The sequence below is a fragment of the Mixophyes fleayi genome, chromosome 6, assembly GCF_038048845.1.
Source record: "Mixophyes fleayi isolate aMixFle1 chromosome 6, aMixFle1.hap1, whole genome shotgun sequence".
Classification (NCBI taxonomy): domain Eukaryota; kingdom Metazoa; phylum Chordata; class Amphibia; order Anura; family Limnodynastidae; genus Mixophyes; species Mixophyes fleayi.
The window spans coordinates 52,398,698-52,531,020 of NC_134407.1; the positions used below are offsets into that span (position 1 = coordinate 52,398,698).

The following is a 132,323-nucleotide window of genomic DNA, read 5'->3' on the forward strand; positions in this document are numbered from 1 at the left end:
GAAATTGCGGGAGAGTAGGCAAGTATGGCTATTAACCAAAACAATCCCCGGCGCTAACTAAAAAGACCTGAAGACCAATGTTATGAGATATAAAATGTAATGATATTGTCCCACAACTAGGGTTATTACTCAACAACAAAAAAAGAAGTGTAGCAAAATTACATCAGATGTTACTCCCTGTTTACTTTGTATAAAGTGTGTTCACTGATGTATTCATTTATAAGTACAATTATTTTCTCTATTTGTGAATGTTGAAATACTAAGAGGATCCCATGTTTGTGATAACCTAAGCAGAAGGGATGTTGGTTAAACATTGCCATATAGTCATAAACTGTTATTTTCTCATCAATAGCTTAATTGTATTTATAATATAATTGTACTGCACAGCAAGAAAAAATATTACTAATTCCGTTTTGGGGAATCCTTGTCTCTGTGCTGTGGACGAGCCTCTGCATAAGCTTTCGGTACCAGACAAGGGAATAGAACGGCATTTCAAATTAGGGTCACCACACACTGCTGCATGTAATAGACACTAGATGGTAGTATTTTGCAAGAATTATCTGTGAAAGCCTAGAATTTAACAGATTAATGGATAGCAATGATATTTAGACAGGTATGTTGAATGTTGAATGGTTGCACTGGTAGGCTATGATATTTTTGAGGAAACAGGTTAATGCAATTACACTGCAGAATGTGCCATAAAATGAAAGATTTCTGTTTTCAAAGATTTTACAATTCACAAGGACAGCTTTTTTTTCATGCTTTTGTATGTTTTTGACTGCTTTATGTGTATTTAGTTCTTTTTATATACTTTTACATTTCTGGGCCTTCAGTTCCATTGCACATGCAAACCAACTCATGCATGAGCACAACTATATAAACTGTCCTGGCAAAGAAGTAAGTTAACTAGGGAGTAATGCTTTGCCATATATTTTTGATAAATGCAGGCAATAAGAGATTTTTTGTACGTCAAGAAAAATATATATAATTATCATATTAATGGGGTAATAATAAATAGGCCCAACAATGTAAAACTATATTTTAACTCAAAAAAATGTTTTTATCATTTTTTGCTTACCTATGTTAACATAGTACACTGTTACAGCTCGTATGAAGACTCATCATCATTATCATCATCATTTATTTATATAGCACCAATAAATCTACAACGCTGTACAGAGAACTCACATCAATCCCTGCCACAATGGAGCTTACAGTCTAAATTCCATAACACACACAAAGACAGAGTAGGGTCAATTTGATAGGTGTCAATTAACCTACTGTTATGGTTTTGGAGTGTGGGAGGAAACTGAAGCACCTGGAGGAAACCTACCCAAAAACACGGGGAGAACATAAAAACTCTAGGGCCTGGTCGGGAATCAAACTCATGACTACAGTGTTGTGAGGCAGAAGTGCTAACCACTAAGCCACCATGCTGCCCATATCATCTATGTTATAAGATAGACATTAAATATCATCATTAATATATACTTGTTATTAAACCAACATAATGGGGTAGTTTTATTAAACCTTCTAAAAAGGAAATGAAAGGCTGTTGTCTACAGCAACCAATCACATTCTAGCTATCATTATCTAATGTACTAGATAAATGGTAGTAAGAATCTGATTGGTTTCTATGGGCAATATCTCCACTTTTCCTATATAGGTTTGATAAATCTACACTGATGTCTGTTCTACTCACTCAACCTGCTATCATATTCTACTTATCCTAATAGGGAAGCTGAAATACACATTAGACATTTTTGAGCTCCAAACATCAATTTAGCAGAACCATGATTGTGACCAAATCACCCAAACACCACTGAAAGAGAATCTACACATTATAAGCTTCCTTTAGACATGCACATTAATATGTGCATTTTGCTAAAGAGCTGCAAAGCTTCTGTTATTGGTTTTTGTTGTTGTTTACTTGTGTATGTGAGCTGCTTGTTTTCAATTAGTTTGCACTGCAATGCTGGTGTGCTACTAGCGTGTGTTAGAATTCTGCTGCTAGATGTCAGGTTCTGCTGTATTTCCATGTGAGTTAGAGCCCTCTGCTTTTTATTAGGTTGATTTTCATTACAGGTGTGTTACCTGCATTGTCTTCTTTGGTTGCCTGCATTATTTTAGGCCTGTCCTGACGCTCCATCTGGGCCAGTGATAGCGTTTTGCTACTAACCTTATCGTCCTGGTTCCTATGCTGAATTATTCTATGCCTGCTTTCTGGTTCTGATCTCTGTCTATGTCTGACTATGATTCTGATTCTGTGCTCTGTCTGACTGTCTGTAACTTGGGATTGGGTCTGGATACCATCATACCCTGCCAGACCTCTTGATGACTGCAGGTGTCAATGGAGATGGATGATTCATGGGTTCATAGAAGTTTTCAAGTGGACCTGGTGACATTTTTGAGTCTAAAGGTAGGGCTATGGTTTCTGTAGCTGATGATCTCTGCAGCATGAAATAAAGGGTAGCACTGGTAGTGGGTGTCCCAGGCAGAGGGCTCAGATACATTTATCAGATGGTATAAGGTAGTTCCCAGCTTGAACAACAAAGCTGTTTGGTTGTCGAAATTGTTCTGGACTGTAGACAACTTGCTGTACCTGCAAGGACTCTGCATCCAAAAAGTTTGGCCAGTAATAATAGTCGGAAGTCAGTGTGCAGACTTGGAGTACCATGCCTTACCAGGCAGCCTTTCCGCTTCCTGCTAACCCCAGCAGCTCGTACTTGAGGATGAGGATGTATCTCAAAGGGCCATGATTGTGTCTGCAATAATTGCACTACACTTGCATGTGTAAAGGTCCATAAATACAATTCGAAATATGGTCACAGGTCGTGTGCATGATCAGTGCAACGAGAATTACTCACTTGCAGCAAAGTAATGACATGCAAATGTATTTACGGACAAAAGCAGCAGTTGCAGCTGAGATGTATACGGTGGTATGCCACCGCCTCACTTCTCCTGCTGCTTTGATGGTAAAATGATCAAATTCCATTCACCTACATTCCCTTTACATTTTCCATACTGCCACATTTTAGTTTCCGTATCGCCACTTCTAAATTTCTAATTGGACAACTGTGTACAACTCTAAGCATTGCCCTACGTGAGCAAACAAAACAAAACAAATGGCAAGTTATTAAAAATATGTACTAGCTATGTGAAACACAAAATAAGGAGAAATGGTTGACCGTGGCAAAGGACTCAAATTATAATTGTGTTTAGGTGACATCATTATCAGTATACTGATCAAATAAGCTGCAAATTATATAACAAATAAACCTACTGAATTTTCAAAATAGCAGTCAGTAAAGTTCTCTCATTTTAAACAAACCAGTTAAGTAATTTCTCCTTAACCACCAAAGCTGTACAGTAAAACACATTCTTACATAGTGTGGCCCTGGTGGTAGAGTGCAAATACTGTACAGTCCTCTACGGTAAACCCCAGAGCCACTGATGGGGGAATTTGCTTATGTGGACCAATAAGCCTGCAAGCTCCTTGCTATTGGTCCGTGTAGTCACCTGACCCTAGTTTGCTGCTCCCTATTATGTGGTAGCCCAGCCTATAACCGACCTCTTCATATTCCAGGGGCGAATGAGGCCAGAGCTGGAGGCCTCCCTACTTGTCCCTAGGGAGTCTTCCCATCCACTCATATATTATATTCCATCACTGAACACAACAGGTGTGCTTATAGAAATGGAGAATGTTCCATATCAGTTATCTTTCGATTATTAAAGAGGCTGTTTTCTTATGTGAAGCTTCAGTGTAACTTTGCTGACTGGCTTGCAGTATTCCATCTTGGGCAGTTCACCCACAGTATCATAAAATTAATCAAGAAATTGGATACCAGTGAAAAGCAGTTTATTTACGTAAACACGATAATTAGAATTTTCAGTTCAGTTGTAGTGTGCAGGTGTGTATGAAAGTAAAGTACTTCCTGTCCTTCCTGGCTTGTAATAATAAGTGTGGGTGTATTTTCATAGTCAAGGATTCCATTTCAGTACGTTTCTGCAGTCCCATTCACATCTATAGGAGAAAGGGGTACAGAGATCTAATGGGCATTCCTGCAGATAGACAATCCCTATGGTGTCATGATTGTGTCCTGTAAATTAAGTAGTTTGATGGTGATGTTAGATTTAAATTGTTCTGTTGGTTTTGTGAATTTATAAATAGATGCTTTGCAGCCTGTACAGTTTCCTCAGTGATATAAGCCTCAGTTTTGTGGTTGTAACCAGTTGTTAACAGTCTTACATTTGGAAGACAACTACTTACAAGCTTTTACATAAGGTTAGGTGCTTTTCTGTACATTACTTTCAGCACAGTGTGAAGAATTGTGGAAGCATGTTCTCTTTCAGTAGTGTTCTCATATAATGTGTTTTATTGTTTGTGAGGAACTGGAAAATTGTGTAGAGAAGGGAACCAAATTCTTGTGTGCGCTGTTTTTTTTGTGTTTTTTTAAATAGTTCTTATCAATAGTCTTAGTTTTATTGAAAGTTTCATACATTTTGATAGTATTGTATTTTTATTTATGCATTTACACTTTCTACAGAGTTGCATACTGACCAGTGTGTGCTAAGGGAAGTTTCAATCTGTCTGTGTTTGACCTTGGGACTTTGCAGAGCTATTATAAAGGCTGGGTACACACTGCAGTGTTTTCAGCCGATTATCGCGCCAATCAGATGATAAAAGACCAGTTTGTTCTTTTGCCCTCCTTCTCTCCTTACGAAATTTCATCAGAAATGATGATGGTATCTAAATGAAGAAAAGAAAACTATTTTAATTATGTTTAATGAATAAACGGAACACAACATCATCTTCAGCGGTGGGACTACTACCATTTGCTCACCTTGGACATTGCTTGAAATCACTTTATACTGATGTCCCTCCTGGGTCTGCCCAGGCATGCTCCCGTGCTGGTCCATACCATCTGAAATATATTCTATTGTCCATGCAGAACTTGTACAATAGCCTCACAGATCTCAGGTATGATAAAACCCAGAGCTTGTGGTGAAATTACTGTGCTGTATTTGAAATCAGCCAGTGTCCTTCCTAGCGCCAAAACTCTTAGGGTACCAACCAGTCTCTGCTCTGCAGATATGGGTCTCCTTAAATGGGTGTTCTGTTTCTGGATGAGTGGGGTGACGAGCTGGAGCAGCTCCTGGGATGTTGGATCACTTATCCGCAGGAAATTCCTGAAGTCATCTGAGTTGTTGTCTGGAATCTCCTGTAGCAAGGGCATATGTGAAAAAGAGACTCTCCTCTGGAACCACTCCTTGGTCGAGCAAGTCCAAATCTCTCTTCTTTGTTCCCTCTGGATCTGTGCTTGCAGTGTTCTTGCCATAACAAAAAGCAAAAAAACTGATTTCTGTTCATTTATTGTGGCCATTATATTAAAGTAAATTGTAGTAATTGTGCAGTCATGAACAGAGTTAATTACATAAACTATACACAAAGCTGTACAATAGAATGAATGGTGATGATGTATTTCCTATTCTGGAATTTTAGTTTGTGGGTGTTGTATGCACTGAAGTTCAGCCTTTTATTTAAATTTATTTAGCATATTGCTGCTGGGAGGTCATATATCTGTGCAGTGTGTACGGACTCACAATCTTTTGAGATGCTGTTACGACAGACAAAAATCACAGCCTGGACGCTAAATTGCTCAGGGAGCTGCGAGCAAAAAGCCAGCGTTCAAACTACCGTAATAATGGTAATAAAGCCATTATTACCGTAATAACGGTAATAAAGCGCAGGCCCCGATACTTTCACCCATAACATGGCCAATTGAATTCCACTCATATATTGTGTCCACATGAATCGCATTTGATTTTTAAACTGAACTAAACATCTCGTTCATCAATGAAACAATGTTGTTCCAATTCTGCAGTGTGTATGAACTCAGAACCTGCAGTGTCTACAGATCTCTATTGAGTGTGTAGAGTTATTGTCTCAGTCCACTGGTATCTGTGGTGTTCTAGAGCCTGCTAGGTTTGGCGCTACCTACAGGGAGGTGCGGAGTTTAATGGGACAGAAGGTTTTCACCAGGGAGTTTGGGCTTAGCGGCTTATGCCACACAGGTCGCGGAAGGTACTCAGCGAGGCCCAGTGGTAAGTGAGGAAAGGAAGGTCTACGCAAGGTGTACACAAGGTCCAGGTAGCAGCAAGCAGGAGACTGGATCAGGCAGGTAAATAATCTGCAGCAGGAAGACAGCAGAGTCCAAGTAGCAAAAGTAGGAAACTGGATTAGAGGGTGCAATGTTCTGCTTCAACTATACACCAGGGTCCAGATAGCTGCAGCAGGAGCCTGGACCCGAAGGTGCAATGTTCTGTGACAGATATACACCAGAGTCCAGGTAGCTGAAGCAATAGACTGGATCAGAAGGTGCAATGAACTGCAGCAGGAATACACCAGGGTCCAGGTAGCTACTAGTATAGCAGTGTAGGACGTACTGGTAATAAGGATGAATAACTCTGAGAGTCACAAATGGGAACACAGCTTGTAGAGGCAGTACAGATAAGCTGGCTAGCAGACCTAACTCAGAGGCTGGAGAAGTAGAGAGGCCTGGCTTAATTAGGAGGCACAAGGTATAGGAAAAACCACAATAAGCAGAGCTTGAGGTCTTGTCAGGAGGCACAAGGTACTGGATAAACCACAGTAAGCAGAGCTTTAGGTCTTACCAAGAGGCATGAGGTACTGGATTAACCATGATAAGCAGAGCTCAAGGTCTAGCCAAGAGGTACGAGATGCTGGATTGATCTGTGGAAGACAAAAAAGAGGATGGTCAAACAAGCCAATTTGTCAATGTCAGGAGAGCCATGAAGGTACCAGGGAATTAGCTGGAGAGTAGTCAAAAATGGAGCCAGGGTCTGGGTCAGGAGATTAGCAGTGAACTCAAGGAACAAGGGACCAGGAATTCAGATGCAGGATACTCAGAAGAGTCAGCAACAACAGGTAAGACAACAATGAACTGCCACAGATTACTGGCAGAGGCAGACTTATAAAGGCAGCGAACAGGTGTGGGTGCTGATTGGGGAATGCGGTAACTCCTGCTAGTGAGGTGGTGTATGTAATGGTGAGACAGCAACAACTCTGGTGGTAGAGGGGTACTGCAGGCAAGATACACACAAAAGCAAAGTTCAAAGATAGTTCTTAACAGATAGGAGCTGCAGAAGCAAGCAGTATGTCAATGGAAGATGCTGCTATGCAGCCAGAGGCAGATGATGACAGTGATGGGGGGGGGGAATTTAATTGGCCGCGTTACTGTAAAAGTAATGTGGCCTGTGCACTATTACAGATATTACAGTAATAGTACGCGTAATTACCGTTAATACTAGTGATGTTCACTGACCCACGTGTTCTGGTTTTGGCTTTGGATCTGGATTAACTTCGTGTTTTGGTTTTGGTTTTGGCAAAACCGCCCTTACGTGTTTTGGTTTTGGTTTTAGATCCCAAACTTTTCTTTAATATCCCTATTTTTTTTTCTTCCTAAAATCACATATTTTTGCTTTTTTCCCCTCTACATTATTATTAACCTCAATAACACTAATTTCAAGCCATTTGCAGTCAATTTTGACCACCTCACAGGTCACAATATTGTTCTCATACACTTTCAAACAAAGACTGCAGCGACCTGGCTGGATGCTAAGCGACAGAGCAATGACTCAAACACATGGCAGTTTCTAGCACATCTAGGAAACATTGCCACACAGCAGTGTCAGTAAAGAAAAGTGGTGCAACATGGAATTGTCCTTGGATAATGAAATCAGTTATGGTTAATTTGATTGCTCCACCCGTTCCTTGGATAACTGTGGTAATTCTACAGCTAATACATGGCGACGAGCGCTGACCCCCCTCCCCTCCCTAGGATGCATGCTTTTATCAGACCCAGACCAATCCAGAGTGCCAGACAATGCACTAAAAAGAGCCATTGTAATTCACAGCAAAAAGCAAGTTCATTACTGAGCTTCGAATCAGCCCCAATTCACAAAAAATTATAATATAGTTAGGTACCATAGACGTAAAGTGCAGATTACAAACACTTTGTGCAATACTGATGAAACAGCAGCAAAGTGGAAGGTAACGCATATAAACATCTATTTAGACATTCAAGCTTACATTACTTCTGCAAGCAACGTTTTTCTTTGTTAATAAAACTGTTGTCTTTATACCATTCAAAAAAATTAAAAATAATCCTCCACCATTCTTTGGATGTTGATAGTTGATAGTAGGATCAGGTTGAGTTACAGCAGAGGTGTCACTAGTTCTGGACAATTCTTTTACAGTAGACAAGACCAGGGGGTAAATTTATCAAGCTGAGAGTTTTCCGGTGGGTTTGAAAAACCAATCAGATTCTAGCTATCATTTATTTAGTACATTCTACAAAATGAAAGCTAGAATCTGATTGGTTGCTATAGGCAATATCTCCACTTTTCAAACCCGTCGGAAAACTCTCACCTCGATACATTTATCCCCAGATGTCAAAATGTTGTGCTGGGTCATCTGCATCATCAATGGGTGTCTAAGATTTTTGCAAAGCACACAACAGTATATTGTGTTTCCTGTATATACTGTTGTGTTTCAACAGTATTTCCCATTCCAGAATCCAGGAATTTTCCCGTGCAGCCCCCCTTCACTGGAATGACCTCCCTCGCTCCATCCGCCTCTCTCCTACTCTGCTCCTTAAAACGTGCACTCAAAACTCACCTCTTTCTCAAAGCCTACCAACCATCCACTTAACCCCCATCTCCTCCACTCATTCTCCCCTCTCTCCCATTCCCTCAACTGGCTCCTCTTGTGCCTGGTCTGTTTAACCCTCCCTTAGGATGTAAGCTCGCTTGAGCAGGGCCCTCTTCCCTCCTGTCTCCTTACCCGTTCTTCTGCTCCGTGTCTATTGCATCTGCCTGCCTGGAGTTTCTGAAGTATTGGTACTTTTGTTTATTGTTCTGTACTGTTATACCCTGTATAGTCTACTGTTTGTACTATGTGCGGCGCTGCGGAAACCTTGCGGCGCCTAACAAATAAATGATAATAATAATAATAATAATAATAATAATAATAATAATAGCACATGTAGGTAACATTGGCACACATCGGTAGCTGAAAGGAAAAGTGGTGCAAGATAAAATTGTCCTTGGGCCCTCACACCCACCCTTATGTTGGATCTTAAAAAGTACATGCACACTTTAACAAACCAAGCATTTCAGCGACAAGGAGTGCTACTTTTAAGGCTGATGTGCTTGGTTTGTTTGGGCCCCCTCAAAACAAGCTAACAATGGGCTGAAGGCATCTAATGTAACAGTGCTGTTAATGAACTCTACTGTGGCAAGATGTTGTTGTCATAATCCTCAGCCTCATCCTCACCTTCATCGGTTTCTACATCATCCTCACACATTATTAATTCATCACCGCTGGAATCCACTATTATAGCAGTCTCAGTTTTGATGTAATTGGTGGGAAAGGCCTTCCTTGTGGAAATTGAAGTTCATTTTTATGAACATCATCTTTTCCACATTTTGAGGAAGTAGCCTCTTACACCTATTGCTGACTAGGTTCCCGTCTGTGCTGAAAAATCTTTCCGAGTACACACTGGAGGGTGGGCAGTTTAGGGAGTGCAAAGCGAGTTGGTACATGGGTCTCCAAATTCCCTTTTTTTCCTCCCAGTATGTAAAGCGACTGTCTGATGTGTCTATTTTTATGCTGTTGTGAAAATAATCCTCCACCATCCTTTGGATGTTGATAGTACTCTACAAGTCAGACATACTTAACGTAACTGCTTTGTTTAATCTCCTCCTTCAGTTTCTCAAGCTGCTTTTCCAAAAGTTTAATTAAGAGAATCACTTGACTCAAGCTAGCTGTGTCTGAACCCTCTTCACAGGTGACTGCTTCGAATGGCTTGAGTAAAATACACCCCCCCTTCTTTCCCAATGTCATGGTTTGTGGAGTAAGCGTGGATGGCTTTTCGCTGTTCCTCCATCTGCAGAAGCATATACAGGGTGGAATTCCACCTTGTCACCACCTCTTGCTTCAGTTAGTGGCAGGGCAAATTAAATTGCTCTTGTAGCTGTTGCAATCTCCTACATGCTGTTGCCAAATGCCGGCAATGTCCAGATATTTTACGGGCCACAGACAGCATCTCCTGCACGTCCCTGTAATTTTTTAAAAGCTCTGCACCACCAAGTTTATTATGTGAGCAAAAAAGGAAATGTGATTGAATTCACCCAGCTGGAATGCTCTCACAAAATTGGTGGCGTTATCAGAAATGACATATCCTGATGAAAGTCCAAGCGGGATAAGCCATTTTGCAATGACATCCCTTCGTTTTTGTAACAGATTGTCAGCTGTATGCCTCTTAGTGAAGCCGGTAATACACAGTGTAGCCTGCCTCTGAAAAATGTGACGTACTTGGGTACATGCTGCTTCTGTTCCTGCTGGTGAAGGCGAATCACCAACCCAGTGGGCTGTCACAGTCATATAATCTTTAGTTTGCCCAGTTCCGCTTGTCCAAATATCTGTGGTTAAGTGTACAGTTGTCACGGGCACTAGGAGTCTTTGCCCAGGATATCACCAGATGATGGACTTACCAGAGTAATATAGCTGGTACTATGGTTCTCTGGAAGCAGGGTGACAACGGAACAGGAGAAACAGCAGATGGTGAGAGAATGCTCAAGGAAAGTCTATGACTAGCAGCAACTGGTAATGAGAAGATGAATGTACACGAGGAACCAGGTGGACAAGGAAACGTGAGGAGAGTCAGTGGTCTGCGTATAGCAAGTTGTACCACTGCTATAGTGAGGAGGAATGTCCAGGAGTAACGAGGAGGTAGTGAGAGTCAGCGGTCTGCGTATAGCAAGTTGTACCGCTGTCTATAGTGAGGGAATGGAATCCAGGTGATGGTAGGTAACGGGGAAGTCAGTGGTCTGCGTATAGCAAGTTGTACCACTGCTTATGTGAGAGGATACTGGAAACTGGTGTCACAGGGAACAGGAGTCAGTGGTCTGCGTCAGCAAGTTGTACCACTGATATATATATGTGAGGAGGGGCACGAGGAGATGAATGTAAAGCAGAGTATACACGAGGCACACAGAACTTGATCCCACGGTGATATCCACAATACAACGATAACTGACAAGCACTGCTTGTAGAATACAAAGTCACAATAGCTATCCAAGCAATAGGAAACAAAGTCAATGGTAACAATAGCTTCAGTGGATAGGAGGCTCCGGTGGAGAACACAACTCAGTCCAGATGGATATGCAATACAAAAGCAAAGTCAATGGAAAGTATGCATACCGCGGTTCAGGAGAGCAGACTGTCAGAGAGACGTGCAGGGATACCTGAACGGCTGAAGGCCGGCAGGAGGAGAGACCACTGGAGGGTGGAAGCGGTAATCAGGTTGGTGCAGCGCACGGCAGGTAATCCAGAATCAACGAAGCAATACTCAGGAAGCAGTAGTAAGTGAAACTGGAAACATGATGAACACGGGAGAGTTGAGGCTGTCTGGTATCCAGTAGTAGTGGTGGAGGCAGCGGAGAGAAGGCACGCTGAACACAGGAGAGTAGAGGCGGTCTGGAACCCTGTAGTAGTAACGGAGGCAGCGGAGAGCTGACACGACAAACACAGGAGAGTTGAGACGATCAGGAACTCTGAAGTAGTAACGGAGGCAGCGGATAGGAATCAGTTGAGTGCAGGCACGATGAACACAGGAGAGTTGAAACAAACAGGAACTCTGAAGTAGTAACGGAGGCAGCGGATAGCTGACACGATAAACACAGGAGAGTTGAGACGATCAGGAACTCTGTAGTAGTAACGGAGGCAGCGGATAGGAATCAGCTGAGTGCAGGCACGACGAACACAGGAGAGTTGAAGTGGTCTGGAAACCACAATAGCAATAAACAGGAATCAGCAGAAGCTTAATACACGAGGAACACAGGAACACCTTCAGAGGCTCATGGGGAATGAAACTCCAAGATCAGGCAACCAGGTAATGATCACAGGTGGTTTAAATAGGGAGGGTTGCCTGATCATCCAATCAATTAAAAGCAACAGGTATTGAAGGCTTGATACGGGCTGCACATGCGCAGACCCTCAGGATGGCGGACGGCCACGGTTCCTGAACACACGGGAAATGGCACTCACAGTCCGGTGAGTGACAACAGTGGGTAGAATGGCATTTTGTAGCCCAATAATTACATTTTTACGAACCTTCTGGTAGAGGTGAGGAATAGCTTTTCTAGTAAAATGGTGTCAAGATGGAATTTGGTAAAGGGGACACAAGACCTCAAGTAACTGTCTAAATCCAGCTGCATTAACAGTGGATATTGGTCACAGATCTAATACCAGCATAGTCAACATGGCGTCTGTGATCCGCTTTGCGACTGGGTGACAGCTTTCATACTTGCTTCCTCTTGCAAAGGATTGTTTAACAGTCAATTGTTGTAAACTACTAGTAGTCTTCTTCTTGGTGTGCTTCTAGGATGAAAATTCACCCCCAGCAGCAGCAGTGGGACTAACGCTCAAGAATTCCTCTGGGAATCCAGGATAGTGGAGGAGTCATCTAGCCTTAGCAACTTGGATGCAGGACTAACTTCGATCGCTACTGAGGATATTGATTAGGATGGTGTTGTGGGTGTAGATTACAGGCATCGGGATATAGCTGAGAGAAAGGACTTAGCTGATCATGGAATGCTTGTTGTTAATTTTTTAGCATAAGTTTCTGATTTTCTCAACAGCTTGCCATGAACTCGCTTCAAATGGTGTAACATGGATGAGGTTCCTAGATGGTTAAGGTCTCTCCCTCTTCTGACTGTGGCTTTACAAATGCTACAAATGGCTAGACAACTGTTACAACCTATTTTTTGTATTTCAGCAATGACAATTATTAATGGAGCAATGGAGCTCTCCTCTTTGTGTTTTACCTATGTAACACAATACAATGTGACTGCAGATTTAGAAGACCAAGCCTGCCAGCCCTGTTATTTCTATATCAGCAATGACAATTAGCAATGGAGCTCTCCTAAATGTCACTGGAGACTCTAAAGAACACTGCTACCCCTCCTCTTTTTTTTCTACTTATGACGCTACCCAACTGCACTAGAGACTACCAAGAACTGTGCTACCCCTTCTGTGTCCCTCTGTGAAATGGCGCTGGATCGCCGTGGAGGGTGGTACTTATAGAATCCAAGACTTGCGAGATTCGAGATCTGACGATGTAATAATGACGTTTTGCCTCGTTTTCAATTCCGAAAAGTACCGAGCCAGCTCGGCTCGGTACTCAGATCTGCTAAGTTTGTGTGTGTTCGGTTCTCGGGGAACCGAGCCTAGTTAATGCGGTAATGTTAACACCGGCATTTTGCCTGCGGCTCCCTGAGCCTCGAGCAGAAAGCTGGGTTAAATTTACCATATTAACAGTAATACACTTACCGCGGCAGTATTCTGGGGGGAATTCAATTCCACCATGGTGTTTTCAGTCAATGGTTATGACAGATGAAGAGCACAGATCTGGAGGTAAATCTTGTAAAATGTGTTTAGTTTCTATATATGAATCGGCATGCTGATCGGAACTTTTTTGTTTTCAGTCTTTAGATATTGCATCGGGAGAAATTTTCTGCAGTGTGTACCCAACCTTAGAGGGTTACTTTTTAGTTGCTGTTTTTTTTTCCTGCATAGGGATTAAAAAAATACTTAAAAACAATTATTAATTCAAACATACTAAGCTTTCATTTTGTATATGTATAATAAATGTTATATTTGAAGCCAATTCCAAGAATATCTGTATTCAGATAACTTTTTAGTGTCTTTTCATAGTAGAAGCTTATTGGGTAATCAATACAGTGCTATCTGGGGTTTATTTATTGATTAAGATTTTTAAAGGAAAGGCAAAATTCTTTTTTTCTGCCGTTAGCCATTTTGTAATTCCCAGCCCACATTTGGTAATACTGATACTTTTCACTCAGCGTTTTTAAAAGACCACTTATAAATTAAGGGTGTGCACCGGCCACTTTTGGGGTTTTGTGTTTTGGGTTCTGATTAGCTTGAGGTTTTGGGTTCTGATTTGTTTTGCCAAAACACCCCACGAAAGGTTTTGGTTCTGATTATGGGTTTTGGGTTCTGATTTTTTTTTAAAGAACCATAAAAAGTGCTAAAATCCATATTTTGGGTTTGTTTTCACTCCTACACTATTATTAAGCTCAATAACATTCATTTCCACTAATTTCCAGTCTATTGTGAACACCTCACACCTCACAATATTGTTTTTAGTCCAAAATGTTGCACCGAGGTAGCTGGATGACTAAGCTAAGCGACACAAGTGAACGGCACAAACACGTGGCCCATCGTAGGTGGCTGTGTAGGCTTGAATGGCTTTTTTGCTGCTCCTCCATCCTCTGCAGCATATAGAGGGTGGAGTTCAAGCACGTCACTACCTCTTGTTTTAGTTGATGGCAGGGCAGGTTCATGCTTTTTTGATGTAGCAGGAACAGTGAACGTACTTTAATATCTGATACCAATATATTTATGCACTGCAGGAACAGTGAACGTACTTTAATATCTGATACTAATATTTATGCACTGCAGGAACAGTGAACGTACTTTAATATCTGATACTAATATTTCTGCACTGCAGGAACAGTGAACGTAGTTTAATATCTGATACTAATATTTCTGCACTGCAGGAACAGTGAACGTAGTTTAATATCTGATACTAATATTTCTGGACTGCCTATTGAAGGGGAATCTCGACGGGATTTGGTACCGTGGACACAATACCTCCATCAACCGTCTAAATCCCACTCCACTGATGGCGGACACCGGACGCACGTCTAACACCAACATAGCTGTTACAGCCGCAGTTATCCGCTTTGCAATAGGGTGACTACTGTCGTACTTTGTGGTCATGGCAAACGATTGTTGGACAGTCAACTGTTTGGTGAAAGACGTAGCGTTCTTGCGACTTCCCCTCTGGGAAGATGACCGACTACCAGCAGCAACAGCAGCAGCGGCAGTAGTAGGCGTACCGCTGCAGGATTCCTCGGATGAATCCCGTATTGAAGAGGACTCAGTCTGGCTGGTGACATGGCCTGCAGGACTAAATCTGATGGAGATCGTGGAGGAAGTTGACGAGGAGGGTGTTGGTGGTGTGTATCCAACAGGACCAAGGGATTTAGGTGTCCCTGGACTGCTGACGGTCCTAGCCACAGGTCCTGAACTAAACACTGAATTATGAAGGTTCTTCAGGTGACGTATAAGGGAGGATGTCCCTAGGTGGCCAAGATCCTTACCCCTGCTTATTTGAGCTTTACATAAGTTATATATGGCAATACATTTGTTGTCCGGATTGGGATAAAAATAACTCCAGACAGAAGAGGTGGATTTTTTGGTCTTCTGACCAGGCATGACGATGGGCTTTTTCATCCCATGGACAACAACTGTTTCCCCCCCTGGTGGCTCATTAATGATAACCACATCAGCATCCTCCTCGTCAAGTTCCTCCTCAGCGCCAGCTACATCAATATCCTCCTCCCGGTGTACAACATTCACACCTTCATTAGCCAAATCTGTAACTGGACTGTGGGTGATCCTTCCAGCATATGCAGAGGGCGTGCTGCAAATGGTGGAAGGAGCGACCTCTTTCCGTACAGTGATGGGAAGGTCAGGCTTTGCAACCACCAACACCCTTGGACTCGCCTTGGGGATTTGTGATGACATCTCTTTAGAAGGCAGAGTTGTTTGCTGTGTTGTTGATCACAGCTTAAGTCTCTTAAATTTTTTAGAGGGGTGGGGAGGAGGAGGGCTTAGATCCTTGGGTGAAGCTGAACCACTAATCATGAACACGGGCCAGGGCCTAAGCCGTTCCTTGCCACTCCGTGTCGTAAATGGCATATTGGCAAGTTTACGTTTCTCCTCAGATGATTTGAATTATCTTTTTTTACTAATTGTAGTGAACTTTGGCTTTTTGAATTTTACATGCCCTCTACTAGAAGATTGGGCATCGCCCTTGGCAGACGACGTTGATGGCATTTCATCGTCTATGTCATGACTAGTGGCAGCAGCTTCAGCATTAGGAGTAAGTGGGTCTTGATCTTTCCCTACTTTATCCTCCAAATTTTTGTACTCCATTATATGCAGCACAAGAGAGCGTACCCCTAAACCACACACACTTTGGGACTGCAGAAACAGTGGACGTAGTAATATAGATTGCAGTTCCTATTCTTTGGGACTGCAGAAACAGTGAACGTAGTAATATAGATTGCAGTTCCTATTTTTTTGGACTGCAGAAACAGTGAACGTAGTAATATAGATTGCAGTTCCTATTTTTTGGGACTGCAGAAACAGTGAATGTAGTAATATAGATTGCAGTTCCTATTTTTTTGGACTGCAGAAACAGTGAACGTAGTAATATTGATTGCAGTTCCTATTTTTTGGGACTGCAAGAATATATTGCTCTATAATATTTTTATACTTTTTAAATTATTTTTTTATATTTTTTTTAAATTATTTTTTTGTTATTTTTTTTTTTTTTTAATTTTTTTGGATAATTATCAAATTACTATGGACTTAGCAGAAAAAAATACAGGACAAAAGCACCACTGAACTCAGCAGGACAGACACTGGCCAAAGCACCACTGGAATCAGAAGGACAGAGCACTGGACAAAGTACTACTGGACTCAGCAGGACAGAGCACCACTTGACTACTAAACTAATCAGCAGGACAGAGCACAGGATCTCAACAACCTCCCTCTTCTGTAACCACAGGGAGAATGAAGATGGTGGCCGCGAGCGGGGCATTTATGACATCCGAGTCTCGCGAGATCCGACGCGAGACTTGGATGTCATAGCCTCGTTTTGGATTCCTTTGGCGGCCGGAATTCCCCGAACAGTGCTCGGATCCCGTCGGATCCGCACTGTTCGGGTGGGCTCGGATTAGCGAAATCTTTATTATAAATATATTGTAGCAAATCTGAAATGTTTCCACAGTATGTCTAGTTCAGTAATTGTAGTATTTGGATAATGTCTTGGATGTATATTGTCTACTGTGGGAATATCCATGATACGCCTGAATTCCAGGAAGTTCTCCCAAACTCACAGAATAGCATGCACCCTCCTGGATTCAGGCCCAGTATGTTTATTACAAACTCAATGTATTGATAAAGCTGGAGTAGAGTATACAATGAACCGTCAGTGGTTTGTGTTTGTATTCAGAATGTGGGGCTTGATTTTCAGTCTGTAAGGGTAACTTTATTAAATAAGTCTTCAAAGTCAGACAATGTATGAATTTATTGAGGTCTATGTAAGTGTCAAATTTGTTCAATTTGTCATTGTCTTTGTGGCCTTTGTTTAAAAAGCATATGGGAGGTAGATCGAAAATTGTTGAGACGGAAGATACCTTTTGTGTTTGTTGGTGGTGAAATATTGCTTCTAAATTTAGACTGGCTGTTTTATTTTATTTTTACATGTCCAGAAATGTTCCCTCTTAATGCTACTAGCTTGTACAATGGTACTGTGCGTTCAAGCTCTCCCCCAAAAAGTGAAAGGCAAATGGTGTTTCTGTTACTTCAGCATCAGTGGTAGATGTTTCCATAGCGAGCATTCCTTTGTGAAATGATTCTATGACTATTTGTGTCTGAATTTCAGATTATGCCTTACATTAGTTCACGTAAGCAGGTGGATTTGGGTTCTTTGACTTTAGAATGTATTATATATTACATATATTGTGTGTCTCTAAATCAGTGGATCTCCCTCGTTTATTACCTTCATGTAGTACTAGTAGTTCATGTTAAGTGTTTTATAAATACCTTAAATGTTAATATGTGTATCTAGTTTGTTGGTACATGATCTTGAATGTGTGGGTTTTTGTAATCTCTATATATTATTACTATATCTAGTTTATATCCGTTTTTCTTTGCTTATCTTTTATGATGTAGTTTTATAATGTGTGTTCTTCTTTTGAGCATAAATTTTAATGCCTTGTATTCAGTCAAATTCCTAAGTGTTCTAATTTAATGTTTAACTCGTGTTTGCGTGGGTTTCCTTAGGGTGCTCCGGTTTCCTCCAACACTCCAGAAACATACTAGTATGTTAATTGGCTGATATTAAATTGACCTTAGTCTCTCTCTCTCTCTCTCTCTCTGTGTGTATGTGAGGGAATTTAGATTGTAAGCTCCAATGGGGCAGGGACTGATGTGAGTGAGTTCTCTGTACAGCGCTGTGGAATTAGTGGCGCTATATAAATAAATGATGACGATAATGATGACTAGCATTTATTAAGGTCAAGACACTTCTGCTGGGAGGCATTGTCTATTATAACCACCAATATATGAGCATTATTAGACAATCCTTAGTTACAACTATGGGATAGACAGGAGGTGTTAAAGTGTCCCATAGACAGGCCCTTTCGGAGGTTCATAGGGTCCTGGGGAAACCCAAATTAAGAGGCCCCCTTCCCCCCTTTTCCTAAAAAAATCCCCCATTAAAAATGTACTTTAAATTGATTTTATTGCTTAACTTTATTAAAATATGCAAATAAATACTGTATACATATACAGATGTAAAGGATTATTTGCAATTTCAAATTAGAGGTGCTTTTCTAGCTTTTTTTTCCCTTTATGCAAATGCAGCAATCAATTTGGAAAAAATCCAACTTTAGTGCCACGTCACAGTTAATATTGAGAATGGCCAGCCCATTCAATCGCTCATGCCCCATAGTTGACTGATAATAGGCTTTTAAGTTTTTCAGCACACTGAACGTTTGTTCACTAGAAGCAACAAATGTTGACAAACTAAGGAAAATGTGCAAAGTAATTGTGAGGTTGGGAAATACTCCAGAAAGTCCTGTTCTAACATTTCTGTAAGAAGTTCCTTTGGCTTGCTTTCAGACTAAAAGTTTGTCCTATAAATTTGCTTCACGAAGATTAGTTTGTCACTGAAATCTTGGGCAATATCTGTCTTGTATTGTTGCTGAAAGTTTTCAGCTGCGGAGCACATTTTCTTTACTCATTTTGTAGAACTCACAAAGAAACTTAAACAAGTTACAAATTACTTGTAATGAAGTAAGTCGACAAGGAAGACGGGACTGAATGAAGTCTACAACTACAAAGAAAACGTTAATACTATAGTATATTTCGACATCGGATTAGGTAAGTGGTGACTGGTGGAGAACTCGGTTGGAATCTCAATGTTCTTTGCTAAAATGTTGCACTCTATGGCGATCTCATCCCATTTATTGTGCATCTGTTCAATGTCTTTGATAAGACATTTGATGCCCAGCTCAAAGTCCAATATAGCATTGCATGCTTCAAAAATGAGGGTAGTTTGGTTGATCATTGAAAGTAGCTTTATCTACAAAGATAACATTAGAGCAAATTCAAATTTCAATAAGTACTTCATAATGGACTAACTTTCTGATTGAATTTGTGTAGCAAGATTGAGAATTTCAATATTTGTTAAAGCCGTTCTCATAAAATGCAAGTGATGTGCAACTGGTTTAACTGAATTAATGCGTGCAGACCATCTAGTTGTGGATATTTTATGAAGTAAGACAGATGCTCTTTCAGAATCTCCAACCTTTGCACAGAGGAATTAAAGTAAATAATTGCCTCCTTACAGGATTCAGCACAGTCAATATTCACAAGGTTTAGTGTGTGTGTTCCACAGCTGGATAAAATACAGTATGAGTCCAGTCCAGTTTCCGAATTATAAACAACCTATTCCCTTGCAAAGTTGCGAGTCATTCACCCTGGCAAATCTCAAGGACAAGTGACGTACTCATGTGTCTGTGTGGATAGATGCATCATGCGCAGAGAAAGCAATAAGCGCATGCATCGCTGTGCATGTTATGCCAATTTAACTAACTAACACGTTTAGTTGTTAGGCTTAAACTGTTATTACTTGCAAATTATCAAATTAGCAGAGGGATAAATATAAAACAAAAAATTCGCAACAAAAACAATAAGTCTGAAATTTTGAGGCCTCCTGCCAGACGGAAGCCCAGGGAACAAATAATGTATACTGTATTGGTTAATACATGAGAGATTATGGTGGAGATTATGCATCATGAGAGTATACCTGAACTAGTAGTTGGCCACAATGTCTCTTCCCTCACAAAATGGCCTGCATTTTACATGCTTTCTAAGGTGCTGATAATCAGACCTAAAATACTCATTTGTTAGGGCTCACGACCACCAAGAAGAACTAATAGAACGAATAGTGTTGAGGTCTTCACTTTAGCAGCTGCCTTTCCCATAGAGCTTATGTGCTCACAGGTACTTGGATGCCCCCAGGTCTTAAACTCATTGTAGTAAAAGCTCATCTATGATGGCTGTAGCGCATTTGAAACTGGAGGCGCTAGCCCAGACGGGAGCAGGAGGTCAGTGGCAGGCCGGGGTCAGGACTATAGCCGGCTCTCCCTGCCTTAAATATAGAAAGCCCTGCGCTACAAGTACCCCTAGAAGCCGCCTAATTAATTAATAACTAGAATAATTAGCCCACAGGCTGTTTTACTATATGCGCACGCACCAGGCTGCTCAGTGTTGCCGGGATGAGGCGCTGCTTAGAAAACGTCCTGACCATTACCATGGTGATGGTCAGGACGGTGGAAACAGTAAGTGACGTCCCGGCTGTTGCTATGACAGTCGGGACGCAGCTGGAGGAGGCGAGCCGCGGATTACCGTGGCTCGTAACAGTACCCCCCCCCCTTTGAGGAGGGAATTGTTTGAAGAACTTCTTGATAAGTCTATCAGCATGTTGATGCTTCCGCGGAACCCCGGAAGTTCCTCCAGGCCACGGCCCTTCCAGTGGACCAAGAAGTGAATCTGCCCCTGGACCCTCATGGAATCAAGTATCTTTTCTATCAAAAATTTCTGATGTCCTTCCACATTAACCGAGTGAGGCCTCCGATAAGAAGACGTTTAACATGCTTGAATGAATGACAGGTTTGAGAAAAGAGCAATGGAACGTCTTTGGAATTTTCAAAAAGCGAGGAAGCTTTAACCTAAAGGACACAGGGATAACTTGCTTAATGATGGAAAATGGGCCATTGAATCTAGGTCTGAGTTTTTTACTGGGTTGTCTGAGCCTAATATTACAAGTGGAGAGCCAGACCTTCTGACCTAGTTTGAAAAAGCAGAGTCTACGGTTTAATCTGCAAACATTTTTTACTGAAACAAGGCTCGCCTTAAAGCAGACCGAACTTTCTTACAGATAATCTTAAGACTAGAAGCCATTGAGTGTATGCCTGGGATACCAGAAGGGTTAAGAGAAGCCAAAGAATTAGACCTAGAGTGAAAACTAAGATTGCAATAGAACGGAGAGGTACGATTGGAAAAATGACAGGAGTTGTTGTATGCGAATTCCACCTACGGTAATGGAGCTGACCATTTGCTGTGAAATATTTAGAAATATACAAGCGTAGAAATTGCTCCTGGGATTGATTAACCCTTGTTGTTTGTCCATTGGATTGTAGATGGTACGCTGAAGAAAGGCTAATGTTGGTTCTGAGGAGTGCACAAAAGGACTTTGCAACAAACTGAGAGCCATGGTCAGAGACAATGTGTGAAGAAAGGCCTTGGAGCCGGAAAATGTGCTGGACAAAAAGTGACGCCAGACTCTGGGCACTAGGAAGTCTGGTTAAAGGAATAAAATGAGACATTTAGCTAAAGCAGTCATCCACTACCCAAATAGTATTGTGCCTTGCTGAACATGGCAGATCAACAATGAAATCCACAGACAAATGTGTCCAAGGTCTTGTAGGGACAGATAACGGCATAAGCTGACCCAAAGAGCGGTTTCTAGAGGTTTTGTTTTTAGCACATGTTTCACAGGACATAACAAAGTCTTGAACATCTGAAGACATGGTGGGCCACCAAACAGAGTGTGAGAGATTTTCTGTGGTCATAAATATGTCTGGCGGTCTTATTTTCGTGAGCTTCGGTGAGGACAGCCTCCTCAAGGTGAACTGGCACAAATAAGCGGTTTGCGGGTATCTCTAAAGGAGCCAACTTTTGAAATCTGTAAAGGGTTATACCCAAGTACTGAGCTAAGCTCGCGTGAATAACAGAAGTTGGTATAATAGGCAGCAGTTCCAGAGCAGGTTCATGGGGAGAAACAAAGCTTCTGGATTATGCATTCGCCTTGACATTCTTGGATCCTGGTCTATAAGGGATAATGAAGTGGAAGCGGGTAAAAAACATGACCAGCGCGCTTGCCTTGGATTCAACCGTTTTGCAGACTCAATGTACTGGAGGTTCTTATGGTCAGTGATGACCGAGATGACATGAATGGCCCCTTCCAGTCAGTGACACCATTCTTCAAAGGCCCATTCGATGGCTAAAACATCTTGATTGCCAACATCATAGTTGGTCTCTGCAGCAGAGAATTTACGGGAGAAAAAAGCACAAAGAAACAGTTGGTGATTGCCAGGGTCTTTCTGAGATAGAACAGCGCCAGCACCTATATCAGAGGCATCATACTCCAGAACAAAGGGTAAATTAGGGTTAGGATGTCTCAAGATGGGGGCGGAGATAAATGCTTTTTTAAGAGCCTCAAAGAAATTGATAGTCTCTGAGGACCAATTTCCAGGATCTGCTCCCTTCCGGGTAAGAGCAACAATGGGAGCCATCAAATCAGAAAAGTCACGGATAAACCTGCAATAGTAATTAGCGAAACCCAGAAACCTTTTGACAGCTTTCCGATTGATGGGCCGCACCCAATCCAGAATAGCCTGAACTGTGCATGGATCCATAGAGAATCCGGTAGAAGAGATTATATATCCCAGGAATGATACTTTCCGAATTTCAAACTCACATTTTTCAAGTTTGACAAAGAGATGATGGTCCCGTAACTTCCGGTGAACCTGCTGGACATGGAGTTGGTTTTGTGACAAGGAGTGGGAGTATATTAATATGTCATCCAAGTATATAACAATAAACTGATTGAGGAACTCCATTAATGAGGTCTGGAAAGACAGCTGGCTCATTACAAAGGCTGGTGGCATGACCATATACTTGTAGTGGCCGGAATGGGTATTGAAAGCCATTTTCCACTCATCACCTTCTCTGATGCGGATGATATTATATTCACCGCGAAGATCAATTTTGGTGAAGATGGTAGGACCTTTAAGATGATGGAACAGGACCGAGATGTGAGAAAGTGGGTAAGTGTTTTTTATAGTAATTTTGTTAAGGCCTCTGAAATCTATACCAGGACGTAGCCCACCATCCTTCTTGGAGATTTTGAAGGCCTAATAAAATCTTCCTGTAAATTCTCCTCTACATATTCCTGCATGGCCTTAGTTTCAGGACAAGAGAGTGAATACAACCTTCCTTTTGGTAATTTAGCACCCGGAATTAACTCAATGGCACAATCGAAATCCCAATGTGGAGGCAGGGTGTCAGGCACCTTTTTAGAGAATACATCCCGGAAGTCGTGGTACTGAGGTGGAAGTAGTTCGGAAGCAGGCTGTAAGCTTCGGAGGGGCGAGGTCATACAAGTCTGTGAACAAGAGGAGCTCCATTGGGTAATCTCTCCTTTAGTTCAATCTATTACAGGGTTATGGAGACAGAGCCATGGATGATCTAATATTAGCGGCACAGATCTGCAATTGATGAGGAAGAAGGAGAGGGCTTCTGAGTGAAGGGCTCCCACTGTTAACTGCAATGGGGTTATTCAGAAGAAATTTGGCCGCCAGGCAAGGGAGCTCCATCAAAGCCACAGACAATGATAGTAGAATCCAGTCTCAGGGCAGGAATTCCAGAGGATTGCGCAAATCCAATGTCCATAAAGTTACCAGCAACCCCACTGTCCAAAAAGGTAGAAACATTAACAGGATTTGAACCATAACTAATATGTGCAGGAACTAAGACAGCATTTTTAGAGGAGATGATCTGTAGACCTAGGCAAACTCTCCCCTTATTCCCTAGGCCGACTCTTTTCCCGATTTGTTAGGGCAGGAATGGGAAAACAATTATGCAACAATACAGTCAAAGATCTTGAGTCCGTCTCCTGTTTTTTTCCTCTGGAGAGAGACAGTATGCACACAATTGCATAGGTTCTTCCATGTCAACTGGCGGGAAAAAAAGCAGGTGACGAATAGGAAGACACTTCTTTCTCTGCCTTTCTCTCCTTGATTTGTCTGTCAATTTTTATGGCAAGTTGCATGAAAGTCTCTAAAGATGTTGGAGAAGGATACTGTACTAGAGTGTCTTTGATCTGTTCCGACAAACCTAAGAGAAATTGACTGCGCAACGCAGGGTTGTTCCATTCGCTGTCTGAAGACCATCGTCTAAATTCAGCATAGTATTCCTCAGCCGAGCACCGTCCTTCCTTCAAGGCCCTGAGTGCAAAGGTCAGGGTAACAGGCAAACAGACAAGGTCCAAGGTACAGGCAAGGGTCTGGTTTCTAAGATTGGAGAAAACCAACCAGTTAGTGAAACAACGTAGTTAAGTTGGATGCTAACAGGGCTTGTCTGCTTGGTTACAGCATTAGAAATTGGTTGAAATGAGTTGTAAAATTCGACATTTATTTTTTCTTTTCTAAATTAGAGACATGTAGGGCCTGAGTCATTAAGGCACACATACTGAGCGCAACGCAAGTTTGCTTTAGAATCCCCATAAGTCTTTCCCCATAAGTCCTGTATCCATACACCCGAAGTCATCAAGGAGCGAATGGAAGATTCGGGTGGCCCGAAGTCATCAAGGAGCGAATGGAAGATTCGGGTGGTGATGACTACAGGTGTAGGTTTACTCTGCTCTACTAGACAAGACACTGCAGATTACATACAATACCTATGTAGAATACAGACTCACTAAAGAGCGCAAAGAAGAAAAACCTATTCAAATAATGTTAGCTGTTAATAACATAGGCAAAAATGAGAAAAAAACCTTAATGTGTCAAGTACATACCATATATTTTAATAGTTGCTCCTGATTGCAAACATGTTTCAATATGCATAAACAGCCATCATCACTAGTATTCAGGGCTTAGGCTAGTTCTGTAGGCTAGTCTTAAAAAGGCAGATGACTCAGGCTTGTAATGAAGAAAAACATTGCCAAACACAAAGAGATTGTACTGTTAAAATCTGGGATTTCCCAACCATATCCTTCTGCAAACAGTCTGTGTTTAAAATAAATGATCCATTAAAACATTTTGAGAACTTTGGCAACATTATGCCTAAACACAATAGGATAGTGTTTTGTTTTTTTATTTACAGAGTTACATAGTCTATAAGGCTGAAAAAAGGCACAGGTCCATCAAATACAACCTTTCATAAATTCTAATTGTGTCTGCAAAACAAAACTTCCAGTGTGATAGTTGCCAGTTTAAACTCATGGGGGTGGGGAATTCCTTTCTAATGCCAACGATGACAATTGGATACATTTATTGGATAAACCAACCCTTATATCTACAGCCACAATTTTTTGGTTGGGAAAAATCCAATCCATCCATTTCTAAATTCAGTCTAGTGAAATTGTGTTGTGTGCTAACAAATAAAAACATACATTTCTTAAATAAATTCTGGCACTGAATCTTGCCAGACATTTATCTTCTTGTTTGTTTGTTACTGAACAAAGTGCTGCATTTCTGCACATACACAGTACTCTGTTATAAATGTAATGGAAGGAGGATGAATTCAAGTTTTTTATATATATACATGTGCTTATACTTTAAACAGTTCATTCAAATTAATATTCTGCAGGGAATGATAGTCTGTCAACTATGCATAACATAGAGGGAGATAAGACACATTCTTCGTGTTTGTCTGTACCATGGTATTAGAAAGCTGGATTAAACAAGATATATGTAGGACCCTCATATTCTAATTTTATAGGATGGAGTTCTAAGGTTGGTGTGGTACTAACATTGTGCCCAGCAACAGCAAAAGTGTATAAGATGATTCAAATGAATTGTTTCTTGTTCACACTCTTGTTAGAGTGTTGAACCCATGCTTTTATGAAATAAAGGAGCAGACATATTGGATCTTTTGGCTTATGACTTTAACTTCAGACTGATTGCTAAAAACGAAGTCATAACAGTTGGTGTTGTGACTAGAGATGAGCGGGTCCGGAATTTGTAAATCAGAACCCCCCCGAACAGTGCCGACCCGAGCCCGGATCCGAGGCAAAACCTTGCCATCACGCCGTCGGATCTCGCGAGATCCGACTCCACCCACTCCTTAATTGTAATGGTAGAGCATGCAGACTCCGGGGGAGGGTTCTCACACTGTGACTGGAGGAGAGGGCCAGGCTTCCAGCGAAGTGTACACTGCAGCCGAGGCAAAGCACAGAGTCAGCACAGTGACAGAGCTCAGGAAGTCTGCGCTTGATTTATACAATTCTACACAAAATCTGTTTCAACTTAATCCTGAGAGGATAAGTTCTTTAGCGAGGTGAGTTCAGATTTGGTGGTTTGATATGTTTATTGTTATCATTTACTCATCATATATGAAATACACTTTATAACACTCAGTGTGATTAGCTCTGTTTTCAAGTAGTTTCTCTGTTTCCATAGAGGAAATATTGTAATCATAGTTAGTGAATAGTATCATAGAGGTAGTGTTTAATACATCAATGGTAGGTAATGATGCCATTGCAAACTCTTATGAATGAAGGGACCATATGATCACTTTGTGTTCACAAATGTTTGTAGGTAAGTTTATCCCTTGTAAATAGTGTGGGCAGACTAGTAGGATACAGTCCCTCCTGAAAGGTGTGTGTATGTGTCTGTGTGTGTGTGTGTCTTGTGGTGATGGTGTGTGTGTGTGTGGGGGGGTTGCATTCTGTTTTATAACAAATCATACCTGAAACCTATTGTGCACAAATATTCTCAACTTTTCCTGAATTCTAGGAAGTCTCCTAAAAATTGTAGTCTATTGCTGTCGTCTTTGACTTTCCTGTTTTCCCTCATGCAACAGGAATGAAGTGTAGTGACATTGTTTATCCATAAAGTATGTGTTCCATATTTTACTGGCCATGCCCCTGTGTGCATATTTGTACAGATTATTTGCGTTACCTAGGAGACTGCAAGCAAGGCACTGATCCTGCCGTATAAGTCCAGTGGTACTGCTGTTTAAGTCCACTGATCCTGCCACGTGTTGGGCCACGTGTTTGTGCCTCCCACTTGTGTCGCTTACCTTAATCATCCAGCTACCTCGGTGCAACCTTTTGGCCTAAAAACAATATTGTGAGGTGTGAGGTGTTCAGAATAGACTGGAAATGAGTGGAAATTAATGTTATTGAGGTTAATAATAGTGTAGGAGTGAAAAAAAAAAACAAAAAAAAAGGATTTTAGCACTTTTTATGCTTTTTTAAAAATAAATCAGAACCCAAAACCCTAAATCACAACCAAAACATTTCGACAGGTGTTTTGGCAAAACAAATCAGAACCCAAAACCTCAAGCTAATCAGAACCCAAAACCCAAAACACTAAAAGTGGCCGGTGCACACCCTTAGTTGTGACTCAGATTCCACAAGACTGCTCTCTTTCGAAGGATGATGATTCCTAATCATAGGACAGGAATTGACTACAGCCAGAATTAAAAGGTAAGTTTTATTGCCTTTATTCCACGTCCTATTTTATATGAGAGAAAGTTTTATTGACTTTGAGAGATGCTGCCTTAGCTGAAAAATAACCCTTACATATCTGGGTAAGATACAAATGTTCTTCCTTTATACACAACAGCAGATATTTGTATTACTTTTTGTGCTATCACAGTCTGTATTTGTACCTAATAAGTTTTTCTGAGTCTTGCATAGTTGAAACACCTGTTGAATAAAAGTAGGCCCCTGAGTGTGACAAGAAAGGAGTGTGTTTGTGAGAAAACAAGGAAATAACTCTCTCCCGACCTATGAGGGGCCAGTGAGTGACCTTAACAGCACTAGTTTGTGACAGAGGTCATCTGCATTTCCGTGGTCTGAGTGCTTGCGCCTGACACAGTCAGATGACAGATTAGGGAATTTTGTCACCTACTGTCAAAATCACCCACAGACTCAGCTAGCAGAGCATGCACACGTATGATTGTGTAATTGTGAATAGAAAGCTCTCTTTCTTGACGCAGTATCAACATTACGCTATGTGCAGAGGTAATTTGGGTTACACCCTGCCAGCGTGTGGACACTTCTGTGCAGGGCAGGGCTGCCACCAGGAATTGTGGGGCCCAGCGTAAATATAAGAGGCAGGGCCCCCTTCTTCCTTCTCTTCTTCTCTCACCCCACCCTGATTTTTAAATTATTCTATACCCAACATTTGCCATGCCCGTTCTCTACAGTCACCCCCCTATCCCTGGTTCCATATACCCCCTGCAGTAGTTACTTACGTCTCTGCATTTTCTTGCTATCTTCTTTCAGCTCCTATCTATTGACAGTGCTGTGACGTTATTAATTACATGACGTCAACTATGTTGCAGGGAGTCTCTCTGCCTTGTCTTGGCTCTCTATCCAGGAGCCGGGCACCTGGGTAGCTGGGACTGAAGCAAATGGCGGCAGCTGTGGGAGCCCAACATCTTGGGAGTGGAGGCAGATATGCTGCCAACAAGGGGCCCACTGCCGGAATCTTATTTGCGCGCAGTGGTCTCTACCCGCACCTCCTCTCACATTTGCCCACCTCCCCTAATAAATTTGCTTGAGCCCAGGGCTGGTAGGGCCCCATTCTGCTGTTGGGCCCCTTACTTCTGTACTCCCTGTAACCTCCGGATGGTGGCCCTGCTCCTGTGTGACTAGTTGCTGGTGTATAAAGAATTTCTGCAGGATCACAAATGGGGCAAGCCAAGCATTGATGGAATTAACAAAGGGGACACCAGCAGCAGTTATGTACAGAAAGTATGGGTTGAATTCTGTGAGATATTTGTGTAAATGGAATAAAAGAATCAAGACCATGTTAACTTTCCTATAACAAGTTCTTTTGACCTGCGGGTTTTGGGACAATTACAGACTGTGTTGGGCAAGGATGTAAATGTCCCTGAGGAAGAAATTATGTTGGTTTTGGCAGCTATGAGCTGCCATAATCTTTTTTTACATGCCCCAGTGCAAGTACCACTTGTTGAAGGGGGCCAGACCTGGGTTTGGGAGAGTCAACAGGGCGGGTGTTGTTAGCACCACAATCCTCCCACTCAGTTACCGTTGATTATAGTAGAATAACACCCAGCAATATTCAGCCTCTAGGAATTAGGAGGAGCCGCCGAGGATCGGACACAGAAATTCTCTGCTCCTCTCTGCCTATGTATCCTTTGCATATTGTCACCATACCACTAGCTTCAGGAGCTGTAGCCTCACTCAATGTAGAAACTCAGTGGACTATACATGTCCCTTGGTCTGCCACTGAGCTTCATAGTTTTGTACAAGAATGACTCCCATACAAAACTTACCCCCTAAGTTGTACTATTTGCTTAACATGGATATACAACTTTCGGGCTAGTCTGAGCATAGATGAGAGATTGGAAGTATGCTTGTTTAGCAGTGTCTAGAGAATTTCTATAGGAGTGGTAGATAGCAGTATATGCGCTGAAATCATTAGAGGTACAAGATTTACGCCGGTGACGTTCAGCTTTACGAGAATTTTTTTGTAGATATTGAGTATGAAGAGTCGTTGGAGCCACTTGATCAAGGGCAGTTGCTAGGGTATGGTGAAAATGAGGAACTGCCATATCAGGGTGTCACACGCCGCTCACCCACGGCTGCCACTCGGTAACCTGAAAATCATTAATTTCTTATTCCCTGCTTCTTCCCCGGCTCTCAGGCCAGCAATCAGCTCTGCACATGCGCAGGTAATTATCTCACCTGTGTTCACCTGTCCTGCTCATTGGTTACCTCTCATTTATAAGGCTCCTCCCAGCACCTCTCAGTGCTGGTTCTTCTCGTGAGACTCCTGGCCTGGAAGCAGCTCATGCACTCTGCTGCTGCAATCACCTATTACCTGCTCCACTTGTTAGTGGTAACTACTGCAGATCATCGCTACCATCTCTCCAAGTGTGCTGCTCAGGCCCGGCGCTCCCAAGTTCATATATAAGTGATGTAAAAGAGTATACGTCATTGCATAAAAACAGTTTTTATGATAAACTTGATTAAAAAAACAGACTTAAGGCTCATCAATGTGGAAAATAGAACCTTGAATGGTATTTGCAAGGTCCCCTTTCTCTGTTTTCATGACAGGTGTCACAAAAGTAAAAAATTGATCTCCTTGTAGTATGAAATCACTTGACTTGCAGCATACCAAATTCCATGTCCGTCCTGAATGTTTGGTGTCTTGCCATCTATGCAGGAAGACTGGTTCTTACACGGTTATGTCTCCTGCTGAGCTAGTGGTATGGTGGTGTGATGTGTCTGGGGGTGACGTGATGTTGCTGGGGTTTGGTGTATTGTGGTGTGATGTGGCTGTGGGTGGTGTGATGTGAGTGGAGGTGATGTAATGTGGCTTTGGGGTGGCGTGATGTGGCTAGGTGGTGGTGTGATGTGTCTGGGGGTGGCGTGATTTGGTTGGGGAGGGCATGATAAATGTAATGTTTAATTATAATGTATGTATTATATACTGCACTATTGGTGCTATGTACTGAGTTCACTTATTGCTCGGTTTTCAATATTTCATGTACCTATACATTCTCCAAACAGGTCCCAACGTTCCAGGGTGCATACAAGAATCCAGTACCAGGCTGTGAAAGCTGTAATACAGGTAGGTGAGAGAAACACCATTTTGATACATAATATATCATGTTTAAAGTGGTGCAGGCACCTCCTGTGTTTACCAAGTCCCCCAACACTGTGACCACGCAATCTTCTGTGGTAACTACACTGAGCTGCAGCACACAGACCTTTCCCCACTCATCCATGGATAGGGAGGTCTAAAAATTTAATGTACAAGGGCCCCAATTTCCTATTGGTGGCCCAGGCAACTCCATGTCACTACCTCCACCATGTGTACACTCCGGACATTTGAGAGCCCACCCCAGGCTTTGGGAACTCCCTCTGGTATCTTCTAATCCAAGTTTGAACACCCCTTAATGGGGCCAAAAACAACCCTCCTGCGGCACCCACCTTTTCTGATGGGGTACTGGGGCCTTCATGATAGGAGTCTCTCCCCCTCTGAACCACATTAATATCTCAGACCTCGTGACAACTCATCACGAAAGCTCTGCTCAAACATTGGGGTAGCCCGGGACCTTTTCTTCACTTGACTTGGGTCCCTGTCAATATGGCCGACTACCCTGAAACACCCGGCGCTAGACGCATTTACGCCGTGATGTTATCCATGCCTTCCGCCAATGGCTCGGGGCTTTGCTTGGGGTGCGCCTACTCAGTGACATAACTGGATGTGTTACTGTCGCCTGATCCACATTAGTGGGCAGTTTTTCTAAGTAATACTTTGAACTTTTCCTTATAAATTTACTGATAGAAAACTTTGAATATCTGGACAAATTGCTTCGTTCTTGGGCAAAGATGAGGTAGAGATAGGAACAAGGATTGCAGGGAGATGCAGAAAGCAAATAACAGGGACACGGCTGATGCAGGTGAGCAGGTAGTATGTAGAAATTCCAGGGAACAGGTGAACCAGAAGCACAGCAGGGTACAGAACACCAACATGCAACAACAATGACCAGCAAGGTATACTAGGAGTGGCAGGTATAAATAGAGAGACAGTCAGGTTCTGGTGATTAATTAGTGCAGCAAGACAACTCCTAGTAGTAGGAAGAAACAAGTACAATAGCAGCACCTCTGATAGATAAGAGGTACTGCAGGAGAAACATTCAATGAACACAAATATAAAGTCCAATATATCCCAGAGTGTCTGCAGAGATGAAGCAGCATCCTGATGATGCTGCAGTGGAAATTAAGCAGATCCTGACATCCCCTTCCCACAATCACAGTAAATGTTCTCCTTTCTCCCATCCCATTACAGTAAATGTTCCCCTTTCCCCCTCATCCCATCAGATGAAATGTACCCCTACCTCCCAATCACAGTAAATCTCCCCCCCCCCAATCACAGTAAATCTTCTCCTCTCCCCTCCCCTATCATAAATAAATAAACTTACCTCATTGAAGCAATGCGGTGGCTCCCAGTAACTGATAGATGAATGGAGGCAAAGGGGGGCGGTTAGTCAGATTATAGTGCCCGGATAGACGGTGAGGTCTGTCTGGGCCCCTTACATATGTACTGGCCGTACCCCCCCCCTGATGGCGGACCTGTGTCATTGCCCCACACAAGGTTACTTTCACTAAAAAAACTTAACTTTTTAAAAGAAATAAATCTAATTGTTTTATCAGTACTGCTGCAAATAGTCATGCAGCAAAAGTGCACTGTTTTTCTCCACTAAACATACTAGTTAGTTCAGAATGATATCTAATTCAGTCTATATACTAGTACTAAATGTATACATTAATAACAACTAGCAGCCACTACTCTGTCTAAACTCTATGACAGATTTGTATTGAAACCAATTGTTCAGCAAACTATTCTAGCTGACTGATGTCTAAAGAATTGCTTTATAATAATCACAACGATTATATTGTCTGTCTAATGCTGCATTCTGTAGTTTAACTCTAAATACTATGTTCAGAGCAGAGCACTGCAGTTAGCATCCTCCATAATAGCTGTCAGTTCTAAAATAGCACATGAGAAAACGAGGGAGGGCTACAAATAGAAGATATAAATCCAAAACTTTCACATATTTTGCATCATTTTCCTGAAAATGACCTTTTGCTTCATTTTGAGATCCGAAATTGGTGCTCAAAACCAAGTCATGACGCGGTTTCACTCGGAAACCCAAAATCTGGGATCTGTCGGATTTCTCTGAATCCGAACCACTCATCTCTATTGAATAGTGCAGGTGTAAATAAGTTATGCAGTGAAAAGGTTAATATTAATTAATTGTCTGGAGGCAGCAGTGTTTTAGGACTAATATGGGTTATTAAGGAAATAACTCAATAAGCATATAGTAAAATAGTACATTTGCTCAAAAAAACTTGTATGTGTATATACGCTTACAGACTAATTACATATGTGGAATATAAAGTCCTAAAAGAATGTACAGAAAAAATGTTTTCAATTAATGTCACGTGTTAATAAAATAGCCATTAATGACAAAACATTAAAAAGGTTATTTTTCTCAATTTTCCCCCCGCAATAAAATACATTTATTAGAATGCTATGAATGTCTACTGTACATAAAATGCATTTTACAGTTGCTCCTGATTGCAAACACATGTTCTAGCGTGCATATTTGACCATCTCATCACTAGTAATCAACACTTATACCAGAACTGTAGCCGGTGTCAGTGTTACGACTGAATCTACCTTCAAGATGCCCAAAGCTTGAATCGGACACTGCTGCACATGTTTGAACTTGGCACATCCTTATTGTACATTGACTACATGCATGCGCCCTTTGCACTGGAAGATGAATTGGACAGTGCTGTGTTCTCGGGCGTATACTCCCAGAGTGATTTTACACGAAATACAGCATGTACCAGTATTTGCTCTCCATAATTAATCGTACCCAGTGTGTGTTTCAGGTACACTCAGTACTGCATTTCCCATAGAGACTCGAGTTCTTGCTGTGTCCACCATGGATGCTGCTGACTGGAGAAAAGGTAAAATGCTGTTGTTTTTACGGTTTTAAGGTTACCTAGAGTGATTGAACCCTTACAGCAAACTTAGAAATCTACAATAACAGTTATTAAATACAACTTACACATAATTGACAAAACTTAAAAATGACATTCACATGCTTGCTGTTGGACTGCCATTCTGCATCATAAAAACATATCTTCACAGACAGGACTGGGAACACAAACAGAAGACAGGACTTGGAGACAGAAGACCCACTGTTGGGTGTGGACGATAGAAGACACAATGATTGCACAGACACACTGACAGGACTGGGAAACAGACTGACAGTACACACAGACACACTGACAGGACTGGGAAACAGACTGACAGTACACACAGACACACTGACAGGACTGGGAAACAGACTGACAGTACACACAGACACACTGACAGGACTGGGAAACAGACTGACAGTACACACAGACACACTAACAGACTGGGAAACAGACTGACAGTACACACAGACACACTAACAGGACTGGGAAACAGACTGACAGTACACACAGACACACTAACAGGACTGGGAAACAGACTGACAGTACACACAGACACACTGACAGGACTGGGAAACAGACTGACAGTACACACAGAGATTGTAAAAGCACAATCTGGTTCTATATGTGAGCAACATGGACTAATGCAATTCAGTATTCCAGCTGAGCTTCACACGATGGAACATAATCTTTCAGTACCACTGACAAAACAGCAGCTAATAAATGCCTATAATGATGTATGGAAAGTGCCAGTGGAGTCTGTCCCAGGGGAAGTACATTTTGAACTTGCCCCAAGTGTCCCACCATTTCAGTGTGCCCCACGCAAAGTGCCCATAGCATAAAGCCAAGAGTGAAAGCTCTACTTGATCAGCATGAAGCAGACGGCCATACTGCACCTGTGACAGAACCGACAGACTGGATAAGCAACATGGTCATTATGGCAAAGTGTGAGAGGCTTAGAATCTGTATCAATCCAATATTTCTAAACCAAGTCCTGCGGAGATCTCACTACATCATGCCAAAGTTGGAGGATGTCTTGTACGAGCTGCCTAAACCAGTGTGTTACCTAGGGCCCCATAGAATCTTAATCTGGCTCTGCCTCCATGAATTTGTAAACTAACTTTTCATTATAACAAGTAATTGCCTGCTGCTTATTGTTTATTTTAGTTATTCTATTCATTATGTAAAACAAAACATGAAGTGAAACTGTCTATAAACTACTTTTATATAATATGCCATGACATGTACTTTAGTAATGTAACAAAATTTAGCACTGCAGACTAACGTTCTCTTCACATTGGAGCCGGAGATGGTTACTTCAGTCTTGAAGTGCAGAATGTGGTGTTCCAGGTCAGTTGTTATATTGTTATAGCTGCAAAAATTCACTCTCACTTCTCATTTCTCAAACATTGTTTGTTGCTCATGCAAACATTTGGCCTTGTGTCTGTCATATGTATTAATAGCATACATATGATGTCAGAGTGGGGTCTGAGTTAGCCATTTGACTCATACTGTATATGACTAAAATAATAGCAGACAACAACCACCCCATCCTTTTTTGGATAGCATTAAAGCTGTATGATTAAAGCTGATAAAAACCTACCTTGAAAAAGCACATAAGAATATAAATACAAAATGTTGATAGATATACAACTTGGATAACAATGCAGCGACTAGTGTTAAATCGGTATATATATATATATAACTAGTTTAAGTACAAGGTTAGAATGTGACTATTTACATGTCTCTTCCCACAATTTCTTGGTGCAGTTTTGTAATCCTGTATTTGTGAAATGCTGGTCTGGTATTAACATGTGAATGGCTTCCTTTTGTGAAAGTATCAGACTACTTTGCTGGTATGAGGACTCTGCCGAAAACACCGTAGATGGAAATGCGGGTATAAGAGTGCTGGTGTCGGGGAGACTGGATACAGAAGTTGAAGAAACATGAATAGCTGCTATACTTCCAAGTATAGTCCTGGGGGTAAATGTATGAATCTCCGGATTCTTCATATCCGGCGTGTTCAGCCTCTTCAGCGCTTAAATTTAAAGCGGCGCTGCATTGTAAAGGGAAGTTTCCCTTTACAATGCAGCGCCGCTTTAAATTTAAGCGCTGAAGAGGCTGAACACGCCGGAGATAAAGAATCCGGAGATTCATACATTTACCCCCTGGAGTGGGAGTATCAGTGTTGGGCACAATTGATACTCAGGTACTGAGGAGTGCACTGAGCAGGTTCTTATAGTGGCTGGTTGATTCCCCACATGTCCTATAAATAGCTAGATCTGCATTACTAAGTTATCTGTGGATTATTAATTTAATCAATATGTCTTCTATTTGTATTCTTTTGTTTTTCATGTATTATGTTATGTGCTATGTATTGTTGATATCTGTTTATTGTATACTACTGTAAATGTCTTGTACAGCACTAAAGACTTTTTGTGGCACCATACAAGTAAAAAATTATAATACATGAATAATACCCCCTTTGATTGAAATAATAAAATAATAATGCCACCTTGATATAAATAATGTATTAATGATGTATAATTATAGTATGTCACTTGTTTACTATCTATAAGTGTAGATTTTTTTTATCATTACCAAGGATGTTATTTATCATTCATCATCAAAATCAGTTATTTATATAGCGCGACTAATTCCACAACGCTGTACAGAGAACTTGCTCACATCACTCCCTGTCTCATTGGAGCTTACAGTCTAATTTCCCTAACATACATACACTCACAGACACACACACACACACACTAAGGGCAATTTAATAACAACCAATTAACCTACCAGTATGTTTTTGGAGTGTGGGAGGAAACCAGAGCACCCGGAGGAAACCTACGTAAACACAGGGAGAACCTACAAACTCCACACAGATAAGACCATGGTTGGGATTATCCAAAGACATCCATATCTTATACTTATATCAAGGAAATTGTTCTCTTATATTCATAGATAAATGCAGGAACATCCAGCACTCAAAATATCACGCTGCAATAGATGGTATTGTACACTAAATGTTGTTCAGTATTTTTATGGATACATTTCCCTAATTCATTATTCTCAGAATTAAAAATTAATTCCTATTACAATTCCTATGGAGATAGTACTCCTCCCTGATATTGCAAGAACTTGTAATGTTCCCGATATCATGTCATTTTAGGTGATATTATATATAATTTCAGCAATTGTATACTATAGTTACAAGTACAATCCCTCAGTTTATTATCAATATCAGTGTATGTTCCTGTTGCTGATTGTCCTTCAGAGAGAGGTTAAATTACCTGCATATGATTGGTCTGAGTATTTGGTTACTACCCACCATCCCTATTGCTTATGTTGGTAAATTACATCCTTGGTAATGATAAAATAGCTACACTTATAGATAGTAAACAGTACTTAAATAAGTTGAAAGAGCCCACCTCACATTAATACAAATGTATGTAACAGCAGTGAGGATGGTCTAGATCTTGCGCTGGCAAAAAGAATTTCTAATGTCACTGGGGCAAATAATAAGTGGCACTGTATATTTAATTCAGTGACTCAGATGATGAATACTACAGTAAACTGGTAAGCAAATAAGACAGTGATAATCAGGGGCTAGCTGGGCTGGGGGTCATCTGCCCCCTGGGCCGGTCCCATAGTGGGCTACTTTGGGCTGGGTCACTAGGCCACCTGCATTTTTTTCCTTTAAAATGTTCCTAATAAGCTGCTGAACCAAGTCTTGCCCCCCAGGGTAAAATTTTCCAGCCCTCCCCTGGTGATAATACAGTTTGTTTGTTAAGGACTGAGCCAAACTAGCAGGTTTCAGTATGCACAGTACTATATGAAGTAGTGGTCACTCCTGAGACAGTCCTGAAGCCCCTCAATGTGAAGCAGATTGGTCCAGACAACCGCTAATAAGTACACAGTATAGTCCGTACACAAGCCAATCAATCAAAGCCAGAAATTGTCAATATCAAACAATCAGAGCCAGAAGCCACTGATATCCAAAGCCACTAATCAGAGACAGAAGCAGGCCCGGCGCTCTCATTAGGCAACCTTAGGCAGTTGCCTAGGGCGCCGGCACCTGCAGGGCGCCGCTGACTAGATTTTCTAATCTAGTCAGCGGTGTTTGGGACAGCGGCGGAATGGCGCCTGCTGTGTCTGCTTTTTTTTTTTAAAGGATGCGCCCGGGTCGCGCCGCCCGCCGCACTCACACATGATCACTGACGTCAGTCATGTGATATTAGCCCTCTACGGCGGCGCCTCCAGTCCTTCCTGGTCCCGAGAAATGCTGTCTCCGCCCCCCATGTTCTCACACTGTCTGACAGACCGTGTGGGTAAAGTTATTTCCCAGTGCCCCCTCCCCTCCCAGCATGCACCACTCTGCTCCACCCCCCTCCTCTGTGATTGTGGAAGCCGAGGAGCGTTTTGGCAGCCTTTGGAGAGGACAGAAGAAGTGTGAGGAGCCCCCTGCATCTGCTGACAAGAGAAAAAATGTAAGTAAATAGAATGTTATTTTTATTTTTACATTATTATTGCTTTTTTATTTGTAAAAAGGCGTGCACGAGGACCAATAAGGAAGAGGTGAGTTAAAAAAAATAAAAATGGGGGGGTTGGATTATTATTTGGCACCTCATGTTCTTTATTTGATTGTAAAACTATGGTGGAGTGGCACCTCATGCTCTATATTTGATTTTCAATTGTCAAATATAGAGCATGGGGTGCTAAATAATAGTAGATTTTCTCACGCAAAGTTTGCAATCAAATATAGAGTATGATGTGGCAAATAATCATTTTTCTATGGTATAAAAGGACTATTTGCCACCTCATGCTCTATATTTGATTTGCAAGCTATGTAGTTGAAAATGACTATTATTTGGCACCTCATGTTCTAAATTTGACAATTGCAAGTCAAATATAGTGCATGAGGTGCCAATAAAATAATCATTTTCTCCACCATAGTTTGCATATCAAATATAGAGCATGAGGTGCCAAATAGTCCTTTTATACCATAGAAAAATGACTATTTGCCACGTCATACTCTATATTTGATTTGCAAACTATGCGTGAGAAAAATGACTATTATTTGGCACCTCATGCTCTATATTTGATATGCAAACTATGTTGTAGAAAAATGTATATTATGTCAACAAGCAATATTAAATCAATTACTGCTGTTACTTCCCAAAGGGTAGAAGTGGAGCTTGGACAGTGTTGAAAGCATTAGTGCATCTGGACTGCATCCTTGCCAGCCAGGAGAAGGTAAGGGTTATTCTTTTTATTTTACACTCTATTCTTGAACCAAAGTGATCACTGATTGGCTGTGGGCTGAGACCCTCACCAATCAGAATATTGTTTGTGTGCTGTAGGTGGTTACTGAGACACCTTGAGTGTGTGACAATACGGGCCCATTGCGGTCCACAAAGTGTTCACACATACTTATTTATATATTGTTTTGTTTTGCAAAATGTAAAAATTGTCAATTTTTTTATTTTGTGTGACAACATCACAGGGGGGGTAGGCTGAAACCTTGCCTAGGGCGCCTACAGACCTTGCACCGGCCCTGGACAGAAGTCATCAATATCCAAAGACAGCAGTCAGAGGTCACTGATGTCCTTAATCTGAGAGATCCCCAATCAGGTTAGACAGATAACCTGCCTACAATGATGTTAGATCACCTGTCCACTTGAGATGTACACAAAGCAGTCATGATAAATACACAATACTGTAGTAAAAGGGATATGATTGAAAATAGGCTGACAGAAGACAAAGTGATCATATGCAAATTATATGCCGATCATAATAGCGCCTAAGCAGAGGTAAATAAATAAAAGATGGTACCCAGGGACACAATACCAGAGACAGAAAGCATGCAAGGACAGGTTTATCATATATATTCTGACCAATGGATATGATCATAATGCAACGCTATTATAATCTACACAGGCAGAGAACACTTCTCCTACTCCTACCTGAATGTCCAAATCTAGTTTTCATGGACAGTCCAGGGTCTTCAAAAATGTGTCCATAAAAATGTATCTTTGTTAATTTGGATCAATGGCACAGTAGCACTTCCCTTGGTTTGCATGCTGTATGCAATAATCAACACCCTTTTTCTATATTTGATTTAATTTGAGACCTAAAGATCAAGTAAAGAAATTAGTTACCGAGCTGAAAATTATACATGAACTAAACAAAGCCATTATACTAAATATGTACATCTTGGCTACTTTCCCCATTCTGCAGCAGGTGTTCATGTTAGGAGGGATGTGCTACTCTACATGCGCAAATAAAGTGAGACTGACAGATTTGTAATCTTGCATGCAGAAATGCACTGTCTGCATTACTAGATTCATGCAAATGAGCAAGGTCAGTTATGTCATAGCAGAGTAACGGACTACTGTCTCAGCTCTTTTGGCATGCATCAGATCCCATTAGGACACTGATCTAAATATGTGGGTGGTGCCTTAAGCTGTCTGCAATCAAGGTCATGCTCTATGAACCTTTACTTCTTAACAGACCTGCAGTAGAATACTAGGTTATCATTGAACTGTGTATTTTACCTTCATTCTTTATAACTGAAAATTGCCATGGTTGTACATTTCTTGTTTTATTCAACAAAGACTATCTTTATCATTTGTTTTTCCTATGTAGGAGACATTCCCTTATGTCAGCTTGGAAATGTATTGGACAGTAAGTTAGTATTTTAATCATTTAAAATGGCAACAAAATTCTGAAACTCCTGTGTTCCATTAAGCTGTGTTAGTGAGCTGTGGGCTGTGCTGAAAGTGCTTTTGTCACTCATGCCTCTTAGGCTCAGTACAGGAAGTATAGGACAAGCAGAAATCAGGAAGTGGAGTATTTACAGAGTTACAGTAACTATCTGCTCTAGCTGAGACACAGGTGTCTGCACTTGCTCATTTCAGTACTAGATTCCGTTGACTTTAACATATCGGGTTCTTGGTCCTGGGTATCTTGTGATTTGGACTCTTGTGAGATGATACAAGGAGCAAAGTACAATCATTTGGTGGATTATTAAGAAAAGCAAAATGAAAATGAGAAACCTTGCCATTATGACAAGAATAGCCATAATGTAACCGTGAAGACTATTCAATTTAACTAAAGAAAAAACAGGTGTTGCTATTTAAAAAAAAATGGCAACCAGAGGTATGTACTTTGTTTCATTTACTGTATTTTTCTTTCTTTTTTTTTTTTTAAAAAAAACCAACACATTTCCTCCTTTGAAAGTTCCTCTTTCTTCAGTCAGCTTACTGAAACTGTTGAACGTACTAAATATATTTGCCTATAGTTGCAAAACTGCTTGTTAGGCATTATATATAAGATAATTAGTTATTTGGAAAAAAAGTATTTTTTTTTTACAAAAAACAAAATAATTTATTTATAGATCATTTGTAGAACGACAAATATTGTAAATTCTCTTTTATTTTTTTAACCACAACTTAGTGCTGAGCGGTCTTACATCCTCCGTTCTAACCCATACCACACTTCTCGCTGTGAGCTCAAATTTGGAACCATTGTCACCATGTATTTTATTTTAAGTATGGATTTTGTTGAGTTTCCCTGTGTTTAAAGTGCCCATAAACAGTGTCTGTTGCTTGTATTCCAAATACAGTAGAACATACTAGTAAGTTAACTGGCTTCTGACAAAATAAACCTCCTGTGTTTGTATAATAGAGATTGTTGACTTAAAGTTCCAATGGGTCAGGGACTGATGTAAATGATTAAATACTCTCTGTTCAGAGCTGCCCAATATGATGGTGCTATGTAAATAAAGGATAATTATACAGTAAATTAATATTTTTGGTTCTAAAATAAGCTTTTTGAAATTCTGAAATGCTGTCATGGTACTATATATATGTATTGTTTCTATATTCTTTTAGCAAGACGTTTATTTTATTTTGTGATATATATATATATATATATATATATATATATATATATATATATATATATACTGTGATGTGAATGCTAGAAGACAAAAACACAAATACGTTGCTGTATTGTATTGTTTTTGTCTGCCTAGATTTATATCAGTTATTAATGTCTGTTGTTTTGTACATTTTCTATGAAAATCTAACAAAAAAGTTAAAAAAAAGAAAAAGAAAACACTAGTAGCATAAAGCGATCTTGCTCAGCATGCAGGAGTATGAAAAAATAGTCAAACATATATTTTCACTCCGGAAAGCATCTTTTATATGTAAGTACATACATACATGGTTTTTTTCTTTGAAATCCCATAAAAGTCTATGTATAAGCAGCATCCTACAGGTATACGAGAAGCCTCAAAAACACTAGAGAAAAACACATATGAGGACATATCCCTCATGAAAGCACAATAGTCAGTGACCGCTTGATCACTTTGGTCTGGGCATTTTCAGACTTAAATAAATTGCACAGAAGCCTCTTTCAAGTTGTAAAGTAGGGTATATTTCTTATAGATGTATTTTAGCAGTGGTTTAATAATAAATATATATATATATATATATATATATATATATTTGCAGTGTAATGTAGTAAGTTTTCTCAGGGGTTCCAGTTACTAACACTCACATCTAAGCTGTGTTATATGAGCTTGTGCAAATAGGTGAGTTTATCAAGTGTGACACAGAGCAGAGAAATATTATATATAGGGGACATTTATGAGTTCATGGTCCCCACACACTGCAAATTTAAAGAATGGAAAGATCAAAAATTCACCATACATTTTTTTGGCTTAGGGTCAGGTATGGATATTATGCTGTATGTGTGTGTTTGCTGGTGAGTGTTGAATTAGATATTTATACAGGCTAATTACAACTGTCAAGTAAAAATATGGTGCAGATGTTGATACTGCAGAGTGTCTCTCCCTGTATGCATGCCCCCAAACATACAGGGCCTGATTCATTTAGGCTCGCAAAGCGAATGTAAATTGAGTTTTTTAAAAAACGCAAGTAAATCGGGAATACAGACATCCGTATCCAACTAGGAGCAAACCTAAAGATACGTCTCTTCTTGAGACACTTTTTTTTCTTACTTCAATGCATTTATTATGATGTCATTAATGTGCACTGTACACAAAATTCAGTTTTACAGTTACTCCTGATTGCAAACACATGTTCTAGCATGTATACACAGCCGTTATTGCGTTATTGCTAGTATTTAAGCTTACACCTGATCTGTAGCTGGAGCAAGGGATACGACAGAAAACGCGTACCTTTCAGATGCCCAGAACGTGAATTGGACCCTGCTCCGTGCGCTCGAGCTTGGAACGCTCTTACTGTATATTGACTATGACACATATCAGAATTTTCGTTCTTTAATGTATCATGCCCACTCTGAGTGGAGTTTCAAGCCGCCATAAACCTGAGAGTGCTTTAATTTTTTAAAATAAGTCCATATTGTTAGAGTTACGCTTCACTTCGTAGATTTATTTTTTACGCTTTTAGACTTTAAGAATAAATGCGGTGTAAAGTTAGAACTAGAATATTGTGAGATCAGTGTTAGTTTAGTGTTTCCAGACCTCAAGAGAAGTACTCATCCTAACCAAAGATGGTTTCTTTAGGATTGGTGAGCTGAGCGTGTGTTCAAAGGAGGATGGAAATGTGCCTGTGGAAAGAGCCAGGTTGAAGAGATTGGGCATGTATTTGGTAGGAGAGGGAGCAGAGATGTTGGAAGGAAATAAGGTTGAGGAGCTTGTAGTGTGAGATGGTGAGATGAGTGCAGAGACTTCATCCAGGGTTCCGTAAAGAATACATTGATGGTGGATTGGGGAGTGTAGGATAAAATGGGTAGAGTATTTGGAATTTGGCAATATCTTGTTAAATGGTGCCTATTTGATGGACTCATATAGATGTGCTATTATAGATGTACAGTTGAGTTTTTACTTTTCTTACTTGTCAACAAAACAATAGGTATTTGCAATACATGAGATTAAGCATGGAAAAGTGCATATGAGACATTGTACAATGCTGGGAATTTTATGTGTACTAAATAATGCAGGTTCTTCATTTGGAGGGAAAATCTTCATTCGGAGGGAAAAAAAATAATCACATTTGTACAGTAGGTTTTTTTGTCTTTTAATTTGTATCTAAATGTTCAGTAAATATATTGTCATTCACTATAATGCTAAGAAAATCTTGGGTCTCTGCATATTGGCATTTATATAGGAGTGGACACAACAATGAAGCCTAGTGGACAACATTTCATGAAATATTATTTGCAAAATTGCTTAGTTTTTATCAGTACTTTGCTCTCTACATGCATGGCTGCCGCCAAGGAAGACCTGTATTAATTCAAAACATAAAGCCTAAATGGCAGATAAAACCTCTTGGCAGTTGCAGTATAAAATTCCCCCAAAAAGTTAGTTCTGTACTTTGCCAGCAGTTACCAGTACACAGACGAGATCTTTATGCCCCATATTGCTAAACCTTCAAGTGCAAAAAAAAAATCCCCTACATATGTATTTTTGCTTATTTAAATAAAGCCAAATCATATTACTCAGCACTGTACAGGGCATTTGTAGTCCATTTTGTCAGCAGCCATTCAACTTACCGGTATGTTTTTGGACTATGAGAGGAAACCAGATTACCTCTGCACAGGGAGAACATACATCAGGCACACAGGGCCGTGGTCAGAATCAAACTCATGACACCATCACTGAGAGGCAGCAATGCTAACCTTTGTGCCACATTGCTGTCCATATTGTATGTTAGGCAAGATTAGCTCCAGCAGCAGATATATAAAAACTTTCTACATGACTTGTTATACCAACTGTCCGACACTGCATGGTTTTGTGGCACATTACAGATAATGACGATGACGAAGTAGGGTAGACTTTGTAATGATGTGTTCACAACACACATTTTAACGAGTATATGGAATCTCAGAAATGTACTTGCATCTATCTTTTATGGGGTGGTTCCAAAGACTGGTAAGTGAGCATGTGGAAAAGTGAGCGCACTTGTGTAATTGAAGAAGCAATACAGGTTCACATTTTTTGTGGTTTATAATAAGCCTTTATGTGTTTATAATATCTTGTACATGACTGGCCAAATAGGTTGCACGAGTTTAAAAAATGACTTGGGGCTCAAACACAAAGAGACTGGATCATATATGAGCCAATGTGCTGTTCAGCTGCATTCCATATAAATATTATCAAGCAATCGGGCTACATTCCCTTTTTAAAATACATGCTGGTGTGTGTGAAAACAGAATATGCAATACATGTATATATGTTCCATTTGTGATGAGGTTATTAAAATGTTTTCTATGTAAAAAAGAAAGATATCCAACAAATCTATATAAAGCTGGGTTGAAACTGATGACTTCTTTAGCAAGTATAAGTAGCAAAGTATTTGTTTTACATAATCGCATGATGCTGTTTACATTGATTGTGACAAGTTACATTCCAATTGAATAAGTGTAGGGAGCAAGATTCTTGGTGAATTTGTTTTGTTGCTAGAACGTTGCGTCCAATTCTATTTTAGCCTGATATTATCCTGGATAGTCTTCTGTGAGAATTTAATAATAAAACACCATTATTTGCAAATTTTACCTTTTATAAAGTCACCGGTGTTTACTGGTCTTTGTTGCTAAAGACCAGTAAAATTTTGAAATGTCCTCATGCACTAACGTAGGTACTACACCGTCAAGTGTACTACCTACGTTTTAAAAACATTTAATTTTCAATGGACACAAGTAACAAATACATTTATTATATAAATACAATTATAGCAAAACAAAAACAAAGTACAGGGTCCACTTTTTCAAAACATATTCATGGGCAAGAAGGAAGGGGGGGGGCAGAATGGGTGGGGGTGGAACAGGGGAGGAATCTACTTTTTAAGAATCAAACTGTTTTAGTAAAGCAAGAAATACAGGTCTCGTTATACCTCACAAAAACATATTGCCTATTAAGGTGGGACTGTCCCGATTCATGGACCAAAAAAGGGGTGTGACATTGTGGTTATGTAGGCATGGTTTGAACCAATCTGGGCATGGTTTGGGTGGCTCGAGGTATGTATTTGGGTAGATCATGTGAGGTTTAGGTTTGAGAGAGGGAGGGGCCTAATATATAATAAAGAGATGTATGTGATTCTATATAACATGTTGCAAGAGTGTGGTGCAAAAGGAAAAAAAAATCTTGCAAATTACTTTTCTGAAAAGGAGTAAACTGACAACTTCCAGACATAAGATATCCAAATGAAAACAGGTTTGTGCTTGGTTATAAAATAGCAGCTGCTCTGTAAATATATACCAATATATAACCGTCAAGAGAATATTAGAACTGATTAATGTTCCACAATTCTATGGGGGGAATTTAATTGGCCGCGTTACTGTCGAAAGTAACACGGCCTGCACCATATTACCGTTACTACGGTAATAGCGCGCATTATTACCGTTAGTATGGTAATAATAACACCAAAATTCGGGTTACAATTACGGTATTAACAGTAATAGAGCGCAGGCCGCATTACTTTCGGCAGTAACGCGGCCAATTGAATTCACCCCTATAAAGTTTGGGAAATGAAAATGAATACAATATGTAAAGACTGCAGTGTGCAAAATGGAATCGATGAGGCTCTGAATGAAATTTTGTACTAACATTTTTAATTAATTGAGTGCAGGTAATAAAACAAATTACTTGCACCACTTTAAAATGTAAAAAGTTGTTCAAATTTGGTGATTTTCTTGAATTAATGATACTTTAGAACTTCGATTGCTGAGTCAGTCCCTCAACAGTGCAGGATTTTAGTGTATACATAAGGGCATACAGTATGTTCTAACATCCAATAGAGTTTGTAATGGAAAAACATACAATTTTGTGAAAAAAAAAAAAATGTTGTCCGGCGATCAGAAACAAACAATATATAAAAATCATTATGTGTCAGCATATACATAAAAGAGAATTTTGTGCACAATATAGCTATATTGGGTTTAAGCTCACCTGCCAGTGTCAAGGCATCCCCTGTAGGTGAGTCCCTAAGCTAGTGATACAAGGTTATATTTAGGGTGTCCCATTTAAGACCTTCCCCTGAACCTTCATCTTATAAAGCCTGCAGCACCTGGAGGGAATGGTCAACTCCCAGAAAAACAAACTAGAAATTAGTGAAAGAGAAACAGGCGCACTTCTTTAAATTAATGAAATGTGCACAAGTGAATACAATCATTTGAAACGGCAGCCAAGGACAAATAGGACCAATGTGCAAGTGCAAATAAAATAAAAATGTTGCCTGGTGCTCGGAAACAAACAATATATAAAAATCACTATGTGTCAGCATATACATAAAGGAGAATTTTGTGCACAATACAGCTATATTGGGGTTAAAGAAGAAAACTGATTCCAAAGTATACATAAAAGTCAAAGTGCACAAACCAGTAGAATCCTTTCAAAAGTAGGATTTGCCTAAAATAATTGGCACATACCTAATTCTCTATGAGGTTTGCTGTAGAAATATGAGTTGGGGTTACATTCAACAATTTCATCACTTTACAAGCCACAGACACTGGGTTATAATCTGTATCAGAGTGATGTGTCATTAATGCAAATATAATCCCACAAAAAAAATTGAGTATTTACTTATGCAAATAACATGTAAATGGCACATTTAAAGACATTCCATTAGTGAAGGAACCCTTATCATATAACAAACACACCAGTTATTTATTTACTCTGTTAATACAAAGCAAAAGTTAAGAAGCACAATTTTATATCATATTATAAATTGATGGTTTTATTTTTATATCACTACCACAATGAACAGATATGTACAAGCAAAAATACATAAAGGATCTGAGTCAATAAGGAGAGCAAAGCAAAAAAAAGAGTAACTTTGCACCTTGGCAAAACCGTGTCGTATTGATGGGGGATGTAAATTTAAAATGTTGGGACAGGTCCTAGATCAACTTTAAATTTCAGCAGAAAAATAAAGCTATCAAGTATTTGTGTGCTAGAAGAAAAAACAGCCAGTATTTAACTTATGTGCAAAAAGTAAACTAATTTGCACCCCTTGCATTGTAACATGGTTTGTCCAGGATCAAATTTACTCCTTTTTTTTTGATGATGATGAATCATATGGCAGTTTTAAGGGGATGTGTTAAGAAACTTAAATTTCCCCCTAATTTCCCCTTCTGTAATACGAGTTTCTAGATATTTAGTTTCACCAATCTCATTTCCTTACAATGGATTGACAACACTGCAAAAACCACTGGCGCTTAAGTTCCTTGCAGGCATCTGCTGGCAGTCATTCCTGCCATGTACATTCGGAAAGGAGGGGGCTATGGGTCATATTTGGTATTTGCCTTTTGGCAGCTGCTGTTGCAGTTACATTACTCAAATGTGTCACAATGTATTTACAACTCAAAGTCTGGTATTTTTTTTTAGATTCCCTGGTTGATAAGCTCGCACCATGTATAATTCTTGTATAACATAGTTCGGCTGTACACTAGTATTCAAAGTGACAAAACTTTATTAGATCAATATTTTAGCATGTAACATTGTAGATGAAGTAACTTTGTAGATGCAGATTTAATAGTAAAGTATTTATCTAATAAATTTGTAGTCCTTGAAAGATTGATGAGCAGCAATATTTGTATTGGTAGCTGGTAACAGGATTGTATCCATCCACTCATAATATATCAAATTGTTCGGAAAATCTGTGTGTGACTATGCAACCTTTCCGAAACAAGGGCAAAACCTCTTACAAAGTATAACATGGGACATTATAAAAACTGCTACATTGGAAAAAGGGGCTGTAGGTCAATTAGAAGTCGCAAAAGAACAGCTCCATGATGCAAACACAGCTTTGTACTCTTGGTTTGGTGAATACACCTAGATTTCCGCCCAGGGCACATTGTGTTATAGGCCCGCTTTTGTGGCGGAACAGCAGTTTGAACAAGCAAAGGGGAATGTCCAGAATGAAGTCATCCTAAATTAAGTAGACAGTAGGCGCAGCAAAGTACTTTTTGCAGAGTAGTGCAGAAATGAGATTTAATTTTACAGAATTAGGTTATTGTAATGAGATAAAAGAAGGAGAAGGTGCATTTTCTGGCGTGTTCGTTGCAATGCACGCTATTCCTCCTCTTCTGCATCAGCTCAGACCTTAAATTCAACAAATTACTTTCCTTGCACTATGTAAGAAATAATTGGGTTGGGGTTATTCCTCTGTGTGTCTGTCTGCTCTGGGGCAAATGCACAACCAGTGATCATGGACAGCCACTGAGCCTCACTAGACTTACCTGCAGAATCTGTTGTTACAATATGACTTTGACTTCAACATTACTTTATTTAGCAAGCAAATTACATAAATCACCACATTATAATACTAAATAAACATAACATTACTGTATAAAGTGACACACACATAAGGGAGCACATATTAACATAAGAGACGCTTTAACAGTGACCTGGGTAGTAAACCTGCATTACCCACTCTTGGACCTTCAGATCATGCTATGGTCCTTCTGCCAGCTGTAGCAGTAGTTCATCCCAGGTTTTACTCCGTTTTCGATGGGCACATATTGGTGTGAAAACCTGCAGATAACTACCAACTCTACTTTCCCAATATATGTAATTGCTGATTCTATGCCAGCAGGAACATGACCCAGCCAATCCTGTCTGCCACTTTCTCTGTGTGTCAGGAATATAATACTTTTGGATGGGGAGGAATGAGTTACCTCCCTTAGTTTAAACCCTTGTTTTAAAACTATTCCTCTCATCTCCGGGGTCACTGAAAGCCCTCCCCAGCCAACATTTTCTTCCATTACACAAATAACCTTTGTTACACATTAATGACTGGCAGACACGACATTGAGAGTAGACAAAGGACAAGGGAACACAATATCCAGTCAAATGCTGCCTCTGAGGTGGGTTGGTAGGAGCACGGAGGAAATACACAATGTTGACATACACAGAAATGGACATAATTATCCTGTAGTAACCTATATAACAAATATAGTCCATCAACCAGAATTAACCACAATATCACTATAAGAGGCATATCAAGAACAGTTGGGTACATGGGAGATCATCAATACAATGGGTTAAGAGAGTAAGGAGGAAAGAATGTAAAGAAGCAAGTCCTCAGAAGAAAGGAGGAAAAGAAAAGTTTGAGTTTGGTACAGATGTCATGTATATGCATGTGGTGGTTGGGTGAATAGGTGCCCAGGATATATTTGTGCACATGGAAGATCTAGTTTGACCTATGCTGCAGGTCCCATTTGTTAGGCCAAGCCTCTCCTCCTTCTCTGATGGGCCTTGCCGCCACTCACCAAAATGAATTAAGATATTAGAAAGAGGCAGGGATGATGTGGTGTGACCATAGAGTGAGTCATGCCGTGCCACCCCGGCCTCACCTGGCCAGGAGTTGGGGCTTTTTCCTGACTCCATCTCCATCTGAGGCTATAACCTTAACGCCCAGCTGAGGGATGTACACCTGGCCTTCACTCAATACTGTCCCCTGCTTATTTGACTAGGCTATGCAGCCTGCCTTATTCCAGGGTCCCCAAGCCTCATTTTGCATGAACCTCTGTTAGAGTGGTTGCCCTATCTTGCCACTGACAGCCAAAACTGTTCCTTCTGTAGGCCTTTTCCCCAGGCTGAGGACTAGACTGTGATGACTCGCCAAGAAGAAAAGTACCTGGCATGACCCCTCCCCCACTTCCTCCCATACCCTCCAATAGAACAAGGAGCTAGCCTCACTTCCAATCCCCATCATCAAAGCTCCTTTATTTCATAGAAGTTGCTTCATTTGCACTGTTTGACTCAAGTTTGGTTTAATTTGAAGTTTCATTTACACTTTTCCGCTGACTTTTTGGTTTGAACAGTTTTATTTAATATTTGGCTATATTTGCACAGTTTTATATAAGTCTTCTTTCTCAAAATCTTATAATAACTACTATGGGCATAGTTTTTGTTTACCTGCTGTTGCTAGTAGGACAAATTACATTTTAAGATGTAAGTAACGATGTAGATAAGTCTAGATTTTTCTTATTCCTATGTCACTTGGGTTTTGCTAAAATGTATTAATTGTCTTTGTCCCAGCTCTAGTCTTAGACTATAAATCCAACAAAATGTGATTTTAGAAATGTAGTGCAGAAAGACCAAACTCGGTTTATCATCACAATTTCGCTCATCACTACACCATGGTAGTTGAGTGCTGATTAACCACATCCAGAAAAAAACCATAATACTGACTGAGTGGCGCTCCAAGAGGCAGCCTGGTAACTGAGCACTGACCACTGAGCACAACTAAACAAAGACACAAGGCACACTTGCCAACATCTAACAATTGTAAAAGTGGGACAAAATATGCTGTGCTGCAAATCCACTTAAAGCACACCTCATTCCACCCAAATCAAACGCAATCTGTCCAAACCTTTTTCTTTTCATGTGAGACCACTATCCTTCTGTTCCAGTATAATCCCTTTCCAGCCAACAAAAATTAGAAATGTTGGCAGGTATGTGGGAGTGGACTATCACTGAAGTCCAAGTAGGCAGACTGCTCATTGCGGGCAAGCAAGATCTGATTGGTATAGCCCTCCGATATCTTGCTTCCTGTCATGGACAGACATCACCAGTAGTGACAGACAGCAATGTTTTCTGATTCGAGTGTTGTTTTGCTTTCTCTATTTTACTCTCTTCCCCCCCCTCTGCTAACCATATGTTTCTGACCAGCCTCTCTGCCACCTGTGAGTACTAATTAGGCTTCAACCCTAGACAGTATAAAGAGACAGTGTTGTGTATTGTGATCAAGGAGAGAGTGGTGGGAGTATAACCAAAGAGGTGGCCAGTGGTTGTGGCTTCTTCCTAACTCCCTCTGTCTGAGGCTATAACCTCAGGGCCAAACTGAGGAATGTCCAAGGGGGCTAGCAGCTCATTGCTGCCAAGTGGGCTATGATCGATACTGCCCTCTCACAGCTTGCTCCCCGTCATGGGGAGACATCACTAGTAGTGGGAGGTAGCAGTCTGATAGGAGTGTTGTTTTGCTGTCTCTCCAAATATATTGCCTTGTCAAGACCCAACTTGCCTCATGGTAAGCACAGCCCTTCTTGTGATATAAATGATTAACTTGTCTATTATTTATGTATCATGCTTCACTTTGCATATTAAATACGTTAAACAGCTGTAAATGGTATCTCCACTAATCACCTCGAGCATTAGAAGTCTGATTTCTAGGAAAACAAACATTATCCGTTAAAAGTTTCCAATGAATTCCGTTAGCCATCTGGCCAGGAAAAGCCTTATTAGTAATGCATTATTTTTAACTTTCTTCTCCTTTCATTTTGGTAACAGACTCCACTAACTGTATTTACATTCTGGCCACAAGAAAGCCAGGAGAGTTTCAACAGATATTTCATTCCATCAAGTGGCCCCTGCTATTAACTTTAACTAAAATTATTAGAACTGTAATTCAAATATCCCAAAATATTCTAAAATATAATCAATATATATAAAATTATTCTAAATGCATAATCACTAGATCTGGAAATCACCTAATATACATATCATATGGAATCAATAACTAGTATTATAAACGATTCTTATGTAAAATTACATGAAATATAGTAGCCATAAATTTTAATATTTTGAGTCGTTGTCATAATTCTTTACTTTATAACTAATTTATTGGTAAATTGATAGAAAACAAAAATAAAAATCTCTTAAATTTAGTTTTTTAAAATTCAAAGTGGACATTTTATTATAACATAAATACCCTTTTCCTGTTTTGTTACTAACCTACCCTTCTTCCCTTCTTCTTCTTTCTGTACTTAAAATATATCTACATTTGAAGATAATGATTCCATATATGTTATGAAATGTACGATTGTATAACCTAAATCTTTAATTTCTGTATCAATTTCCAGTATTATTTAGAAATATTAACTAAACTCAATAAATAATTTTATCGTGAAAAAAAAGAACTGTAATTACAATTTATTTTGGTTTTTTTACACACAATCATCTAAGAAATCCTTAAAATATAGATGTTTATGTGTAGATTTGCCATTGTGAGTGAGCTACATGAATAGGCAGCCATATCAGCTTGTGATTGCTTATATGTTGCCAAAGTTCTTTAAATAAAGTTTGTTTTAAACGTATCCAGTTAGTATGCAAATAATATTTTTAGGAATCAATCACAGTAAAAAGCAGGAGTAATAGAACAGTTCCAAAGGATCCCAGTATTATTTTATGTGAATATATGAGTATGAATATATGAGTTCCACTTAAGGCAGAAATAGGCAACCTGATCCACTCCAGCCATCTGAATTTCAAAAAGGCCACACATTACCCTTAATCTCAGTAATAATTAAAAACAATACATTTAATGAAACAAAGAGACACCTATCTGTAATAACATATCAGCTGGCATTATAAACAAGTATTACAAGCTATAACAAACAAATCTGACACTAAAGTATGATGAAGCGGGGGGCTAGGGCCACCTGTTATCCATCGCTGTCTTAGGGTTTGCGGAATTTAAATGCCTTGATAAAACAAAACTGACAAAAAGCCAAGTCTTATTACACATGAGAGCCCCCATTACATCCTGTTCAATAGACACCTTCATCTCTCAGAGTTTAGGTGTTGTATGATAAACCACAGTAACACCCTTTGCAGATCCTAATGTCTCACAAAGTCTGTATCTTCTTCATAAGAAATGTCCTATCCCGCACAAGGGCAATTGGAAGGGATGAGGTTGGATTTCTGGCACTTTTGACCAGTGGGAGAATTTAAGTGCAGGCAACACCTCCCTAAAAATTCCTTCTCCACCCTCACTTTGTTTAAACAAACCTGCACATTCGAAATTAAATCTCATTTTTCCTCTTCATTGCAAATGTAGGAGCACTTGTGTTGCACTAATCTGCACTTAGCAAGGAAAGCCCCCAGTCTACCAATTCCTCCCATGGGATGGTACAAACTTTTGCACTGCCGAAGATCGTGCAAATCAATGCGCTTCCTCATAATAAAAGGTTTCTTTGCAGTAGCTGAGTGACACTTCAAAACAGCATTTGCAAAGCACTTTTGCACTTTTATCAATTACTTTTATTGAATATATTCCAAGTCGCTCACTATTTGCTTGTTTTAGCAGTTGTAGTTGTAAAAACCCCACAACCCCCATAACATTTTATTTCTGTTTTAAAAATCCCCATTACAGATATTGGCACATTTTTGCTGTTCTACAGACATGTGCAGTACCACATGTACCACACATGCAGCTCAACAGACAAGCAGAAGTCATTGCCTGGTATTACTATAGAGTAATCCCGGGTCCTGGTGCTGGAGCTTCTTGGGTCACATGCTAGGGGGTGTGATACGCAGGTTCTCTCAGGATGCATAATCAAACCCAGTGCTGAGCATGCAGCCTAGGATGGTGTGACCCCGCAGACCAATAGTAAACTATTTCCCCAGCCTTTAATGTAGCTCAACCTGGGTCGCGGATGTGACAGAGCCCCATCTGCTCCTATATAATCTGCCACAGATGGACTCTCATCGGAGGTCTAGGATCAGGTACTTTGTACCTACCTTGTTCCCCTCTTCCTCCATCAAGTCTCTTTTTCTGTGGGTAGCTCTTGCCAATGCAGCAGTATGATTAACTGAATGCTTTTCTGTTGTAGACCTTGGCATTAAGAGATGAGGCATATTGATAACAAACAGGATCAGGGAAATAGATTCAAATCTGTCTCACAAAGAAAATTTGTTATTAACTATTCAGTGTTTAGATTTAACTTTTTTTGCGCCCACCCAACGGCAAAGTGACACTAATGCATCATTGTGACGCAGGGGCAAAATGATAAAATTCGCAGTGCCCTGCTCCCCCCTCCGCTGTTGCAGTACATCTCCCCTCCCGGAGGGAAGAGAAAAAATGTTGATTAGTATGAACTGACCTATGTGTGATTTTTATAAGAAAAAATAAGTGTGTTGTAGCCGTAAGTGAAAATTATATTTGCTTTGTTATGCTGAGAGTCATGCATGTAATAAAATATATGTGGTAAGGTGATGAAACAAGGGAAATACAGGTTCAAGTGTGATTGATTCATGTGTTTTTGAGCATTTTGCACTATTGTGAAAGAGTGGGCTCCAAGAACGAGGTTTTGCAAATTGGTCTGTTGCAAAAGATATTATGATCAAAATAGTTTGGTAACACCTTCTAGTCTAAACTATAACAGCCTGTGCAGGAAAGAATTTGGAAACTTAAAGTTGCCCTGAAAAATATTGTGAAAATGACCTTATGTTGTAGATGGAGCCAAACTGCCAGTAGACTAGGCAGGGTCAAATATGCATGAGGCAGGGCCATATATGTGCCATTGATGTGAAGTGGGGCATTCCCCCTGCCTTTCCCTACAATTTGGACAAAGTCCTCACAGCTCCTCATAGTTGGGGTCTTCTCACTAGAATCGGGACAGTTGACAGCCTGTCCTGCTCTCTCCAACCTGTTCATGCAGCTTTCACTGCCTGCTGCTGTTGTTGTCTTAAACTCAGTTGCTGCTTGGCTGGATCTTGGAATGTTGCGGCTCAGTTTGGAAAAGGGATAGGTACTATTCACCAGCCTAGCAATGAGTAAATGTTTACTCTATTCTTGCTCCCAACTAGCTCTGACATTAAATCAATAGTACACAGGTTTAATAATTAGGCCTCCTCCCAAAAATAGCATTTACATATAAAAAAAGGGCCTGAGTCATTAAGAAAAGTAAGGCAACATAAAAGGAGTAAATGTTCTCCAGGACAAACCATGGTTCAATGCAAGGGGTGCAAAGTAGTTTATTATTTTGCACATGAGGTAAATACTGGCTGTTTTTTCATCTAGCACATAAATACTTCATAGCTTTATTTTTACACTGAAATTTAAAGTTGATCTAGGACATGTCCTATTCCAACTATAAATCTGTCCCCACATTTTATTTTTACCTTCTACTCTAATGCAACATGGTTTTGCACAGGTGCAAAGTTACTCCTTTTTTATGCTTTGCTCTCCTTAATGACTCAGGCCCTAAATGTTTAAATATTTTTACTAATGTTCCAAACAAATCTAAAGTAGGCAAATATTTTATCTGTATTGGTAGAATTAGTGGTAATCCCAGGTATCATGAGCAGTATAAGGTATAAACCCCACTTCAATTCAACAAGGAATATAAACAACAGCAATAGCGTAATACTATTAAAACACAATTTTTATTCTCACACATACTGTACATAAAATAATAACAATAAAAACAGTTTGTCTATGGAAATGTAGTCCCCTACTTAGCTACCAAGATGAGGCTTTTTGCTGCCACTGAATATTTACATCAGCAGAAGGATGCAGATGGGAGACAGTGGGACTTTTTCACTATTTATATTGTCTGTTACAGCCTCCAAAATCCTCCTTTATGGATCACTTAGTCAAGTTCCATGATATCCATTTAGCCGTTTATCTTGGGTGTAGTTTGTGACATCTGATGTCAAGCTGCTTTCTTCATCCAGCTTTTGTATGTTTAACAAAAATCCTTACATAAGCCCAAGTGGGGTAATCTTCAATCCATTTATTATGTGCTGTAATTTGCAGTACATGTGGAGGTCAATAGCATTTACCTTTAACAAATAGGCCTCCTTCTCCTGAACAGTCCTACATCAAAATAATAACATTCCAATTTAAAAAATGATGCTTATTTCCACCAATGAGCCTTGACATTAAATTAATAACACCCATATTTCATACAGAGCACCCCATTACATCATTACATTAACACCCCTCACCAGCCCCCATGTAACATTAATTCCATCCCAGCTGTCCCTATCCCCAGCTGGTCTACAAGTCTTCTACTCCCACTACCCAATTTTTCTTCTATAGTTAAATTAAATAGATATGCATTTGAGCCTTTTTAAGGACAACGGGGCCAATTTATTATGCCCTGATGATAACCTAGATTTTGTCTCGATGCAGCGATTGGAAATCTTGTTTCACCCCAATTTAACAAAAAAAGTTCATCGGGGCAGCTAAACGATGGTCCGCTCCCTGGCGATACAGGTTGCCAGTGGTCAGAGGACTCTTACCATTCCACCAGCCAGACTCCAGTGCCTGTGCCCATGCAGGACCCACATCACATATGTGTAGTGCACAGTGGAACTGGAAGCCTGGACCTGGGCCTCAAGATCCACTTTCCATCAAAAGTAGAAAAAAAATATTATTATTTTATTTGACTAATAAGAATATATTGACCTCAGTTATCACCATCCTGAGATGTAGCGATAGGAGTGGCGGTACTGGTACAGCTGCTGTCCATGGTAAATAGGCTTTTGACAAACAGACCTGGTGAAAGTGATAGCTGGTGAAAGGTTCCATCATCAGGGAGTTCTCAGTAAAGAGGGAGACATTTTGCAGAAGAAATGAGGTTTCTCCAAATAATAAATAGGTCTCAGAAACTCCTACTTGCCAAATGTTATATCTACTGCAGTTCCTAGGTGGCAATGTTGCATGTGTAAAACTGAAATCTAGGTGTACTTGTATAAATCAAGTTGCACAGAGGATCCAAAGACAGTTTTGCCCTGCGCAGCAGATGGTTTGTGCTCGGTAAATGTTATCCAATTATAATCTAAAAACATATTGTTTCATATTGACTGAAAGGAATGTCAAGTTACTGTACAATTTAGGCATGAGAGGTGGTCACATATTTCCTAAAGTTTTGTATTGTATCCCTTTTAGTTAGGTGTAAAGCATAACTCCAATGCAATTGAATAATGACCCATCAAGTGATTTTGTCCCTAAACATATAAAAACATTTCTCTTTGTATTTTACAGATGTCTGTGACTTACTAATACTGCACGGACCTGATGCAAATGAGTGGTGCCATTATCTTGTCAGTCTCTTTGAAACATATCATCAAGTTCAAGATCTAGCTATCCAGACATATGAAGTCAAGTGTGAGCCTATACCAAATGCGTGCCTAGAAACTTTCCAGAGCTGTAAATGCATCCTTATCCTTCTGTCTGGAGATTTAGAAGGCAATTTTGACTACCCGGAAGTCTTGGAAAGCTTGAGGACAGTTTTGAGACCACCAAACAAGGTGATTGTCTTATTTTGTGGAGTAATAGACAAAGAGGATTTCACAAATGTATTTCAAGACTGGCTGCAATGGAAACAGTTGTCCTCTGAAGATGACCCTGAGCTCTACATTACTACTGTTAAGGATATTGTCTTTGAAGGTAAGTGGCATTCTGGTTTCTGGATAAACAATTGTTGATTATGTATGATATTGCTATAGCAATGTAAGGTCAATTTCTTTAATGGCTGATTAAATTCATTGCAAGCTTTTAAGGCACATATTCCAATTCTTCAAACAAGGGAAACTTGAAGAAGGGACTTATGGGTCTATTTATGAAGACCATGACAAGAATATTTCACCGGGGCAAAATACTCTTACTGTTCGCCAGGCCAGTGCATGTACCACTGCTGTCCCCGGTAAATAGGCTTCCTCTATGCTTTGCCGGAGACCTCAGATGAAGACTACCACCGGTAATACCAGATGATTGCCTTTACCAGCCTTGATAAATAGGGAGAAACCCTAAATATGTTTTCACCGACCTTTGTCTGTTAAATAGGCCCTTTGTGTCCCAAAAATGTGCATGGTATATGAAGAATGTGACAATGTTTTTATTTTCTACTACAAAATTGATTCTGCAAAACATGTAAGGCATATATTTGAGAATATGTTTTTCTCATTCAGTATTTTCTAACACAGGATATGAACGGGGTGTGGAAAAAAAACAAAAATACAAGAGGGGGGCACATCCATAGACAGGTGGCCTGTATAATTATGTGTGTGTTTTTTTATGAATAAAAACCCCTCACCACAGATTCCTACATATTTATAGGTAGAAATGTGTGCAGCTGGGCATTTATATGACTAATGTGCACAAGTATGGTGCCCACCTTCTTAGTACAAAAATTAGTTGGAATACAGCAAAGAGAAATTAAATGGGATATTGGGTGTCTGTGAAGTGACTATAGGGGTGATAGACGTGATAAAAGTGCTACTTGTATGGCCAATGTTGTGTAAGTATTTTGCCGTATTATGTACAGTGGTTATACAATGAATGAACACTATGCTTAGGAACAATGAAATTGGGAAGTTCTGCGCTTCTCTAAACTGAGCAGTACTGTTGTCAACATGTATTTACATATTCAGTATTCGCATGACTGTATGCTATGAATTACTAAATATACAGTACATGAGACATTTGCATGAGACTTGACTGAAACATTCAGCTGACTCACTGATTTAATCACTTGTAAATAGTTTAGAACCTTAGGGGGTCTTGAAAGTAGCTGTAACCAGTACCATTGGTTTCTTTACAAGGGCGATACTGTGCTAAATGGTATCTGTGTTTACACATAGGGGCCACCCTTTATTTTGACTACAAGTAAAACTAAACTTTTTCAGATGACCGAAATGACATGGTCATATATTTATCTTTTCTCCCTATCCCTACTATACTGCCCCTTGTACTGTATCACAGTCAACAGGCTTATTCACAAAAGTACAAACCCATAGCACAGATGTTCTTTTGAGACATTATGCCTACTTTTTATGATATTGCATTAATTTATGGACCAATATCCAGTGCCTTTGGGGCCCCGGGGCAGCTCATTGGAATAGGGCCCTATTAAAAATTACTAGGCTGTTTTTTATAATGTATTAAATAATCTGTGCTGCAACTACTAGATAAAATATACCATACTTGCCAACTCTCCCGGAATGTCCGGGAGACTCCCACATTTCGCGAGAGTCTCACGAACTCCCGGGAGAGTGTGGCAATCTCCCGCATCAGGAGAATTCTGCCCACTTCCTACTGGAGTGGGCAGAATTAGATCCAAAACGCTGCGATTCACCGGCCCTGCTGTCATATGACGAGTTTGCGTCATTACGTCACGGGGCGGGGCCAAAATTATGCGAATTTTGGTTCCCCACCCCCATCACGCCCACCTCCCCCCGGCAGGCTCCCGGAAGCCGAACCTAAGTAAGTTGGCATGTATTAGATATACATTATGAATGGACTGCAAGAGTATTATCACTATCGGACAATCACAATTTTTAGCGCACACTTAAATAGATATCAACAATGGGAAAGGCGTGTAAAGTTTTTATAATGTTAGTGTATAGTCGAAATGGAGTAGTGACAATAAATGGATATATTTAAAATATAAATACAACAATAAATTAGTTGGTAATATTTACACCCACTGAGCAAGGGTGTGCAAACACGTGAAACCAGGAGTCTCCAAACACAGGAAATGGTTGCTAAATTCTTAAAAAATAGCAAAATCAATCGTTTTCAAATATAAATAACATATGTAGTTCAATTTTGCCTACTTACATAAAAAGTGCTGTATATTTCCCCACTTGGCCGGGGGCCCATGGCACTGCCCGTGTTGCCCCAGCCTAGACAAGGCCCTGCTGGTATGGTGGCACCAGCGAGGGGCAAGGGCAAAAATACAGAGGATTGTGAGAGAAACAAGATAGTTTAGCTGAGCAGCATAGTCCCCTTTTTATTTAAAGAAAGCCAAATTAAATATATTCTTATCTGCTACATTTTAAAAGATAATCTAGTTAGGCAAGAGTAATACCAGAATACACAGGATAGTTATGGGATACACCTAGTGGTGAAAGTGGATAGTATGCCATACTTTCACTTCTACTACTACCTTCATTGTTAACTGTCAACTTCCATTGACTTCTATTTTCCATATCGCCATTTCTAAGTTTCCACTTCGACCACTGGATAGACCTATCAATTCATTCGAAGCTAGTGACATCATTGAGGCATGGGACACTTCATACTCTATACCTCAATGATGTCACTGGTTCCTAGTGAATTGGTAGGCTACATTCCCATGAATGTTGGGGCAGCACACACAAAATGGCAGTCCCTACTGTGTGAACTGGTGTTGGTAACAAATCCACTATAAGCTCCAGCCTGAAGTTTCCTGTGATGATCAAAGGCTACATGCACTATGCCACCAAATTGCAATGAACTTGGCACTGCCCTAATACAAAACATGGTTGAGATTGCCTTTAATGCTGCCATGTTGAAATAATAGTTTCATAGACAGGCGTACATGATGGGGTTCGCCATTACACTGTGACCATGAGACATGGCTTATTTGACCTTTAAATCAAGTTAAGACTTGACTTTGGACCCCAGTTTGTGTATGTGCATGGGAAAGGTTCAGTGTCTGGTCATTGTGTTTGTAACCACAAATGTATTAAATCTTTAGAAATGTTTGGCCTAATTTAGAATGAATGTAAAAATTCCACATTGTCTTATTGCACATGTACATTAAAACAATTCATGGCTGACTATTAGGTATTTTTTTACCTCTGCTTTCTGCTCACAGGTCAGGGAGCTGCGAGCAAAAAGCCAGCGTTGGAACTACCGTAATAACAGTAATAAAGCGCATCATTACCGTAATAACTGTAATAATGCGCAGGTCGCGTTACTTTTACCTGTAATGCGGCCAATTGAATTCCCCCCTTAATTTTACAGATGTCAGAATACCCAAGCAGTTAAAGGCTGACGGAGACTTGTCCAACACACTTGTCCAACTATTCCACTTTACTATACACATATTCCACATACTATCTATAAATTATTAACGCCAACCCTCCAATAGTCAAGGGTTTGGGAAGAGTCCCAGCGCTATTCAGCACAGGGCTGGTTTTCTCTAGTGAGGGTGCATTATTTTTGGGCCCAATTCTCCTAGGGAATACAGCATGTGCTGACCAGACTGGGGCTAGATCCCACTATGACAGGGGAGACCTGGCATAGCATGAATTGTGGGGGGAACAAATTCATTAATGATTTTCCCCTCATTAGCGGCAATAGGTCCTAGCTACTAGCGCTGGTGCTTGTATCAATTCTTGGGGTGGGCTGCGTAGTTTTTAAAAAAATATTTTTTTTTCTTCACACTTTAATCAGTCATCTTCATCATCATCATCATCATCAAGTAGAATCTAGTATGTGGTCATGTTAAGATACTCTTTATTGGTATCTTGATGTGGCCACATTCTCACATTCTATATTTAGCTGCATGTATCTTGCAGCCTTTTTATGTAGGCTCATTCTACACTAAATGAGGCCTTTTGTGTCTAGATAAAGTATTTTGCATTCACATTGGTTCTGATGTCATGGTTATTGCAGTGTTTAGTTTGATACCTTGGAATTGCATGTGTACAACAACCACTTTGATTGCAGAGCTTGTAGCCTTATTTTATTCCTGGCGTGTGTGTCTTTAAGAATAGCAGCAAATCACTAATGGCAAATAATAGTAAAAAGGAGAACTGTCTGTCCATGCCTGTGTTCCTAGGCACGCACACCACGTGACAGTGTCCGTCAGCCCACTGCAGCTAGTAAATGAGAAGAGAGGCGTGCGCATAAAGGGATTATGCTTTGTATGGTTCGAGGAACTGAGAGAGAGAAGCCATTGGTTGAAATGGAAGAGACAAACTCTGTGGCTGATTAAATTAGCCGCAAATGTTCCATAGTAACCTTGTGGCTGTGTTTCAGCGCACATTACCAGCAATTACTGTATTGAAACTTTACAAATTTTTGCTCACATCCCTAGCAAAAATAAGCAAAGATTACCTACAACATTACTCTGTAACATAGCTGCAAGCTTAATACGGAACCTCATGGCTAAATTAATTGGCCCCAAAGAGTTGGTGAGATCATGAGCAAGAGACAGGCAGGCAGAGTAAGATCAAGAGAAACTGACAGAAGAGAGTGAGAAATGAAACAGACAGGAGAACAGAGTGAAAAACTAAATGACAGAAGTGAGATAAGAGGAGAATATATAGAGATGTGAAGTGATCAGCGTGAGAATCATTTCTGTGAGAATCATTTTAAAAAAATCAGATGTTAGTAAGATGGGGATTTTCATGTAGAATGTCATAGAGAGGGAAATATTCTAGCAAGTGAAGAGATTTAGCCAAAACAGGAGAGAAAAGCAGAGAGACGCTGCAAGAGGACAGTTAACGTGAGCTGATAGATACGTTTCCTCAGAACCTCGCAGCTGCGCATTTTTACTTTTACTACGTTAAACTCTCCGCCCATTTTTCCTCACAACTCTATAGAGTGTGCGAAAAATTAGTGGAGATTCCTGTAAAAATCCCACGGTCGCGATGTTTAGAGGAATATCGCAGCTAATTGAATTCCCGCCTTAGAGACAAATAGCAGATAGGGAAGCAGCGCAAGAGAGGAATTTGAAGAGTTTGGCACAGAGGGTATGCACCAGAGAGCTAGTATCAGTGAGATGTGAAATTAAGAAATAGAAAGTGAAAGTGAGAGTAACAAATTTGATTAGAGTAAAGAGATCCAGGATCAAAACTAGAGACAGTTTCTAACCCGGACAATCAGAGAGACTTCTACTATAAACGAGGAAGTGCATAACACCCAACATGTCAGTCCCCAGTACCAGGACATCGGGCGTGGCAACATCGTTTTGTGGGAGTGGTCACATCACGGTGGGGGCGTGGCTACACCCCTGTAGGTCTACCTAGTGGTGTAAAGCTCTAGACTGCCCATTAGATATAACCCTTACCCCCAATGTTCCCACTGTCCCCACCCGTGGAACAAACTTGTCTCAAGAGTGGCATGTTCCACATGTCCAAAAGCATGACAGAGCCCTAAAATCATGACTGTACATCTGAAATCAGGATAGTTGGGAGTGATGAAAATGTCAAAAAGAAGGTCACAGTTTTCCAACTAATTACCTAAAGGAACAAGTCTTCCTGAATCAGGAGGCTAGTGACCAATATCTTCAATCCGTGAATTCTGGACCTCATCTTGAACACGAGTGGTACCACTAAATTACTCAATATTGGGTTCACAAACTTTGGGGTAGAAACACAGTTCTGACCATGTAAATTCCATCAAAAACATAAACATTTAGGCAAAAATCTAAAAACTATTAGTATTAGAGTTGGAAACTTAACACTGAGGTTCTCAGGTTTACATTGATAACTGTACTTATACATCCACTAGTGCAATAGATTGTAGCATTAAAACTGAGGGCCTCAGTTATTAAGGAGAGCAAGGCATAAAAGGAGTAAATTTGATCCTGGACAAGCCATGTTACAATGCAAAGGGTGCAAATTTATTATTTTGCATGTAAGGAAAATACTGGCTGCTTATTCATGTAGCAGACAAATACTTGATAGCTTTATTTTTACACTAAAATTTAAAGTTGATGGCCTAACCCAAATATAAATCTCTCCCCACATTTTAAATTTACCTCCCCCCTCCAATGTAACATGGTTTGCCCAGGTGCAAAGTTACTCCCTTTTTAAGCCTTGCTTTTCTTAATGACTCAGGACCTCAGTGTTTAATAGTTGTGAACAAATTGTCTAGTACCAAAGTACTATTGCTCGAGTTGTATTTTATTTATTTTTTTAATTTTAAATTCCTTTATTACATTGTGAGGTAAATTTAAATAATTTTTTAGATTGTGCTAGGTGCAGATATTCCTCCATATTGAGATATAGCATTTAAAGATAAGATGATCATATTGTTAATTATGGCAGTGTCAAATTTTGCATTGTATGGTTTTCTAGCATTACACATTATAGGTTTTCTTACTGTGTTTGTTCCAGTGCTCGACCTCCCAATTCTCTACTTGATTGTTCATAATAAAAACCAATCTTGGAAGAGTATCTTACTTCTTTGGCGTCTCATTCTGGTTGGGGTCTCGCCTTTCTCTACTTCAGTGTCAGGTGGCGACTCTTTCCAATTGATTATTTGCTGTGGTTGGGCAGCACGGTGGCTTAGTGGTTAGCACTTCTGCCTCACAGCACTGAGGTCATGGCCTTATCTGTGAGGAGCTTATATGTTCTCCCCGTGTTTGCGTGTGTTTCAGCTGGGTGCTCTGGTTTCCTCCCACAATCCAAAAACATACTAGTAGGTTAATTGGCTGCTCTCAAAAATTTACCCTAGTGTCTGTCTCTATGTGTGTGTGTGTGTGTGTGTGTGCATGTGTCTGTATGTTAGGGAATTTATACTGTAAGCTCCTATGGGGCAGGGACTGATGTGAATGAGTTCTCTGTACAGAGTAGTGGCGCTATATAAATAAATGGTGATGATGATAATTAGTTGCTACGGTTCAGTGGCAAACGGTGTGCCTAAATACAACATTAGTAGGAGCCCTAGAGATTTGTGACTGTGTGGTCACAACAGCACTTACAGCCTCAGTTACTGACATCATGAATTTGAACATGATTAAATGAGCTTGATCACATCTTCCCCACTCAACTCCTGGGACTAGTTATTGCTTATGAGGAAGTATGAATTGTCTGTGAATCATAATGAAGAAATACAGCGATGAGAAACTTTAAATAAGATTTCAACTATTGGGATTTTTTTGTTTTTTTAATTACACGTTTGAATGTTTTCAAGCGTGTAAGTATGTTTTCAAAGGGGAAGGTAGGTAGGTTTGCTAGTAGAGGAAAGGTGGAGGGGGAACTAAGGCAGAAACTCAGAGATGGGGATACTTCAAATGCAGTGAGATTTAGGAGGAGGTATGAGATCCAAGTTGACCAGATGCTGCTGAATTTATTGGAACAATCGTGCATGATGCTCATTATACTTTCCATTTAGCGTATTTGTGCCAAATATTGTTAAGTAAAGCTGTCTGCCAAGTGGACTTCTTTTTTCTTTTTTCTAGTTAGTTGGTATCAAGCATTCACTATAGTCCTGATTACCTTCACTGTTTAGGTACATCTGGAAAAGTAGAAAATACTATTGGCAGGCTGGGAGTTGAATTCTTGTGATTGATTTGATTAGGCTATCCACTTCTCTTCAAACCCCAATTTTCTTAATACAAACCCACTATTGAAGGGACAGGGTGTATTTTGATCTTACCCTGTGCTGCAGTGGCCAAAAGAATTTGAGTAGATTGCACATAGTTGAGTGGGGCAAGATACCAGCTATATAGGACATTGTATCAGTTATCTTTTATTTTGACACCATAATTACTGTAATCTACTCCTTGTTAGCCTGCCCCTCATCTGCAATTTCCCCCCACAATCCATCTTGATTGTCATGGCTACACTAATCTTCCTCTCCCGCAGCTCCTCATCTATTGCCCTACTCTGTAGTTTAAGTGGTTCACCCTCACCATCAAGACCCTCGCCAATGTTTCCTCTCCATACATCTCTGACCTTGTCATGAGATCCACCCTAGCATGACCACTCAACAACCTTCAACTCTCTTCCTCTCATGAACCTTCTCTTGTGCTCCACCCATTTAACCCTATTAAACTGCTTTGTGTTTCCTGACTCTCCCCAAACTTCACTCATTCAAGGAACCCCTTCAAATTTTCCTCTTCATACATGCCTAATCAACCCCCTTCCAGAACCCCTTCCAAATCCCTCCACTTCCTCTGTCCACCATGTCCCCTCATGTACCTACTGTCTCTCATTACCCCTTCTCCCTAGAATGTAAGCTCTCATAGACAGGATTCTCTCCACCATATATCTCATATCTGTCTTGCTCTTTCTATACTGTTGTCATGTCTTAAGCTGAATCGTACAGTGTCTGCTCACTCACATGCATAGATGTACCTGTATCCATTCTAGGTATATTTTCTAGCTCATGACCAACAGTTATTATGTTTATTGATTTTATGTATCTGTTATTATCTTTATCTATCTATTTTCATTGTAATCTATTATTATATTAATTGTAATCATGTATGTCATATCTGTAAGATGATTGTACAGAGCCACAGAATATGTGGCGCATTATAAATATACATTGATGATGATTATCGAACTGTTGGAATACATTTTCTCTAACACGGATCCACTCCTTTGGATACAGATTTTTCCCTAGGTCCTCTTCCCATTTAACTTTGTAGGGGTTTTGATCAGCTGGTGGTGTACCAGTAGTATGCTCTGTATTGTGGAAAGTCTGAAGGGTGTCCATCTTGGATGGAGCCAGGTTAGGAGTACAGGAGCATTGGACTTGCGCTGTAGTTGTGAGGGACAAGGGGTTAAGGGACTGAAGGTGGACAGGAGTAGGACCTGAATTGCAGGGGACCAAGTACCTTGTGTGGTGCATCCTGTGTACTGGGGTTATTGGGAGAAAGTGGTTATTTACGAGAAGGAGGAAACCTGGGGATTGAGATTCGGAAAGCACAAGCACTTAAACTGACACTGTTACATTAGGTCAACAGTGCATTTTTCTCATACCGCAATAGGCAGATACACTTCCTATGGTAGTAGTTTATCTTAAATCTCAATTAACAAAATCTGACATCTAAAACCAACCATCAAGAGTATAGAGGAAGTCACAGTCAGAATTTTACTACATTTGAAGCTCTGACAGATCCACATTGTAAGTCCTCATTTCTATATTTAGACTAGAAATGAGGGTGCAATAACACAAAATTTAACCATTAACGTGATTTCTCTTAAGACATCTCCACCTTTGAGTCTACCAGCTTCTGTGGGCTTGTTGCACAAATTAAGACATTTCAGCTATTAGCTAGTAGATTGAACTCTAGCCCATAGTGAAGTTACCTAGAACTATAAGAAGAGTGCAGATACAACACAAATGCCAAGGCTTACTTCCAGCTTGGAGGCATGATGTCTGGATAAACTCCATGATGAAGCCATTCACCACTTAACCTGCAATGTGAAGATAAAAATATAGAGCAACAAAAAATAATAACACAACATTCAGCCTTTTAAGGTATTTCAGTGGGGAGTTCTCTTTTATACCTTGGACCACTCAGCACAGGGGCCTTTCATCAAAGTGCCGTGGAGGGTGAACTTGGTTCTGGATGTGTAAGGATGCAAAGAATACTAAACAATGAGAAACATCCAATAAGTGGAAAAAGTAAGCCCATCTGTACCAGATTTCGTGATTCTGGAGGGCCTTGTTGACATTAATAAGATTCCGCCTCTTCTTAATAATTGTGGGTGTCACATCCTGGAATGCTTTGACGTTATCCCCGAATATGTGATAACTGAAACATTTCAGACTGAGGCAAGAAATTGCTCATTTAGGCAATGTCTTGTTGACTATCAACTCCAGTATCTTGTTGACGTGGATGTTCATAGAGATTTATTTTCTAGATCTTCAATATGTTCTTTGATTGATTCAAACAGAACTTATACTTCGGTTATTTCTATATCAGATTGTGAACTATCCAGGTTTTCTTTCTCCACATGCTTTGTTTAGCGTTGGGACAAAGTACAGTTCCTCAGGAGACTGTAGTATATATGCATTTGATACTGATATGAGGACAGATTATTAAGTAGTTGTGCATCTGTCTCTTTAATAGAAGAGGTATAACAACATATTTTTCTACTATGGAAAAATTTATGGTGTGGATAATAATGTTATACTCTCACAAAGTTTAATGGTGTTAGATGATTGTATGTCTTCCTTCTCCTGGACTTTCAGGCTCCCCTATAGAACTGTTGGGAGAGGGAACACTTTGTCCTCTGGCCCATTCTGATTTGGAAGTGGTCCTGCCTGAAGGCACAAGTAGCCGTATGGCAGCTGTAAGCGCCAGAAGGCTCTTGCAACCTTGTAAGGTTGAGCCAATCTATGTACTGATATTCGCAGGGAGAGATGGTCCTAGCAGACTGTCTTAATTAAATGATATGTAGACTGATGGCTGTTGCAGTAGATGCTGGTAAGCCTTCTGGATGTATCAGCGGGAACCAAGCGGCCTTGTAAGTATCTGGGTGGAAATCAGACCTCTGCATACAAAAGGGGCATTCTGTATAAGGAGCTGCCTCGGTAGGATACTCTGGGCATCACTGTAGTTTGTATATTGCCTTTTTAGCTAGTACAAGTACCTGTGGGAGGCAACAGGGGAACTGGTTCATATGTCCAAATTCAGGGTTGGATTGTGGTCCCAAGAACTTTTATTTCCCTTGTACCAAATAGTCTAGGCTTGGAAGTGGCTACTACCAGTTGGAGAGGTTGCTTTATTCATTGGGCTAGTTATAACTGCCTGGTCAGCTTCATGAAGCTATCACTGGTACCAGGCCCGCAGGACATAGTGTCAAGCTTTAGGCCTTGAAATTTCAGCTAGATTGGACTAAAGTTTATCAAAGGGTCCTTACTTTTTAGCGCTTCATCTCACTGATATAGTTTTACTATTTTCATTGTTGGATGGCGAGGGATTTAATGTCTGAGATCTCGGAGTGCAAACAAGGTATGTTCGCCCTCTTCTTGCGTAAGTCCACACCATGGTTTCAGTATATTTTTAATGATTCATTATGAAGAAATAGTTAAGGCTTGGAGATATTGAAAACGGGAAACAAAGATAAGAACTGTAACCCTACCTAGACCTCTCTATATATTGTCCATGAATAGTTTCACAGGAGACCTAGTCATCCATTCCCTGCACACAACAATGGGAAGGGGGAGACACATTTTGAAAAAAATAAGGAACAGGCAAAGTAACAGCTATTCTTGATGACTTGTACACATGAGAAACTAATTATATGTCTGTTTTACTTTTCATTGTTTGGCAACGTTGAAGGTAGGAGTAATCTAAGCAGTTTAAGGCAGTTCAAGGCAAAGCATCACATAGGCAGCAATGCTGGCAATTAGCCCCATGTATGGTAATCTGGCTGCTTTTCCTGATAGCTTGGCAGCTTTCTCTATAAGTCTATTGTCATCTCTTTTTGTCAAACATGCAGCCCCCTCTGAGAGATTTGCAGCCCTAACGGCCCTTCTCCTCTCCTACAGTCCATGCATGCTGTGAGTGCTCTTTTTGACTTTGACTGTCCACTGTACTCACTCTCACATGCATGCTTAGTGGCTGTGGTTGCACTGCATTCTTTCTCCTATTGGCTCCTCATGGACGGTGCTGGTTCAGTGGTGGCTCATACCACCTCTATGGCCGCACTTCTACTCTTCTCATTCTTGACTCTCCTTCTTGGCATCAAGCTCTTTGTGTTTGGCATGCTCTGAAGTTTCTTCCACTGTTCTTACTCAATGGGAATGCTGGGAGGTATAATATTTAGCACCTAAGGGTGCATTCAACAGCTCCTTTCTGCCTGTTGCTCCTAATCCCCTGTCACTCAGCTCCCTGGACCCAGCCTCCCTGCAGAGGTGAATGCTGGGTCCAGGAATTACATTTACAAAGCATTTGCAATATTTATTTTCTAGTGTACTGTAGAAAAGAAGACAACAAATAAGTACATGCAACGTTTGCTTGCTCTTACTATTAACTAGCTGATCATCCAACATGACCATTCCACACAATGCAAAATGCTCTGCTGTCAAACTTCTGTTATTGCAGGTACCTGTGTTGAATTAATAGATTGATATTCTAAAAAAAAACATCCCATCAATTAATTCAGCAAAGGTAACTGCAACAGTAAATTGGTTTGGAAATTTGGGGGCGGAACATTTTGTTCCAGGAGAAAGAGGTCATGTTGGAGTGTCTGGGAAAGGGAAGTAGACTATCAAATGAAAACCAATAATTTTAGTGGTGTAATAGATGCTAGAGTGTTATTTGTTACTTTCTGCTACACTGAAGCTTATATGACTGTTTTTTTTAATGGAGAAACACCTGGATGCATTATACGGAACTCCACAGTTCAACTGCAGAAAAGTTTGAAAACTCTTGTTTCACATACTTGGAATTGTTCTGTTTAAAACTGCAGTCTCTAAATGCTATTATTCTTACATTCATTTATTGTAGATTCTGGCTGTGATTCAGTCACTGATACAGACCCCGAATGTGATGAAGATCGGTTGCAGCATATGGGGAATATTCAGGAAAAACTTTTGTCCATACAGCCAGAAAGGATTCGCTGCGGGGTTTGTGCCATTCCTCTTTTTTATATTTAATACATTTCAGAATGAAAATGTTGTTTTCAATGTTTAAATGAAAGTAAATTATTAATACATTCTATCTAAACCAAGTACAACTGTGATGCAACAGCCACAATAGGCCCTGGTATTGTTTTTTTTTTCTTCATTTTTTTTATATATCGTAATCTTGTGTTCATATAAGTAAATGATCACTTAAATTAATTCCATTAAACAGCATAAATGAAGATTGTCATTATGGACATTGCAACATCTTATTGATGTCAACAAAATTCAAGACGGCATAGCACATAAAATAGATTTGGAACATACATTTAAGGATGACGATAGATACAATAATCATTCTGGCTAGTCCTAAAACAGTTTTATGAATAAACTATTTAAATGAACTGAATAGAGCTTCAGGGAAAAGCCAGCAGGTCTAAATGTGGACCTGTCATTTTCACATAGTGTATGCAGCTATTTTGTGGGGTGAACTAACATTTTATGAGAATGCAATTATCTAAAAAACAGTCGCATTGCTGAAGCATTAAGACTATAACTTTGTCTGGGGTGCGTAGTACAATAACACCGGCCCTATGTGCAGCTGACAGGTATAATTTAAAGTGAGTAAATATTTAAAGATTAGTCTAATGCAATTTGAAAAAGTCACACAGCATAGGTAATACTTCTATCTGAGTGTAATGTTTTAAATAAAACTAGTTTGTTACTTTAGCCATTCCCATTCCCATTTCCTATTCCTCACTGATTGAATAATTACTTTTTTTGTTTTTCAGGTGAAGACACAAATATATCTAATTTTTAAGTGCAAACTTGACAGTCAGATTAAAAATATGGTTTATTTTAACCCTTTAAATGGTCCTTCCATAAGTCTACCTGCTAGTTTGCAGAATGAATACATTTTATCCGTGGATGCTCCCGGTAAGACTTATTTATTATTTTAATATATATTGAATGTAGCATGGCTATATGCACAGCTCAGTAACTAAACTGAGACTCTCCTGGCCCCATCCAATGTCGTCCTGTAATGCCCACATGGCCAGATCACGTTTCCAAGAGAACTTGTTACCAAAGCTATATTGGAAAGCATCACATGAGTCCAAATCCCTCCCTCTGGCTTAGGTACCAGAATGGGTACCTGTACACACTTACATAGCTGATGCTGCCAAAGTGAGCCGAAGATGAACTGTGCTTGAACAAGGTGTGGCTGTGATTTGCCGTCTTCCTCTATGGTTAAAACGCATTTGGGGGTAAATGTATCAAAGTGAGAGTTTTTCCATGGGTTTGAAAAACCAATCAGATTCTAGCTATCATTTATTTAGTGCACTATAAAAAATGATAGCTAGAATCTGATTGGTTGCTATAGGCATCATCTTTACTTTTCAAACCTGCCGGCAAACTCTCAGCTTGATACATTTACCCCTTGGTGTTTAGTGGCTCTATAAAAAGAAATATATACTACAAATACTGTGTAGTACTGAATAAACAAATGTCTTACAGGTATGATCAGCGATGTGACATGGAGTAATTGATAGGTTTGTTTTGCTATTTGACATTTTCAACCATATCAGCTGCGCTAATAGCAAAATACTGAGCTCAACTTTTCCAGCCAAAGACTAAGAAACAGATATAAGTCTGCATGATAAGATTTTCAGGCCTGCCAAAATAACGCCCCTTTTCACAACCAAAATTTAATTTATCCCGTCAAAAGTATCCCTCAATTCAGAGAATGCGCCAGACCTCATCCGAGCAGGAAAGTTGGAAGCAAAACTAGAAGTTTTGGGTGAAACTGTAAGCACACGGAACCCAGCTATTTTCTGCAGCCCTGACTGCATTACTGGTGGAACATAATAGTAGTGATTGAATTCCAATGTAAATCATAATAAAAAATATGCGGGCAGCATGTCCCCACCTCCCACAAATCCTGAGACAGCCCAGCTTCAGAGAGCCTTGACTGGTTCCCACCAAAATAGGGAGACTCATGAGTTCATGGTCCTCCTGTCATTTTGATAACCAGCACCAGGCTGGTCAGCTCAAGGCCGGTGCAACTACAGCGGGACAGGGACTACCAGACCCACACTGAAAAGCACTGGTGCTCTCCCTGACAGTCCTGGACTGTGGGAGCTGGGGCAATGTAGAAGTTGACGACCTCTGGAGTAATAGCATTGCCATCCCAATATAACTTAAAAAAACAACAAATGCACAAATAAAGTTTCATTGAATAAAACACTCCGCAAACCCTTATATACCACCTCATTAAATATAAAATAAAATCTTCTTTTGAAATCAGTCAGAGTTCAATGGTAAACAAAGGGGTCTATTTCACTGCTTTTTTGCTATTTAAGAAAGGGTTAGCACTGAGATTAACACCACTAACCTTCTTTCTATGCAGACAGCAACACTAGTAAATTACTAGTCATATGAAACAGCAAATATTTGTTTGTGAATTAATTTATAGTAATAGTTTGATGTGGCACCGAGGAACTCCCTGTCCAGCCATGGGTTAAAACCTGAAAACCCAGGGGGTATTTATGGATAGAGAACTGTGGCCACAGACAGTGTCCTATACCAGCTTATGGGATGGGTCATAAAACTGAGGCCTTTGAAATCCCTCTTTAAGTACAGTGATACGCAATAAATAAACCCAGACTGAGTAGCCAGAGTAGCTGGGATAAGTATAAACAAATTTAAATAAGGACACAGGAAAATGTCAGATCATGTTTTATCAAATATCATACTTACAGAAGTCATGTTTGGTATACAAATGAAGGAACAGTTATGACCTGTTGTGTGGAGGTAAAATCATCTTTGTGATACATTCTGGTGAGAAGCTAGGCCAGGTAAAGAAAACATGACTTAAAAATTGTTTGCACAGAGGTTATAAACAACTAATTTGCATTTATACACAATTTCTAGTTTTGACATCACAGTGGAAAGGGGGCTGTGAGTACCTACAGTGCGTTTAAAAATGTCCTGTAACTCTAAGAAACTCACTTTGTGTGACCCTATTTCATATTGAGAAGTGTCCTTTTATTTCTGCTTCTCCAAGCAAAACAGAAAACAGATTATTCGTAAATTTTTCCTTTCCGTTGATTTATTCCTTTTTATTTTACAAGAAAAAATTGCATTATAACTTTGTATGTCATTTTGTTTGTTTTTTATCTTAAGCATTGTGAATTTATTTTCCTTATAAAATTACACTTAATACCTTCAAGTCTTTGTGTTCTTATGAATCGACATATCGGACAGCTTGGTTTTAAAATGCTACATAGTTGAAACAGAGGCGATCCTTTGGTTTATGATAACTCGGGGTCACAGGAAGTCATCTGGTTTATGATAACTCTCATGAAAGTAAATTGTAATAGATTAGTTTGAAGGGAGAACCGAAGGCTGAGTAAGAGTGTCAGCTCTTCACAAAAAACCTTGGTGGTGGCATAATTGGTAAGGCAAGTTAAGTTAGTATGTTGCATAGACAGGGAAAGCTTTAATCATTTTAAACAGGCCAGGTGGTTGTTTTTGATTAACTCGGGGGTGGGCTGTCAAATTTTAGCCTGTGGGTCAAGACTCAACTCAGCAGCCTATTAGGAACATTTAAAGGACAAAAAAAAAATGGAGGTTACCCAGCCCAGGATAGCCCACTATACAGGTGCAGGCTGGACTGGGGGGCAGGGTGGCATGTGACCCCCAGGACGGTCCCATAGTGGTCTACCTTGGGTTGGGTCACTGGGCCACCTCCATTTTTTCCCTTTAAAATGTTCCTGGTAGGCTGTTGAGTTGAGTCTTGCTCCCCGAGCTATAATTTATGCCCCGAGCTATAATTTATGCCCCTGATTAACCCTTTGTCACACACACATCATGTAGGCTCAGATTAGTGCTGGATCATGACATGCATATAAAACAGCAAAATTGGGTTTTGGTGTAGTAACACTAAATATATTTAGGTTAAGTGTCTTTTGAACAGCTTCCCGTTTTGTACCATATCCCACCTCACCTCTAAAAATGTGGAAGAAAAGAAAAACAAAGGGGAACTGCTTTTTATTGTCAAAAATTAAATGTATAAATACATGTATATAAAGATCTTACTGCCATATATTTATCAGACCTGGAAGGAATAATTTTGTATTTTAACACTCAAACAAATCACACATAATATCAACAGGAACAGGAAACTGTTGTGGTGGTTTAAATACATGTGCATATGTAGGGGATTTTCAAATGTGTTGTGAGCTTTTTCTACATAAAACAAGGCCAAAAGCATGTGTGTGTGCATGTGCTGGTGTGTGTCCGTGTGCTTGTGTGTGTGTTCATGTATTATAGGCAGAAAAGCCCAGTCTCTGCTGAAAATGGGTGTTTTCGCCAAAGATAGTGCACTATATATCAAGGGCTAAGGCTGTGCTGTCGTCGGCTATCACTATGCATGGAGAAGGCTATTTAACAAATACTGCCGCAATCTTCCTATCGCTATCGAAATCTCAGGATGGCAAAAAATAATAGGCATAAAAAGAAGGGTCATATTTTTTCAGTTGTTAATTTATTAAATATTTATTTTTGTAATTTCCTTTTATTATATTTTAAAAAAAAAAATCTACAAAGTGGAACTGGAAACTCAAGTGAGTGAATTGGCAAGCTTTTTACTTGCATCAGATCCCATTAGTACACTGCCCTAAAGATGTGGTACAGGTTTCAGCTGTCTGTAATAGAGTAGGGAGGTAATGCTTCACACATGAACAAAGCTACAGGGATATATTAAGTTAACACAGAACAATGCGTGGATTTCTCAAATATCTCTCCCTAAACCGTTGGAGATTTCTTCTTAAAATGTTATTAAGATGATTATTTACACTGTTTTCTGAATTATTGTTTATTTATATTGAACTGTTAAAAAATAGTTATTTTTAAAAGTCAACAAAATCTTAATTTTAAAGGAAGTTTTAATGAAGGAAAAACTGGTTTGATGAATTATGGTATTTTATAAAGGTTTTACACTTTAAAAACCATTAATTTTCCTTGATTTTAACAAACATATTATTTTTCTGCACAGATTTTCCATCTGGATTGGTATTCCTAAAGGTTTTCTCTGGTGATTTAGTCATGTGTGAAGCCAAAATCACTTATTTCACTGACATGGAAGAAATTAGCCTCTTACTCGATAGTGCAACTAATCCTATTGAATTCATGTGTCAGGTGAGATATATAACTCTTTTTTTCTCTAGATATATAACAAGTTTTTCTCTGTTAAAGCAATTAATTAAAAAGAAAGTGTGCATTTACAAATACCTAGATTCAACAAATCAATATTAATGAATGTTACTCTTCAAAGTAAACCTTGCAGTATTTATCTAATTTCTCTGGCAAGAAATCTTTACAAAGCACACTCTCGCCTATGCAGGTTCGTGTATACTAGTATGGCACAAAACTTAATTTGAATGTGGTAACAAATAAACCATTGTTATGTTAGCAATCAAAGTCATCAACAGGGCCCATAATATGTGTATGTGTATATAAATTTTGTGAGTGGTGGAAGTGGGCCGGTGTACGGTGGTACGCCACACAGCCACTTCTCCTACTGCCGTAATTGTGAAACTATTAATTTCCTTTCACTTACATTTTCCATACCTCCACTTATGAATTTCCACGTCGACCACTGCATGTGTATGTATGTGTATAATATATATATATATATATATATATATATATATATATATACACATACATACACACACACACACACACACACACACACACACACACACAGAAAGGAAGAGAGGAGAGAGGTAGCTCTGGTTACATCAAATATGATTTAATTTTCTTGTCTATTATGTTAAAGGGGTTGTAAAGAATTTGTATGCTTAATATGCATAGTGTGCATAGTGTACAAAATTAATTTTCAGGATATTATATTGCTTTGCGTTTCCAACATAATAAATTGATAAATAATCAAATTTTTGGTTATTAGTGAATAATCCATAAACCATTTTTCTAGGCTTTTAAAATAATGCCCTACAACAGAGAGGCACTTGACAAATTGTTGACAGAGTCACTAAGGAAAAACATTCCGGCCAGCGGTCTGCACCTCTTTGGCATTAATCAGATAGAGGAGGAGAATTTAAGTGCAAGTGAGTGAACATTTCCTTCTTTCCAAAGTCAGGGGTCTCTAATTGATTTATTATAAAGTGTTTTTGTTTGTTGTTTTCTTTATTTTATTGAAGGTCAAACAATCGTGAAACAATGAAAATCAAAATAAATACAGGCATAATGAAACAGGTCAAATAAGTACAGAATAAATAACAAGAAACAGGAAAACTCAACAAGTTTGGGGTTGTGTATAGGATTGTCAACCAGTGTTTTTCTAATTTTAGGAAAGGGGGTGTTGGAAGAAAGAAAGGAGAGGGGGAAGGGTTGGAAGATCAAAAAATTCTAGGGAAGTGGAAAGTCTTTAGTGAGATAAGAGCAAGTGGGTGTTATTATAAAGAGCCAAGGGTTTCGAGGTCTTAGAAAAGGATTTAGTCGAGTTGTTTAGTACCGCAGTCTTATATTCCATGCGGTAGGCAGGCTAGATGTGCGTAATGCTGTATTATAATACTTTTTATAGCTATAAGTGTGTCTAGACTGCAAGCTACATGCAATTTTGCAAACATGAAAAAATACATGTATTTGAAAGATATGAGATCTGTAGATGATCTACAAGGGTGAGTAATATGGCAGACTTAGAGGCGTTCCTTATTTTACACAGAAGTGCAAGGTTTTGCATTGTCATCAACTGCTTGATTTAGCTTTAAGCTGTACATTCAACACATAAGAAATTAGTGAAGTGAAAAGGTGGCACTAATAAGCAATAGAAAATATAAAAAATAACCAGATTTTATAATAAAAACCTTGTTAATAAGTATTCACACAGTAACATTAAGTTAATTCAAAAGCCTAGAGAAGTTTTCTCACAGTCCTGTTATGAACAGATTTTCCAGTAGTGATCATCCCAAATTTCTTATTGTTGAAAATGAAAAAAAACATATGCAAACTGTCTTTCAGTTATTGGGATTTACTAATTAGTAATCAAGTGTTTTGAAAAATCCGCTTCATATGCATTAGTCAGATATAATAAAAATAACAATTGTTTTTTCCGTGTGCTGTGTCAATTATGGGTGATCTTAATTTCGCCTCTGCAACATATACTTTTTTTCTTTTTTATACTGTTAACGTGGTAAATATAGGTGATATTAATTTCACCCCTCAAACCTAAAACGTGCTTAAATCTTAAGCATACTTGCCAACTCTGTGAGTGTGGCAATCTCCCGAATTCTGCCCACTTCACTAGGAAGTGCCCCACTTCCTAGTGAAGTGGGCAGAATTAGCTCCCAAACGCTGCGATTCCCGGGGAATCCGGGGTCCAAAATAACGTGCATTTTTGAGCCCCGCCCCCATCACGCCCACCTCCCATGACAGGCTCCCGGAAACCAACTATTCAAAGCTGGTAAGTATGATCTTAAGTGTATCATTCTCCTCCTTTAATTAACTAGCTAAATCATCATATCCAGAGTAAACGAAGCCAGAGGAAAAAAATAACCAACACTTTATTCCCAGCTGAACGCTGGAGAAAAACACTTATAAAACACACAAAAGATAGATTTTAAAATTATCCAGGGTGGTTATAGTTGGACTCTTACCATGGGTAAGATGAAAACAAAAACACGTAGAAACAGAGTCCAGTTGCTTCATGGACCCCAGGATTAATCGGACTTCGTACCTCTGATCCCCACCAACAAATTTCAATTGCCAAACCTTTATCAAGGCATCTCAGTTCGTTCAACATATCTAGGGCACATCAGAAAGACCGGGCCACAATTCGATGAAAATGAATCTATGGATTAAAAATGGCAAAATCCAAACATATGATACGTTATCATCATCATCATTTATTTATTTACATAGCACCACTTATTCTGCAGCGCTGTACAGAGAACTCACATCAGTCCCTGCCCCAACAGAGCTTGCAGTCTAAATTCCCTAACGCACACAGAGTGGCCGAGAAAGACTTCGGCCAATTTAATAGTAGCCAATTAACCTACTTGCATGTTTCTGGATTGTGGAAGGAAACCAGAGCACCCAGAGGAAACCCACGCAAATACGGGGAGAACATACAAACTCCACACAGATAAGGCCATGGTCAAAATGAAGGCAATCGTAATGGTCTTTTTTTTTTCCTGGTCAAATAACACATTAACTATTAGCATGCAAGTAACTCATTGGAAGACAAGAAAGGTTAATTTAAGGAGAGGGAAGTCTAAACAAGGAATTAGGCAGTGCTTTGACCTTTACACTCTTCACACATAAGTTGCAGTAAACGAGCAAAACCATCTTAGCATCCCCTGTAAGAGTGCAAAATGCTTGTAGTTCAAACTGCTTTCTTTAATAATCTCATTTGTATATGAATGAAATGAGCCCCACATATTGTGAAGTATGAGTGTCCTGTTACCGTAGTTAGTATTTCTACTTAAAGTCAAAGCTTCCTTAAATGCCGCAATGTTTGTATGACTGCTGTCATAAACTCTTACAGGGATCTACTGAGCAAGGTTTGATAATGTGGTTAGGACAACACTAGAAATACAACGTACTGTAACTGCATATTAGAGAAGCACAGCTGCCTCTGATTAGTTTGATGCCTTCTGAGGAGTCATAAAATTACTGTAAATTTATGTTTTATTTTAGACCAGCGAGATGAAGAATTGCCAACACTTCTGCACTTTTCTGCAAAATATGGGCTTAAAAATTTAACATCCCTTCTTCTCACCTGCCCTGGAGCCTTACAGGCCTACAGTGTGGCCAATAAACATGGAGATTTTCCAAACAACATTGCAGAAAAATATGGCTATAAGGATTTGCGGCAGTTTATTGATGAGTATGTGGTGAGTCCCCTCTCGTTAGTAGCCTTATTGTTTGGAATGAATCACTGAGATCGTAAGTTTAGACATTACCAGTATCACACACCACTGTCGTGTGTAAAAATATTGTATATTCCAAAGAACGCTAATAGCTTGGCCATTATGACAATAATTATGTCTATGAAAGAGGAAGATTTTTCTTCAATTTGTTTGCTTCATATGTAGACATTGTGGTTGCTCATGTATATATTAAATCAATATTTATTGGATTCATTGTCCTCCAAGGTGTATGCCTACCGCTCAGTCTTTGCAAACAGCCCAAAATGGGAACGCACCTATGTTACCGCATGGGCTTAATCTGCCATCCTGTCTTTTATCTCTCTACTGTATATCTGGGGTTCCTTCTTCCTTTTAGTAATCCGTCTTTACTGACCATTCCTGCTGCAGCTCTCGGACACCACCCACAGTGAGTGCCAACTGCCCACTAGTGTTAGGAGAGTACTCACTGCCACCAGCACCTGCAACCACTTAATTCTCTGTGTAGTATGTAGCTGCTACAGCACTTCTTTGCTGATGAGTGGTTGATTTCACTTCACTGCTCATTTTGGATCAGGACTGCAATCAGCAAGCTGAGCATTGACACAGGGCGCTGGGCTCAATACAGAAATGTACAGAGTATAGCTCTTATCTGTATGTCACAGGATACAGCAGGCAACAAGCAACATGCAGGATCTTGAAAGCAGAAAGATGTTTATTGCTCTTAAAGGGTCCTTGCACACCAGTTCGAGGTACTGATGATCATCCAGATGGAATACAGAATAATTCATGCAGCTAGAACGTGAATCAGCCTGGAGATGTTCTAACATTGCTGCTAGCTGCAGGAGTGGGCAGAAGTACCTCCCCCCTGTCCACAAGCTCCTAGTGTGAGGAAGGCTCAGTCTGGCTGCTGACTCTTGGATAGGAGGTTAAATCTATAAATCTCTAAATCTCCCTCTGAAAATACTTCCAGGGAACCTTCTCCAGAACCTGGCTCCCTCCTCAAGCTGAAATCGGCTGCAGATTGTAAGTAGTCAGATTCTGTGGCAGCAGTTCTCATGCTCTCTGAGCTCCATACGGCTCTTTGGCTTCTGGGACTCCCTGGAGGTGCTGTGTCTTCTGGATTCATTTGCACCCAGGTGGTGGCATTACAAGTCCCTCCAACAGTCACTGTGATGTGGCTGCCGACATGGGTGGCTGCACAGGGGTTACTTCTGTCCATTTATTAATTGAAAATTTTTAGTTTGTGCTCGGAAACCTAGAAGGTGCAAAATGTGTTTAAAGCACAGGGAAGAGATTGAATTTCCATCACCTTTGAGCAGTCAGAGAATTCAAGTCCTTTCGTGGGGATAAAAATTCGAATTTTTCCAGTTCATTGCAAATCTATTCACACTCATGCAATTAATCTACACTTGGCAAGGATTGCCATCTTTGACCCGCAAATTCATGCAACACTGGCATCATTGTGGTGGAACGTTGTTACACGGATATTGAAGTGGGTCATTATGACCCGGGTATATATTATGCCTGATTTTGACATTTCAAGGATGGTCTTAGAAGATTATTAGTATATTTAGAATAATGAACTAATGAATTTTTTTGATTAAAAAAAAAAAGTCATAGAGATAGAGAAGGATTTTTTTTTTATTTCTACATAGTCTTTAAAAAAAAAAAATCAACAAAATTGACAACTTCTATGCTATTGTTAATATCTAAACAAAAAATAAACTTTTCATCTTTTCGTTGACTTAAGTATGAGGTCTTTGAAAATTAAACAATGCAAAAAACAAAATCAGTCTTACAACTAATCAGTTTCACCCAGCTTATCACTACAATCGCTGCAATATGAAATCAGATGTTCCGGCCATATAAATTTGTAACTCACTTGGCATGTTTGAGTGGTCGTACAATCTTTTTTAGCGGGACACACTTGACATCTTTTTCGAACTCCTGGTACTTTTACTGGTGGCTTCTCTGAAGATTCTCCAGTGACATCTCTAATTCTTTTGCGTATTTCTCTTGGTAAACGAAATACATCTTTGCAGAGGCTCAAGTGTTCATTTAGGAGAGCAAGACCCAAGGTTTTGATAAATTTTGTTGTTTTTGCGACACACTATTATTATTACACTAATATATTGTGATCGCATTGATTCCAGCCATATTTACCATGGCACAAGAAATAATAATCAGGGACCATATTCTCGAATTGCGGCTCAGATAATATGTGGAACAAAGCTCATCTGCAACATCTATTCTGCTGTTTGTCAAGTTATAAAATGTATTTACTTATGTTTTTCTTTTCTCCAGTTAACGCTGCAATTTGTTCATCATGGTGTAGACTTGACATGAGCAAAACCAACTTGTTTTTCTTAGGAATATGGGACACAATTGTAACATCTTTTTGAAAGCCAAAGCTAGATGAATAAACATCTATATCACAGGTTTAGTGAACTCTGGAGGGATTTGTCTTTTATTTTTATGCAAAACATCACACTAAAATGGCATAAAGTTGTTACATCGACATTGAGGTTGGGTCATAATAACCTTTTTTGGAGTTTGTGCCAGTCTAGTTCTCTGCGCTGATGCCGGATGGCCGAGTGGTAGCGGGAAACGGGTAGGGAGGGGTCTTATCTCCAGCTACTGAGAGGTTAGGCAACATCACATAACGAAGTAAAAAGATACAGATAATATAAAAATGCCCCGGGTCATTATGACTCAACCTCAATGGCGCTGGGTTAAAAACAGGCACATTTGTGCAAAATTAAGAATGTGATGACTATTCGCACTGACCTTTGGCAAGTTCGTAAATGACCCTTATATATTTACTGTCATCATTATACAATCTGCCAACAATCCAAAAATTTAGGCTTTTGAAGCTAGAAAACTAGCATTTTATAATAACTAATTTCCTGCCCTCAAAACCTGCCTCAGTTTCACTCATGATAGATATACCCCTGGATGCTGGCATATATTACACAGAAGCTGATTGGAGTTTCATGACCATCCAGCAATGTCTCCTGCCCACAGTATCTACTTGCTGTCATGTAAAAAGCTGAATAAAAAGTAAAACACTTCTTAAATTTTCTAATGTTCAGTAGTACTTATTGATATGTTTCTTTGTTTTTGTTTTTTATGTTTTCAATATTTTTTTTTGGTATATTTCATAAAGGAAACTGTGGACATGTTAAAATCTCACATTAAGGAAGAACTAATGCATGGAGATCCAGATGGCGATCCTACCTACGAGTCCATGGCGAACCTGCAAACGGATCTGCTGATGAAGTGTTCACTGCACCCTGGGTCTGATGAGGATTTGTATGAGACCATGGTTGGCATGGTGGCCCAGTATGATCCCGAAGAAACATGTAAGTGTTTTTTAACCCCATCCTGTCCTACCAGTCCCGATTTGCAAGAGGAAGTCTTGACTCTTGCTGTAAAGGGAATAGTCTGGACAGATTGGGTCATGGAGTAGGGGTGATGTCTTATACATTTATTGACAGACATCTTGCGTCTGCCAGTTGCATTTCAGCATAGAAGCACATTTCTAGGCACAAAATTGTGACACAGAGAGACATAAACTGAAATTAATTTTAAAATATAAGAGAATAGTTGCTTTCCAAAGTAAAAAAGAAAATATTAAAAAAAAAAGTGTAGTAAGTTTTTAATCTTAATGTATTCCCACGGTAAAGGCTGAAGACAATGAGTCAACCTCGGATGGACGCTTGAGATAGAGACAACGACAGCCCCCTCCACCTTCATGCCTTCACCCTCTGTAGCACTCCGCTACACAGTTCTCATTATAATGAAAGCAAAATTACATGACCCCTTTAAAAAGCCATGTGGAGCTGAGTTTCAAAAACATACGAAGGAGAAAGATGAATGAGAATGTTCTTTATTGAAAAAGATTCCAAAACTTGGCTAATGTTTCAGCTGTTCTGTGGTGTTGTTGGTGGTGGGAGTGTCAAGGAGGCCGGATTTAAAATTAAGGATGAGTTTGTTTTGTCTACCATGGCATATTAGCCTAGGGTGGTCTGAACCGTTAATCAGGTCCTGCCTTTCACAGACTACTTTAACAGCTCTTTCAAGCGGCATCCTGCTAGGTTCCAGCCCCTCTGTCCGGCCTGCTCCAACACATATAAAACACATTTCCCCAGATGTTCACACTGATTATCAATAAGCATGTTCGGGTACTCCCAAGAAGTTATGACTATGATAATATAATCATCATGTTACAAATAATAATAACCTTTTTGTTTACCTGAATCATAATTAATCAGGCTTTGCAAACATAAAATTAAAAGGCATTGAGCAAGACTGTATTTGCAAAGCGCTTCACTGGCATCAAAGCATCACCAATCTGCTGCCAGGGGTGTACACTACTAATTAATCAATGTCCTCATCTTAAACTTGACTAAACCTTAAATCTTAAACTAAACTAATACTAAAAAGATGAGAAATGGATAATCCTATCACATGAACACATATAAACCTCACAGCTATGACTAGCATAGGGCTGTGCGATAGAGGTGACCGCCCAGGGCCCCACGTTAAAGGGGGCGCAGTTTATGAATATTTTAGGTTCATTTGGTTAAGATTGAGGGTTGGGGCGGCAGTATTTTTCTTTCGCGCCCCAGCTGCTAAAATTTTAAGCCACGGCTCTGATGAATAGGTTAATCATAATAACTAAGCTTTCAAACCTCTCCTTGATCTAAAATTTATTTGAACAACACCTCACCAACATCTGAGATGCCAATTTATAAACCTCAGGTACAGGGCCTGATTAAGGGTCACAGCCGCCCTAGGCTACTACACTATTTATAAAATAGAGCCTGAGATTTTTCTCAATTGTTGCAACATAATTGCACAGAGGAAACTTACAACTGTCACCAAAACGAAACTGTCAAACTGATTTCTGGAAATAACTCATGTACATAAAGATACCAAATGATTTGTTATAATTGCAAGCCTTGCAATATCCACAAGGAACAAAATCTTTCAGGGACGACAGCCAATTATTCTGATTGCTCACTGTATTTTTCAGAAAACTGATGGACAAATTGTCATGTTCTGTGAGAGAGTTACTAGCCGGTATTAGCACTGCTGAGCAGGGAGGTGCAGAGTCTAACGCACCACCGATGTTCACCAGGGACCCCCTGCAGCGGAGTTTGGGCTACGTTGCAAGAGGGTGTGCAGGTCGCGGTTCTCCAAGACAGCCACCAGCGTATTAACAGAGTGGACAGGTGTAGTCAATCAATCCGGGTCGGAACCAGCTGAGTAGCGAGGTACAAGGGGAAATCCAAAGAAGAGTCAAAAAGCAAGCCAGGAGTCAGAGCCGAAACTAGCGGAAATGTGCCAAAACATAAACCAAAGGGAAGTCAAGGAGGTATCCGGGTCACAACGGTACCAGTTTCAGGATAACAGACAAGGTGCTGGAGCAGGTGTGAGAATCAATACTCTGGCACCCTAATGGTGCCAGAGGCTGCTATTTACCCTTGAAGGTAAGACCTGATAGGTGGGCGATAATTAGCTGTCAGGCACACTGACCGCCGACAGGAAGCCGGTAAAGCGTCCCGTTGCTAGGCAACAGGAAGCGACGATCGGGGCAAACAGTCTCTCGCACCAAGTGTCAGTGTGGAAACGGCGCCTGACAGTACTCCCTTCCCTTCTCTCCGTAACAGAACAATTAACAGACTGGCCCTTGAGGAAATTGGAGATAAGATGGGGAGCGTGTAGATCTTTCTAGTCAACCCAAGATCTTGCTTCCAGACTGTAACCTTTCCAATGGACCAAAAACTGTATTTTGCCTCGAATGGTACAAAAGTCGAAGATACGGTCAACCTCATACTCGTCTCCCCTGACAGACTTAAAAGGAGGAGGAGAAAGATGACTTTTCGAAAATTCATTAAGAATTAAGAGTTTGAGTAGGGATATATGAAAGGAATTATGTAGCCGGAGAGAGGAGGGTAACCGAAGCGTGTAGGTAACGGCATTGATGACATGTGAGATGCAGAAGGGACCAATATAATGAGGTGCAAACCTAATAGATGGTACCTTGAGTTTGAAGTAATGGGTGGATAACCACACCTTATCCCATACATGAAGAACTGAATGACTTCTGTGATGGCGATCCGCAAAGTGTTTGTGTCAGTTGGAGGACTATAGCAATTCGTCTTGAACTTGAGACCAGATCTTGGAGAAGCCACAAACTATTCCTTGAGCAGCGGGTACTGAAACAGTGAGATCATCAGAAAAGGTAGGGAAACAGGGTGTCTGCTGAAGATGGTAAAGAAAGGGGATGCTCCAGTGAATTCATGCTGATGGTTATTACGAGAGAACTCCACCCAAGGAAGATGGACACTTCAGGAGACTTGATAGTCAGAACAATAATGGAGAACGGTCTCCAATCCTGGTTGACCCGCTCAGTTTCACCATTGGTCTGGGGATGGTATCCCAAGGAAAATTTTAACTGGATTCCAAGATGTTTACAAAAAGATCTCCAGAACTTTGAAAAAAATTGTACCCTCCAATCAGAAATGATTTCCAGGGGGCAACCATGCAGACGAAATATATTCCTGATAAAAAGGAGAGCAAGGTCTGTGGCAGAAGGTAACTTTTTCAGAGGAACGAAGTGTGCCCATTTCAAAAAACGATACACTACCACCCAAATGGTGTTGAAACCATGACTATTGGGGAGTTCCATAATGAAGTCCATTGAAATGCTGGTCCAGGGGGCTTCTGGAACCGGAAGCAATAGAAGAAGACCAACTGGGAATCACCTATTTGTCTTGTGGCGGGCACAAAAGTCACATCCCGCAAAACAAATTTGTGGACATCGGAGTTTAAAGAAGGCCACCAATAATTACAGGATAGGAGAGCAATGGTTCTCTTGATACCCACGTGGCTGGCAATTTGGAGTCATGAACCCAGGCTAGGAGTTTGGGACGAAGGTGAACATCCACAAAGGAAATCCCAACGGGAGGTGTCTTCGGAGATGACTTGGTCAAGGCTAGAATATTGAGTGGTCCAATATTAGGTTTCAGAACTGAAGGACAAGAGTCAGACGGATCAAAAGACCTAGATAGTGCATCGGCCCTGGCATTCTTAAACCCAGCACAAAAAGTCAGGATTGACTGGAATCTGGAAAAAAAAAAAGTGACCAACGGTCCTGCCGGGGATTCAGACATTGTGCTGACTGTAAATAGGTAAGATTGTTATGATCTGTAAAAACCGTAATGGGGTGAAGAGCTCCTTCCAGAAGATACCGCCATTCCTCTAGGGCTACCTTGATGCCATAACTAGTCTCACAGGGTGAAAATTTCTTGAAGAGGAATTCACAAGGAGAAAAGGTGCCAGCAGAATTCTTCTGTGAAAGAACTGCCCCCACACCGACTGAAAAAGCGTCCAATTCAAGATAAAATGGTTGATGCTGGTCCGGTTGTCTCAGAATAGGAGCAACAGCAAAAGCCTCTTTTAAGGATTTAAAGGAGATGATATCTTCCTGAGGCCAGTCTCTAACTTATTCCCCTTTGTTAGGTAAGTAATGAGAGCGATTAAGGAGGAAATGTTTTTGAGGAACTGTCAGTAATAATTACAGAAACAAATGAAACGTTGAGTGGCTTTGAGACCAGAGGGTTGAGGCCAATCAAGAATAGATCCCACTTTCTTGGGGTCCATTTGCAACCCCGTACCAGAAATTAAGTAGCCAAGCAAAAGTATTTGTGATTGTTAAAATAAGCATTTTTCTAACTCGCAATACAAGTGTTTCTCTCGAACACGGGATAGAATGACATTGTGAGGAAAGGTCTTGAGAAAAGATCAGAATGTCATCAAGGTAGACAACCAGGGATGAATATAGCAGGTCTCTAAAAATCTCATTAATAAACTCTTGGAAGACCGCCTAGAGTCCTTATATATATATTTTGCATATTGGGTAAAGAAGATAAAATCTGAAGGTCATTTTCAGAGGTGTAACTAAGTGCATTGGTTCTGATAACAATGAGTGTGCTATGATGTTGCCTTTACAATTAGGTTATGTACACACTACGGAAATTTTCTCCCAATGTGTTATCCATAGCGATTTTACCAATGATTGATAAAAAAAAGTCCCGATCAGATTTACATACAGATCTGTGCTATTCATCTCTCATAACCATTGTCTGAAAAGATCATGACTCTGTAGACTCTTTGGAGATCTTGATCATAAGTGCATACACACTGCAGGATTGGAAGGACATTGTTCCATTGCTGAACGAGATTTTCAAATCAGTTTGAAAATCTCAATCAATGATTTCATATGCTTTGGAGTGATAATTGTTCATCGTTTCAGGGTACACACTGTGATACACTACTATGATATTGAGCCGAATGGTCATTTATCATCTGATTGACCCAATAATCGTCTGAAAATACTGTAGTGTGCAGCTAGCCTTGGAGAAGAAGGTTAGCAACAAATTGTTACATGGGCTTTCTGCAGTCGTTACTAAATTCTCTTAGAAGATGCAATTTAGCAGTTTTGGCCAAACCATGTTGCACTGCAGTTCGGGCAAATTTAAAATGTGCAGACAGTTTTAGAGGAAGGTGGTCATGTCCTAGCTCACCTCTAAAACGCTCAGTGTTGTATGCATGCAAATACAGGCAGTATTTCCCTAAAAAAATGCATTTGCACTTCTTGCATCTCAGCATTGTTTTACTAGGTTTACATTTTCACTCTTTATCTGGATTTGCTCTTAACTCAAAATGAGGCCCGTAGTGGGGCCCGTAGTCTGGGTTAGGTGACCTATCATGAAGCCAGAGGTATCCATTTTGTAACTGGTGTAAAGAAAAGTAAAAAGGTCCAGTATTGTAAGGCTGACTAGCTCCACTGGGGTTTGTAATGTTTTGTGGCTCCTGTTTATTGGGGATTGCTAGCCACAAAAGACTTAGAAAAGCCATCTGTGCGCTAAATATTTCCGATATAAAAAAAAAGAAAAGACACCAAAGATTACTCAGTCTTTATTCCTCAAAAACCTTTGGGTGGCCCATCCAACATTTGTAAATGTTAAACTGTGAGAAAATAAGCCCTGCACCTGAGCTGTCAGACATGCCCACGATCCACCCAACCATGCCCACTTCAGTACACGCTCCACAAATTCAGACTGTCCTGATGAAATTGGGACCGTTGGGGTGCTTGCTTTGGGTACTACCGCTAAGCAAATATTATTTGTAATGGAGACGGTTCTTCAGGTCATCTAGTCTATTGCGATATGGTGGGTCTCCGTTTTCATAAATTTTCATATCAGCCTCCCTATTATAACTTTTATCTTCTAGAATTTTGACTAGCAATTATTTATTACTAGCAGCAAATCTGTAAGCTGTGGCTCACTACTTGAGTTGTATGGTGCCATGGAGTGGCACATGTTGTCAAAACGACGGCCATGTTCAGCAGGCTTGCAATAAGCCTTACCTGCCAACTTTTACAACCTCCCCCTCCGGCTGATGTAGTTTAATGTTTGTTAGAACACAGTGTAAGATATATACAAGTGTGAAAATGAGTTTGTCAGAAGCAACAGTTCACACAGAGAGTATACTTGACAAATATACAGAAGAGTAGGTGTTAACCAAATGAACTTTTGTGTTGGAAACAGTTCTCCTTACTAGTATCATATTTACTTATGAGCAGTCATTTGAAGTCATTTAGAGCAGTGTACTTGTACTACAACATTCTTAGCCTGGTGTAAAACTCTGAGAAATAAACTCTACTGTATGTAGGACAAGCCTATTAAAATACACTCATACAGTAGATCGTAGGATGGAATGAATGGAAAAGAGCACGGCTACACAAGACTTTCTAACAGTTTAGAAATGTAAACCCTTCAGCTATGAGCTGTTCAAGTGGTGGAGTTTACCAGCTACAACCTGCTAAACTTCACTTCTTATATACAGATATAACAAATATAAAGCCATATATAATAGCTGTCATATTGAAATTACATTGTAGACTGGTAATACAGACCTATTTTAAAAGACTCTCCCACTCATAAGTAAGTCCCACCTCCACACTTTTTCCTGTATGGTGGTTACTTCCTCCATTAAGACCTCCCAGGGGTAAATATAACCAGCTGCTAGTTTGAAAATGCGGAGATGTTGCCTATAGCAACCAATCAGATTCTAGCTGTTATTTTGTAGAATGTACTAAATAAATAACTAGAATCTGATTTGTTGCTATAGGCAACATCTCCACATTTTCAAACCTGCAGTTTAGCAAATAAACCCCCTATTTTTGTTTGAGAGTGTCTGAATATTCCTCTGTCCTTTCCTGTGGGTAACCCCAGACCTAAGGGAGCCCTAGAGTACTGCAGTTTGTCAGTTCTCTACTATGCCATGGTCCCTTCATTTCTTTTTTTACTTCTTGGTGAAGGTCATTTCAGAAAAAGAATCAAGTGTATATCAGGATTAGTAAAACAGGAGTAGTAAATAGAAATGTTAGTGCTCACACATAAGAAAAATAATGCTAGTTGAACCATAGACAAAACCTTGTACTTTGTCCTTGTTTTTTATAGGTTGTTTCAAGCATGTTTATTAATGTATCTCAAAAGTTTCCAGCAATATAGTGTATATACTATACTTTAATGAGCACTACCATAGAACTCCATTGTGTATTACCCCCTAGAAACTGCAGGCAATTCAGACAAAGAAATAAATGTTTGTCATAGTTGTGTATGTGTGTGTATGTGTACAGGTCCTTTTACTTACATTATCTTGTGGACTGTCAGTGCCATAATGCATTTAAGAAGCTTATTAAATTGTTTAAAATTAATTTGCATGTGTACGAGGAATTAATATAAGAATCACCAGCTTAGCTAGATTTTGCATTGTTCCCACAACGTCTGTTTCAATGTTCTCCCCTGGTTTAGGTTTGGAATCCCTGGTTCTGCATTGTAAAGCTGGAAGTTCGCTAAGGTAGAGAAGAATTTTGGGGCCTGGGGGTAGGGGGAATGTAAAAAGAGGTTTGGGAGAGAATGAAAGAATAGGCCTGGTATTCATAGGCAGAAAATCGTATTGAAAGGGCAGGGTGAGCACAACATAGAGATAGGGCAGGAATCAGAGTACTGGATAGAATGTATGGGGCAGATAAGACTGCTGAGCATATATCTCAGGTGACTGTCACCTATGAGTCCCTAAAGTTCCTTTACTCTTCATGATAATACTCCTCAGCTGCAAGAACTTTGCACCACATCCAGGGAAAAGGATACAGTAAAGATCATTTGTATACCAGAGACACTTGAAATGACCTGCAACTGCCATTGTCATGTCACCCAAAAAATATTTTGGACCATATGACTAATCGGGATTGAACATGGGTGTGTGCGGCGAAATGTGCAGGGTTACATAGCATGATAGGCAGACCTGGGCAGATTCAGGATAGGTGCAATGATGCCTCTATCCAGGGCCGCCTTCAGAAATCATGGGGCCCAGTACGGGCCCCCCCGATAAGCAACAGCAACACATACTTACCTGGGACCCCGCTGGTCTCCGCTACTCTGTCTTCAGCCTGGCTGTCACGGTGACAGCCAGGCTGAAGACAGAGTAGCGGAGACCAGCGGGGCCCTAGGTAAGTCTGTGCTGCGCTGTTGTACCGGGCCCCTTGGTAAGCCCGGGCCCAGTACAACAGTAGCCCCCGTACCCCTCTGATGGCGGCCCTGCCTCTATCTATATGCAATGGACTCATAATATTAAATCCTGTTTCAAAAAAGTATATTCAAATATTTGATATTTAAAATTAAGTCATTGTGGAAGGTCCCTTATTTCCCAGAGTTATGTAAAACATGACAAAAATGTAGAAGTTTGAACGATGACTCTCCAAAGGCGATAGCAGACTGTGCTCAGTGGTACTGGTACAAGACATATGTGTTCCACCTCTCAAACTTTAATAATAGCAAATATCATGTGCTTAGACGGACCATGAACATGCTCAACTTGGGTGTAAACATATGCATGGTCTGACCTGTACAAATAGAAGCAATTACATATATACAGAGGTCCATTTAATTTAAGTGGCACCAGAAGTCACAAACAGGTAGAAGACAAAAAAAAACACTAACAAAGCAGAAGTGAAAAATCACTGGATGCCGCCAGGTAGGCAGAAGGCTGACAGCCAAAAGAGAAGTAAACAGCAGGCTGCTAAGTATGTGACTGTATATCAGGACAAACAGAAATCTGACAGTGCTACGTATTAGAACACTAGGAAAATTCAGGCCTTTGGAAACAGATATTTCCAATAAATTGAATGCATTGTAGTAGGGCCCCACTATCTATGTTTGTGAGACATGCTGTATTCTGTACACAGATCATATATATCTATAGCCCCAGTCTACATGCGGTTAAGGCTACTCTTTAGGGATTCAGTCTTTAGGTGTTAGGAGTCTAAGGTTGCATATGGTGTAGGAGACGCTGATCTGCAGTGGGCGTTTCAGCATCATGTTACTGAGTAGGGTGTTGGGGTTAGGTGTGGCAGAAGGGTTACCTCAGAGCACTGCCAGTTTAGTGATTACGTGGGGAGGTAATATTTTACTTTTTAACAGAGCTGCATTGGAATGTCAGGGTAACATTTGTGACAAAACAAGGTTGTTAACTTCAGACCATGAATGGAGCCTGTTTCATATAAAGTGTGGACTTTGGTCAGGAGCACTTTTTACACTTTAATCCCCCAGATCACCATGTTCAAGGAGAAGCAGATACTGGATATGTTAAATAAAGGTTAAGCCCACCAGGACCAACTTTCCTTTAGATATCCCTTCCTAATTTTAACCACATGTTCTTTATTCTTATGTGTTTAAATACATTAAATTCATTTAGTGAGGTTTCAAAAACGCCCACAGCTACCAAGACAACAATAATTATGATATTTGTTAGCCAAAAACCAAATGCCAAAATGTCTGGATGATTTAGGGTCATCCATTTCTATTCTAATCTCTAGACCTTCTCTATTTTAACCTGGTACAAAATAGGAGCAATAGCAGAGTAAATAGCATCATCCAAAAAACATACTGGTAGGTTAATTGGCTGCTATCAAAAATTTATCTAGTCTCTGTCTGTCTCCCTCTCTGTTTGTCTGTCTGTGTCTGTGTGTGAGTGTGTGTCTATATTAAGGAATTTAGACTGTAAGCTCCAATGGGGCAGGGACTGATGTGAATGAGTTCTCTGTACAGTGCTGCAGAATTAGTGGAGCTATATAAATAAATGATGATGATGATGATGATGATATACAATATGTGGACAACAATACCTATCAGATTTTTATTTTGTGGAAAGAGGTGAAAGCCGAGTTAATGAATATAGAGCTGGAATGGATATTTGCTCTAAATTCAGTACAGCAACAAGGGTGCAGCAAAGTTGTGGGTACTGAACACATAAAGTTTCTCTTCCGAGTCAGCGATTTCCAGCAGACGGGATAGCATGCTTTTCCACCACCTTGGTAGAAATATTTATGGCCAACAGAAGAATAGAATGTGATCCAAACATCGGCCATGAGATTATGCATTGCCCATACACTACAAAAACAGTTTTCTAATATTTCCACCACTTTACGTCAAATTAGAAGTATATAGCTTGTCGTTACATATAAGAGTCCTTAGAAGTCACAATATTTGCACACAACTGATATACCACTCAATTCATATATTTATGGCAGTTTATTTAAGGAAGCAATATTTTAGTTGCTGTCTAAAACAGCGGAACTTCTAGACACACCCCTGGCTACAAAAGGATAATTAACACATGTTTTTATGTTATTATTATGCTGTAGTCAAGTAGTTTAGTAACATTTTCATTTAGTTATGTAACAAACTGTGACTTGTTTCTCCGCAGATGTTGATATGATGCAAGTTAAAGATGTTGATCCATCAGTAGAAACACATGCTCTGACTGCAAAGGAAACAATGTTACGTAAAATCTTGGAAGGTAAGCTACCATTTATAGATTTGTTTTTCTAATATAACAAAGAACTTTTCCTGGATTAACAAAACAATGACATACCTAGACATTTGTCGACAAAGTTTTGTGAGGGCCCCTGTGCATATCTCCCAACTGTCCCGATTTTGGTGGGACATCCCGATTCGCGGGCCACAAAAGGGGCAGAGCTTAACAGGAAAGTGGGTGGATGTTTGAACAAATACCTGGATTATAAATATTGGCAGGTATGCCTGTGTGTTACCCAAGGGTCAAAAAACAAACAAAACACATACACAAGGGGTTTTGACACACCCACAAAAAACTGTGGTCCCTGTAGCAGCTTCCCCCTTTTCTACTATAGTAGTACACATTTATGTAGTCTTACTAAACAAAGGGTCTTTGACAACTTTACGGACGGTTCCTAGGAGGTAGAAGGTGGGGAGGTTATCACTCTTCATGCTTAGCATTCTACAGTATATTGAACACTGAGTAGGACCACTGTAAAGGTTCCAGTCTGTATTGCACATGTGTGGGAGTTTACTGATGTCACTGACTTATACAAGCCTCAAAACCACTTATTTCCCTATAATGTTTCAGGAAAGGAAAGAACCATAAAAATGATTATCTGGCAAGAGGACACAGCTGTTGACTCATTCTGTAATGATGCTGCATCAGTCCTTCCTGTAACAGCTCATTAATGTAAACATAGTTTGTTATGTGTACCATGGACCGTGTGAGCATGCTAAGTAGTCTCTGCTCTCCCCATCTTCCAGTGGAGGGACAAACAACTAACAAGCCCATAATCCTTCACAGTAGCACAAGTATACATGTGGCTCAATGTATTATAGTGGCCATAGCATGGTCTACTGAGACATTATCAGATTAAAATATTCCCACGCGCAACTGTCAACATTCAAATGACCACATATGGAGCAATACCTCTGAATAAACCATTCTTTGGCTGAACATTCACAATTTTTGGTCTACAAGGGCAGGGCATGGCTTTGAAAAACAAAAATGGGATTCTATTTGGGCGAGTTTGAGCACAGATGTGGCGCATTGAGGTTGAGCCATACCATAATTTTTGGAAGATGGTCACACGTCTGTGCTAAAGGTTGGAAATGACAGCTATGGAACCCAGAGTATGGTGGAAGCATAACAATTTATTGAGCAGACATTGTCCAGAATAGTGCAGGAAAAGGTACAAACCGAATATAGCTGAAACTTAACAATGGATCTCTGGGTGAGGCTGAATGCAGGTGAAAAGGCTGAGTAGAATGAATCTAGGAACAGGGCTGTCAGCTAGCAGCTTGCAGTAGTCCAAGGGAGCAGGAGAAGCATCAATGACCAGCAAGGAGAACTGAGAGAAACAAGCATAAATAGGGAGAGAACAGGTGCAGCAATTAACAGGAGCAGCAGGTTAACCCCTGCTAATAAGGGAAGAGACAAGGATACAATAGCAGCACCTCTAGTGGTTCAGAGGTACACCGCAAGGCAAATACAAATAATATCAAGTCCAACATAGACCAAGAGCTGCTGAGACAAAGCAGCATCCTAAGGTGATGCTGCAGTACAAGTGAAGGAGGATTCGGACAGAGATATGGAAAAGAAATATATATTGGAGCAAGAAAAATATTTGGAAGTAAACAATGACATTTTTTTAATTCAAAAGCCCTCTAGAAGCAGTACTGTTGGCGCTATTCTTCACAGCTCTGAACTTGAAAAGCAGTGGATAAGTACAGAGATTTGGAAGGCCAAAAAAAATAACAACACATTTATAGCCTAACAAACATAAAAAAAACACATTATACCATATACCACGCTTTATTTAAACCATTTAATATGATTCAATGTTCCCTTTTAATGAACAGCACTTTTCAACACTGTTCACTTATTTGGCTGTTGCTCGATGGCCCAGCTTGTTCCATAGTCTCAGTTATGTGCCATCACATTCGCCACTTGATTCGAATTGAATAGACTTGAATGTATTTGTATCACATGTCACAATTAAAAAAAAAAGAAGATTTAAATATCACAATATTTTTTATTTTTGTTTTTTAATTATAGCAGCCTAATAAATAACTTATTTTCATGCATTTATCTTTTATGTGGACACCGTAAATTTCTAGGAAGCAGCTTGGACGTTTATGATGGCAATGATGCCGGTGATGAAGAAGATCCATATCACCTATGTTCAGATAAACTTTATGACACAGTTTCTGAAGGCACGCTACAGTCATCAGTAGCAATGAGTCGGCCTCCTGTACCCGTTCCAAGATTGGATGAACCAACAGGTTCAGAAACTTACATTTCACAGGGTGAGTTTAAACTGAAATTTTACCCTTATTTGTCCTCATGTGACAAATTTCATCTTCTGATGCATTCCAAAAAAGGGCAAGTTGAGATGTTGCCTATAGCAACCAATCAGATTCTAATTATTTTTTATTTAGTACATTCTACAAAATGAGAGCTAGAATCTGATTGGTTGCTATAGACAACATTTCAACTTTTTCAAACCCGCAGTTTAGTAAATATACCTCCTGGTGTCTCAGTATGAAAGGCAAAATGTTGTACTCAAGTTTAAAGAACATTTTCATTTTCAGAAATGTTTTTCTAAAAATAAATTTTACACACTTTACCTGTATTGTGACAGTCCCGACCTTGTCCTCAAGGATCCTCCATGAGCTCTGACAATGCTAATCTTTTGTAGGAAGGATCTAGAAATGAATAGTTTAACAGAACAGTTTTTATATTATTTCCTCAGATTTTCAGTTTTTTGTGAGGGAATTACCAGCAATCTATGAATTAACTATTCTCTTGTAAAACACTATGGGCCTGAGTCATTAAGGAGAGCAAGGCAAAAAAGAAAAAAAAAGGAGTGAATTTGATCCTGGACAAACCAAGTTGCAATGCAAGGGGTGCAAATTAGTTTAGTTTATTATTTTGCGCATAAAGAAAATACTGCCTTTTTTGTCATGTAGCACATAAATACCTGATAACTTTATTTTTACACTGAAATGCCCTACCGTAACTATAAAGCTGTCCACACATTTTAAATTTAACTCCCCCTCCAATGCAACATGGTTTTTGCCAAGGTGCAAAGTTACTCCTTTTTTTAGCTTTGCTCTCCTTAATGACTCAGGACCTATAGGTATAATAATGGTTGTTTTATAAACTTTTACTGTGATGGTGTTCTTACTAAATTACCATCTATATAAAAGCAGCTCAGATTGAGAATCATTAAAAATCTACCCTATTCAAGTTTGTTGAACGTTGTTTTAATAAATACATGTCTAATACAGCTAAAGTGCATAGTCACAAACTCATTCTTGCCAACTCTCCCGGAATGTCCGGGAGACTCCCGAAATTCGGGTAGGTCTCCCGGGCTCCCGGAAGAGCAGGCAAATATCCCACATATGGCAACATGCTCCTCAAAATGATGCAATTCGCGGTGAATCGCATCCTTTTGGCCCCCGCCCCCCACAGAAACTGTCATTTTGTCGTGGGGACGGAGCCAAAATGACAGGAATTACTGCGCCCCGCCCCTCCTGCCCTCCAACCACGCCCCCCTGGTTGGGATCTCCCTGAATTAGCTTGCCAAAGGTTTGCAAGTATGCACAAGCTATCAAGAGTGACAAAATCAAAGATTGCAGTGTATTGTCTATCAAACTCTAAAAGCAGTACTCCAGCTTCCTGTAGCTTTTACATTTACCTTCTTCCCTCTAGCTGTAGAGGATCCGCTGTGGATACCCCTGCCACAACCTAGACACTCTGCCACATTCACAGAGTCTATCCGTGCTAGTCTGATAAGAATATGGGTTTAACACTACCTGCTATGCACAGGCAGAAGGAGCAGATAAGTGCTGGTTTCTTGTGGCTGTCAGCACCAGTACGCTAATGGCCTTAATCTGGGAATTGGGTCGCAGCTGATTGAACAAAACCCACATCTTGCTGCATTCTGATCTATCATTGTGTCCCACCACTTGTTTCAGCCACACTCAGTTTCAAAATTTTCCAGGCCACAACTCCTGAGCATTGTCTGAAGGAACTGAGCTGTTCAGGTAGAAGGGGGAAGGAAAAGCTTAGGTATTATTATTATTATTATTATCTTTGACTTATAAGGCACCACAAAGGGTCCGCAGCGCCGTACATTACATATACAGAAAACAGAACCAAGACACAACATGATACACAAATATATACAAACACAGGTGACAGGGTAAAGCAAATCAGATTATATCTGACAGATAGTGAAAGGTATGGTAGAAATCAGCAAGAAGGCCGGAGCTTAATAATACAGGGAAAACAGGGCTAGCGAAGCAGGCCAAGAGGTACAGAGGGTGAAGGAACAGTAGAAGGAGCACACAAGGAAAGAGGGCCCTGCTCATGAGAGCTAACAACCTAAAGGGAAGGGGAGACACATAAAGGGTGGTACTAACTAGGGGGTCTATTTATCAAGGATTTTTCCTGTGTTAAACACCCGTAAAACAACAGTTTTCAGGTTGTTACCGTGAAATTTCTATGTATTATTGAAGCATCGCTATCTGCTGCTTTGCATTTGCTATCGTTTTTCTGAGCACTCCCCATAACAGTGTATGGGAAGTGCTCAGAACCGCTATGTATGAAAGTCTATTTAGAGAAACTTTTCTCTTTTTTTACATGTTAATGTACGCCATCTGAAGCTGGCGCCATCTGAAGCTGGCGTACATTAACATATCTGAAAACTTTCGCGCTGTCCAGCTCTGCTCTTAAGGACAGCGCATGTGTGGAGGGATCATGTCATCCCTCCCTGTCAATCATCCTGCAGTTTGCCGTCCAGTATGCTAGTGCGCATGCACCAACTTTTCAGTCGGTGCATGCGCACTAACAAAAAAAGGAAAAAAAAAGAGAAAAAAAAAAAAAGAAGATCACCGCAGCCTTTAAACTTGAGAAAAGACTGCGATGATCAGGTGAGTCACTTCTCGGGGACAGCAGTCTATCGGCACTGCTGTCCCTGAGAAGTTATTTAATACATAGCCGTTACTTTTCAATCCTTATCAAGGAGATAAGGATTGAAAAGTATCAAGTTAAAAAATGAAGGGTCATAAATAGACCCCTAGGGGAGAGAGCCAGGACAAGAAAGTTAGGAGGACTGATAGACTTGAATAAAGAAATGAGTTTTAAGGGCAAAAAGATTATTTAAAAAACAAGCTCTAAACCCGTAAAAGTTTGTCACCAAAACACATCGTACGCTTTGAATTTAGCTCTATTGATAGCTTGATGATCAGCACTGTATGAAATTTCTGTATGAAAAGATGTTCGTAAATGAAAGCATATATACCTTCTACCTATTTTTCTCACAGGGAATGTTCGTGATAGGGAAAGTCTAAATGTACACACACTTCCTCATTCAAATAAACTGCTAGAAATAAATATTTGACTACTTTGCATAAAAAAAGAGAAGCAGTGAAATCTTTGCACTTTTTTATATTTATTTTAGAAATCTCATAGCTAATAACAAGGCGGGGTGGCAGGGGGACCGACGGACTATTATCTCCCAGGAAACAGTTGATTTCACTGAGCACTGGCACTGAAAGGACTTCCTGCAGTACTGCAATTAGTACACATAGCTGCACACCAAATCTGTAGTGTATGTAGAGCTAATGTGGCTGTGTAGCTATTTCTGTGGTCTTATTCTCAAAGCTTCAGGGAAGGGAAGGTTTATAATGTTGGTGGATACTGATGTGGGCTTATGCTTAGGCTGCTGCTACCATTGTTTACTTTCCCATAAATGCATTGTTTTGTATTGTGGTGTTCACCAATTCTCCTACTGCTTCATTGTAAAGCTATCAAGTTCCCTACACTTGCATTTTCCATATCACCACTTCTAAAGTTTCACTACAACCACTGGGTGTTCCTGTATTATGAGTAGGGAAATGGGTCTATCCATTCATTCTATTGCCTGAGGTTCAACTTAGTTTGTGCCTTTCTTTTCCCTACCTTAAACATTCCTGTGGAAGTATTATTAACTATACAAGTTCAATATTGTCACTTTTAGTTTTGTCACCAACAAATTAGAAACTTCTAATTGCTCTATTTTCCAACCCACTGAAACCTATGGGTAAATGTATCAAGCTGCAGGTTTGAAAAAGTGGAGATGTTGCCTATAGCAACCAATCATTCTAGTTATCATTTAATTTGTAAATTCTACAATGTGACAGCTAGAATCTGATTGGTTGCTATAGGCAACATCTCCACTTTTTAAAACCCACAGCTTGATAAATTTAACCCCTAGTTTCTGTGGCAGCTGTCTCAATTTGCCTAATTACAGACATATCCCTCCAGAAGGGCAATTACTTAACCTTGCTGTCATGGTCAAACGATGCTAAACCACTCACAAGCTTCAGTATGTTAAAAGGCAGGACAATTGAATTCAGATAAAGCATGCTTTTACTAGAGTTTTTTAGCGCTAATAAAATGATGTAAACGGGTATGGACATGATGGAACCCATTCAATGACACATACCCTCCAGCATTTGCACTTGGTTAGGAGAGTTTCAGCACATTTTTCTGATGCTGCCTGCCCCATTTACTTGCATTGGGTTCAATGGCTTCCTCTATTGAAGACCCTCCCCTCAACAGCAAGTGCTTGTTAACCACCTTATGATGAACATTGTTTGACATGTGTCACTGGAATTTATTGCAATTCCAGTGGGTAAGTCATGGAAAGTCAACCAACATGTAGAAATTTAATTCAAAATGGTAATAGTCAGAGCCCTAATCCCCCTCTCTTCCCTACTCACTACAAGAGAGCAGCCAAGAATACTGTTACTGACCTGCCTGCACTGTGGGCGGGGAGGTACTGTCAGAATACAAATTGCAGCATTAAGCGCAGCCCATCTCAGTGAATATAGAGTGGGCAGAGATGTGAGGCCCTTGCCCATTTTATAACTGGAATGGTGTCATTGAGTCATGCCCACCTCTTTTATATCCTGTCTCCATATCTCCTGATAGGGAGGTTATGAAAAGTGTGAAAACTATAGATTATATATGCCCAGAATCCCCTTTTTTTTAGCTATAAATATTGACATATGCTTTTGTACTTCAATCTGAAGCACTGTAAAAAGACTTTTCTAGGACTTGTACAATAAAGATACATAAATATATGGCCGCAGAGTACACGTCTATACACTTGTCAAAGTGGAAATTTAGATGGTATGAAAAATATAATGGGAAAGTAAGTGAAAGCAGTAGGAGAAGCGGCAGTATGACATACCACCGTATACCTACCCACTTCAACCACTGCTTCTATAACTAGCAGTATGCCCACAACACGCCAATCACTAGCTGCAATCTTTTTTGGGTTTGGAAATGCACATGGTAAGAATTTCATTTCTAAGACCACCCGATTACTACTTTATCATCAGTTCATTCATTTAGCTTCTTATATTGTCTTCTGGAATGCTTCTCTTGTTTATCTTCATATAACCCTTAAATTAATTATGAAATTGTGAGGATATTGGGACTGTTCTTTTTTTACATGTGGTTCTTTGAGTGTCAGTTGATTTTTATTGTATTGGTAGAAATGTGCTTTATCATATAAAGTGTGCATGGAAAGTAAATGACATCCCATTGATATTATAGGCTGAGGCACTCTTTCCACCATCTCCAAGAACGTGGAAAAATCAAGTGTCTATGCAGGGAGGGGGAAACATGCTCTGTTGCCGCCACTAAACAAAGAACACCCCACTAAAGGCACATTTTTCATCCTTTACCCTCATTTAAATAATCTTGTCTTGCAAAACATTTCTAGTTTTTGCATGTGGGTTCATAACTAGGCACATTAGTACACCTTACCAGCACTCAGCAAAGAATACACCCAATGTGCCCATCTATTCTCATCACAGGGCTTCATTTACAAAGCACAAAACTCCTTTTGAAGGTGCTGCATGCCTCAGTTCTTTCAAGTGCACCTAGATTTCTGTCCAAACGCATAGTCTATGGAGCAAAATTGTGGCATTTGCACAAGTTAGCAGCGGTTGTTGGTAGAGTTCCAAAGAAAATACAGTAAAGGTGCAACTTGAAGATACAAAAATGTGATTTCAATTTGCAAAGCGAGGTTATTGAATATGATGCTACGGCGCATAGCTATTTCTATGCCACAAAAGGACTTGATTTTTGAAACCGGTCCGGAGCTGGGGGAGTCTTATCATATACTTTTAATGGGACACATGTTATTGCTACCAGTTGCATTTCGGGGGAGAAGCACCAACTCCAGTGTAAAAGCATGGAGGTCCTGAAGACAAAACATAATGAACTTTTGCCAACACCGCCAACTTTGCCTGCAAATCTCGTTGCTTACCCGTCTTTCATTTTTTTATTTTTCTTGCTATGCCTCTATATCATTTTTTCATGATGTATAAATTAATGCACTTTCCCCTAGACCAGTGTTTCTCAAAACCAGTCCTCAGGACCCCCTAGCAGTAAATGTTTTCCATATCTCCTTGCTGGAGCACAGGTGTATTCATTACTGACTGACACAGTGTAGCAGGTGGTATAATTATTTCACTGGTCACCTGGAAATCTTGCACTGTTAGTGGGTCCTGAGGACTGGATTTGAGAAACACTGATCTAGACCCTGTTTGTGTACTTTCTAAATTACATAAAAAATTAATATACGTTTATTATTAAAAGAAATCCCATTTTAACTAACAGTAATGCCAAAATATATTCCCTTCTAGTTTTCACAAAGAAAGCACCAATGAGAAAAGAAAATATTTACGTGGACTCTTCTAATCCAATAATAGGTGAGTGTTTTCTATAAATAACCAATGACATATGATTATAATTAAATGAAATCTTGGTGTGTCTTCTGGCCTGTGATTGGAGGGAGACCTATGGATCTCCTACTTTAAAAGCTGCAAGTCTAAGTTTTGATTACAATTATTAAGGGAATCACCATTCTGTGGTTCTTTCTGAAATCATGTTAACCAGCCTAGGCTGTTACCTAGGGTCTGGTTGTAGAAATTGTAAAGGAAGTTAAGTTATTCAACTTAACTTTTTCATATCACTTTTTGATTTGATTGATTTCTGACTGTGACGTCAGAAAAGAACCTATGGGTCCATATTGTCTGCACTTTTCTGTATGTTTATGTGTTTGTGTTGTTTTTTTTTTTTTTTCCTTAATACTGTATCTTTGCCATTTAAATAGTCATAGCTTTGCAGGCGCGGGCTGGGATACTTCAGGCAGGGGGGCACACAGGTGGCCGCATCTCATTACATGGGATGCGGCTGCGTCACTGATGACGCGGACGCATCCCGTGTCATGTGATGCGGCCGCCTGTGCACCCGCATCTGATGTCATCAGATGCGGCCGCAGGTAAAAATCCGGAGAAATTACATCGGGGGCGGCCAGCCGGCCTATCCCCCGGCCCTAAAAGCGGAAAGTCTGAGCGGCCCGGCCCAGCCCCCTGGCCCAGCTTTGTCCCATGCATTACTGAATTACTGTATGAGACCCACCTCAACTGGTGGGAGACTATTCCATGAAAAAACAGTCAGTATTTAACTTATGTGCAAAACAGAATACTCATTTGCACCCCTTGCATTGTAACATGGTTTTATCCAGGAGACTGAAATAAGGATCCTCTTCATTTAAGATCCTTAATGAATCGGGCCCCTAGTTATCATTTATTTAGTACATTCTACAAAATGACAGCTAGAATCTGATTGGTTGCTATAGGCAACATCTCCACTTTTCCAAACTCGCAGTTTAGTAAATATACCTCCTGGTGTCTCAGTATGAAAGGCAAAATGTTGTACTCAAGTTTACCCCATAGAGTATAAAAAACCCAAAAAGGTCTCCCCTTAGAGTGGATGCTAATATATAGTCGGGATGAATATAAACTAGCTACATCCAGGGCCGGATTAACCCGAGGTCTAACAGGGCTACAGCCCAGGGGCCTTCGGGCATCCAGGGGGCCCTTGACAGAGTTCAGCAGAGGTATTGATCGGGACGGGGGCGGGGGCGCCCCCGGCCCGATCAATGCTGAGCTCTGTCACTGCAGTCCTCCTTCTCCGGCGCTCAGTAATCTCCTTACTGAGGAGATCTCGCGAGAGTGTCCCGAGATCTCCTCAGTAAGGAGCTTACAGCGCGCCGCGGAAGGAGGACTGCAGTGACAGGAGAGGAGAAGGTAAGCGCTTGGAGGGGAGGGAGGGGGGGGGGGGCGGTCGGCTAACAGGGGGGCCAGGCTGCTAATGGGGGAGGGCCTCACGGGGGAATGGGGGCCCCATTAGCCCAGGGGCCTCCATTCCGTTAATCCGGCCCTGGCTACATCTGTGTTTAATGGTCACCTGACAAAAGAAAAACTAATTCTATTAGTCTTAGGCTAGTTGAGAGCCAGGCCAGAATGGTCTTATAAACTATGCTTCACTGATCAGCAGCCCAACACAGGTTATAACAATACCAAATTCCTGTTCCATACTTTTATAAAACACAGTTGCACAGATGAGAAGTACAAGTTACAATGAGGTGAGGTTCAGATTAGGAGGGGATGAGAGTTGTAGGAGTTGATGTACATAGTTTCCACTAGAATTGTTTAACATAAGCTCCCAGCAGCAATCCCATGCTGCCATAGATCTTGCACTACTACTAAGTAGACAACATCATTTTTTTTTTAATAATTAAATTTCCTTAATATGGATGTGAAACTCGCTGGTCTATAGTTATCATTCCTTCTTTTTTTTGTAGTGAAACTACATTTACCATTCTCCAATCAGATAGAATTATACCTCCAATTGGTTAAAAAGTTTGGCTAATGACGCTTCAGGCACTATTCTTATCTCTTTTATTACTCTAATTGGATGTATACCATCTGGAACCATAGGGCTAGATTTACTAAGCTGCGGGTTTGAAAAAGTGGGGATGTTGCCTATAGCAACCAATCAGATTCTAGCTGTCATTTTGTAGAAGGTACTAAATAAATGAAAGCTAGAATCTGATTGGTTGCTATAGGCAACTTCCCCACTTTTTCAAACCCGCAGCTTAGTAAATCTAGCCCATAGTCTTTTCATTTTGAGAATTCGAGTAACACATTCTGTAGTAAATATATTTGTGTCTACAGTACAGTAGGGTATACATTTCCCCTCTAGAATAGATGACCTCTTTGAGTTTTCAACAGTAAATACAGAGTAAATATGGCAGTCTGCAATGTCTTTATTGCCTTCAACATATCTACTCCTTCAGTTGTTATCCTTATTATTCCCCCCTTTTTTCATGTCAGTAATGTATCTAAAGAGCGTTTTGTTCCTTTTTTACTAACTGTGCGATTGTTTCTTCTGTTTACACTTTATCACTTTTATTTTGTGTTTATTGTCTTTTAGTTCTGCTCCATCTGCATTTCCTATCCTCCTCTGATTGGACCTGTCTGTACAACTAAAGTGGTACAAATATAATCAGAGGAGGGCTATATACATGTTTTTTGCTTTAAAATACATATTTTAATTTATATATTAGTGTGACAATATCTTGTACGGATGGAGTCTTGGGCTCGCCTGGATCCCTGTAATGCAGGGTTTAAAAGTTTACACCAGTAGTCAAATACACAGGGAAGGGTATCTTAAAGCTTTGGTAAATTGGATCAATAATATCACTTTCACACTGCCGCCCTGGTTTATGAGCCCGGGATATTGGCGGGTGACAGTGTAGGACACCCAGGAAAATTCTCGGCTAGTTCGTGTTCACACTGAACACAGGTCTGCCCAGGTCTCCGTGGCAACATCACAAGAGGAGCTTTGATTGGCTCCTCTTGGGAACTATTATTATTAATTTTTTAACTTTCCAATAGCTTTCGGTGAGACTCAGGTTGAAAAACCCGGGTCTCACCTATCACACTAAGCCTTGACCTGGGTCGTCAGAGCTCTCCCCGCCAATAACCCGGGTTTTTGAGGCATTGTGGACGTGGTATTAATAGTAGCTGTGGCCAAAGCAAAGAGATATGTGTTGAATTCACAAGAACAGGAGGCAAGAAAGAACAGTTTTAAGCTTTACTTGTTAGGTCACAGACATACAGGGAGAAATCCAGGTAAACGGTATCTCCAAAGGTCACAGGAGAGCTTCAGCTATGGACAGGTTACAAAAAATACAATACATACAGCAGAAAAATTGGTCTGGGGGACAAGATTCGATTCAGCCGTCGATTAGGAACATTTTAAAGGAAAAATAAATGCAGGTAGCCCAGTGACCCAGTCCAAGGTAGCCAACTATGGGATCGGCCCGGGGAGCAGATGCCCCCCAGCCCAGCCTGCCCCTGGACTCAAAGATAGTCCTCCAAGTTAGTCTTTATACCTCCAGTTCAGGTTCCATCAGCTGAAACCTGTCTGTCTCCAGTATCAGCGCATCCCATCGAAAGTGCCTGAGGATCACATATTCCCTGTCCGATTAAGAAAAGGAGACCCAAGATTTTCCAGCAGAGCTAACATTTATAGACACTGCTTTTGGAAGGAAAATCCTTAAGGGATATTATTCAGGGGAGTAATTTCACCACCTATACTGTTTGTATGTAATTAGTTTGTCTAGGAGAGCAGGAAACCTTTCTTTCCTTCATTAGTGTGGGTTAAAATGGCCTCAAAATGTCTGAGGACATTCGCGAGTATAAGAAATCCCATTTTCTCTTTCATCCTTCTGGGGGACACTGCTACAATGGGAACTTACAAAAGCAGCCCCCTGAGGGACCGCTCTGACTGCCCGGCCTGTAAAACGGCCAAAGCTAGCATCAGAAGACGCAAAAACATTGAACTGCTAGAACTTGGAAAGCTTAATGTTCCCCTATGATGAGCACTTAACACTGCAGGGGATATACTGCTCTAGAGGTGTGACTCCTTTGGTTTTATCTGCTCTCTGGATCCAACTTCTCACATTCCTGGCATCTAGTGGCTACATCTGATATTGCAAGGATTACAAACACATTTGTACATACAAAGACAAGCACTCAAGAAGACATATTACTAATATATAATACACATCCTTAACTGTTGCAGTGAAGTCCAATTAACCTCAGCATACATACAATGTTTCAATTTAACATATAAAGAGAGGAAAATATTAATGGAATACAAAAACATTCATGTATCATGTGACAGTGGGATGCATGCGTTCTTAACATTTTTGATGATGCCAGCACCCAATTTTGTCAAAATAACTTTTTAAAGTTAGTGTTAAAACCAATCATATAATATAGAAGGCAACTGCTATCTTCACATACATATAAAAAATGGAATCTGCTTTGTTTTATATCTTGTTTTTTTATAATATTAATGTAAAATAGATTACAGTATGGGACCTCATCTAAAGGTAGCAGTGCAAGGCCAAATTGCAAAAATGTAGCATAATGTAGCTATAGCATACAATACCGTGCAAACGTTTTAGGCATGTGGGGAAAAAATGCTGCAAAGTAAGAATGCTTTCAAAAATAGAAGTGTTAATAGTTTATTTTTATTAATTAACAAAATGCAAAGTGAATAAACAGAAGAGAAATCAAATCAATATTTGGTGTAACCAACCTTTGCATTCAAAACAGCATCAATTCTTCTAGGTACACTTGCACACAGGTTTTGAAGGAACCACAGATCTTCTGTGGATGTAGGCTTGCTCTAATCCTTCTATCTCTTCATGTAATCCCAGAAAATTTTGCAAAGTACTGTACATCTAGGTAATTTTAATCTTTACATATACTAGAATAGTACGGTATACACTGTTACATGTGCATGCGTTGCTACCCTCACAAAAATAAGTGCAGACTTAAATGTAAAAAAAAATTGAAGGGTACTAAAAACACCTATCTTTGATGAAAATGTGTCAAAAGGAACAATTGTATTGTGATTACAGCAGTCCTTGTCTAAATTATTGTCTTTTTCAAGGAGCAAGTGTCAGGATGAGGGGAGACAGGCATCAATCAAGTGACTATGACCCATTTGTTGGCATGAAAACTCCTGGTCAGCGGGAATTAATTACATTACAGGAACGTGTAAAATTAGGAATAATCAGCGTGGATGAGGCTGTACTTGAGTTTAAAGAATGGCAATTAAATCAAAAGAAAAGATCTGATTCATTCAGGTACCAACAGGTAAGTACAGAGCTACCTCATTATAGGAACACATATACTCGGTTACCAGGTAGGAGGCAAAATTATTGCAATTGACAGTATGGGAGATGACTTTCTGGAAGAGCTATTACGATGGGTAGAGGGAGGGAATCTCATGGTTTCCTTCCAATCTATACTCCTGTCAATACTTCCTACCAACTGCATGGTTCAAGACTCCTCTGATACATGGAACTGACACCATACATCATTTTTTGATTGAATTATATTTTAGATTTGGTGTCTATAAAATATTAACATTATCTGTCATTATTATTACTTTTAGGAAAACCTAAAAAAATTACGAGACAGTATAAACCGAAGACGAAATGAAGATAAAAAAGTAAAAAAAACAGCAGGTAACTATGGATTAAGTGCTCAGACTATACAGTCATATAAAGACAAAATGTCATCTACAACTGAAATTTTTTTAACTAATGTTTTCAACCCCCCCCACCCCCAACTAGCAGAACTGTGCGTACCTGAATTCTTGGGCCGCGGTAGTTCAGGAGTACTCTCAGTGCATTAGTAGTCTCATGGACAAATAAGGACGGTGCAAATCAAAACGTCTTAATCAATGTGTCATTTACTACATATTTAGTTGTACAAATATGTGTATTAATCTGGTCCTTCTGACTGTACTTGGGTATGCAGCTACTTTTGCAGGTCCACCTAAAATGTACATGGTTTACAGATTAAAATCATTATTTCAAGTCCAAACCCTAACACTTTAGGAAAACCCTTTTAATTAATTTCAATGTTTACAATTTTAACCTAATATACTACTGGGTTTAATATATTACATTAATCATGAGTGAGGGGACACTGGGCCTGTCATTTGTTGAAGTGCCAGTTATCAAGCAAAGGACCTCCCATTGTAAGTATAGGATGAGGATCTATGTCTGCCTCTTCAAGCCCTATGGTAGGGAGGAAAATCAGTAAATATATGCACCTTCTCCACACCTAGATCTCATTTAAATGTTGTCCTGCAAAATTAAATGTCGTTATTGATTGCAGGTGCATAAATAGGCACATTCACACACATAGCACACACCCAGCAAGGAACAAACCCTATTTTATTCATTTCAATAGATGTCAGAGCTATTATTTGTTATGTTCTCTGCAGACGTTATTCTGTTTGACATTTTAGCTGATGTCTTTATTACTGTAAATGTGAAACCCTTATTTATTCTCTGTTACTCTGTAATGTATAGCCAGGGATGGGCCAACTTCCTCATTCCAACCCTGACTCAGCTACCACTCCTCTAGTTTGATGTATATGGCTGCCGTTCTGACAAGTTTTTACATTTGAACGTTTAACATCTATTTAAATTTGTTTAACATTTTACTTTAAAACAAAAAACAAAACAAAAAGTGGATGTGTAGCAAACATCATTTATAAAAAGAAATCTTTTCTATTAGATTTAGAGATCACTAAGCCCATTCGACGTGGTCAAAATTTGGAGGCAAAGTCGGAGTTTGGGATTTATGAGCCAACTTCTAACATAGTTCCTCAGAAAACAGAGATAAAACGGGGAAACTGGAAGACAGACAGCACCTCTAGCACTGCAAGTAGGTGACATATAATATATACACCGATCAGCCACAACTTTAAAACCACTGACAAGTGAAGTGAATAAGATGAATTATCTCGTTACAATGGCACATATCAAAGGGTGGGATATATTAGGCAATCAGTGAACAGTCAGTTCTTGAAGTTGATGTGTTGGAAGCAGGAAAAATGGGCAAGTGTAAGGATATGAGCAACTTTGACAAGGGCCAAATTGTGATGGCTAGATGACTGAGTCAGATCGTCACCAAAATGGCAGGTCTTGTGGGGTGTTATACACTGGTTAGTACATATCAAAATGGTCCAAGGAAGGACAACCAGTTAACCTGCGACAGGGTCATGTGCGCCCAATGCTCATGGATGCGTGAGGGAAGTGAAGGATAGCCCGTCTGGTCAAATCCCACAGAAGAGCTACTGTAGCACAATTTGCTGAAAAAGTTAATGCTGGCTATGATAGAAAGGTGTCGAGAACACATTGCATTGCAGCTTGCTGATTATTGGGTCAGTGTGACAACGCTGACCCCTGTCTACCTCCGAATGTGCCTACAATGGGCACGTGAGTGCCAGAACTGTACCATGGAGCAATGGAAGAAGGTGGCCTGGTCTGATAAATCATGTTTTCTTTTACATCATGTGGATGGCCGGATGCATGTGCATCATTCACCTGGGGAAGAGATGGCACCAGGATGCACTATGGGATGAAGGCAGTGTGATGCTCTGGGCAATATTCTGCTGGGAAACCTTGAGTCATTGCATTCATATGGATGTTACTTTGAAATGTGCCACCCACCTATACATTGTTGCAGACCAAGTACACCACTTCATGGCAGCGGTATTCCAGAATGGCAGTGGCCTCTTTCAGCAGGATAATGCGCTCTGCGACACTTCAAAAATTGTTCGTGAATGGTTAGAGAAACATGACAAAGAGTTGAAGGTGTTGACTTGGCCTCCAAATTCCCCATATATCAATCAGATCAACCATCTATGGGATATGCTGGAAATACAAGTCCGAGCCATGGAGGCCCCAACTCACAATTTACAGGACTTAAAAGATCTGCTGCTAACATCTTGGCTCCAGGACACCTTCAGAGGTCTTGTGGAGTCCATGCCTCGATGGATCAGAGCTGTTTTGGTGGCACGAGGGAACCTACACAATATTAGACAGGTGGTTTTCATAATGTGTCTGATCGGTGTATGCCAAAAATAGTGAATCACAGGACAAAATCTATTAGCGATTGTTTCATTTTCTATTTACAGGATGAAGCTAGGACTCATTGCAGGAGCTATTTAATTTTACATTTCGTTGAAGTCAGTGAGGAAGGTTTTTTTTTTCTATGTGGGCACATTTTTAAAGACCTCAAAAATGACTAAAACAACTACCTGAAGCTGTAAAGTGTAAATTTAGTGTGATGTAGTATTTTTAAATTAAGTCATGCATTTCACCTTTGTAATTTAATGATTCAAATTTGTGTGCCATGAAAATAGACATTTTATGATGTAAACATGCAAAGGTTTCATAATATCAACTTTACTTATTATACAAACCAGGCAGCAGCAGTAACCGATCCAGTACTCGAAGCACGCTGAGTCTGAGTAGTGGGATGGAAGGAGATAATGAGGTAATTCTATGTGTGTTTCAGGGGAAACTAATCTAGAGCACTGTAACAAATATACCTAAATGTACTTAATTATGTGCATTTTTGTATTTAGGATAATGAGATACCTGAGCACCCACCACAATACAAACCTAGACATTCACTGCCCGAAGAAAGACCCCCACCAAGGCCACCAAGGATACCAAGCCAAAGATCTCAAAGGTAGGCCTGTGTAGTATAATGACTGCTGTCCTTGTGGAGATTTATTAGTGATCACTTATCAGTGCTTTAAAGTTTTGATCATCAAAATATTATTTGTATTTGACTATTTCTATTATATTGTACAAAATGGAAGTATTGTACAGCCAACCTATTTTTGCAGTTTGTAGCACTTTTCTGATGAGCAACATGAAGGTGGCTGTTCCTCTTTATCACCTACAAAGAGAAAGGAAACCTATATGTTCTAATTAGCTTAATATTTCTGCCACCGTCATTGCTGGTATAAGTGAACTATGCAGTGAAAGCATGATTTTTGAATACATTAAGACAGGTGAACTGATGTGGAACTACTGTATTTCCAAAACATGTTGCTAAAGCCTGCTTTAATGTACAAGCTTGGTAATGCAATTCTAGATTCCCAGTCTTGAAAGGGGCCTCCTGTGAGCATGTGTGGGCAGGCGCATGTGCCCACTGAGCATGCACCACACCAGCAGAAGAGGCCTCCGCTTTGCTCTTTTGAGAGCAGAGCTGGGGCCTCAGGGGTAAGCAGGGGCTTTGGCGGGGAAGAGGCAACCCAGCATCTCCAGGTCCCATAGCAACCGCACTCTCTGTACCATCTATTGTTCCACCACTGAGTGCATATAAATAGCTTAACTTGTACATTTATTTCACAATTGTTTATTCTACACATTAAATTTTCTGACTACATTTTGCAGCAAAAATAATTTAATCTTCTTACCATTTTGTTTTTGTACAATTCAGATCTCAATCCACTTCTGCCAACTGGAATGTGCCTCCAGTGCCACCTAGGGGCCGATAGTACGTATTGCTGTTGGTGGCACAGTGAACAATATAGCTTCTTAATAACTAATGAACAACGGATAGGAAGACAATTTTGTTTCACAGCATTTAAAGTTGCATTCAAACGATGAACGTATGAAGTCCTTTGCAAGTTTTATGCGTGATATCAATGACTAACAAAATGCACAAGGTTTGAGGAAATTTGAGCAACTTTCTCCTTCATTCTTCTGTTCATCCTGATATCGATGGAAACACCAGCCAGCTTGGAACCAATAAAAACTTTAGCATCAAGGACCATCATCTATTTCTATGTGGAACTAAATGGACACCCGTCAGGCTTTTATCACTGAACATTTGAAGACAAGATGTTACAATTATGTTACTATACTTAAAACAAAACCTGGTGGCCTGATTAATGGTTCTTTAACCTGATACATGGATTCGAAGTCTTGTTTATATTGCTTCTGAGTAAGACTAAAATGTTTATTAGGTGGAATTATTCAGTAAATTGTGGATCCATTGAGTGCTGACAGAAGGGAAAAGCTTGTATTTGTTGATTCTTATATTTATTTGTTTTTGTTTTTTTTCTTTTGTTATGCATCCCATGGGCACACTTTAAAACTGGAGAACCCTTTTCCTTTAATTGGCATAGAAAAACCATAGTAAAAGTTGAATTATGGCTATTTATGGTAATTTGGTAACATGGTAGTCCAATGTATTTGGTTATATCAGATTTAATCTATGTGACTGTCTAAATAATGTATAATTCTGAATTAATAATACATTATAAGTAATTATAATGTATTATTATTATTATATTTTAATCTACATTCTGTCCTGAGAAATAATTTTAAACCCAATGCAACAAATGATGTTGTAAATTGCTGCACTATATATATGTTCTGTGTCCGCTCTTAAACTTTAAAATGTATTTTTTTTTTAACAAAAAAAGTGTATAATTCCATGTTTCCCTAACCTTTACTCTAATATCTCCTTTTAAACTAATAATTATTTTATTAGGACCTCCTCCATCCTACACATAACTCCTCTGATGCTGAAGTTGCAGGTACTGATAATACCTTCAAAATTCTAATCTGAATGAACTGGTCTGTCTGGAGACTCTTGCATATAGAAACAGTATATATATATATATATATATATATATATATATATATATATATATATATGCTCCTCAGCATCAAACCTGATGTCAGTAAAGCCCAATCCCTTGATATCATCATCATCAACCTCATCAACATTTATTTATATAGCGCCAGCAGATTCCGTAGCGCTTTACAAGTGGGAACAAACAGTAATAAAACAATACTGGGTAATAAATACATACGTAGAGGTAAGAGGGCCCTGCTTGCAAGTTTACAATCTATGGGACAATGATTGATATTAAGGATGGTGCACAACCCCGTCTGCTGGGGGGGGCACCTTTGGCAAGTGCTTTTTGCTATTTGCCTATGACCAACATCAATCTAAAAATTGGCTTACGCTGTTACAGGTATATTGATACCTTTTTTAAAATGAAAGAAAAAGAAAGTGAGGGATAAAGAAGGCTAATTTTTTTAGATAATTAATTGGAATACTATAATAAAATTGTTAAACAGTGTTGTTAAATGCAATCTAAAGTTGAAATAAAAGTTAATGGGATATGAATAAGCATTTCATTACATTCACTATATGTTCTGTGTTCAATAGGCTACTTGAAAATTCAAAATGTGTTTATTGATATTATCTGGGACTGATAAATATAATACCAATGCAAGATACTGATTGATACTCGGTTTGTTTTCTATTTTGTATTGGTGAGTAGTACTGTACTACATTGTAGGCAAGCAAACACAATGTGTAAGTAAATGTGACTATATTTCATTATGTTATGGGACATATATTGCATATGTATTTTATATATTAGGGTTGCATCTTACTAGTACTAAATGTAAGAACACCGCTGTATCTTCCACTGATTCCAGCTCCCACTACAACTTCCCTGCATAAAATAATAATATGGAAATCTAATTTTATTCAATTAAGCTCAAATGTGCCACAAGCAATATTATAAATTACATTGTTTGTTCTTTGGGAGAAGGAAAAACTATTTAGTATATATGATTATATCAGAAAACCACAGTTATTGCCACGCACATTCATGATACTTGGGAAATATTCCCTGGTCAGGCTCTACTTCAGGAACTGGGAACCTCTGCCAATCAACACATTTTAGAAGAATGTGCCTTATTTGATAGATATTAGTAATAATTGACTTTAAAAGTAACTTGCACACGTCCGTATTGAATGGTGCCATTGCATTTCTACAAATGGTATGCCCATCTGTATTTGCAAGAAGAGTGTTGAAAACAGGTAATGTATGTATGGGATGTTGCACTCCCTACTGTAATGTATATGGATAGTAGAAGTCTCCAAGAAGTTCTATGGCCATATAAAAGCACAAGGCTGTAGGCAGAGTGCTAGTGACAGAAATCTGAGATGATTACTAATATCCATATTCATTTATAGTAGGAAGCAGTGGTCAAAGTGGAGGGAGTATAAGGTGGTATACCATACCGCCACTAATCCTACTGCCTTCATTATAAAACTATTAAATTCCATTCACTTACATTTTCCATACAGCCACTTCTAAATTTCCACTTCGACCACTAGTAGGGAGTGCAATATTCCTTATAAACAAGCTTTCATGAAGAACACTGAAGAGAAGACATATGAACTCATCACTTTTAAATGGTGAGTTCTGAACATCCCTGTTTATACAGATATTATTTACAGGCGTTTATACATATATTAACATCACTTGTGTATTATCCATAAATGTAACATTTTACGTTAAAAAATAATTTGCAGGTAAGGTAGTAAATTTATCCTATATTTGGCTCTAAGCAGTTGTTGCAGTCTCTTTCGTTCTGTGGCATTCTAATGGTCTCTAGATGGTACTTCTACAATTTTAACTGCTTTGCTGCCAGAGAGGTCTGATTCACATTGATGTTGACATATCTGTGAACATTGATGTACTATCTGTATAGTTTAAGATTAAATCTGTCATACACATAGATATATGCAGGGCCTGATTAAGGGTCACAGCCGCCCTAGGCTACTACACTAGTTGCCGCCCCCCCCCCCCCCCCTCCAATGTGTGTGTAAATAAAAAAAAAATATATATATATATATATATATAAATATATATATATATATATATATATATATATATATATATATATATATATTTGTAACACATTAATAAATACATAAAACACACTTCATTATGCACGTCCTCTCTTACCTGATCTTGCAGCGTAGACTACCTGGTGTTCTCTTTTGCTTGTTCTTGGAGCGTTGTCCGTTGCCTGGCTTCTGGAAACTTGGGAGTCCTGTATTTAAAATTGCAAAAATTGTATTATAGTGCAAAATTTTAACAAACCCTGAATGATACAAAACAACCCCCTAGTACAGACAGACAATAAAATATATGAAAATTATTTACACTCCTATAGTAACATCTACCGGCCCTGTCTATCTAGTATTTAGTATTCTAGTGACCGCTGAAACCACTGTCAGCATCCACATCACCGCCACACAATACAGAGATCCTGCCCGCTACAAGCTATTTCATCACCTCCCCTACCAGCCAATTCATCCCCCCTGTCCTTTTTATCAACCCGCACCAGTTTATGACCCCCCCTATCCAATTCATTAACCCCCCCCCTGTAGCCAGTTCATTACCTCCCCATTGCTTTTTCCTTAATCCCCCCTATCCAATGTATTAACCCCCCCTCTAGCCAGTTTATTACCTCCCCATTTTCACTTTATTAATCCCCCACCTCTAGCCATTTCATTAACCCCCATCCAATTCATATGCCTCCTCTATCCAATTCATAAGCCCCCCTATAGCCAGTTCATTAATCCCCATTTTCACTCGATTAATCCCCCCTCTAGCCATTTCGTTAATCCCCCCATCCAATTCATAAACCCCGCTCTAGTCAGTTCATTACCTTCCCATTTTCACTCCATTAATTCAATCCATACTAGCCAGATCATTAATCCACAAAGAAAGGTGGGTGCGCACAGCAGAATTGAGTTGTAAGAGTTTGATTGATATATGCTAATGTGTCCAGCTAACCAGACTAGGACAAAAAGACGAGGGAGAGTCCACTCCCTAAATAATAAAGTAAATAAGAACAGCGCTAAAGTCTGGGTGGTATACAATTATGTGGATGATGTTATAAGGGTAAAGTTAGAAGGAGAATAATTGCAATGTGATGTTTAAGTAAATGGAGTCAACATTTAATGACAATAAATGTCACCCATAACATAAGTGAACAAATAAATATAACTGTTAAAATCAAAAACACGTATAAAAACAGATGGATCAACAGGATCTTATGGTGAAACCATGCTGCACAAAAATTAAAATCCCCCATATCCAATTTATAAGCTCCCCCCCCTCATTGGCCAGTTCATTAATCCCCCCCAGTCACCCCCCCCCTCTCCTCCACATCCGATGTGTCACACACCCCCCTGATATTTAACAAGATGCACTTACCTTGCTGTCTTCTGTTCCTCCTCTCTCCAGATGCCGGCGCTTCTGTCATCTTCACACACAGCTAACAGCATCCGACGCTGTTAGCTGCACTGTCACCGCGGGCGCGCTCTGTGTGATTAGTGTGGTCACGTGAGATGTGAGATCTCACGTGACCACACTAAGCAATACACTGATAGGGCAGCTAACAGCGTCAGATGCTGTTAGCTGCGTGATTGGGTACAGAAACTTGCGGAAGAAAGAAGCCGATCGCCGGCACTTGAAGAAAAAAAACAACAAAAAAAAAACAGCTCGATAGTGTGCCGCGCTGCGCCCCCCAGGACTCAGCGCCCCAGGCTGCAGCCTGATCAGCCTAGTGGTTGATCAGGCCCTGGATATATGGATATCAGACGGAGCACCATCAACGGGGTCAGATAAGGAGCATACATTGAGGTGCAGTCATAGTCCAACTTACCATACGGCCATCTGTATATGCCTCATTATTAGGTTTATTTTCTGATTATGTGATAATTCGTGTATTGTCATCCAGATTTGTCCTATAGTTTGTGCTATAAGTCTATTTTAATGGGTGGCTCCACATTTATTGTGCTGGATTTTTATCATGAAGTAATCACATAATCACAAAAGAAATAGTAATCTACTATATAAATGCCTAGTGGCGTGTGTGAAAAAAAACCAAACCAAGCTGCAGCACCACCTACTGGGCAGAGTTATACACTGACCTATATATTTCTTGAAGGAGAAGTGACAGTTGGGAGTGGTTGGTGGTTGCCGGGGGTGACAGTGGGGAGTTTTTAACACCTTAAGTAGCTTGATGAAGGATGTGGCGATGAAGATGAAAGATGAGGTGATGGAGAAAAATGATGAGGTGGTGACATGTGGACAAAACCACGTTAAAAAAAGGGCGCTTGCGTCGGGAAGTAACGCTCTTCCCCTGAGGAGGCCTGGGCTAGGCCCAAATGCATGACAAGAACCTTTTTAACACCTTAAGTAGCTTGATTTGACTAGAATGCATGAGTATCATGCACGGGTTAACTTGTCTACTATATGAATGCCTAGTGGCGTGTGTGAAAAAAAACAAACCAAGCTGCAGCGCCACCTACTGGGCAGAGTTATACACTAACCTATATATTTCTTGATGGAGAAGTGACAGTTGGGAGTGGTTGGTGGTTGCCGGGGGTGACAGTGGGGAGTTTTTAACACCTTAAGTAGCTTGATGAAGGATGTGTCGATAAAGATGAAGGATGAGGTGATGGAGAAAAATGATGAGATGGTGACATGTGGACAAAACCAGGTTAAAAAAGGGCGCTTGCGTCGGGAAGTAACGCTCTTCCCCTGAGGAGGCCTGGGCTAGGCCCAAATGCATGACAAGAACCTTTTTAACACCTTAAGTAGCTTGATTTGACTAGAATGCATGAGTATCATGCACGGGTTAACTTGTATTGATATATATATTAACCACTTGCCATGATACAGGTTACTGGATTTTTTTTTCAGTACATCCAAAATACTGTTTAAAGGGTTTGACAATGCTGGGCGTGGATGGGGGTCTAAGGTTCTTCTGGGTCCCTCTGATTCAAGAGTCAATAGTCTACATCAAAACCTGCAATAGAATAACAGGAATCTCCTCCACCACCTGCTTTCATACTGGGATATTTATATAGTTAGCATCATACCTCTGGTAAATTGTATCTGTGTAACTGTAGCTGTTGCCAAAGCATGGAGAGTTCAATTCAAGAGAACTGGAGGCAAGAAAGTAGGTTTGTAAGCTTTCATCGATTGGTTGCTGACATACAGAAACAGTTGCAGGTGGAAGGTATGTCCACAGGGTACAGGAGACATTGTGTCTAATAGGGGGATGCAGTTTGTATCTGCCTTTTGGAGATCGTTCTGTAAGTATTTGGGCATTGACCTAAAGTTTTCTTCAGGGTACCACCCGCAGGTGAACGGGCTAATTGAATGCACCAGTCAGGATTTGGAGCTGTTCTTACGATGTTTTTCATCCGACGAACCTCACAACTGGAGCTCTCTGCTGCCTTGGGCCGAGTTCGCCCACAACTATCATGTGCATGAGTCCTCTGGGTCCTCTCAGTTTTTTGGAGTATTCGGTAACCCATGTTGTTTCCTAACCCCGTTTCTCAGATCCGGTTTGTGTGAGATTTCTCCCTCCTTTGGACAAAGACGAGAGTCAAACTCCTTGAATCCTCCCGTTACAAGGTGGCCGCTGATCGTCATTGCAAGATGTTCCCTGCTCTCCATGTGGGAGATAGAGTTTGGCTTTCCACGCAAAATTTGAGTTCCTTCTATGAAATTCGCACCAAGATTTATTGGACCATTCCCCATCTTACAAGTCATCAACCTGGTCACCTATAAGCTCCGCCTGTCTCCCTCCTTAAGAGTTCATAACTCCTTTCACATTTCGCACTTGAAACCCTTGATACTTAACAGATTTTTTAAGGAACTCACTCTACTTACGCCTTTCACTACTGTATCTGGTGAGGAATACGAGGTTAGCCGCATTCTAGACTATCGCCTTTTCCGTGGTCAACCTCAATTTTTGGTCCACTGGAAGGGCTTTGGCCCTGAAGAGAGGTCATTGCTGTAGAAGAAAGATCTTCATGCTCCTTGTCTACTTCAGGAATTTCTTAAACATCGTGCTATTTCTGCTGGTACCAAGAGTGGGGAGGGTGGTACAGTCAGGCGCCGTCCCTTTGTTGCTCCTCCAGGATGGTCGCTTGCTTCCGCCCCTGCTGCGTTGGCTGCATAGCAACCAGACGTCGAACTTCCGGCCGCCCAGACGGCTCTAGGCAACGGGACACTACCCTGGTTCCTGGCACCCTTAGGGTGCCAGAGTACCAGGTCTTACCTCTGCTCCAGCACTCCAATTTATTACTTCTTCTGTTATTGACCCGTGGCTTGTTCCTGACTATCCCTTTGGTTTATCCCTGCTGCTATCTCTGTGGATTCTGACCTTGAATTGCTCCTGACATCTCTTCTGGTTTTCGATTTGGTACCGCATAGTCTGCTTGGTTTGACCCGGATCGTCTGACCGTTATTCTCTGGTAACTGTACTGGAGAACTGCGACCTGCACGTCCCTCGCGGCTAAGTGCATACCTCCTTGCGGGGGTCCCTGGTGAAGACAAGGGGCACCTTAGACTCCGTGCCTCCAGTTTCAGTTGCGCAAATACCAACAGGCAGTAGCACCCTTGAATTTGACAGAAAGTAATAATGGGAAATATGGTAAAACAGAAAATCCAGCCAGAATGTAAAAGATGCTGTGAAATTTAGTGTAGAAATGGACTGTACACAGAATATTGGTGTTGTGGAACAATGTAGCATAATTTTAAGGTATACCAAAGACAGCGTGGTTTTTGAAAGACTCTTCAGTCTTGCTGATGTTAGAAGCACAACTGGGGAAGCTTTATTTTCAGTGCTGAAGGAGCAACTTCAAATGCTCTCTCTGCGCATAAGTAACATTATTGGATGCTCTTCTGATGGTGCTGCAAACATGAGTGGGCACTACAGTGGAGTACAGTCCTACACAATATGAGTCCTGTAGTTCTGTGTGCACTTGGTGTTATGCTAATATTCTCAATTTGGTCATTGTAGATATCACACAGAGTGTTACTCCAGTAAAGTCATCATTTGGGCTTTTAGAGAAAGTCTTCAAAGTCTTACAAAAGATCATCTGTGTAGGCAAAACATGCCTCCAACCAGCATCAAAGGCAGAAAAAACTTTCCCGGCTAAAGAAAATTGGTGACACATGCTGGTGGAGCAAACCAATGGCATTAAGTACAATTTTTGGGTCATCTTCTGAACAATATAATGAATTGTAAAGCACCTTGCTTTATTATGGAATGGAAACAATGGCGCTGGGGGAAGAGGGCTCATCCAGACATATAAACAGCACAATATAGAAAATACATGGACATGTCAAAGTCATAAATACAATTTAATATACAACATTGTATTTAGGACTTTGACATGTCCATGTACTTTCTATATTGTGCTGATTATATGTCTGGATGAGCCCTATTCCCCCAGCGCCATTGTTTCCATTCCATTTTTTATGCAAAGGTGCCAATAGACCCTAAATGAGCTGCAGGGGGTGATAGTTATCCTCCAGAACGTCATATTCGCTATTATTGATATTGTCATTATTGTTATGCATATTTGCTGACACTTACTTTTTATTTTATTTTTTATTATTCCTTGGATAGATTTCAATATTCCTTAATAATACTCCTTTTGTTACTTATTTTGCTATCCCCAACAGCGCCGAACTTAACCACTTGTGGGTAGCTGGTTGTCATCTTGCTTTATTGCCTGGAGTATATTTCAATGTCACCACAGTTTGACAATAAAATCATTTGTGAGGCAAAGTACTTACTCCATGGCTGGAGAAGATACGAAACACTTGTATCATTTATGTTCATGCAGATCTTTGAAATTGGAACTTCAGTTTCAGATTATCTGCAGATTGGTGGCTTGGGTATATTACAGGCATAGGGATTGGTTGACATTGCCAAGGGTTTGCTTCAGAAGCTTAGACCTTCATTTTCAAAAGTCACTGAATTAGTAAATTAATTTACTAACAAAGAAGATAGTTCTCTTGAAAAGCATTCTGTAACTGCAGAAGTCCAAAAAAGTCTACCAGAAAATAGGAGACCAAGGAAAAAAAGTTTGTGTTGTTTGAATGTTAAGGTACTTGATTTATATATTTTATGTTTGCATCATATCTTCTCAGTGTTAAACTAAATTAAAAGATGTCCATAATTGTGTGATAGTTAATTTATATGCTTTCATTTAAAAGCTCCTGTTTAATTTTCTAGTTGTAATTTATATTTTTGTATTTATTCATGCATGTGTTTAGAAGTATAAATAAAGGCTACTTATTGATTGATACACATTGCAACTTCAATTTTTTCACATGATACATGTGAAATTGGCCTTATTTGCAAGGTCTGCTTTCTCTCTATGGATCACACTATGGTGCTATACATTGTCCTCTATGGGCTGACTCCACACCCTTTTATTCACTGACCACACCCAATGTAGTGGTCCCCTACCACTGCATTTCCCTGGGGGGCCCTTCTTGAGCCAGTGCGACATTGACGAGGCCCCTCTACCTGGTCCGTAAGGGCACCGAAAGTCCTGAGCCCTAGAGAGGCGGGTTAGAAAGGCTTCATTTCTAGGCAAATGTATAGCTTATTATTATATTCTGTTTTTGGAGATCCAATTTTTTTCTTTATGCATGTACAGATTTTGTTGAACCAAAGGACGTATGTGAAATGACAGAAGAATCTCATCCAAAAGGTAAGTTAATCATTCTAACATTTTAATATATGATATATGGCATACAGTTGGGTAAGTTAATTTGTCATGAAGCTGCCCAATGAAAAGAACAACTTTAAAATATATGTAGACTTGTATTACATATTGTTATATTCCCACAGAGTAGTTGTTTGGTCTCTGTGTGCTGCTAGAAAGAAAGGAAATCAGTTTGCTTTTTTTTCTAGACAGATAGAAAATATTTTGGATGTTTTTATAATTATTTTCACTTGCAATTTAACCATTTCTTTTATGTTTCTTTAATTTACTTCTTTATTTTTTCCTTTTTTTAAAGCATCTGTGGAAAGTGCTAAGAAAAAAAGAAAAGAAAACATATTTCAACAGGTATGTAGAACTGCCATTTTCCCCTGTATTAAACTCTATTATTAACATGTTTATAGTTGGATTGTTTAACCCTACATTTGTTTATGTCAAATGAAATGTAACCAGCATGAAACATACAGCTGATATTGACTGTGAGCTACTACAAAGTATTGGAAATTATATAAATTGAAATGTTACTTATAAATATGTTTTTATTTTCTAGTTAGTCTTTATAATTTGTTTTAATTTTAACTTTTTTTTATAAGAGAGAATAGATACACTTGATACAGTTATCACTCTCAATGTTGAATTCCAAGGGTCATTTACCTCACCAAAGAGTAACATTTTACAAAGTACTTACAGGTCACAGCATTCACCCCAGCAGGAGAGTGCTGATTCCAAAGCGCATAGGTTGGTCATAAAGTATTTATTTTGCCCTGATAAATCTATATAGGGTGCGCCAGTATGTTGTCTGTCATGCTCACATATTTATCACCAGAATTAACTATTGCTTCCAAATCCTTAATAGGGAATATAATCTGCCATTAGCAGACAGGAGGGTTAGTCTAATTCATGTACATACCCTGAATGAATGAGAATCTGGACCTTAGAGATTAAGATCACCTGATATCAGTATGCAGGGGCAAATTTATTTTTAACAGGTGGGGTTGTGCCCCATCCTCCTTTTAGCTATCAGAAGCAGAGGCATCCAGCGGAAGCTCACTATACTCATGTTTCCGGCGGCTGACGGGCAGGCAGAGTATGCCGTTTGGCTGATGGTGTTAAAAATGCCCCGATTGGGTAAAAACTGCCCCACAGAAATATGCAGTATATGTTGATGTTATGGTAATTACATGAATATATTGGGATTGTAATTTTAACCAATTCAAAGGAACAATAGAAAATTGTCGTTGGACTGTCGTTGACCTTCCTCTGTTAAAACCTGAAAGTCCACTATCAGTGACAATAGTAGATAAAAATGTTATGTGTGCAACTTGTGTTGCATACATGTTTTTTTTTAGTATATCACAATAGGATATTAACAGACTCCAATGTTACTATGTTGTCTGAATAATTATCCTTTTGAAATAAAAATTTTAATTTAAAAGAGAAATCCAAATTTTTAATTAATAGCTCAAGAGGACTTTCAAACGGAAAGTCCCGAAGACCAGGGGTGGATCTAGATTTTTATTTTTTTCTTTGGGAAGAAGGGGGGTTATTGATTACCCCAACCCCTCCCACTCCTGACTCCTCCCCCTCTCCACTCCCAACACATGTAGGCCCTGTGCCCTACACCATGTGTCACACAAATTAATGTATTATAGGATACAAGTCATTCAGGTTTGCTTTATTTTAATAAAACACTATATAACTATAAAGTCACAAACATAAGAGAACAAATAAGGCTAGGTACACACTAATGAATTTTCTGACCGACATGTTATCTACAACAACTTTCCCTTCGACCGAAGGTCCGATCGCTCGGATGATTAATGCGTACACACTACTCACGTTTTAGACGATTAATGAAAGACCGACCGCCCGGGAAGCGACTTTTCACCGCCACATTGTAGTGAGCAAAGATTAGAAATCTGTACACACTTAAGCGACTATGTAACAATATCCCCAAGAAATTTAAATAAGGAGAAGATAATAACACCACACCGCGTGGGACTGGTACAGACATCAGAAATTAACATAAACACACCCCCAAAGGAGCCGCAGTTCGAGGTGCTATTGGCACTTGGTTGTGGATCGTTTGGATGTTTTATTTTATATGTTACAGTTATTTGTTACATTTTTATAAAATGTAAAATGTTGTTCAATAGTAAACGTATTGAACAGTTTATTTAATATAATACATTTGAATATATTTTTAAATAAAACAAAAATATAATTTTTTTGTGTGTATTATTTATTTGAAATATTGTTGTCGTCCTTTTTGTGCAAAATTTAAATTACTTCTGTCACAGGCCAATAAAAAAAATATTCTACTAAATAACTACAAATTATATTTCTTAGGAAACTGTATTATGTGTCTCATGTTTGGTTGAACATAATTTCTCCTTTTTTCCAATGTGATTATGTGCAGAAACCATTAGTTCAGAAACTTGCAATTTGTGTGGTTTTGTTCACTCCATAATTCTTATTATAAGTGATTAAACGAAATTTGCATTCAATTATACATGAAAAAGTACATGTTATAAGGTTATTCATGGTCAATAAGGCGGGTCAAGCTTTTCCATGGATGTTTTATAAAAGACAATGGTGTGGCTCAAGCCCAAAAATTAAATGTTGCATTTTCAAATTACTATATGTAATCTGTAAAATAAATATGGCAGTTATATTATATTAAAAAAGTGGTATTCTTCATTAAAATCTATATCATTTGGTAATAGCCGCATAGCTAAAGTACATTTGTCCAAATACTTACTGTATATTTTTGAAAATATGTCTTTTGTGACTATTCTTGCTGTGCTATATTTTTTTATCTTAATTTTAGAAAACTACAGTAATATAAAGATGATCATCATATCATCTAAATGGTTTAATACAGTTTTCAATACCTACTTTTATTTTTAAAGGGTTACACAGGTGTACCATAAAACAACAGTTCTGACATGATTATTCACGTTACACTTTCATAATATAAATTAGAGCATAATGTTTTCTTCAGTTGGACATAACTACAGCACAATGGACAACAATATTAAAAGTTGCAGATCTTGTCTGTTGCAAAACATCTTATTTCCAATTTTTTCTATATTTTTTTTATTGAGAAGTGTAAATGTAACTTTTAATAACACTTTTATTGCTAAGCATGTGCACAACACATATTCAAAGTCTTACATTTTGACAATGCAAGGTACATTGTCAAATTTGGTCATTTTTAAACAAATCTTGTTTCCTTTTAATTCAAATACAAATAAAAATTATTAGAAAAATAAAAAAAACATAGCAAGCTGCAAAGAACATTAAGGATTCAATATGTAAAACTCAAAATATTATCATGCATATAAAAATCTGGTACAGATCCATTTAAAATTCTTCAGTTCATTTGTATGTACACCATTGTAGATGTTCAGCAAAATGCATATAACCAAAGGCATGTTAGTATATATTTTTTAAATTTAAAATATAAAAATATGGAAATTTATTTTCAAATTATTAAAATATACATGTTAATTGGTTATACTTAGCTATATGTTTATTTTATATTTTTTTAAATTTTAGTACAAAAATCTTGTCTTGCATTTTCAATAGTAGTATACCTAAAATAAATTAATTAATAGTAAACATAGCTATAATGTGAGATAGAGTACAAGACAATGACTTGACCAATGTGCCAGAATAGATGTTTGTGTACCGTCAACATTTGTATGTTCCATAAAATTTGGATTACCTTTTGAGCTATACAATAAGGTGTATTCATTTTCATGTCTATTTATATAACTGTATCTAAATGATCAATTGTACAACATCAATGTGGCACTCATATTACATTGGATGCAAATTGTGCTTTTGTCATCCAATACACTTTTTCTATTCTGCACATACACAGAAATCACTAGATTTAGAACTAGTGCTTTGTGCGCAGTAATACACCAGCAAATTATATGTTCCAAAAAGAAACACAATTCAACTCATCATTACCCCTGTATAGGCAGTATGTTCATTAGTATTCTGTAAAGATGTACTTCTTTTAAAACTCCCCATTTTACCCTTGATACGCTGGGTACACACTATTGAAAATTACTTAAGATGCAATTTCTGCAATGATTTTACTAGGTACTGAAAGTCCTGATGAGCATGCATATTCATGTACACACCTACACAATTTACCTTCAGAACTGTGACATTCATCTCTCATAACCGTCTGCTGAAAAGAATGTGACTCTGTACACGCTACTGATATCTGCCTACAGCGCTGGTCATGAGTGCATACACACATACACATTTGCCAGGACATAGTTCCATCGTTGATCATGATATTTAGGAAGTTATAAACCCAAATCAAACAATATGATGTGCTTTGCTATGAAAAAAACATGATCGGTCAAGGTTGGATTAAAGTTTTGGATCTGAAAATTATACTTCAAATCTTCACAGATGTTGACACAATTAAATGGTATTATCCCATTACAAAATTTCAAACTGTAACTTAATACAAGATTTTCATAGTTGACAGAACTAGTAATTTAAGAAAACAAATTATTACAAAATATAGTCAACAATATTATTCTTTTCAAACACTTTCCGAGTATATTAAATAGAGATGGTTTTAAAAGTACCATCTAAGTTCACATTAAATATATGTAAAATTCAATTGCTGTATATTAGGTTCCCATATTATTGTACAAACAATATCTATATAGATAATTTCATGCTCTATATTCAGTTCATTAGATGTAAATAATGTTTATTTGTCTTTCCTTTTAAAATAATTCTGTTGTACAGGGCCATAGAGATAACTTAAAATGCCTTTTATCTTGGATAGCATAGGCAGACTTGGGTAAACTTTACTATACTCCTAAAAAAACAAACAGTTCAATGATAATGTTAATAAAACTGCAGACACACAGTTTGAATTGTAAAACTATAAAATCAGATCTAACCACTAGAATGGAATATAATAGAGAAGACTATTTTTTATGGACTGTAATTCATTAACATTTTTTGTATTAACAAAACCTTTGTTCAGTCACTTTAATTTATTATTAGACACTGTCTTAAGTAATTAACAGTAAGTTTATAAAAAACCCATCTTCAAAACCAATAGAACATCCTGCATTTCAATGACAATATAATCACAAAACAGTGGATTCAATAGAACAATAGTGAGATTATCTTGTCTACCTTTGGAAGTCAGGTGTTATGTCTGAGTTTTCAATACAATGTTGAACTTCCCCCCACTGATAACATTAACCTCTTTAAACTTAAATTAATTTCAAAAGTGTTTAGTTTGTATACAATGTACTACTACTACTACTACTACTACTACTACTACTACTACACATTGTGTATCTCAGTGTGTCTCAGTTAACTTATTTCTGTATGTTGGAGCTACAGTATAGTATTTTGCAATGTAAGCCCATTTGTTGACCAACACTTCATATGTACCTCTTTTGAGTTTCAGCCCAAAAGATGTGTACAAAGACTTCTGGGGGTTGCTCTCAAGATTCTAGCAATAACAATCTGTGTGACAAATCTTTTTATAAAATAGAAATAATTATTATATTATTTCATGCTATAAATAATATAAATATATACTTATTCTATTATAGGCATACTATCATGGTTTACAGAAACATATAAAAAAAATCTATATTTTAAAGATATATACAATTAATGCTTGTTTTTCAATGCATGTAAAACATGATGGCTATTATACTATTGTTAGTCAGCTGTTACTTACACTTCACACTTTTAAATCTAAACAAATATATATATATATATATATACACACACACATGTGTATACACACACATATATATATATATATATATATATATATATATACATAGATATATAGATATACACACACACATAATATATATGTTTAAAAAATTAAAATATAAAATAAAATGTACTTCCTGTTACTAGATCCCGTGCTTTTTGAAGATCCAAGCGGCTCTGTCTGTCTTGTGGTCTGAGGTGCACTGTGGGATGTTCGTTACTGCGCGTGCCCGCACTTTCAATGAAGCACAGGCAGGTGAAACGCATCCTTCGTTGTTTTCCGCAGCTGAGGTGAGAGAGATGCTAAACTACAGTTTGCAATACAAATTGGAGCAGGACACCTTCAAAGGGACAGCGCCTTACTAAATTATTACATATCTGCCAAGTTCATGCGACCTGGTTTACCAACCAATGTGCACCAATGATACCCTGTTGATATATTGATTACGTTTATCAGCCAATGTGAAGGAGAGTGCCCTGGAGTGACAGACTAATGTCATGAATGAATAAATAAAAAAATAAATGATGATGATGATGTGAACTGTAGGTTAATAGCTTTATGGTATTTCATAGACAGAGGGGGTATATAGCCAGTGTTTACTGACTAAGGCTGGGTACACACTATAGAAAATTTCTCCCAATGTGATATCTTTAACGAATTCACTAACGACAGGAAAAAAACCAGAAAAAAAAAGTCCCACTCAGCATGCCGATTCATGTGTACACACTATACACCGTTTACACGATTAATCTTCAGATATGTGCTCTTCAATTGTCATAACCGTTGGCTGAAAAGATCCTGACTCTACACACTCCATAGAGATCTATGGACACTGCTGGTCGTGAGTGCATACACACTGCAGAATTGGAACAACATTGTTCCATCAGTTTAAAAATCAAATGAAACAGTCACAGGCACTAGGAGTTTTGACCCAGAATTCACCAGATGTAGCTTTACCCACCAGAGGCGCGGAGTCTAACACAGCGGCTGGTCTTCTCCAGGAACTCCCGCAAGGAAGTATGGGCTTTAGCGGCTTCCACTGTGCAGGTCGCGGGGAGTATGGTGAATATGCGGATACAGCTATACACAATGAGTACACAGATCTGCTCAAGCTGAATAGAAGAGGGAATGCCAGAAGATATATATAGTCTTTGAGTAGTAGAAACAATGATGACCCGGCAAGTATGAGGGCCAGTAATAATGGGAAGAGAGAGTTCCAAGGTGTCTAGCACGCAGGTAACTTAAAACAGGCAGATACTTGACAACTGAAGGAAAGTCTATACGGACAGCCAATAACACAGAGTAGTGGAAGAGTCAGCGACTTGCAGCTATCACTACAGATGCACAGTAAAACTTAGTCCCGATAATAGGTAACATACAATGTAGCTTTAGAGTAGGCTGCGGCTGACAGGTGTTGCCACTGGCGTAGAGTAAAGACTTGTCCAGGTGCAGGTAAGATACAAAGTAACATGGAGCGGTCTGCGGCTGGCAGGTATTACCACTGACATGGAGTGAAGACTTGTCCAGGAGCAGGTAAGATACGAGGTAGCATGGAGCGGTCTGCAGCTGGCAGGTAATACATCTGACGTGGAGTGAAGACTTGTCCAGGAGCAGGTAAGATATGAGGTAGCATGGAGCGGTCTGCGGCTGGCAGGTATTACCACTGACGTGGAGTGAAGACTTGTCCAGGAGCAGGTAGAATACAAGGTAGCATGGAGCGGTCTGCGGCTGGCAGGTATTGCCACTGACGTGGAGTGAAGACTTGTCCAGGAGCAGATAGAATACAAGGTAGCGTGGAGCGGTCTGAGGCTGGCAGGTATTACCACTGATGTGGAATGGAGACTTGTCCAGGTGCAGATAAGATACGAGGTAGCATGGAGCGGTCTGCGGCTGACAGGTATTACCACTGATGTGGAATGGAGACTTGTCCAGGAGCAGGTAAGATATGAGGTAGCATGGAGCGGTCTGCGGCTGGCAGGTATTACCACTGACGTGGAGTGAAGACTTGTCCAGGAGCAGGTAGAATACAAGGTAGCATGGAGCGGTCTGCGGCTGGCAGGTATTGCCACTGACGTGGAGTGAAGACTTGTCCAGGAGCAGATAGAATACAAGGTAGCGTGGAGCGGTCTGAGGCTGGCAGGTATTACCACTGATGTGGAATGGAGACTTGTCCAGGTGCAGATAAGATACGAGGTAGCATGGAGCGGTCTGCGGCTGACAGGTATTACCACTGATGTGGAATGGAGACTTGTCCAGGTACAGATAGAATACAAGGTAGCGTGGAGCGGTCTGCGGCTGACAGGTATTACCACTAATGTGGAATGGAGACTTGTCCAGGTACAGATAGAATACAAGGTAGCGTGGAGCGGTCTGCGGCTGACAGGTATTACCACTGATGTGGAATGGAGACTTGTCCAGGTGCAAATAGAATACAAGGTAGTGTGGAGCGGTCTGCGGCTGGCAGGTATTACCACTGATGTGGAATGGAGACTTGTCCAGGTGCAGATAGCGTCCACAGCAAACAGGTACCATAAAAAGGAACAGGGAACTCCTTGGTACCTCAGCAAAAGGAGGACCAAGAACAGGCAAAGGTAGAAGGACCACAGGTGTCTTAAATAGTGAGAAGTAATTAATCATCCAATGAGGAGAGAAACAAGGTTTTAACAGTCTGTAGGTCTGCACATGCGCAGACTCCTGGTCAAGATGGCGGGCGGCCGTGTCGCAAGACAGGCGCCGGCAAGACAAAGACCTAGGTCTTGAGTCAGAGGAACTAACAGTCCGGTGAGTGACAGAAACAATACGATGTTCTTTGGAACGATAATAGTTCATCGTTACAGGGTATACACAAAGTCGATAATTGGCTGAATGGTCGTTTATCGTTTGAGTGGCCCAATAGTTGGCTGAAAACACTCTAGTGTGTACGCGGACTAAGCTCTGTTTTTTTGAAGATCCTACCCCTATTCAGCTACCCGAGTGAGAGAGATTGTATCTAATAGGTGGAATTTGATTCTAGTTTATCATACACCATGATATTAATATCAACTAATCATCATCTAGCATTACATATTGTCGACTCTATTCTGTTCTACTCAATCTTTTGATGCTCTAATCAGCGCAGCCAGAGGTTCAATCACTAACGCAAATACAAGTGGAGACAAGGGGCAACCCTGCCTTGTGCCATTTTGACTATATTAGAGGGACAGACATTTATCAAAACTCTAGCCGTTAAAAAAATGACCATGTAGATTAAATTTTTTGAGTCAGTAACATAAATCTCAAGGAAATCCTGTCAAAAGCTTTCTCTGCGTCCATTTACAGGATGACTGCAGGAGTTTTGCTATTATTGAGGGCTTGAATTAAGTATATAGTCCTCCTCGCATTGTCCCTAGCATGGCATCTAGGGATAAAACCCACCTGGTCATGGTGGATCAAAGTGGGTAGAACTTGATTTAAGCTGGTTGCCTAGATTTTAGAAAACAATTTAAAGTCATTGTTTAGGAGGGATATGGGCCTGTAGATAGCACAGCTTTTGAGTGACTGTAATTCTCGCTTCAAGTCTCAAAATTGGGTATCCTGGAGGGGTGCATTGAAGAGGGAATGAAGGCAGGGGACTAGATAATCAGATTTTTTTGAGTAGACTGCTGAAAACCCACCAGGGTCAGTAGATTTGCCAGATGTCTGGTCCTTGATCACTTGGGTTATTTAAGTTGCAATTCTTCATTTAGTTGTGCTACTGCGTGTCAGGAAAGTCATGGGAGATGTACTGTTGTTAGATAGTCATTGATATGTTGTTAGGTCAGAATGGCAGGGACGTCAGGGTGGAGAGAGAGATTGTATAAATTGAAGTAATTTTTATGATATTTGTTTTTAATAGCATTTGGATCATATGTGAGAGTATTAGAAGGAAACTTAATAGCAAAGAGTTTATGGTTAGCGTGTATGGATTGAAGTCTAAAAGCCAAAAGTTTATCGGCTTTGTCGCCTTTCTCCTAAATGTTATGTTGCAACTATTTGAATTTATGGGCTGTTTGTTCCAATACTATTAAATTCAGCTCCCCTTTAATAGTCCTGATTCACCTTAGGAAGCCCACATCAAGGGATTATTTATGTTGCATCTCAAGATCGTGAAGTTGTATCGAAAGCCCAGTTATTTTAAGCGAGTTTACCTTCTTTGCTCTGGAAGCCATCTCTATTAAATGGCCTACAATAACCGCTTTGTAGGCCAACCACAGAGTTCCATGAGCCATGTCAGGGGTGTCATTAAGGGTAAAGTAATCAACAAGCAATTCTGTGATTTGAGAATGGTCGCTGAGTTATGAAGCAGGGACTCGTTAAGCCTCCTAGATCAAGAGAGTGGAGTATTGGCAAAATCTGAAATATTAACAGCAATGAGGATGGGGTCTGACCAAGTGATCGGGTAGACCATGGGGGCCAATGCTATGAGGGTCATATTGTGGCTGAGTAGATCATGGAAGAGTGAACAGGAGAGTAGAAAGTGTATTCCCTTATCAATTGTTACCTGATCCTCCAGGAGTCATATAATTGATGTAGTTTAAGAGGTCAGTGAGGGATTTAGAGTTCTGGGTACCTATCCTGTCACAATTTTTCTGCACCAACTTGATACTACCATATGCTGTTGGGGAACCTGGCTTCTTCAATATCTAATTCTCACTCTGTGGTTTTCTGCTTATCTCCATTCACTCCTCTCATCATGACACTACGCATGCCACATGGACCCTGCTCTCACTAACATAGTCACAGTTGGACATGTTTTTGCCTTTTACACTCATCCCTTGTACCTGTGAACCTTCTGATGTGTTTCGTTACAGGTTCTTATATCTTATATTTTAAACTAGAAGCAGTTCAATATTAAATTAAATGAATCCCGAACCTCGTCAAATATACCTTAGAATGCCAGAAGTCACTTTTATTTAAACATATATATATATATATATATATATATATATATATATATAATCTAGTTATATATAAAAAAAAAGTGCCACACAGAGTAGGGGGGGGGGCTGAGTTGAGGCTGATGGATTAGCCAGTTCAAGATTTTATGTCAGCTACTTCTATTAAACAAAATATAAATGTGA

The 132,323-nt window shown here is 39.6% G+C and overlaps 1 protein-coding gene and 1 long non-coding RNA gene across 3 annotated transcripts; both read left to right on the forward strand.

Annotated features, from left to right (window-relative positions):
* The first annotated feature begins 26,266 nt into the window (after window positions 1-26,266).
* On the forward strand, window positions 26,267-34,925 carry LOC142160259 (uncharacterized). Its single transcript, XR_012693117.1, has 3 exons — window positions 26,267-26,374; window positions 30,588-30,648; window positions 34,855-34,925. It is a non-coding gene; the product is annotated as an uncharacterized LOC142160259 (long non-coding RNA).
* A 5,493-nt stretch (window positions 34,926-40,418) lies between these two features.
* PIK3AP1 (phosphoinositide-3-kinase adaptor protein 1) lies at window positions 40,419-113,326 on the forward strand. Of its 2 annotated transcripts, XM_075216539.1 has the most exons (17): window positions 40,419-40,736; window positions 57,347-57,751; window positions 70,275-70,393; window positions 71,182-71,326; window positions 75,447-75,589; window positions 76,389-76,521; window positions 79,112-79,308; window positions 82,490-82,685; window positions 93,166-93,258; window positions 95,379-95,567; window positions 101,970-102,035; window positions 107,143-107,348; window positions 107,650-107,722; window positions 108,786-108,935; window positions 110,482-110,552; window positions 110,644-110,750; window positions 111,510-113,326. In XM_075216539.1, exons 1-17 carry the CDS (start codon window positions 40,724-40,726, stop codon window positions 111,565-111,567), a joined length of 2,364 nt encoding a protein of 787 aa, XP_075072640.1. In that variant the 5' UTR covers window positions 40,419-40,723; the 3' UTR covers window positions 111,568-113,326. The 2 variants fall into 2 exon arrangements, with proteins under 2 accessions (XP_075072640.1, XP_075072641.1); XM_075216540.1 differs by lacking the exon at window positions 108,786-108,935.
* Window positions 113,327-132,323: the final 18,997 nt, after the last annotated feature.

Bases quoted from the DNA above. Each gene is read 5' to 3' on its own strand.
- PIK3AP1 (XM_075216539.1), top strand. The intron at 76,522-79,111 runs GTGAGTGAACAT...GTTTTATTTTAG, and splicing joins GGAGGAGAATTTAAGTGCAA to ACCAGCGAGATGAAGAATTG. The intron at 82,686-93,165 runs GTAAGTGTTTTT...GTTTCTCCGCAG, and splicing joins GTATGATCCCGAAGAAACAT to ATGTTGATATGATGCAAGTT.